Source organism: Cygnus olor, chromosome 13 (genome assembly GCF_009769625.2).
Source record: "Cygnus olor isolate bCygOlo1 chromosome 13, bCygOlo1.pri.v2, whole genome shotgun sequence".
NCBI classification, from domain to species: Eukaryota; Metazoa; Chordata; class Aves; order Anseriformes; family Anatidae; genus Cygnus; species Cygnus olor.
In genome coordinates, this window is record NC_049181.1 from 1 (window position 1) to 115,029 (window position 115,029).

Consider the following 115,029-nt stretch of genomic DNA (forward strand, 5'->3'; position numbering starts at 1 on the left):
GGCAGGCAGAGAAGGAACCCAAGACTCTTAGCCATGCAACTCCTGAGAATCGCAGCTTACAGTTAGTGAGTCATTGTCTTCTGGTCTCACAGGATGAGGCAGAGGTATAATTAATTCCTTCTCCATCTCTCTGGAAAGAGCTTTTCTCCTATCTGTGACAACGGAAAAAAAAAAGTTGTGATCATGGGAGTCATTACACAAAGCCACACTCTGTGAATTCACTACTACAGTTAAGACCATTTTTAGTCAAAAAACACCTCGGCAGCAATGTTACCACTGCAAACATAGCGCTGCGAGAAAAATTCAACTCAAGATAAAGGACAGGGCGAGCTAAAAAGACGAATGACGTGACCAAAGGCAACTGCAACAACCATCTGGTAGATGGTTGTCCACAGCCCTCGGATTTCATGGTCGTCTTTCCTGACGAATGAATCCTGGAAGAACAAAAAGATACAAAACGTGTCCAGAAAAGCCTTTGGGGATACTGCTGAAAGGAAAACCAAACCAAAAACTAGGAACAGCAAGCAGCGCGTACGTTGGTTCTGTTAACAGAGTAACACTAACGTACTAGTAGTTTCCACGTTCTTTGCCCTCTACCTTGAAAAAGTCACCCAATTCTGTCAGTGTTCACCGTCACCTTTTTTTTTTTTTTTTTTTTTTAAATTTTCATGTGGACATCTGAGGAAAACATTTCGAGTCCCTGTCATCAAGGGAGAAGAGGAGAGAAAAAAAAAAAAAAGAGATGAATGAGGGGGGAAGAAGCGCAGCCATTCCTTTCCTCAGTAACGCATGCAAAAAGCTCAGGCGCTCGGCAACAATGTGCTTTGAAAGACAAAACACAGAAGAAACTGCACATTATTTAATCTCAGCTGTAGAGTCACATGTATTTGTACCTGCTCATTTATTCATCCACCAGTTTATTTTGCTACAGACGCTACAGAACGTAGAGACTGCGAGGTTACTACTACCTTTTGTAACCGATGCGATCTTCGGTAGGAATAGCTATCTAAAAGAGCCAACAAAATCCTGTCCTGGTTTCAGTTAGGACAGAGTTAATTAACTCTGTCCTAACTGTAACCAGGACAATCCCCTTCGTCGACAGCCATCTGGACTTTTATCGTCTAATAACAGTCCTACAAACATCCCCCGGGATGCTCAACTTCAGAAACTTTCCGTTCCACTTGAGGCAGAACAAGCCCTTACCCTGGACACCTTCACCTGGCTCTCCACTGCTAGCAGGGTAGCGCTCTGATACTGTCCAGTATGCGCTGCAGCCTACTCGCTTACACGTATTTACTGCGGCCTTGTTCGATACGCTCACAGAGAGACCCGTGAAAAATCCACCCTTTCTTTGAGAAAAGTAAATAAATACATACATACATACGACACGGTAAGGAAGAAAAGTTGAACACACAGGATGCAGTCCTTTGCCGAGGGGCAGATCCAACATCAGCACAAGGAGCTTTGGGGCACGTGAGCGATCATCTACACCAGCCATCGGGACAAGCCAAATGCACGCACACGAGCCTCGATTTAAAAAAAAACAAAACAAAAAAAAAAAACAACACGTTAAGTTCCTTTATAGCTTATGGAAGTAACAACCTTCAGCTTAGATGCAGTTGGATTGCATCAGCTTAGGGACTGCCTCCTTCAAAATGCACAGGGGGGTGGGAAAACCAGTCTCGAAAACCTGTTGCCTAACAGGAGACTGTTGCCTGCTCCTCCATAGGTTACATTCTTCCAAGCATCGTTCTGTTCCTGGATTTTACCAGCCACAACGCGATGGTCCCACCGGCATGAGTCGGGGACGCTTCGCACGGGGTTTATTTGACGCTGAAGTAAGCCTTCTGCGTGTCATAAGTGAGACCACGCAATTTCTGGTCTATCAAAAATATTTTATTAATTAAGTAAGCAGGCACAAGCAAAACAGCGCTGGGCGGCCAGGGAGTCTCCGCTCCGCAACGGCACGCAACTTTCCTTTTTTCGCATCGCTGTTTTATAGCATCCAAGTTCCTGTTGAATCTCTTGAGGCTGCGCAGTCCGTTGTTGGGGGGTCGTCGCTCCTCTCTGTGTTCATGAGTTATGCTCGTGCTCAGGAAAGGGGGTAGTGAAGCGATGCCTTGCAATCACAGAGTCTTTATTTCATCAAGGATGTTTGCCCAGCACCCCCTTCCCCACTATCTACTTTCTTAATCCTCCCCCTTAACAAGGCCATAAATTGTGAAACCTTATCTTCTCAGTATATTCTCTGCATTCCTTTTAGAGACAATGAACAAACACCCGCTAATTTATCACAATCCCTCCTTTTTCTTTTTCTAACAAATTTTGTTCATTGAATTTCTGAAGCACTAGTTTGCTCAACATTAAGGTTTCTGTGTCATCTTCCTCTTGTTCAAGAGATTCATATTTGGTGCGTATAAGCATAAGGTGAGCTGCCTCTAATCGGCTTTTTACAATCGCGATTACTCGATTAAATATGCATGGTCAAAAAGTTAATGCTAATATAAGCAGCAGCAAAGGTCCTGTTAAAGTCGATAGTAGTGTGGTAAGCCAAGGCGAGTAATTAAACCAGGATTCGTACCAATTCTGGCGGGCTTCATTTTCCCTTTTTCGTTTTTCCAACCCTTCTCTCAATTTGGTCATTGTGTCCCTCACTACTCCAGTGTGATCAGCATATACACAACACTCCTCTCATAGGGCTGCACACAATCCTCCTTTCTGTAGGAAAATCAGATCTAATCCTCTACGATTTTGTAGTACTACTTCAGATAAGGATCGCACAGATTTCTCTAAAGCTGATATAGATTGCTCGATACGGGCCAAATCCTCATCTACAGCAATGCGTAGAGAAGTAAATTCTTGGCTTTGTTTTACCAGAGAGGTAATTCCAGTTCCGGCTCCTGCAGCCCCCAGAATCATCAGAGTGGCTAAAGTAACAGCCGTAATAGGCTCTCTCCTCCTTAAGTGATTTTTTGCCATAGCATGTTGGATGTACATATACTCCTCAGAATGGTAAAGAATCCTAGGTATAATTACTACCTGTACACAAAAATCATGTGAAGAGTTAAACAATTTTAAAGATAGACATGGTGTTACCCCTAAAGACGAACATACCCATCTAGTGTTCTTTGCAGGAATTAACCAGTTATGTGACTGATACCCATTTTCAGTAATATTACATAAATCCTTTTTCCCTTTTGGAACTGTCCCTACACATCTACCTTTTCCCGTAACCTGAGTTAGTGTTATCCCAACCTCCTGTCCCCAGCTACATTTGTAGGGACTAGTTTCGTTCGAATACTCAGGGGTCCCCATATCCCCTATTGCTTCGTAGTACGGAGGCCTAATACTAACACACAGCCAACACCCTCTTGTTATGTCCGGGTTGGTTTGATTAAGCACTTGGAAACTAGCATTTATGACTTTCCACATGCCACTTATAGGGGCAACCATATCTCCCTCTGTAACACTAGGGAATTGGGTCAGAGAGGATGTTGTTTCGGTCACACTCATGCTTTTGCTAGATTGTGTGGGGTGGGGCACCGTATAAAGTGGTCCCAAACTTCGGTTGGACCCCACGGGTCGCGGTGCCTCTGGTAGCCTATTTTTCTTAATTAGAATAAATCCTCCTCTGTCGCCCGCATGCTCATAATATCGTATTCCCCAAGTTCTTCCAAAAATCCATCCCTGATCCATAGGGTTAGTTACATTTATCCATAAAAATGTGCAATTTCCCCCAACGAGGGGAGCCCCACGAATCCCCCTTGCTACTCTGCGGTTTATACAGCCCTTAGGTCCAAATTGGACAGCTAAATATTTGTCTTTTTCCCCACCTGGATTCCATGCTGAGGCAATAGTCTCACATCCCCAGGAAGCGCAAAAATACTGAGCTGGGGCATTACAGTAACCTTTTCCTGGATGGGAGGCTGGACAAAGATAGAAATCTGATCGATTATTGCACGGTTCTACGGTTGTTATTTGCAAAGGTCTGTCTTAAAACTGGGGGCACCAGCCGTAATGATTTGTTGTACCATAGTGGTGTCTTCCCTCTTATCAGACTCCACTGGAAAGGCTGGTGTGGGTGGTGTTGAGTCGCTATGCAGAGGTGATCACTGCGAGGACCCCTAAATACCAATAGGAATGGCCGAGACCCATTTTTCCCCACTAATTCACTCCTCTGCCTTACTCGTCAGTTGGGTTGCAACCAACTACGAGGTCTTAGTTCTTCTCGGCAGCAGTAGTGTTCTTCAGGGGAGGGCCTTTGCCTTAACCCACAATACTTATCGGGTCCGTCGCAAGGTGAGCTTCAGATCGTCAGTTCCCGGAGTAACCTCCCACTTTTCATCGCGGATGGGTCCCTTAATGCGGCTGGCGTGTGTCCATCCCTTTTCCACAGTTCGAACAGCAGTTTCTGTAGTGAGCAGAACAACATAGGGACCTTCCCATTGTGGTGTCAGTGAAACTTCTTTCCATGTCTTTACCAGGACTTTATCTCCCGGTCGTCTTTTATGTATTGTCATGTCCAGTGGGGGACGCTGTGCAACTAGGCCCTTTTTCTGCAGTTCCTTGCGCCTATTCATTAATTGTATTAGATAGGATTTTAATTGGGCATCTTGCAAATGGGGGTGATCAGGGGGTACTTCCGAATCATAAGGCATGCCATACAGCATTTCAAAAGGCGAGATTCCCAGATCGGTCCTGGGTTGGGTGCGTATATTTAGCAAAGCTAGTGGCAAGCATTTTATCCAGGAAGCCTTTGTTTCTAGCATCAGCTTAGTCAGTTGCCTTTTAATTTCCCCATTCACTCGTTCTACTTTTCCTGAACTTTGAGGATGCCAGGGAGTATGATATTCCCAATTGATTCCCAAAGCTTTCATAGTATCACGGGATATCTTAGATACAAAATGTGGTCCCCTGTCAGAGTCAATTGTTTCCACAACCCCATATCGGGGAATTATATTTTCTAACAATATTCTCACCACGGTTTGCGCAGTAGCTCTTACCGCAGGAAATGCTTCAACAAAATTAGTGAAGTGGTCTATAATGACCAATAAATATTTATATCTTCCTGTTTTTGGAAGTTCAGTGAAGTCCAATTGAATTTTTGCAAAAGGTCGGTGAGCCAATTCCCGTCCACCGGGAACTCTTCTCCGCATGTGCTGAGCATTTACCCTCCGGCAAGTTATGCAGTCATTCACAATTCTTTTTGCTATGTTATATACCCCTATACACATGTAATTTGTAGCAAATTGATCTACCAACGCCTGAGTACCCCAGTGTGTACGCTCATGTAGTCTCCGTAGCACCCTCAGAGCCATTGCTTTCGGTATTACCTTACGCCCATCGGTAAGGACCCATCTCCTTTTTCAGTTTCCCTTATTCCCATCTGTTTCATTTTCTGCTTTTCTACAGCAGTAAAGCAGAGCAATGGGAGCGGAATAGGCCCATTCGACCACAGCGATTGAGCCGGTCCACACTTGTAACAATTTTTATAAGGAGGTGTTTCTTTTTCAGAGCAGTTGCACTCTATTCCCTCGACTCCCCACTCACTCCAGCAATCATAGCAGGGGAATTTCTTTAAATCCTTCCCCCTGCCGCAACTCGGACAGTCCGCCCTCTTAGCTATTTCATATACACACATGAGTGCTGCTCGTTTTGCCTCCTGGTCTGCCAAATTATTTCCCCTAATTTGAGGGTTTGTTCCCTTCTGATGGCCCTTGACATGTACCACAGCAATGTTTTTGGTTCCCTTACAGCTTGTAAAACTTGGATAATTAGTTCCTCGTGAATCAGTCCTTTTCCTTGAGAATTAATTAGTCCCCTTTCTTCCCATATTTTCCAAATGTATGGATTATTCCATATGCATATTTTGAATCTGTATATATTGTTCCGCTTTTATTTTTTAACAACTTTAGAGCCCTTAACATAGCATACAACTCGCAGGCCTGTGCTGACCAACTCGGACTCAAAGGGTCTGATTCTATTACCTCGAATGTTTTTCCATTAACCAATGCGTATCCCGATTTTCTTTTACCTTCAATTACCCTTGAGGATCCATCCACGTATATCTGCTCCCCTGAGGGTAATTCCACATCTTCTAAGTCAGGTCTTAATTTTACCTGTTCTTCTATATTTCTAAGACAATCATGTTCGAGCTTCTCTCTCGATTCACCATAAAGAAATTGAGCAGGGTTCTGTACTGAGGTTGTTTCTAGTGTTAATTTGGGTGACGATATCAAAATTCCTTCATATTTCAGCAGCCTTGCATCTGTGATCCACTTTTCAGCTTTTTGTTGCAGCACTCCACGTATGTTGTGGGGGGATATAACCCTGATTTCTCCCCCAAACGTAATCTTTTGAGCTTCCTCCACTAATAGGGCAGCTGCCACCACAACTTGCAAACAGCTAGGCCAACCTCTACTAACGGGGTCTAGCAGTTTGGATAAATAGGCCACCGGTTTTTTACTGTCTGCCCACTCTTGGGCAAGCACACCGTAGGCAGTCCCTTCGGTGCTATTCACAAACAGGAAAAATGGTTTCTTTAACTCTGGAAAACTCAGAACTGGTGGATGCATAAGTTCTTCCTTTAATTTCTCTAATTGCTCCTCATCATCTTTTGTCCATTTGAGTAATCCGTCCTTATTCAGCTTATTGTACAAAAATTTAACCTTCCCACTATAATCTTCTATCCATTGTCTACAGTATCCGGTCAGCCCTAGCAATTGTCGTACCTGTCTTTTAGTAGTTGGGGCTTTTATTCCTAGAATTCCATTAACCCTTTCAGGATCTAATTTCTTCGTCCCTTTATTTAATAAATGACCTAAGTATTTTACTTCCTCTTCTACAAACTGCAACTTTGACTTTGAAACCTTTAATCCTTGTGACCCCAGAAAATTCAGCAAGCTGATACTTGCTTGTCTTACAGCATCCTCATCTTTTCCTGCTAGTAGCAGATCGTCCACATATTGAATCATTGTTGTGCCAGGTGTCCTGTTAAACTCTTGTAAAATTTGCTCCAGGGCCTGCCCAAACAGGTTTGGAGATTCCGTAAAACCCTGAGGCAAAACTGTCCACCTTAATTGTTGTTTTCTATGTGTATCTGGGTCTTCCCATTCGAATGCAAAATAGTCCCTAGATTTTTCATCCAGGGGGCACGCCCAAAATGCATCTTTCAGATCGATTACGCTATACCATCGGTCGTCTGGATGCAGTTGGCTTAACAGGGTGTGTGGGTTTGCCACCACTGGGAACCTGGTAACGGTTCTTTTATTAATTTCCCTTAAGTCATGTACTAATCTATATTTACCGTCTTTCTTCTTTACTGGTAAGATGGGAGTGTTGAAAGAGGACATACAGGGCTCCAATAGCCCTTGCTGTAATAACCTTTGGATTTCGGGTTTTAACCCTCTCCTACCTTCTTCTGAAAGGGGGTATTGTTTCACCCTAACTGGTATTTCTGGTCTGTTTATGGTCACTTTGAAAGGTCTAATATTTAATTTTCCCACGCTCTCTGAGGTATACCAGACCCCAGGATCAATATTGCTTTGTCTTCCACTCGAAGCGGGCACAGCTTAATTTCTAACCTTCTACTTATCACTTCTAACCCTATCCCTAACTCTATTATTAAGTCCCTACCTAACAAATTATATTCGGCCTCTGGTACTAGCAGCAGAGATCCCTCACTCACTTTAGAATCAGATTCGATGGTTACTTCTTTTATAACAGGGACCCCAAAAGGCTCCCCCTTTGCTCCAATCACTTGTACTTTTTCTGCAGAGGCCCTACATCCAGTGGGTAAGGTTTGGACTGTTGATCTTTCAGCCCCTGTATCTATGAGGAATTCTACTTCCTCACGCTGGGGACCTACTTTCAGTGTTATCAAGGGCTCGCTTTTATCTCGGGTCCCCAGCAAATAGAGCCCCTGACACCCCTATTCACTCTTAAACATCTTCTCATCTTCCTTTCTTTGTCTGCACTCCCTTTTCATGTGACCCCTTTTATTACAGTAAAAGCAGATCACATTTCTTTGTTCCTGGCCACTCTTCTCTTCCTTTCTGAATTTCCCATTCGTGGGACTGAACCCTCGATTCGGCCCGACTCCTCTCTGTCCCTCTCGTACCACTGCCACCATCATACGTACTCGTTTCCGCTCCTTCTCATCCTCCCTACGAACATATGCCTTCTGTGCTTCCCTCAGGAGTTCATCCAACCCTTTGTCCTGCCAATCCTCTATTTTTTCTAATTTTCTCCTAATGTCTATCCATGATTTTGCTACAAACTGGGCCTTGAGCAACGCCTCCCCAACCGGGGTTCCAGGATCTAAGCCACTGTATAACTGCAAGTTTTTTCGCAGTCTTTCTAACCATTCTGTCGGGGTTTCATCCTTCTTTTGTTGCTCATTGAAGGCTTTATTTATATTTTGTCCTCTAGGGACCGATTCCCGTATTCCTTGAATTATGATAGTTCTCAGGTCTTGCATATGACCTCTATGTACGGGATCTTGATTATTCCAATTTGGTGGCTGCACTGGCCATTTAATATCTGCAGCCGGGCCTTGTTGGTGCTGCTGATCCCAAATTCGCATACCAGCACGCCTAACCATTCCTCTCTCCTCTGATGTAAAGAGGATTCCCAGGATGGATTGTAATTCTTCCCAGGTATATATATTTGGACCCAAGAATTGATCCACTTTCTCGGCTACTCCCAGTGGGTCCTCTAATAAATTTCCCATCTCCTTCTTAAAATCTCTGACATCCCCTGAATTAAGGGGAACAGCCACATACCCCATTCCTGGCTGGGGTCCTCCCATTGCTATTTCCCGCAGGGGATATAATCCTTCCTTTAGGTCAGGTTTTTGACTTCTTGTCCTGCTTCTTGTTACTGGCCCTTGTGCTTCATGATCTGATTCTGATTCTCCTGATACTGTTGACTCAGAGGGTCCATTAAGGACGGGGGCCGTCGGTGCAGGCGGTGGAACATAGGGCGGGGGGTGGTGCTGGAACTTCTAAGTCTTTCCTCTTTTTATCCCGCCCTCCTTTTTCTTTTAGAGGGTATAATTGCGTCCTTGTATCTGAATTTATCCAGAGGTGCGCATACTCACTTTCCTCCAGGCTAAAGGGCTCCTTGGAGTTTACGTAAATATTTAAGGCTTGGCATATCCAATCCTCGAAAGAGCCAAATGGGGGCCAGAAAATGCTGTCCCCTTTTATGGGCTTATTGCCCCATACTTCAATACAATAATAAATCATTTTAACTTTGCTCTTTCCCCGCCTAGAAGGGGAATCACTCCAATGTTTAATCATTACTCCTAATGGACTATCAGAGGGAATAGAGGGTATCCCTACACCACTAGATTCCCTTCCCATGAGGCCAGAAGGCTTACTTTTCTTCTGCCCCATCTTCCGGAACACCTTCACTCACACACACACAAAACACTTCCCCCTTTTCGTGGCCCAGTCCCTCGCGGGATATGGGAACCGCACTACCGAGGGGTCCACACTCGCTTCGTCCGCACTTGGACGTCTCATATGTCGTGCTCCGGGATTCCCAACCCCAACCGAACGGATCACCGGCCTATACTTACCCACCCCGTGGGTCTTCGTTCGGTCTTCGTGCACAAAGATTGCTTGGGGTTACCGGTTTTTATTTGCTTGCGCCTAATTTTAGGATTCGTCAGTGAAGGGCTCGAGTGAGGCTTTCCGTTCCAGGGGCTGCCGAAACCGGCGGGGCGCCTCCCCCGAAAGGATCCCCAGTCAATCCGCCGTCATCCGAGTCACGGCACCAAAATTGTCATAAGTGAGACCACGCAATTTTCTGGTCTATCAAAAATATTTTATTAATTAAGTAAGCAGGCACAAGCAAAACAGCGCTGGGCGGCCAGGGAGTCTCCGCTCCGCAACGGCACGCAACTTTCCTTTTTTCGCATCGCTGTTTTATAGCATCCAAGTTCCTGTTGAATCTCTTGAGGCTGCGCAGTCCGTTGTTGGGGGGGTCGTCGCTCCTCTCTGTGTTCATGAGTTATGCTCGTGCTCAGGAAAGGGGGTAGTGAAGCGATGCCTTGCAATCACAGAGTCTTTATTTCATCAAGGATGTTTGCCCAGCACCCCCTTCCCCACTATCTGCTTTCTTAATCCTCCCCCTTAACAAGGCCATAAATTGTGAAACCTTATCTTCTCAGTATATTCTCTGCATTCCTTTTAGAGACAATGAACAAACACCCGCTAATTTATCACACTGCGGGTATAAGTAACGCAGCACGAGATGGAAAGTAAGCTAAGGTACCATCTGCGGCACAACGCTTGTGTGATATTGGACCTGAGGGGACCAGTCAAAGCCTGCAATAATCGCTGAACGGGTGGGTAAGCAGGGAGCCCTACGGGAAACAGAGCTCATGTTCTGCGAAGCTCTTTTCCCGTCCAGAAGAGGACTTTTTCTATTCAGCGTCTTTACTGAACTTTACGCTACTTCCTATTCGCTTTGGCAAGTTAGCCTTCGTAGAAGCCAAGAGATTTTGAACTGCCAAGCACCATTTATAGTTCTTGTTCTCCGACGACAGGGAATTTCAATCGGGGCGCTAGTTAATAGGAAAGTCTGGCTCTGTTTCACGCAAATCAAGTACCTAAACCACAGACAGGAGTCTGCAGAAAGAATACTTTAAAAGGTGAATTTAAGGAGAGGGATAATACTCACTTTTCCAGAATTTCTGCAATCACTGTGGCAAAAAAGGCTGAAACAGGGACGTCTCTATCATCCCCTCTAGGATTTAGCAACTCCATACGGTTATGGGTCAAATACCACAACTTCAACGCAAGGCAGACAGGGACCTCGAAGGTCATGTTTCTGTCTGCGTACCGAGTTCTGCTGGAAAGACCCCCAGCCACTCAATTCCCAAGCAACTTTGCCACGGCCAGCGCTTACCTGGAGTTTTGCTTTCTCTCGTTGCTCAGTACGGGCCCAAGGCCTCTTCTATTGCACACAGTTCAAGCACAACTCTTGGGACATAACCAATGGACACACAGAAATTGCCTCTCACGTCTGTCTTGACCGACCACAACCAGCGTTCTGGAAAGCCCCGCAAGCACCGGTTTATTTCTAGGACAACTCTGAAAGCTGAGGCGGGACAAAGTTTAGCCTCTAGTACCACAGACTGAGCAACAAAGAGACAGAGCTCGACAGGCCAATTCATTCGAGGTCTAAGAAGCTCCTACAACTTGGCAGGCGCTACGCGGCTTTCCTTTGCGCTTCCCCGCACCGAGCAGTTCGCGCTTCAGCACATTCAATTAAGCCTTTGAACCTGGGCTGCACGAAGTTGACGGGCACGCCTCGGTTTCATCCAAAGGTTGCTGCGACTTACCTAGACAGCTGGGACAGTCGGGCTGCTCTTTCTCCGGCTCCGGCTTTCTCGAGCTCCGGCTCGGGGAAAGACCAGCCGCGCACCACAGAACTACAGCTCCCAGCATGCCTAGGGACGGAGCAGTCCATCCAACCCAGAGGGGAGTCGGCCAAGCGCACACAACCGCCCCCCCCCCGCCACCCTCTCTGCGCCGGCCGCCCCTCCCCACCCCGCACCGCTTCCCGCCGCTCCGCCCCCCTCTCCCCCAGCCCCCCGCAGCCCCGCGCAGCGCAGACCCCGCCGCACGCCCGGTCCTGTCCAGCGCGGCGCCGCCCCCGCCCCGCACAAGGGCCGTTTCCGCAGAAGCCGCCGACCGCGTGGCGCCCCGACCGCCCGCCGCCTCGCCCCCTCCCGGCCCGTCCCGGCCGGCCCCGGGGCGGCACCGACCACCAACCTCGTTGCGGCACCGCGCCTCAGCGGCCCGGTCCGGTCCGGCCCGGCCCGGCCCGAGCCTGTCCCGTCCCGTTCCATAACGAGCCGAGCCACGCGCGGCCCGGCCGCTTCCGCCCATAGTGCTAGCAAGCCCAGCAGCCACTTCCGCCCTCGGTTCCCAGCCAATCATGGAGTGTTTCCGCCCTCAGTTAAGGCACACCGTGACGCCACTTCCGCCCTCGGTTCCCAGCCCGGTACAGAGCAGTCGCGGCGCGGCTCCCGCTCCGGAGAAGGGCGCCGCCAATTTGCCGCGGGCAGGGGTCCTGCGGTGCCGCCCGGCTCCCACTCCTTAGGCCGGCTCCGCGCACGCGTGGAAGCAGAGCGGCAGGCAGGGCTTCCCGGAGCAGCGCTGATGTGCGAGCTAAAAAAAAAAAAAAAAAAAAAACGCCACTCACAGCTTTATGCTTTTACACAACTTAGGGCAGAGGTTGCCCCTGTGGTGCCTTTTTTGTTTGTTTGTTTTTTTTAATAAAGTCCGGGTATGCTTGGTCTTCTCTCATTGCAATGGCAGGCGTCCTGCAAGTATGTCGTAACCTTGCGTTATTCCCTATTACCTGACGCTTGATTCCTCCTGTTTCCTCCTTGGCTGAGTTCTGCAGGTTCACAAGCTACTTGACGCTCACTACTGTACCCTAGATGTACAATTTTAGTTGATCAACCATTAATTTCCCCTTTTCCTTTTTTTTTCTCTTCTCCCCTTCTTCTCTCATGACTAGAGGGCCCGTGATTTTTGTTTTTACTGATTTTGCACTGCTTGTCCTGTTTTCCTTAGCTATCCCCCGTATTTTGGGACAGCGGGACCTTTCCTTTATCTTCTTAATACACTCCCCGCTGCTATGCTACTGTCGTGCTGGCACAATCACTTTTGAATATGCAAGGTTAGTGGAATTTTCCACTGCAAAAAAAACACCTTCTATTGCAAAAACAACTCTGTTTCTCACAACTCCCCCCTCTTCTTTTCTTACTCCTACTGTTGTTTTTGCACCTCTTCGCATCCCCCACCTTTAAGTTTTTCCAACATTAGGGCACAATATTTTTCTTTGGATGTCACAGCCATGACAGATACACAATGCCGTTATTATTATAACAACAAATAGTTGTTTGAGCCGATTCCATTCAGGTAACCATGAAGTTAAGTTTCTCCCAACTGTTTCTAAATCCCCAGGAAGCATCATCTTCAGCTGCTCTATGTAGGATCTCTTTTTTTTCCCGAGACATTTTTGAGATCAGTCAAATTTGTCCCGTTTGATCTACATGTATACAGCAACTAGCATTAATTACATGCATTAATTGCATGCTCCTCCTTGTGAGGCTAGTAATAAAGCTAGTACCATTCGATTCTGGAGTACTATTTTTGACAAACTTGTTACCTTCCTTCGTAGTGCCTGGACTGCACCCAGAGTGTTATTTTCTAGTTCTTCAGTTAGAACTGAGATATTTACAATAGCTTTTTCTAATTCACTCACCCCTAACCAAGGTAAAAACCACCTTGCAAAACCGTGAAATGCCCCGTTTCTTTTTACTAGAGGATCATCTGGAGTCCTCTTAATTCTGCATAGAGTCTTGGGGGGGCTTTGGCTTTGCAGGTCTTCAATAATAGTTACATTTGGAATTATTGCCCCCCAGGATGCAAGCTCCCTTCCATCCTAGGGGCAACATCTTCCTGGCTTGATTGCCACATAGCCAGTACCACCCCTTGCCATTTGGGACAGGCCGTTCGGTTACGGGATTCTCCTGTTGTATCTGGTGCGCGTTATGTATATTAGCATTCCCGTAGCTACCATACTCGGTACAGTACGGATAATTCTACTTCATGGATAACATTTCTACACCAGGGGTCAGTACTATTGTCCCGTGAGCTTCTATCAATGTCGTTTAAAAGGCACCTTTGATAACATGCTATGTTGTAGCCAGGATTATGGGTAGGGAGCTCAACTTCAAAATCTATTCCTGCCCAGGACTGAGTATGATGCGTCGTTTTTAGAAATCTAGAGAATCCAGACACAGTTACTGCTGGTAACGGAATAGCAATCGGGGACAAGGCCTCTTCAGTGTTTCTAGGCATCTGGGTGCAAATCCAACAATTGTTGCGAGACAGAACTCAAGAGATGTTCTGGATTAATTGGGAATGCTGATTTTCCCCCCCGTCCTATCACTAACCCATTACTTATATAAGCTTAAAATGCATCGTCTCTCTCTCTCTCTCTCTCTCTCCCCACCCCCTATAATAATTAAGAAAAACAATCAAAATCACAAACTAATAAGGATTCTTCTGGTGAGGATTAAATACCGCCCCTCCTCTTCCCCCCTCCTCCCCCCCTTTCTTTTTCTCCTTTGTTTCCTTTGAACGGTTCCTCCTAAGGAACAGCATGCCAGCCAAGCTGCTTCCAATGCAACACCCTCCTCAGAAGCAAAACGGTAGTCAACTGACCTGCTCTGCTGCTGAAGTCAGATAGACAACTGCTAGGCAACTCCCCACCTCCCCCTGCCAACCACCCCCCAACACACACAGTATTTGCCCCTTGACTTAATTCTCAGGGGTCAGAATCCATCCTCAATGTGGACCACAGAAACCTACTAGGATGTTGCTAGTTTCTTCTTCATCACCTGAAAAGAAGAGTCACACAGAGGTGGACCAATAGACTACCAAACCAAAAACCATCCCTGTTTTTCAACTTTTCTCCACTCACCTTCCTGATCAAGGTTTAGCACTTCCATTTGCCATGCCAAGCCAAGGTCATGTGGGTGAGACCGAGAAGAAAGAACAAACAAACATGAAATCGGATGTCGTTTCTGTGACTGTTATGCAGATGCAGAGATCTTGGAGCCTAAGCACAAAGTGGTTTGTGTTCAAGAAATGTTACTGAGAAGTTTCGCTAGGTTAAAGTCTGTCTTGCTATTTCCTTTTCCTTTCTACTTTCTAAGCTCACAGGTATTTCTTTCCCCATATTTATGACCATAAAGTTTCTATGAAGGTATAACAGAATTGGGGCTAATTGCATACTGTAAAATTAGAGATCTGGGATTTGCCTTTCAGGATATGGCTGCTTCTCAGTAGCAAAAGCAAATAACAGTTGTGAAAATACTCTGCATGAAGAAAGCATGACATGTAACAAACATTTATTAAAAAGAACTGTACAGACAACTTTAACAGGTTACTCCTGGTCAGAAGAATAAAATATTTAGAACACAGAAGCCAGTGAAACTCCAGGTATTGCTAAAATATCTAAATGCTAAAATGGAAAACCCATGTCGGAGGACTTAGAAAACTGTAAAATAAGAGAAAGCACTTTCATTTATTTATTTAAAGTGCTAATAAAGTCTTGACTTCTTGGTTAGTCAGGTATTTAGAACAGCACCTCAATGGCTATTCTTTCACAAGCAGATTCCGTAACTTGAAGCCGTTGGCAGGTTCAGTCAGCCGCAAGTGTGCCATTTAGAAAGCTAAAGTTAAAATTCAGTAAGCGCAATTATTAGAATTTGGCTTTTCTCCACAGATAATGGTGTCCTTGGCACTAAAGTTTGAACAACTACTCAACCCTGACCTGGGTGTGATTATTTCTAAAGTCATTAAACACAGTACAATGCTCTCATCCTTTTAGTGTGATCTTATGGCGGGGCGGTGGCTTGTGAATTCTGTGCCACTTGGTTGCAAAAGAACAGGACTATGCCATTTGAAGCAAGTGAGGAAGTAGGGAACAGCCCTGGAAACCATCTACAACAAAAAGAATCCAGTGATTCTGTTATCGTTTGATTACTCATTGAAAAGGGAATGACAAAGCCAGGGTCAAACCAGAGGTTAGTAATGTAAATGTCCTGTAAACTATTCAAGGCTTAAATAGCCTCTCAGCATCCACAACAGGTGTTTCTTTGTGGCTATAAAGAGAATCTAAGCTAAATAAGAATGAATTTAAGCCACGTGAAGAAATATCCTGAAAGAACTTTAGGTACAAAGGAAGAGGCCATTGTTGCTTCACAGTGCAGAAGTGCCATAGTTTTATAGTAAAAACTGTTCTTCAGACAGCTTCCTCCTCTGACTAACAGAACAAGGAATCAGTATTTCGTAATTATCTCTCAAGTCTCTTGAGAAAGGTGGCAGGGAGAAAAAGGGCCAAGGCTGTCACAAGAAGAGCTCTTCAGTTAACTTTCTTAATTAATCTGTGAGAGAAAATATTAATAGTTCCCTAAGAAAGATACTGCTTCCCCCCCCTCCCTATGCCCCCAGTATCCCTTATTAAATAATATGGATTTTGTCTCCTTGAAGTAGTTTGACTCATTCTCAGCAACACAAACTATTCATATGACTGAACTTCATAAAGGATGTGAAAACAGATTTCTAAACACTAGTATGTGATTGATACAAACACAGTATGTCATACACACATTTTTTTCTCTTTAAAAATATTAATAAAAAACTTGTTAAACATGAGGGCACTAAGGACTAGTTTAAAAAAAAAAAAAAGTAAAAATACAGAACTGTTATACAAAGTTAGGAAATGGTGTTTAGGAATGATGTTAGGAATCATTAAGCATGCTTCAGTTTAGAGCTCTAGAGATCTCCAAAGAAACAAAGAACCTGGCAAAGTAACAGCAAAGTAAGAACAGCTTGGACTAACCCCATCTATTTTGGGACTTCCAGGACTGTAAGTCAGTTCTACATATCTGTGCCTCTTCATGCACTACTTCATTGCGAGCCATTCACCCACTCTCCATTGTCGCTACTTCTGAAACTTAGCAACATCTACCATAAAAGTATGCTGTTTCCATGCATGCAGTTTGGAGGAAAGAGTCCATATGCTGTTCTTTAACTCTGTGTATGTTTTCCTTTAAGCTCAGTAGGAATTGCTCTGAGTAGGATACACAGCATATGGCCTCTCTGACATTTAAAAACAGAACGCGGTATTTGCGTTGGAAACATGCAGAAGGATAGTTAGGGCACTACTGCCATCTGGTGAAGGGAGGACAGGGTCATGCTCTCCTCCATCATCACTCAGAGACCGAATCCCAGTAATGCAGCTCACAGAATCTGCTTTTTACATGTTGTCAGGGGCACATAGTCCGTATTCTGCCTCTGCTGTTGACAGATGTTTATTAGGCTATCAAACGTTAAAATGGGAGAATACTGACTGAACTTGGCATAAATTATAAGGCTATATTCAATAAAATATTCATGTACTTTATGGATGAGTTTGGAAATTAATGGCAATGTGTGAGATTTGGACAGCAAAAGTGTTTTATGTGTATTTGTAGAGTCCACAGCATTTCACAAAGTTCTGACCAGAGACTTGGGGCTTCCTTGTCCTTCGTTTTTAACAAGCAAAATTCTCAATATATCCAATCTAGCATAATAGTAGAAGAAAACATGGGCTAAAAAGAGAGGCTGAATGCAAACAGGCAGTCCCTGTCTCCTGAACTTAGTGAAAAGAATATATAGTACTTAAGATCAGTTTAGTCAACAAAGTTGGTGACAAAACTGGAATTAGAAATGAGTAAGTCTGAAGGCCCTGTTCTGTAGTTGGGTCACTGCCACCCTCCCTGTTGGAGAAACTGCAGCTGCATGAGATGAAATAGGGAAGACAGAGATAAAGGGAGGGGTCTGCAGGATCCTCTAATTGGGGTTCTTTTGTCACACATGCAGAGCAAGAAAAAAAAAAACAGGATGAAAAACTAACTTCATAATGGCTTATTAAAAGATACAACAATAGGAAGTTTTGGTCAGGCAGAAAAACACCCCCCCCAAAAAAAAAGGAAGCAAAAAAAAACCAGGCAGTTCTAGTGAAATACATCGTTTTTTAGTTGACACTGTTCCCAGCGCATGTTATTAAACTTCCCTGTGATCCAACAGATGATACATCTGCCAAAGATTTCTGCTACAGAAACCAGGAAGGGGAGACGTGCAGAATGGCTGCTGTTGTAGTCTGTGGACATAGAGGTTTGGGGTATTTGATGCATGTTTCCTAGAGAACTACAGTGAGCTTGTTTGCCCTAGAGCCTAGGAGGACTACTAATGTATTAATTTAAACCTTATATTTAAATCAATTAGTCTTCTGACTGCTGAAAATAATATCACATTAAGATGTTAAAGATGACACAAATTATGTCATTTTTAGTACTTCACACACAGACTATAACTGGATCCCTCCTCCAAATTTTAAGACAAATTTGATGGAATGATACAATCAAACTCCAGTAAATCAAAATTCACTTGTGTCCTTAATACACTGATTTCTTGTATAAACCATTTCTTTTTTTTTCCTGAACATGTCCCATATTAAAAAAAAAAAAGTGCTACTTGATACCCAAGCCTACACAATCGTACCAGCATGGAAAACAAATTGTTCTTTAGTGAAACAAACAAACAGATTTTTCTGCATTTCAAATAGTATCCTGTTATCAGAAAATAGGAAAATAAGAATAATCTATTAGTAACATCTGTTTTTAAAAATACATAAAAGCATTTGTAGTAATCACATTTGGCCAGTAGGTGTAGTCTGGCATTTAGGATACCTGCATAAGAATTCTGTGTTGCTTATGAGTCCAAAAGATGGAATGACTGAAATGTTAAATTGTAGCACCATTAGTACTTATTTTCTTAAAACTAAATCCTAAGGACCAGAAGGAAATTAAGACAGGACAGGAACATTGTGCTTACATTGCATTGGATAGAAAACAATGGGTTGGTCATGCTTGAGTCTGCACTTCAGTAAAGTCTGGCCAAATTTACAGTTCTACTGGAAGGGTACTGGAAGAGGTCACATTTTGCTCGTCAGTCTTCTGGGTTTCATTCATCCTGTTTCCTCTTGGGCTTTTTGGGATTCCGAGATCGGCTCTTTGCTTTGCAGAGTGGACATATGGGTGCATTCCGATGAATTTGTTGGTGACACGATAAACATGCCTGAAACGCGACATTGCAGCCTTTTGTTATAAACATTTAAGTGGCATTGATACATGGGTTATTGAGTATCAATACTGAAAAAAATAACCAAGGCAAGACTTCTTGCCTTTAAGGGCAAACCAATGCTAAATTTTATATCCAGGTGTCTAGACTGTACAGTAACTTCAGGCCAAAGGAAAAAGTAATGAATCTCATTGTATTTAAACTACAGTTCAGCAAACACATGGTTCAGGCCTGTATCAATAATCTCAGAATTAAATTCCATTTCATTTTAAGCTTTCCATGTGCTTTAAAGATGTCTACAAGGGTAATAGCTCACTGAGTCAGAGATGTTATAGTGAAGTCTGACTGCAATTTCACAGCATTCAAGGCAGAGAGGGTGATTAGATTAATTCTACATATTTAACACAAGATACAGCACTCTACCCTTTTGTTCCATACTCAGCCTCGAACTTCCATTTTACTGACGTGTATTGCTCTCAGAAAGGATTTTTGCTGACCTAACTCTAGATAGTAACTACATAACTATGAAATGTACTTACCTCAGTTTGCCTTCCTACTCCGTGAATCTTTGAAACTAGGGTGGGATGGATAGTATGCAATTACTTTTCTGTTTCTACTAACTACAGAAAGAGCTGAGTATAACTGTTCAAAGTAGTACACCTCACTTAAGTGCTTACAGTTAGGTTGAACTAATCCATACATTAATCTTGATTTGAAGATACCAAGAAGTACAGAATCAATCACCTTCTCTGGTAATTTCTACCATGAATAGTTATATTTCCTCATAAAATATGTGCATTGCTTCTGATATGTATCCATTGTGGATTACCTCCCAGCTATTGGTCTTTCTTTTACCCAGCATCTTTCTTCCATGCCTTTCTCTCACATGAAACACAAAATGAGTGAGAATTGCCTGCATCTCTATGGAGATTCTAAGGGCATAAAGGAGTCAAAATAAAGCCTTGTCAACCCTTGATGACTGGTGCTACTAGTTTAAGTCTGCTGGGATTGCTTTTGATATGAACTGCAGAAAAAAAATCAGAATCAGGACGCATCATTTTTACTTTTTGTAAATACTGATCAATTTTATAAGCATTGTATGTTTCAATGACAGAAGAGAAAAAACAGCACATTCCATCTCCTGACCTTCATTGGAGGTGGCTGTTGTCTGAAAGTTGCTGTCTGTCTGGTATCTTGTTTCCTAGCCACTTGCAGCTGTTGGGCAGCTGCTGCAGCTGCAGCCAGAGACTCTGGAATGGGAGGCTCCTGTGGTTCTGTCTGCCATTCTGCTTTCTGCTTTTCAAAGTAGCTAGACCAAAAAAAAAATTTTAAATAAAAATAAAAAAATAAACACCTTTTGGACTATTTCATTATTTTTAAGGGATAATTTGTGTTAAAATATAATGGACCATATTTCTTTATCACATTTCCCCATTAGAGTCAAATTGCCTACATTTAGACACCTTTTGGACTAATTCTTAAATAGAGTTGCTGGTATTTTCCTCTACATTTGAGCACCTCAGACAGATTTCAGAAGAATGGAAATGATTGTTAGCTTCTAAGGCATCTTGATTTACAACTAAATATAAAACTAATAGGCTAGAAAATATATAGTGTACATACTTAATCTTTAACAGCTTTAGATGTACCACTGTCAAACTCTCTATTTCTATATTTTATTCTGTTAATATTTTTAATGCAATAGATTTATACATTTCTTTGTAGTGTCAAGCTGCTTTGAGCGGAAAACTGCATTTCTGAAGAAATCCAGAGAAATCTTGAAAACTGTGTGTCAGTTAAAGTGATGCCAAATGTGCAGGGCATTAAGAAATGTAGTTTTCTTAAAACATCAATTGCATTTAAAACTGATCTGTTAAACAAAGGACACTGTTCTTTGAATAGTAGCTAATTCTGCTGCCTTCTAGGTTACGCCTTGAAAAATGAAACTGAGGTCATTATCCAAATCTATTCCACATCTAGGGTAAACTTTTAGTTTTTATGGTCACAGGTAGATGTCTAAATGGTACTGCCATGTGCATGCAGCAAAAAAGAAAAAATATGACTAGCAGTACCACAAACCAATTGAAGAATAATTGCTTTGTATGCCTTTCTTGTATTGTCTTCTATCTCTGCTAAACAAGCAAAAAAAACATGAAAAAAATACCTTGTTAGAAAAAACAATATACAATATAAAATCTAGAGAAACAAACTCTTGAATTTTTACATATCATATGTAGAGTTTGCAGCTTGGAATAATCTAACTTCCAACAAATTCAAATAATCTTATCAAATACATGTGCTCCCACATCTCTTTTCTGATAACTTTTTCTTTTCATGCATACCTCTTAAGGTCTTTCTTCCACCTACCAAACAAAGTAGAATGACAAAACCAAAGAATAAAATTAAGAGCTAGATTATTAGTTAGATTATTATATTATAAATATAAACCCAGATAATGTTTGCTTTGGAGACTTACTCAAGGGACAGTTTCTCTTCCTCCTCACACAGATCTGGCAGCCTCTGCAAGCCCAGAGTCATCCGCAGAGCATCTACATGCTCCTTCAGGGGTTTGTACTCCTCGTGCAGGCGACGAGTAGATTCCAAGAGCTTGTTGAGATCATTCTCAGATTGCTTGATAGTGTTCTCCATCTGAAATAGATTCCCTTATAAGTAATTAATTATAATTGTATTAATTTCCTTCTGGCTGGTGCTTCTTACTGTACTCTGGTAATGTTTGGTGGTTCTACTCAGTGATGAAGGTAAACTCTTGCTAAGAACTTCACAAATATCGTGTTTTCCCCAAATCCCTTTTCTTCAGAAAAAACACAAAACATAAAAACCAAACCAAAACAAAAAGCAATCAAAAGTCCCAGCTAGCTGCCTTCAGCTGCTGGATGAGAAGAGACTAACAGGAAGAATGGTTTTCTATGGGACTGTCAGAATGATGTTACTATGACTAATGGTGAGGTCGTAGCTAGAATGGGCTTGGCAATCTAACCCCTTGGTCCAAATGCTTTCTAAGCTCACATTACAAAATATCCCACCTTTCACAGACAGGAAAAAAACAATTAGCATGAAGTAAATTTAATTGGCACTTTTTGTAGGATCCTAGGATGGTGTTGTAAAGTCCAGATTATTCAGCCAATCATAGTTCATTGATGTGTGCAATTCCACAACCTGTGGCTTGATTCATATACAACTGTCTTAGACTGCCTGCAGCTGGACTGTTGCATACCACATTAATATCAGCATGGATCAGACGCAGCTCCTCCACATGGGCCATCTTCTCTTGCAGCAGCAGGTCCATTTCCTGTTTGTATTCTTTCAGGTGCCTCTCCTCAGACTCCAAAGCTTCAAATTCTGCTTTCAGTCGCGCCTTTATTTTTTCCATCTGCAAAGTCTTATTCCTGGATCCCAGTGATAATTACAAATATAGAGGGACAACAGTAAGTCACTGCAAAATATTTGTCAAGGTGTCACTTTATAGATGAATAGATGGAAGAAGCAGGTAGCAGTAATAGGCAAGGATGAAACTAAGTATGTCTGAAAAAACATAAGGTGCAATGACAGAACTGAATTCTAATCCCAGCTCTTTTGCTGAGCATTTCTAATGTATGAGATTATATCAAACTTTCATATACAGAATTATGAAACGAAGAGTACATTGTAAAAATGTAACAGTTACTGCAGATTCAGAGAATTTGTACTAAGAGTTCTACTGTATCAATTTACTGAGATTAAAACCTAGTTCCAAAGTAGAGAAATCCAGAAAATATGAAAGGTTTTGAACAGGATTCGGAGATACATAAAATTAAATGGAAGTTACTATAATATTCTATACATTGACTACCACTATGTGGACAGTAATTTGAACTGCTACAATGCTAACTTCAAGTTCAGATTAAAGAAAATTCCAGAGCAATGACATGTCAGAGTAGTAAAAACTCAAGATGACATTCACCACCAACATCCCATTTGTGGGTACACCATGACAAGTTCTTGGTTCTTTGCTAAAATCTTGTACCTTTCACATATTTGTAAATGTTTCTACCAATGTCCTGCATTCTAATTAAAAAAAAAAAAAAAAAAGTGCCAATCTGTCATTCCATTGCAAAAGTGTTTAGAAACCCAGTCCATTTCTCTCTCTTCAAAGCTAACAATTAAGGGGTGTGAGTTTCAATCATCAGACAGCTTTAAGCAGCAGAACAGTCTACTGCTCTTGTGATTCAGCAGTTGTACTAGTCATTGAACAGAGCAAACAAACTGTTCTTGTTCCTGGTCTTGTTTCTGTGATTCTGTGATTTAGTTAACCAAGAAGTCTTAGTTATTTTTCCTGTACTTTAGGTTAGAATATGATATGCCATAACCCAGGTGTCAACAACACTTAAATGTTTATAACAAGAACCTGCAATGTCACATTTCAGGTAATTGTACAGTACCACCTCTGGCCTTCCTTGTTATACTTGGCTTTAACAGAGTTACTGTTTTCTCTTGCTCCAACCAAGATTCCCAAAGAAATTTTAGAGCTAGCCTGAGGACTCTTCTTTAAAGTATATGGCAAGTGTCTGTATAGAGTCTATTCTTGCTTCCGTTTGACTGGATCTCGCCTGTCACCCTCCCTCTTGGGAAGACTCGCATGTGCCTTTGAATCCTTTGTTCCTGTTTTCCAAATCAGTCCCAATGAGTGCAGTAACCGCTTATGCCCCAGGTTTTGTTAATCCTTTTACTGGCTGCCTCAGACATCACTGGCATAGGGAACTGGCACAACAGTCTTCCACCATTTGCTGAAGAGAATGGCAGAAAGCTGGGTCAGTCCCTGGGACAACTAACTCTCGTTATCTATTTCAAGAATTATAGCCAAAGTTGTTCTCTCTCTCACTTCAGGAGCTTATAAAGCTACAAGAAATAAAAACAGTAACATAAATAACTTCTCCGATATGTGTTCAGAACTAAGAGGGAGTTGGTTCTCCCCCTCTGTTCTGACCCCGCGAGACCCCACCTGTAGTACAGCATCCAGCTCTGGGGCCCCCAGCACAAGAAAGATGTGGACCTGTTAGAGCCGGACCAGAGGAGGACCATAAAAGTTATCAGATGGCTGGAACGTCCTAGAATCACAGAATATCCCCAGATGAAAGGAACCCACAAGGATCATTGAGCCCAACTCCTGGCTCCACACAGGACCAGCCAAAAATCAGACCATATGTTTGAGAGTGTTGTCCAAATGCTTCTTGAACTCTGGCAGGCTTTCCTAATGTCCAGCCAGAACTGGCCCTATCCCAGCTCCATGCCCTTCCCTCGGGTCCTGTCACTGTCACCAGAGAGAAGAGATCAGCGCCTGCCCCTCTGCTCCCCTTGAGAAGAAGCTGTAGGCTGCAATGAGGTTGTCCCTCAGTCTCAGTACTCACTAGTCTGAACAGTATTTACTAGTCCAAACATGAATATTGGACTTAAACCAGTAAAAGAGATCATCTCTGTCTTCTATTTTAAATGTGGCAATATCCCACTAAAAAGTATCCTCCAACCATCTACTCCTGTTTTCATCAAGCCTCATTGTTTCCATATACTTAGCAATAGCAGCTTTGATTACTGAAACTGGGAGTACTTGTCCCCAGTTTTATCCCTGTTTCCTCTCTTGTATTTATGGAATGCATTCACCCAAGACAATGGAAAAAGATCACTTTCCTCACTGTTACTAGTCACTGGCCTCTGTGCTCTGCCAAATTGCCACAACGAATGCATTGCAGGGGATTGTTTCAGACCAAATGATTAGCTTTTGGTATAGGAAAGAAAAAGTGCATACAAATTAGAACTCTCTGTTAGCATCAGGCAACATGCTGTGATGTTTTGAAACAAAAACTGCAGTTGTGATTTCTACACTGCCTAATGAATTCTGCCCTCGTGTTCTTTGCCCTTCTGTTTAAGTTCTTAGACTGCAATGGTAACAGTAGTCGCTAAGTGACTACTTAATGCCACAGTAGGGCATTAAGTAGTGAAACTAGCATCTGTCATGGGTAAGTTCGCTCTCATTCTCTTTGATCTCCTCCCAGTTAGAACACTGAGGTCCAGTCTTTATGTATTTGCTTAATTTTACAACTAGGGTTAGTTCTGTGAAACTACTCAATGCATATCAATAAGCATGTGCAGATACTTTTGGATTGGTGGCACATATATACATTTACTGACAACAGCAATTCCATTGGCTACAAATTATGTATTTTTTTTTATCTATGTATACAAGTTTTGAGAATCATATTCCAGAATTCCATCAAAAACCCAGCTGAGCTGCCTTTAATAAATGATAGAGTGCAGCTACAGAAATTGGCAATTTCTCTGATTTTAATTGTGAGGGCTTTTTTTTTTTTCCTTTGCCTGTAGAATAGTACATGGAATGCAGATTAAAATAAAGCCTGCCAAATCCATCAAAGGTGTGTTTGCTCTGTAAAGATAAGGGTTTCTTATAGCAATTTTGAATGATATTTTTTTTAATAGAATGAAAAGACATTTTAAATAGGTAGTTTATCTGACCACATTTTGTGAAAGGAGACTCAAAATTGACATGAATGCTGCAAGCAGGATTTGTTTTTGATTTTTTAAATTAAAATATATTCAAGCAAATTTCTTGATACCTCATTGCACAATAAAGGTAATAATGTCACCTTTACAGTACCTTATACCATAAACTAATATAAAAAATGTCTTAATTACAGTTTAAATGTCCCATTTGAATATATTGTCATAAAATTGAATACACCATAAATTTCCAAATACAGGGTACCACTTTCTCTGGAAAGATAATTTAATGAGATATTTAAAGTCAGTGTTAGAATATTTGGACCTCTAACTGTAATAGGCCATATTTAGATCTGTATTTTAAAGGAGCCTGTCCAATAATAGTTCCATAGAAAAGTGTTGTTCTTATTCTGAAAAGCATGTGTTATTCCATCTCTTTCTACATGTAGTTTTGGGATGTTAGATAAAATTTTTTGCCTGATCTTTGTTCATCTTCATGATATCGAGTGAAGAGGGCCAAGGCCCATACATTGCTCACTAATTCACCTCTTTCCACAGGTCAAGTGTGCTTGCTAGAGGTGCTGTTAACAGCCAGAAAGATGTCTCTGCAGCCATCTGCGTGCAGGGCCAAGCAGCAGCACCTTTGTCCCCTGCCTCTCCTGCAAATATCCCCACTGATAGCCTGTCTTCAGCTGCCATGCCCCAAAACACTTCCTTCCACTCTGGGGTTACCCACCACCACCTCACCTTTCAGCTCCTGGCTACATACCAAATCACTTTCTTTGTAATGCATTCTGGCTTTTGGATGCATGAATTCCTGCTAAATATAGACAGCTCAGGCCCTATCCTGAATATCAGTGTCCTATGTCAAAGAGTGAAAATGTCCTACCTAAAGCTCAGAAAAACACATACCCCCAACATGGGCACATACGGTGCCGTTCATTGTTTATGACCCCCCCTCTTTCAAGGCATTCTGCAATTCACCATACAAAGAACACTATATGCAAATTCTTCATGTGTTGTGTTGCACAGAACAGGAGAGAGACAGCTGCCTGCCTTGTGGCAGATTCTCAAGATGATGGAAAAAAAAGCCAATGCTGTTGTGTCCCCATCCATCACCACCACGGCACTCTGTCACCCCAGTACATGTGGCCCTGCTCACCACTTCAGGGTGGTGGCCAGAAACAGCAGGTAGAAAGACTCCTTGCTCTCCCTGCCCACCTTAGCCATCTTTCTGCCTCTGGGTAGAGGGCCGTGTCTCTGCCCAGGGAAGGGAGAGTAGAAAGAAACCAGGTAAACACTGGCTGCTTCACAGGCTCAGCTGCTCCCCTCTCCTAGCACACGCACAAATTCCACACTCCCTTGCAGGCCGCAATCCCAGCTAAAGCTGACTGCCAGCACTGACTGCCTGGGGAGATCGGCCACCCTGGCAGTTGAGCAGCCACACATCCTCCCATTGGTCTCTGCCTGGCTGTGCCCAGACATCCATGTCCTGCTCAGACACTTAAACATGCCACTCTCAGGGGCACATCCATCCTTGGCTTTTGCTGTCATGCTCCGTTTGCTTTTTGCCCTTCCTTTCCCAGCTTGTTAAGGTTCCTGCCAGGGAATGATGGGAGTGAGCAAGGCAAAATAATAGATTTATGACAGAGCGACTCAGGAATGAGAAATAATACTTAAAAGAGCTTAAAAGAAAACACCTGCAGCCCAACACCACCCCCACACTCTTCCCTCTCGTGTTACGGTGTCACTGAGTTCTCTGGAAATGTATGACCATCACAGCCCTTTGCTGCACCTTCTGCTGCTACTTCCCGGTTGCAGATGCTCCTTCCCTATTTAGAAAAATGTAATTTCAGCTCTTATCATATAGCCCAGGGGTGGTTTGCTTTCCCTCAGGAGCACAATAGCTACTTTCAGATCGATGCAACTCCTCCACTCCCCTGAGAAAGCTGTTTCATGTAACTGATGTGGCACAAAGCAAACGTACCTGATCTCCTTGATGCTCTCGAGTTTGCACATAATTTCTTGCTCATCTGCCATGCTGATTTAAACCTCCCGATTTAAACCTCCTGTGAAACGTACAAAATGCCAGGGAAAACAAAAACAAAAACAACAACAACAACAAAAAACCAACAATCATACAATAGACACAATGTAGTCACCTCCTCCGAGCATATGGTCTCTGAGCCTGTGCAGTAGGCTCTAGTGGGAGCTATGGGACTTAGAGTCCAGCTTCCTATTTCTGACTAGGCAGATAGTCAGCAGAAAAACTACAACACCCACAAGGCAGAGCACAGCTTTCCTGCCCTTTTTCCTGCAACTACATTTTGAATCAATTTGTCACACCTAATGTCAAAGGTTGTTAGGAATGCAAAGAGAGCAAAAGGTGACCTCCTGAGGTCTATGCAATAATTAGCATTTCATTAAATCATTAGAATTATGGAATAAGCACTAAGATCATTGGATGTGTTTGTGATTTTGATGTGAAACATAAAAACATGCTGTAGCCGTTACTACTACCATGCTGTTTTCTTGTAGGTACTCTGAGTGATGAGGAGTGCATATGGAGTTCAGAAGAGATACATTTTGTTCTTTAGGATTTTCATTTTTATTTCTGCCACTATACATAGCGGTCTTAGTTTTGAAAAGAATAACAATGCAAATAAAACAGCTAAATTGAGAAAAGTGACCACTTGCCATACTAAGGACATTCTAGCCACGAATATCAGAGCACTTCGCTTTTTCACATGTTGGTGAATAGAGTCACTGTCATTCCTCAGACAGGCAATTATTTTTCTTCAGCTTCTGTAGTGTATTAAGCATTGTTTTTTAAGTTATGAAGATAACAGTTATATCTCAACACTTTGGAAGGTCAAAAGAAATAGCGCTTGCTACCTTTGGAAATGACGTGCATTGTCTGAAACAAATACAGAGAACCTGATGAGAAACCAGCCATGAAAATGAAAGCAAACAAGAAAACTGCAAAATGCTCTGTATTACAAAAGAGATTTAGGCTTGTAGAAGGGAATGTGACAGGCTAACATTCCCTCTACCTTCTTCTGAGTTCTTGTCAGGAAGGAAGAATAGGCTTAAATTCCTGAATTCTGCTACCCAGCCAGTCTCCAAAGAATTTATGCTAGTATATACCTCTCCTGCCCTGCCCTGCACTGCTTAACAAAGATGTTTAAGCAAACCTTTTGTAACTGAGGCAGCAAATGTTTGTCAGTGGGATTTTTTTCTTCTTATGCAAATTACGTTGAATAATCAATGTTATGTGATGCAGATCAGACCCTGTTTCAGGCAGTGTGAGAAGCTGAGAAGCTGAAACTCTCTTCACTGGAGATGCAGTTTGGCCTTTTTTTTTTTCTTTTTTTTTTTTTTTTTTCTGCTTTCACTGATCAGTGGGAATGAGCAATCCGGCAAATCAAGTCAGTCATAAAAACTTCAGAACTCATGGATGATATCAGAACCAGTGCACTGCAGCTTCCTGCTTATTTTTTCCTAATATTAATATATCTAGTCATCTTTTTAAATGCTTTTAGTTTCTAGTGAAGTAAATGGGGATTTGGAATGACCAAAGACTCCAGTTTCAGATCTCCATTTATTTAAAAATAGCAAAAATTATTGGTTTTCATTAAGCACAGGTAAGCAGAATATTTTTTTCTCTTTGGTTTACCTGCGTTCTGCAACTTGGTCTTTAATATTCTCTTGTCCTCTGTGACAGTATGTTTTCTCTGAGTGATTTTGCTGCTGCTTCTATTTACACTGCTGTCCTTGGCCTGCTTTGGAGCAGGGACCCCGTTTTTATACTCACCTGTGAAGTAATATCAATTCACATGAAGTCATAAAAACAACACAAAGCTCAGAATGTCATGCGTTATTGCAATAGCTGCTAACTGAACTCAGACAATCCAAGTAAAATAGCTGGTTCTGAGCTAAAAATTGATCTTAGCATCTCTTCATGTGCCACAGTTCCCAGAATTTTATATGGAGTATGTGTGTAGTACAATGGCCTTAAGGTGCTGGGATTCACTTTTACCAATTTTCTACCCATGTTCTTTTTTTGCAAGGAAGTTATAAAATGAAGTGTGGGGAGACTTAGATGATAGTGATGGAGTTGGAAAAAATAAAAATCCAGAGAACAAACTTCGGAGCTGAGCTGTTATGACTGAGGTTTGTCCTCAGTCTGAGGCAAGGAAGTTGTGTATAAGCGCTGGAGCAAACAGCCCCAAAGTGAGATCCCTTAAAAGACATAATTAGGGAAAATAGCTGAATTGATTTTTGTATGTCCTGTCAAAAGACAGGACTCTCTTATCATCTTACCCACAATAAGGATAAGGATAAATCCCTTGATGGGTTGTTTTTCAGCATCCAGTGAAGCACCTGGGTTGTTTCAGGATGTGAAGCAAGCCACATTCTCTCAAGGATCAATTGTGGCTAGTTTGATTACATTTTTACAACTTATTGGTAAATTGGTATTTGATTTTCAAGACATGGTTTTTACAAGAGCAGAGCTATCAGGTGTGAGGTCTTACAAGTTGCAGATGGTTGGTATCTCTGAACAGTGAGGACTTTCCTGTCATGAATTTTCAGCATGTTAACATCTACAATCTTCAGATATGGGGCAGGATACCTTTATAATTAGCAATGTACAAATCCAAGGACAAAAGCTGATGGTTCCTGTCCCAAATACTTTACCTAAATATAAGGCAAGAGAGAACATGTGGGTACGATAGACAAAGAGAACAATGAACAAAAGAGGAGAGCACCAGCCATCACAATAAGCAGTGGTTGAGGTTCACCTTGTGCCTGAGCAACTGGCAGCTGTGGTCAGTCTTCTCAGACAAAAGATTACTGATCTGTTTATCACTAATAATAATTAATAATCAATAGTTAAAGAGAGTTAAAAACTCAGGATGACTTGTACAAAACATCTACATTCTTGTTCTATCAATTCCACTAGACAATAAATAAAGAAAGAAATTGAAATTTTCAAACATTATAAAAAACATATTTCAGATTCTCTTATGAATCTTCCAATTAATGATTTTGAGGATTTATTTGCAGTATACAAGTCCAATTTTTGTAAATGTATTCTTGCAGGCATAGTTCTGGAATAGGTAATGAAAAAATAGCAGCTCTAACTTACTTCAAAGTGGTCACAAAGGTTGATACTTACAGTGTGGATTTAAGAATTTATGTGGTGGATTTAAGTATATTTTTAATAATGTAGGGATACTTTTAATGTTAGATAAACAATACCCGAGGAACAATTCCTATCCCCTTTCTTCCTTACCTCCAGGACAGAATCTTTAATCCACCCCTCCAGTGTTAAAATTCAGATCACTTATCTGTCTGCGCTACTCTTGTTTTAATACCCTACCCATTAAAACATTATTGGAGCATTTTTGAGACAATCTCCTGGGACTAGCACATGCTTTATGCAAGTCTTTCTCTTCCCTTCATTTTCCCAGAAGAGTGAGACTTTAACTTTTTTATATAGCTTATTTTTAAAGTATTTATTCTTACTTTATTTACACAAATCTGTTTATATAAAAGCAAGGTCAAAGAAATACCACTTGTACTCAATACACAAAAGTCACCCATGTGGGCGTGAGGTATGTTAGGTCTCATTTTAAGCAATTAAAAATATAGGTGTGCTATACACATGATGGTAGGAATTTGTTAACTTTACCATTTGTGCAAAACTGAAAACCATTAGCTCTGCAGAATAACAAAGCGAAGAAACAATCCTTAGAAGTATTCAAAATAAATGAAGGCCTGAGGAAAACCATTTCATATCAGTAGGTAAATTCCCATTGCTTTCACTAGGTCTTAAGTCAGGCTCTAGATAGATAGTAAGTAGTCTTTTGGAGCATGCATTTAGCTTGAGTTCAGCATCCACATGAAACCAGTGCCTGCTGCAGTAAGATATCCTGCTCTTCCCTTGATTGTGGAATCAGCACGGCTGTCATCCTGTACCCTCTTCCCTATGCTGCCTTTGAAGTACAGTGAATCTGCTTGGCATTTTGTATCCTCTCAGCTCACACTCTTTTTCGAAATGCGGTGGCATTTTTTTTTTCGTTGATGAAGAATACAGTCCTTTACATGAGGCTTCTGCTATCGCTGCCAAATTTCTGAATTTTTTTTTCTGACTTTTTTTTTTCAGTGAAAACTTTCAGCAAAGTGACAAAAGAGGAAGAGGAGAGTATGTACTTTCACCACTGCTGTCAGAGGTAACAAGGTGAGCAAAAGGCGCATTGTACCCTGGAGAGATTAGTCAGTATTCTGATTGTGCACTCTGAGATCCCTACTGTTTCTAGAGATAGAGATGAAAAATCCTTTTCCAGATTGCAAAGTAAAGAATCAGTACGTCATGAGGCATGCTGTTTTATGGACAGAGCAGAAGGCCAGGGTTTGTTGGTCTGGATTACTCTTTCAGCTCTGATGCTAATACTGGCAGTCCAAGCACATTCAAACTGGTGCCATTCAGCTTTTTTTTCACAGGTTTGGATAAGTGTCTTAATCTCTCTGTTTGACTTTTTGTTGTATATAAAATAGGTCTGACAGTTCTTTAAATGATCGGAAATCACTGCACTGATGTTTCATGTCTATTCTGTTGCTATTTATAAACTTTGATGTGTGGGATATAAATAACGATCAGTTTTCTCTCAGCACACAGGTAAGATTTTTTCAATGGGAGATGTGGGACTAAAGCAAACTGCCATTGAAAAAAACCTCCCAGTTGTCTGTTCCTGAAAAATTCATCCTTGTTCCTATTTGATCCTTTTTAAACCAAGAACTAATAGGCAGATACATTTCAAAACACGTTTTAGTATTATGCAGACCGAACTCAATGCCAAAGTACTACCCTACACACTGAGCACCAGTTTGAATTTTGTTGCATTTAAAAAAATTAGACACTTCCATTTAGTATAAATTAATTCCATACACTGATACCACTGTGACAAGAAGTCTGATACAGAACAGTTCCAACTGCAAGAATGGCTTTTCCCCCCCCTAGGCAATCATCCCCCCTAGAACAATCAATTCTACAAGGCTGGACATAAAGATATATTTTTTTTCTTTTTTTCTTTTCTCAGCATGTGCTGGATTTAACACATTAACGTATGTATATATATATATTTTCTTTTAAAACTATTTTTAACTATTTAAAAAATACCATTAAATTCTGTGTACATTGCTCATTATTACAGAAAAGTTTTCACGTTATAAAGAATGCCCTGATAAACTTTTATCTGAAGTTCTATAAAATGAGCCACTGTGACAGATTTAGTTATGTAACAAGTGACATATACAGTAATATTGTACATTTTGTCAGCTTTTCTTTATCTTCATCTGAGCATCTGAAATATCTTTCTAGTCAAATATCAGTGAGTTAAAGCAGCCAAGCTGTAGCATTTTTTTTTTTTTTTAAGGATAAAACTCAGACATTTAGTAGTTTATAAGGTCGTCCAGCTGCCAAGGGAAACTTGGAGATGTGAAGGCAGGTGAAAATTTGTGCGGACGGACATTAACGAAATGTGTGCAACACGTTTTGTGAAAGAAATAGCATGCACAGAAATTGCAGTTGCGCTTGCAGAAAGCCTAGTACACCAGGCTGGAAGACTGATGGAGAAGCCCCCCCGCTAACACACAGAGCAGGCCCGACCGCGGGCCGCCGTGCCGCGGGGCTGGGGGCGTTCCCGCGGGCACCACGGGGAGCGGCGCTGCCAAGCCTCAGAAAACAGAGGAGTCAAAATGGCGCATCCTGAGGTACGGAATTCACTTCAAATTCCCGAACTTTTAAAATAGAAATTCCTTCTGTATCCCACCTGCTTTCTGAGCCTTCAAAACATACTCGAGTCACATTTGAAGGAATCCTCCCTACAACTAGTGGCGGAATACTTTTAGGGAAGGCTGCTGGGGTTCCGGGGAAGCCGGAGGCGTTCATCAGTACCGCTGGCAGGCGGCAGCCACACCGCAGCCCTCGGCTCCTAAGAGCACCCCGTCTTTGTCAGCCCTCGAGGCGTTCGCTCCCCGCGCGGCCCGGCTCTGCTCCTGCACCGCGGGCGGGGCCCGAGCCCGGGCCCGGGCCCGGGCACGCGCCAGCAGCACCCTGGCGCTGGGCGGGAGCGGAAGGCCGGTGCGCGCGGCCGCGTGTCGACGGCGCGTGCGCTGCCACCGGGAGCGCGCGAGGCGCCGCGAAGAGCCGGGCGCCCGCAGCGGCGGGGGCTGGGCGCGGTTGCTAGGCGACGGCGCCCGGGCAGCGGCGCTGGCCCGGCGGAGGCGCGGGCAGGGATGAGGCGGAGGCAGCGGCCCCCGCGCTCCCGCCGCCGCTGAGCCCGCTCCCGCCCCGTCCCGCCCGGGCCTCGCTGCCCGCTCCCCCCGCTCCTCTCCCCTCGCTCCAGCCTGCCCTCCCCCCTCCATGCGGCGGGAGCGGCCGGAGTGGGGCCCGTGCCGCGGCCGCGCCGAGCCCCGCCGCCTCTCGACTCTCCGCCGCCAGCCGCCGCAGGGAGCCGCAGGCGGCGTCTGCAGCGACAACAGCGGGTGAGGCCCCGGCTGCGGGCGGGGGTGGGCGCGGGGCGGCAGCAGGCGACGGGCACCGCTCCCCGGCGGCGGCGGGGGGGGGGGTTGGGATGCTCCGCTCTGCGTGACCCGCGAGGCCGGCGGGACGCCCCCTGCCGCTCGACGGGCGCTCTCAGGGCCGGGCCGCGGCCGAGCGCGGCCTCCTCCTCCTTCCTCCTCCTCCTCTGTCCGCACGCGCGGCCCGAGCCGGGTGCGTGCCCGGGCGGGGGGCGCGGGGCCTGGAGCGGGCGCTGGTGCTCCGCCGGCCCCCGCACGCCGCGGGAGTGCGGGCGGGGCCCGGGAGCCCGCCGTGGCGTGGCGGCGGAAGGGGCCTGGGCGGGGGCTGCGAGACCGGGACACGCGCCCGGTGCCGTTTAGCGATGCCAAGCGCAAGGCTGCGGCAGTGCGCTGCTCGGGGAGGTGCTCTGCGCCCGGGCATGAGGCGGGGAGCGAGAAACGTGCGTTATAAAAGCAAGGTGATCCAATGAGGAAATTACTTTTGTAGAGGGTGCCTGGTGGTCGCTGCTCACAGCCTTCCGTTTCTCTTTGTAGCGCAAGTGTCAGTGAGAGATGGTGACTTACGGCAGGATAGGTGGGGTTTAAGGCAGCTTTCTAACGTGCTCATTTAAAAATGTTGGTTTTCGTAGCTCTCTGCTTTTCTGTTTTGAGACTGTATTTCACAAGACCTGTATATTTCCTTCCCAAGTAACAAAGCAGTCAGATGGAATGCAAAAGCTATACTGTGTCTTCTTAAGTTGACAAATGTGGATATTCTGGTCACTTAATGACCTCCATGTGATATATTGTCTTTTTTTTTTTTTTTTTTTTTAAACCTTGTATTGTAGTGATAGGCAGGTACTGTCATAAATTGGAAGGAGGAATAGAAAGAAAATGAAAGTATTGCTTGTTTATGAACTTCTGCTGAGCATATCAGTAGTTTGGTGTGCCTGGGAGTGTGCAGCGGTCCGGATCCGTCTGATTTCATATGTTCAGTGCGTTTGTTCATTTAAATGGTTGTCTGTGAAGTAGTCGCTTTTGTACAGGAAGCACCCTTTGTTAAAGAAATGTGTCTTTTACTTGCCAGATTCTGTAAATGGACTATGGTATGTAGAACTGAAAGGTACATTTTATAAGTGTAGCTAACATTGCTTACAAAATGATCTTTGTGTCTAGCTGGAAAAGTGGGTTAGTGGGGATGTCAAGGTCATTTTCACATTTAGAACAATTCAACTGCGGTTGGAACGTGTTATTTTTTTCTTCACTGTCACATTACCCATATATCGGTCCTGTAGCTGCTGATATTTTCTGGACCTGTCTTCTAAAATGTTCTAATGGTTACTGAGTTTTAATGGAAGTCGTCTTTAAAGCTTCTGTAAAGCTATTAAATTTCATGTGAATAATTCCTTAAAGATGTATTTAAAAAATCTAACAGCACCCAAAGTCACTAATCAAAAAGAATGGAAACAAAAGATGTTAAGAGGGTGAATGGATATCAGTGACATTTTATGTGCGGATGGACTAGTAGGAAAGTCAATTATTACCGTCTACTGCGGTGAGTAAGTTCTAGCTTTCTGTTCTCTGATCTTTTGGGATGCCTTTTCCAATGCAAATTATTCCATTGTAGTCATCTACTGTTTCTGGCTTACCTAACCACTTTACAGTATGCAACTAAGATGTCATTTTGTTAAACATTTATAGTTCTATTATAGATCCGCAAATAATAGGAATAAAACAAATTGCTTTTGTCACTTGCTCTCTGTTACTACTTACATCAAGGGCAGAAGCACTGGAGCTCTTCTTACTCACCTATTTTGATTATAGAATCTGTTAGACATAAAGGGCTTTGAGGAACCATGTGTACATAGCTGGACAGGTGTGCGTGTGTGTGGATGTACACACATTTTTTGTAGGGTTAATTTAAAAGACTGTTTTTTCAAGGCATTATAAATGAGAAGCATGTTTGAGTAATAATACTGGATTTTTTAAAAAAATCTTTCCATCTGTTACTGTTTTTTTTCTTCTTTTTGCCTACTTTTTTCTTTTTTTTTCTTTTTTCTTTTTATAAGCTATCTTTGATGTGATGTATTTTATGGTAACATAGAAAATTAATCTGGAAGTAAGAATACCATGGCCAGCTTTGGAAATCTAGGCTTACTGATTCCATTACATGTTGTATTGTTTGATATGTTTCAGATTTAGGAAACACGTGTGGAAGTGCAGAGCTAATCAGTATAGGATCCCCTAAGATGTAGCTTTATTGCTCTGAGGTGAGCAATTTGTTCATGAAATTGGCCATAATAAGAGAAACTCTTCATTAGCTGTCAGTCTCAACTCAAATATATATATTGTTTCTATATTTAAATAGTACTTCAGCTAAGTATCTTTCAGTTTTAAAGGAAGCTGTTGTATTTCATATTCTTACTTGAGTTATTTTTGACTTTGCTTGCTAGCAAACCAGGGTGAATCACCACGTCAAAATAAAATCTAGACTTTACATCGTTTGTTGTGGGCTTCCTCTGGAATTTCATTAGGCTATAACAGTACACTATATGTAAGCCTTTTACAAATCCTAGCTTATGCCAAGGTACTTGTTGGTTACCTAGCTGAAGTATAAGAGCTCATTTTCCACATTCAGTTCATCTGGAGAGAGTCCCCTCATCAAGATTAATATCAATTCTGATTAGCCGAGTCTACTTGTTCATTTTTCTAGGGAGCAATGCTATAATACAGTCAGAATATTAAACCTTAGGCTAAAGCCAAAGAATCAAACTAAAATTATTTTTAGTAAGGGCATCCACAAGAAATTTGATATATTTGCTCCTTTAACGAGCCCACAGATACCTCAGCCAAATCATACAAAGTCAAAAGTAGGTCAGAATTTTAAACTAAAAACCATGAGATCACCCCTCTCTCTTCCCTCTTTTCTTTCTTTTTTCTTAAGTTCAAATACTAATTTTAGACTCTTTGCCAAGTCTTTTTTTTTTTCTTTTTTCTGATTTGTAGGTTGTCCTGACTCGGGGGGAATCTTCCTCTCTCTCAGGCCTAGTCCACATGTAGATCGTCTCTCTTTAAAGAGTAAGATACAGTTGCCAGAGCATAGGGATCTGCTGTTTTCATTTTTGAAAGCAAAACAGTAGGCTTTTCCTGTAGTCTTCTTGAAAATGATTTTCAGGCTTCTTTGCCTTGGAAATGAACAGTGTTGTCATATTAGGAATGAATGAGTCTTAGAATAAAAGAATAACTTAGGTTGGAATGGACTTCTGGAGGTAATCTAGTCCAACACTCTGTTTAAAGCAGACCTAATTAGTGACTGACCTTGTTTTTGCAAAAGCAGCATAGCAAGTCTGAAAATCTCTAGCCACAAGACACTTTTAAACCCTTCTTACTGCTTTCTATAAAGGTGCTGTTTGATGCTAACTCAATGAGGTGTCTCTCTCTGATTCTGATGCTTTTTTTTAGTAGCTTCTGAAGAGGCTGGTTGTGTATCAGGAAGCATATATGCTAGCTGCTGAGTTCATCCCGCTTCCTGTGGGATGGCATAGCAGGTAGGGGTCCACTTAGTATATTGAGGCCTTTAGAAACTGAATACACTTTGTTTTTCAGGTTTCTCAAAGATTGCTTTGTTACTAAATGAGATTTTTGGTTAAAGGAGGATTTGGTTTAGTCTACCAAAGTAGAGTTCTAAATATTCAATTACAAAATTACAGTCAGTATAAGTTAAAATGATAGAATGCATCACATGTTTGATGTGTCTTTGACTTTGCTGCACTTACAATTTTATGTTTTCTTTTCCTTCCTGGAGCATTAATGAGTCATATGGATCTGCAGGGTAACAGCCTCCTATCTGAATGTGGATTAGGAAAATGAGCATAGTATTGCTTTGGTTTTAGATTTCAGTCCATGATTTCAGTTCATAAGGAACTGCTAACAACTGCTCTTTTAAGGGGTTATAATTCTGCTCTCGTATTTTACGTGAGGATGTCAACTGAAGCGTAAATGTTGCCTTGGTAGGGACAACAGACTTCTTCAGTAGCAAATATGCTAGCCATAATTACTTAAGATTATTGGAAAGAGAAGATTGGTGGAAAGAGGTACCAGGTATCGTTCTGACACCCTTTTTTTGAATGCATGTTTACTGTCTAGGGTGTGGTGTTTTTTTTTCTGTCTTTTTTTCTTTTTCTTAAGAAGTCAAGTGCAGTACCTGGTGCAAAAGAAATGCTCCCTTTCCTTCCCTCCAGAAGTCAGGCCTGTAATTGATATTTGTCTTGTGCTCAGCACTATCTAGGTCAAGAAGTTGGTTGACTCCATGCACAAATCATGTATCTTTAGAAACAGATGAAAAAAAGCCACTTCGTGTATTTATAATTCCAACTATGTCCATCCTACCCCTTTGAATTCATACTTAGGAGTGTCACAAAATGAATGAAGTCTGAGGTATGATGCTTAAATTCTACGCTGACTTTGTGTCTCTTAGTTCACACTTGATTTGTGGTGTATTCCTTCTTCTTAAGCAATTTCAAATCCTCTTTTTATGCGATGTGCTACACACAGCTTGCTTTTATGTATACTCTAATACTGGGATCAGTGATTATTTGAAGTACTTACTGAAATAAATTTGAAATATCTCAGACATTGAGATGAGGCATAGTTTATAGTGATATTACAGTTTTCCAGTTTAACAAAACTCGACAATATGCTAAGAATGATGTGAAGAGGGATAAACTTCTAACACAGGTTTTCTTTTCTACTGCGTTGTTTCTATCCTGTGTTTTGAATTAAATCCTGTAATCTTCACCGAAGCAAAATAACATCTTTGGGGCCTTGGGATTCATTGCATATCTGTGCTGCAAAGAATACCTTGTTTTATTTAGTGTTCCAAATCTGCCATGACCTGTTAAAGAGGTTTTACTCTGGATTTTCAGAAGTGGCCATTGTTTTTCAAAATTCTAGCTAATCAAAATGGTTTTACTCATTTCCCTGTTGTCTGTTAACTGGGTAATGTTTTCCTTTTACTGGCATTGCCTCTAGGTTAATTTCTGAATCTTTTATGAAAGCTTGGCTATGGAAAAGAGCCACAGATCTTCATTCATATACTTTAAAATTTTCAGAAAAACTTGCTAGGCAGATACATAATCAAAGGCAGAAAAATGAAATTCTGAGCATCTTCTATGAGATCGTATTTCTGATGCAGAGGAGGAGCATTGTGCTGTTCTGTTTAGTGTCTTGCTTGCTATGGAGTGGTTGAGCAGAATTGTAACTCGTTACCATTTCCTCAAAGCTGGACAAGGAAATTTTCATCAAGGTCAGCTAAAAAAGATCCGAATCTTTGAACCCACTGAAACTCAGTAATAGGTGTGGAAAATTCTTTGTTTTTAGGCTTGGTCACTAGAATTGTGGCATTTCATCTAATTTTGGACAAAATAAAAAGATCAGTAAAGACTCAGGGTTGTGCTCATTATCTTTCACAGATTAGGAAGTAAGTAGTGGCTCTCGGATGTTCATCTGAGTGTCTGGCCAGTGCTGAATGAAATTGTCACTCCGATGCCTTGCTCAAAACACCAGTCTCTTGCATTCAGCAATGGTGAAATGGATGGTCCTGTCTGCACACCTGAACCTCTTATACCATTGCCAGGGTTCCCTCAGCATTGTTAAGAAAGAATATTAAAGGTTGGGTGGTAATGACAATTACGTGCATCTTAACTGGTGAATCAACACTGAAAATCTTCCTTTTCTCTTTGCCTCTAACACGAGTGTGCTAAGCCACATTCCTTGTGTGGAATGTGAAACAGAAATGCAAACTTGCTTTTTTCTTCTTTTTTTTTTAAAATACTGTATCTGAATTGATTCAGAAAGGAATAAACTTCTAAAAAAAAATTATTTTTATCCATAGCCAGCAGGCTATTTTTCACCTATGGTTTCAATATTGCTTTTAAGGACGTTTGCTATTGTTGTTACATGTTAGTACTTTATTTTAGACAATGAGTATCAGTGTTTTATTTCAGAGAAATCATACTGAGTACAAAAAGTAAAATATGCTTCTTGATGTTGTTCTGAGTTTGCTTGATAAAGGACCATACTGTGTTAGGCTTTTGATTCATGTAACTTTGTTTCTTTCTCCATCAAAATGACAGTGTTGAAACTTGCCATTAATGTGTTGAGACTGACATTGCATAGTAAGTTTAAAAAAAAAAGTCCATTAAACTGAATCAAAGTGCTGTCATTTATATGGCTCTAATTATTGCAGGACTGAAAACCAATCTGCCATTTTAATACTTCTGTTACAAATGCAATTTGACTTAGTGCATGCTCTGGGAATACTGATTACACATGTCTCTAAATATATGAATGAGCTGCGGTTCTCTGCTCAGGTCTTCAGTTTAGACCATCTCTTCTATGTTTTACCATATCTTCTCATGGATGAGTGAGTTGGTTTACTTTATTAGACTAAGTATAAAAAGTATTTGAACTTGTGTTCATTTAAAGTATTTTACAGTAAGACTGTCCCTTTTAAATAACAAAGGTTCCTCACTCGTCGTTGAAGAAAGTACTGTAAGTAATGCTGATGCTGGCAAAAGACAGATGTTTTTACCTTGGTTAAAGCCTGGCATAATAATCTTCCTTTACTAAGTCATGCCTATGTATTTTAGTCTTTTTAAGGAAGCTGTATCAGAATATATGTGCTATACATCTTTGAATGGCTTGATGTTTATATGAGTGTTATTTGCTAATTACAAAAGCTCTAAAGACAGTCTCAATAAAAATGTGTAAAACACAGTTTTAAAAAGAATAAAAAAGCAGAATCCTTTTAGATACATTGAGTGCTTATTCATGTGATCTTGTTGACGTTACCTAGAGCTACACTTCAAACTGTACTATAAATTAACAAAGATTCCATTTTTGCAAAAGCATTGCATTTTGTAGTCACTTTAATTTCAAAGTGGCCAACATAATTTTGTAGTTTTTGTACAAAATCTATTTTGTCCTGTTTTTTACAGTCTTGCAACACTTGGCACAGTGGATGAAGATTAACTATGTTAAACCTACCATGTTTGTTTCAGGCTGAAAATAATTCACTACTAATATTCAAAAAATAAATTGGTGAAAATGATTAATTCCTGCTGAATTACAGCATATGCATTATGGTATGCATGTGTAAACTGTAATATATCCTTATCATCTCTCTTTAAAATAAGGACGAGTATGGAAATCTGGTAAGGTCAAGGTGTATAAACACACAAGCAAAACACTACAGATCATCCCACCTTTTTCATTTTAGCAGGGACAAAAGAATTCCACATAATGTAGAATCACAGAATATCCTGAGTTGGAAGGTACCCACAACATTAGAGTCCCAACTCCTGGCTCCACACAGGACCACCCAAAAATCAGACCCTATGTCTGAGAGCATTGTCCAAACTCGGTGTTGTGACCATGTCCCTTGGGAGACCGTTCCAGTGCCTGACCACCTCTGGGTGCAGAACCTTTCCCTAGCCCCCAGCCTGACCCTCCCCTGTCCCAGCTCCATGCCGTTCCCTCGGGTCCTGTCGCTGTCCCCACAGAGCAGAGCTCAGAGCCTGCCCCGCCGCTCCCCCCATGAGAGAGCTTCAGGCCGCCAGGAGGCCTCCCCTCAGCCTGCTCTGCTCTGAGCTGAACAAACCCAGGGACCTCAGCTGCTCCTCATACATCTTCCCTCTAGACCCTTCCTTCACCATCTTTGTAGTGCTCCTTTGGATGCTCTCTGATAGTTTTATGCCCGTATGTTGTGGCACCCAAAAGTGCACACAGTACGCACAGTGCAACTCTTTACATTTTTTAAATACATTCTGAAATACCAAAACATTAATTTTAGAATATTCTAAGATCTTGTTCAGTTGTGAATCTTTCCCAGCAGATGAGTAAAAGTATATACCCAGAATGAGAAAAAGCTCTTATTTTCATTTGTGGCTTAAAGCTGACAGTGAAGTCTGTATCAGTAGATACAATAATCTACTACCTCCAAAAATATTAAAAGCAACAATAAGTAATGAGTAATATTTTTACACTGCTGAAATAAGATTACAAGGAGGTTGTTTCTTCACTGTCATGAAAACACCAATGTTGAGTTTTGTCACTTTTTCATGAGCATTGTAGAAATGCATTTTTCAAAATAAAGAGCTAATTCCAAGTTCAGATGTCCTCTGGCAATCACTACTGTATAATAAGTACTGTTCTGTCATACTCTTGAAGACTGTTGTTTAATGCATTTCATAGAATCCTAGAATGGCTCGGGTTGGAAGGGCCCTTAAACGTCATCTAGCTCCAACCGCCCTGCCATGGGCAGGGCTGCCATCCACTAGATGAGGCTGCCCAGGACCTCATCTAACCTGTCCTTGAACACCTCCAGGAATGGGGCATTCACAGCCTCTCTGGGCAACCTGTGCCAGTGTTTTGGTTCCAGTGTTTCTATTTGTTTTGTTTGTTTGTTTTGTGTTTCAGACCCAGATTGTAGTGTCTTCAAAACGGCAATTAGTCAAGTGTTAAGGAAAATGACCAAAGTGTGCTCTGGCAGCGTTTCTTTCTACTAACCGCTAGTCCGTGCTGTAACATGCTGCAGCATTGAAGAGCTTGTTGGATTTAGTGTCTCTGAACACTGAATCGTAATTAAACACTTGTCTTTCTTTTTACCTCTACTCGTATTGTTTCCATGGTTTTAGTCTCTTACTTTACCGGAGTTCGTATGTGTGTAACCAGGAAGTTTTTATGTTAGCAGGCTTATGCGACATCTGTACTGTAATCACAAGGTGTAGTTGCAGTAAATGGATAGTATGCCTGCCCTTACCTGTCGTTTAGTTGTGAAGACTGTAGGAGGGTTTTCAGTCATTCACTGTAGAATAAATAACCTGCGATCGTGCTAGGTTTATACTGTCTCTTGAAGTCCATGTTGTTATGTTCAGTTTGGATTTATGTCTTTGTGTAGTTCAGTCACTTTCTGATAATCTGGAAATAATCACAGTAATTGAAGACTTGGCTGTTGTTTAGAACGGCTGACTTCCAGAAGGATGCCTCTTCCTTGTAGGCCTGTGTTACAGGGACAAATCTGCACAGAGTAGCACGCTAACAATAGCAGAATGAAGAGAGAAACTAAGACATTAGAATTCATCATGAAGCAATGGAGGGAATAGCTTCATTTTTAACGATTTATATTTTTTTCTTGTGAAGATGTTTATTTGACAGTTTAAGAAATATAAAAGGAGAAATTTGCAATATTTATTCCTCGCTGTGCATATAGAACTTCCCTAGATGTTACTGTTTTACATGGTTACTATTCGGTTACTTCTTTTTTTTTTTTCACAAAGTACTATAAAAAATAATTTATTAACGGCATATATTTCAAAATATACAAGAAAAAAACACACATTGCTCTCTCTTCTTAAAATAAACATTACAGAATCATTGTAATCTGTAATTTTTTTCCAGGTGAGAGAACTTGAGAAAATACTCAGGTTGTGTTTTTGTAACCCTGCTTTTTAGTATCTGCAACGACAGAAAGTAGGCAAACCTGCTTTAAAGTTGATTAAATGAGTTAATGAAATACATTTTTTTTCATTTAAAAGTTGTTCCTCATATTAGATGTGTGCATCATGTAATTGTCCCTTTGTTTTTGAAGGTTGTGGTTCAGAGCACAGAGTTGATAAAGATACAGTTTCATAAGGGATGAAAAAAAAAATCAGTTCATTATTTCACCCTGTATTCTCTGTTTCTTTTGGTTCTGCTGAAATCAGCAGGCTTTGAGTAGAGCTATTTCTAGCACAAGATCTTTCATAGTCATTGTCATTTGAATAGTAATTGTTAAGTAATTCTCAAATATTTTTCATAAACATTTCAGTACTTCATTACCTAGCAGACGTTTTCCTTATGTTTTATTATCATCAAAATTAAATGGATGCTTACATTTTGGTGCTTTATGAACAAAATATGGAGATGTTTTTGCCTGACCAGTCCTCTGAATCACGTTACCAATTCTACTAGTTGGTCGTGACTGCTGAAAGAAGTGTTTAGGTAAGAAAACTTGGTTGCTTAGCAATGACCATCAAGAGACTCAGATTTTTAAAGCTGCAGTATATACTTTTCTAATATATAGTTAAAATCTGTTCTGATGAGAAATTTGTAGTATCTTTTGTTTCTCTCCTTAAATGTTTGTTCTTATTGTGCTGTCTTGGAGAGAATGTAACTTGTACTAAATAACCACTCAAATGTCAGTTTGTTTAATGTTCTTGTTTATGATCCATATGAGCTTTTATTCCATCTTTGAGAAAATTTTGAGGCACACAGGCTTTTCTCAATTTAGTAATTATCAGCAAAATCAAGTGTTGTTGAAATTATTTGGGTAATATTTGTTCTGTCTTAACTTGTAAGTAGAATACTTATTTTTAAATTTACCTCGTGTGATAACTCCTTAATACATCTGTGCTAACTTTGCAGTTTACTCTAATTGTGCTAAGTTTACAGTATAAGCCATAACAAAACAAAAAAGTAGAAAATTAACTGCAAGGTGAGTTTCATAGGCAGAAGACTAATGTTTTTTTCCAGTAACTTTTTTCTATGCGGGTAAGGACAAAGTGAGCATAAAGGCAGTAAGATAGCAGAGAACTCTCAGCAAAGCACCTATTGCTATCAAAAACAGAGCAGAGCTTAAATATGCTTGGCCAAAGACTTTGCCTGAAAGCTGCCATTTTATTCTACTTGATGCATGAATTGCTTACACTAGATTAATTGTAATTGACAGTTCGCTCTTCTACTGTTCAGAGTCTGATACTGTCCTGATAGAGATGTATCGTGTTTGCAGGCTTTATATACTGCACTGAGATGATACCACTTTATCTTTTCACTTTCTTCCTCCTCCTCCCATCCTTCTTAGTTTTGTAAAGGGTCCCACAGAGTCTCACCACAGTTTGCTTTCAGTTTTTATTCTGTACCCTGTTACTGAGGAGTTAATTCAAATGGTTTGAACTGTTTCTTTGATTCATAGATTTCTCTTCAATAGATCTCTCCTTTTTCTCAAACTTGTGGCTTGAGGAGAATTTGATAATCTTCATAAATGTTCAGCCGCTAACTTAAATTGAAATTGGCTGAAATAGTGCTTTCATTTCTCCTAGATATGTGGGCTTGAAATCTAGGAGTCCTCTTAGACTTCTTAGTCTATCTTAGACCCACGCAGCCAGACCACTTCTAAGATTTCCCAGTGTTATGGTCAGGGAGATGGCTGAGATTGAGTCCTCCATTTCTGTTAATCCACCGAATTGTTTATCCAGGCTCTGAATTCATGTTGATATTTTGCCCTAAGCTGCTTGTTTTGATGTGCATGTGTGTATCTGCAAACAAGTGTGTTAGAAACATGCTTTCTTTTCACTTGCCCCTTTAGACTCCTTTGGTGTCCCTGCAAAGTCATAGAATCACAGAATATCCCAAGTCAGAAGGGACCCACAAGGATCATTGATTCCAACTCCTGGCACCACACAGGTCTGCCCAAAAATTCAGACCATGTGACTAAGCGCACAGTCCACACACTTCTTAAACTCCGACAGGCTTGGTGTCGTGACTATGTCCTTGGGGAGCCTGTTCCAGCACGCGACAACCCTCTCACTGAAGAACCTCTTCCTGATATCCAGCCTGAACCTCCGCTGTTGCAGCTTGACACCATTCCCTCGGGTCCTATCACTGGTGACTAAAGAGAACAGATCGGCACCTGCCCTTCCACTCCCCCTCGTGAGGAAGTTGTGGACCGCAATGAGGTCTCCCCTCAGCCTACTCTTTTCCAGGCCGAACAGGCCAAGTGACCTCAGCCACTCCTCGTACGTCTTCCCCTCTAGACCCTTCACCACCTTTGTAGCCCTTCTCTGGACACTCTCCAACAGTTTCATTTCCTTTTTGTACTGTGGTGCCCAGAAGTGCACACAGTACTACTTCTAAAGCTGCCTGGAAAAACAGCGACCCACAACAATACCAAAATGATCCTTGTAGTTTTTCTTCTGTTCAAATTATCGCTTGTTTAATTCATTCGTAATTTGTCATCATAATTCTAGATTATATTTTATCTGTGCAGGGACTACATGGTTTGAATAGAATAGGAACTGACTGAGGTCCCCAGATACATCTGTACTATCCCTGATAGATAAAATGAATCAGAAATAAAACAATATTGTCAGTATTCCGCTATAAGATTAAGTGTTTGAATTACTGAAAAGTGCAGTGTAGGAAAAAAATATATATATTATTACAGCATTCAGTTTTTAGTCTAAATGCCGGTAAGTTGGTTGCATACATACATTGCTGCTGACTGGAAGCTCTCTCAGAGATGTAAAAACAACTACATTCAGTGCCACATGTATCAAAAATTGCTGAACTTTGTCATTTAAATCAAGAAGCAGGAAGGTTAATAGCCAGGAGTTGTTTTTTTATGGATGTGGAAAATGTGAACTAGCAAATGATCTTTTATATGTATTTAAATACATATATTTTAACAATGTTTTAGACTGTATACAGATTATGTATATTACATGCAGACATACAGACTATCATTTTAAACCTCAGATATTGTCCTTACTCATTTTCTTTTATTCTAGAAAAATTAACTGGTGGCTTGGATGATGCAAACAATTATCATGTGAGACCCGATGCCATTATTAAAAAAGAAGCTGAATGTATATTGTCTTAGCCATTCCCTTTACAAAAACTGGAAGGTTTAAGAGCACCACAACAGATGTGTGCTTTGTACCATTACCAGTAACAAAGACAGGTTCATAATTCAGTAACAAAGGTATATTAAAATGTTACATTCTTTGAATTGTTTATTTATTTTATATATATATTTTTGGTACTGTATTAAGTCATTTTTAAGAAGAATTTTAAGGCACAATTATTTTTGGATGCAACATTTAATTTTAGTGAAACGTATAATATTCAAATAATATTTGACTTAATATTTAAACATTCCAATGTAAATGGTATTGTGTATATTAGGAGTTGGGTTTAGTAGTAGATCTACCTTTTGCTATTTGAACTTTTCTAATCTTTTGTTTATTTTGCTAGATTATCTTGTGATTATCATCTCAGTCACAATTCATTCAGCTCTATGGAAACATTCTAGAAAATACTTCATAATACTTAGAAATCTTAAGTAGCAAAAAATGTAGGTATCTATATACACATAATAATAAATGATTCTTGCTTTTTTTTTTTTTTAAATAAACTTACAATTTATGATAAAAAGCTTGTCTATACAACCACAAGGAGCATAAGGTCACAGTGGCAGGCAGGGGAATCCCAGTAACACATGCAGAGAAATGGAGCCCCAGCCCTGCTGTCTCCTGGCTGTCACAGGACAGCTGTCAGCCCCATGCTCCAGAGGTTGTCTGGAGCATCTCACAGACTGGGGGCTTACTGTCTTTGGGGTATTGGACACACTACAGGGTGCAAGGAAAGAACATTTTGTGATTGCACAAGACTTGGGCAGTCTATGGGAGAAACCAAAGGTGTTTCATGGGTGGCGTGGAGAAGGGGGGAGAGGGAGATTTCAAGACAATTTGGGAAGGAGTAACCATGGGAAAATAGAAAGGGGTTAAAAGGGACAGGTTGCCTGTAAAGGGTTTGTTGATCAGTATGCTTGTCTGTCTGTGTCCCGGAACTGGTCAGCATACTCTGTCCTGTCTTCTTGTTAAATTACATTTCTAACTGGTGCGAGAAGGGGTGAGAGGGCAGGGCATCTGTCTAGGAACCTGTGTGTCCATTGTGTCCATGGTGCAATCAGGTGGAGTACATGCCTGTTGATGGATGATCACTAGCAAATATCAGGCCACCCTAGTTAACAAATAGGTTAAGTGGCTTGAGAGCAAGTTGTATGCATGTATCTTTGGGGTGAGACAACAGGAAGAATTGGCAGCCAAAAGGACCAGGAGGTCCAGGCCAACTGTTGGAGAGAATGTAAGGCCTGGGTGCTGACCTTTCGGTGCGTGTGACTATGTTTACAAGACCCGGCTGCTGGAACATCCATAGTGCTAGAGGTAGGGAGAAGGAAAAATGGTATACGCACCTATGAGCAAGTATCGCCATCCTTGGAGAAGTTCTTGGGCAACTTCATCTAGCAGAAGGATTGGGATAAGATGACATCCAGAGGTCTCTTCCAACCTCAACCATTTTTTTGTGTGATTTTGTGGGTCTGTACCAGAAATGAGTGGGACTGCAGCCTAATTTAGGATGTTGGCGATTCAGGGCCAACTCTTGTATAAACCCAGCTACTGGAGGGATCCGCATTTTATGTTTGTATGCATTTCCCTTTAATGAACCTTAATTGGCATCAGACGGGGAGGGCAACAAGATGTGAAGCCCTTGGTGCTGTTTGTGAGAGTGCTGCGTGTTCCTGCCTGTGCAGATCTGTGCCCTGCTCTCTTCGCCTACTGGGATTACATGATCAGCCTTGCTATTGGTTGTAGCTGGGGCTGTGGAGCTGCTTAGTGTTTTCTGAACAGAAACCATGGTTACTTGGTACAGTATATAGTGTGTATTTGACAAGTGATATTTAGGAGCCTGTAAGCAGCATGAGAAGCAAGAAACAACATTAGCAACTATAAAAGTGCCTTAAAATTATTAAGTTAGGCTTCAATGGCAATAAATGCAAACATGGTGAAACAAGGATCTCAGTTGAAGAGGTAGTGAGGGGGAGGCAAGACAAGCTAATTATGAAAAGCTTAATAAAAATATCCAAAACAAATTGTAAGAGCAGTTAAAAAAAAAGTGGAGGACTTAGACTTGACTTAATGTCATGAAAAAATGTTAATCTTCTGTTTGCTTAACACCATTTCACCTTTCCTGTGAGAAGGTATAAACAGCGGTGGCCACAACTCTTCTCTGGGTTCTTGCACTTGAGGTAGTGAGACTGAAAATGTTATCACTTTATTTATTAGGACACAAGGCAACAGCTTCAATTTGCACTACAGGAGGATTAGTTTAGATGTCAGGTAGAATTTCTGCACGGGAAGGGTGGCTGGGCTTGGAACAGCCTGCCCAGGGAAGTGGTGGATTCGCCATCCCTGGAGGTGTTTAAGAGACACGTGGATGTGGTGGCTAGCTACAAGGCTTAGCAGTGGACTTGTAGTGTTAGGTGATGGGTGGACCTGATGCTCTTAGGGGTACTTTCCAACCTAAATGATCCTATGATTCTATTTCCTCTCAGCATCAAGCTTCTTTTAAAGCAATTTTGTAAGTTCCTACTTACTGTTTTTAATCAGAAATTTCTTTAGTTTGGCTGTTGCAAAGGAAGCAGTTGTACTGTGGACATAAGTGGTGAATTCAAGACAGCCTGCGCTTAAGTGTTTTGAAGGTACTGAGAAAAGAGAAAATCATTTCCCTGATGGGCCAACATAATAGATGACTCCTTTAGTTAAAGGAGAAGCATGTGGTCCAATAAGAAGGGATAATATACTAAATGCTTGCCATGCTGTAGGTGGAGAGGTAATGATGGTGAATAGAGGTACTTAACTGGATGTCAGAACTAAACTGGGACCAAATATGGTTTCAGACATACGATGGTACAGTGCTGAGACCTCAGTTTTCCAAGAATAGGGCATCTGAGCCTTTTCAGAATAGTGGTACTGATTAAACCTGGATCATTGACATTGACAATGACAGTGACTGATGTGCTTGTTGGATCAAAACACTAATTTACTGCAAAGCCAACATCATCTGCGGAGATACTGTCTGTACTGAAGTGATCCTGGGCTCCAGAATAAGATGACAGATTTATTTAAAAAACAAAAACAACCAACCAACCAACCAAAAAACTTCTGCAATTGAGGACAAGTAATCGTCACTTTGTGTGCCTTGTCTCAGCTTGAGAATGGGCTTGTTTGGGGAGGGTGGTCTGGATCATAGTTAGTGAAAACACAGTAAATCTATGCCAATAACCGTGGGCTATAGAGAGTTCCAGGGGCCATGACAAGGTGTACGTTAGACTGTTCAGGACTGCGAAGAAATGAGGGAGACACCATGGTGCTTTCTGTGTAGCTGAGTGATGGTATTACACGCCTGACTTCTAATCTGGATGGTGTGAGGAAGTAGTGGTAGTTAATGCTGATGCTGCCTTCTCTTTGTTCAGTTCCTCTTCCTGCTACGTTTGCTGGCTGGGGAGGAACACAATGCTTCTCCCTTCTCAGGTGCCCTCTCCCAGTGGTCAGTGGGAAAGTGTGAGGGCTTGGTCCTGTGCCGTAACTCTTACTTATTTATTTTTAGTTTTGATACCCCTGACCTGACGATGAGGTGCCTCATTGTGTGAGAATCTTGATGTAATGTATTTGGGAACAAATTCTACCACGTGCAAGTCTGTGGATGCAGGGAAACAGTTAAGTTGCACAGACAAAGGGACCGGATGAGGGTAGAGAGACTGCTGTACCAGCTGACTGGTTTCGTAAGAGCTCTCTGTACAAAAGTGCATAGGTTCGTAAACATGGGCTCTGGAGACAGCTTCCCTCATTTTCTGGTAACATGGCAGTTGATGCTAGAACAGGTTATCTAAACTATTTGACAAAAATTGCATGTTGAGAAAACAGCTTTGCGTGCTGGTTGTTTAAAGAAAATGAGAAAACCTTTTTGCTTTTCCTGAGGCTACGATGCCTACATACTTTTTTTTTTTTTTTCCTGTGTGTTTATATTTTAAATTATTTTTGAATTCAGGATTACTTAGGTCTAACTATGATCTAAATGTTGACTTCTTGTTAAAATAGGAGCTTACTTTCAGGGAAGGAAAAATAAAATTTTTGATAAGGTGCTTATATGATGTTAAATAACAGAAAATTAAAGATATGTATATCTAACTGGGACAATGCAACAAAATGGTGATATGTGCAGATAAGAGATACTGTTTTCCAGCTAAGAAAGAGGAAAAAAAAAGCAAAACATTTACAGTTGCCTTTAAAAAAAAAGTTGAAAAATCTAAATGCGGAATAAATAGTGATAAGTGATAGTGACAGTCCTAAGCAGATTATTTTTTGACTGTAAAAAAATCACAGTCTCTTTTTAAGTGGATTCAGTTGATTTCACTTCCAGGTGGGTGGGAACATTTCACTTGCAGCTTAAAGAGTTATCTAAGCACTTATAAGAAAATGTAAATTTGGTCCTGTAAAAATTAGTTTAAGTGGATTATTGTATGTATATGTGCATCACAAAAAGGGCATGTATGAGTGAGAGTCGTTACATTTGTCACTATTTGGAGTAATTTTGAGACTGCTAATGGTCATCAGTCAAGCTAGCCACCTTTGCCACCTGTTTTCCTTGGTTACCTAAGAACCACCCAGTTATAGCTGAAAATCTTACTGTTCATGTTCATCCAAGGAAATCTTCGTTCTGACTGATCTCTGCATGATATGAGAACTAGGACTATATTTTTACAAGATGCTATTTTTTTTTCTTCTTAACCTTTATTTTCATTTCACGGTTGATGATTGGAGTAATTCCCTCTTAACCACTTTACAAGGTCACAAGTGAATTGAATAGGATATGAAAGACTTTTTCCTCAAACCAAACAAAGCACACAATCATAAAATTTTAATCTAAGATACTTGCCTATAATTGCTCATTAGTAAACACAGATTTTCTTTAATACCTCCTACCTTTCAGGTCTAAAATCACAACTAGAATGTCTGTAGGTAGATAAGTGTTTTGAGACTTTAGGTGGTGTCACTGGAAATGTTGGTTGAAGCTCATTGTATTCTGGGTAAATATCTCCCATCTCTACCAGCGTGTAAATTTACCACAGCTAAGTGAAATGTATAACTGAAGAGCGTAAATTAGAGTGCAGTCTTGTAGATTTTTACTGTTTGGCCTGTTTACGGTTATTAAAAATTACCGTGTAAACATTCCATAGACAAATACTCTGTTTCACCTTGAAACAATTTAAAGCCAATAAGGATCTGTCTTGGAAATGCTTTGACATTTTAGTGGGTTTGATCATCAATTTTATCACTCTTCTAAAATTGTTTTTCTCTGAAATTTTCTCATAAGCAACAGTAAAACACCATTTAGTGTAGAGAAATAGCCAAAGAGGAAAGCCTTTTGAGACAAGTGGTATATTAGGGGGCTATGACTTTCAGCATCTTATTACCTAAAAGTGAAAGGATATGAAACTAAGGATGAATAATCTTTGATTTACGTGCACGCTGCTGGTTCTTTCATTTTCTTTGTGTCTTGTAATGCTTTGCAAACCTTCCTCGTTTTTCAGCAAAAAGTAGAAACCATTTTTTCATTTAAAATACCTTGTGTGCAAGATTTTTTTTATATAGATATATATCTATCTCAGCAAATTAAAATATTAACGCATGTCAGTATTTCCATTATTAGTCTCTTCATTTAAATGTCTATTGATTTTTGCTCTGTGGAACAATTTAAGATTCTGTTTTTAGGAAGAATATCAAATAAGTAATAAAATGAATAGTGTCAGAGGTTTTATTTTAGCCATGCTAGATGCACCTTTTCCCTCCCAATGGAGACTCCAGTAGTTGTTTTCATACCCTAGGTTTAGCAATGCTGTACAGCACAGTAACTCATTTGACGTACATTAGCAGAGTATTTTTCCTGTTGCTTTCTGTTTTGGTAGACTGCAGTAACTAAGTAAGAGCCACTTTGGTCTCTTGGGAAGATAGGAATGAGATTTTTAAAAAGCTTTTGAATACAAGTGTATTTGGTAATGTCTTGTATATAAATGATTCACATGCTTGTTTGAGTACTTTTTGGAGGAAAGCTTCGTTGTCTTTTAACGCTTGCCTGAATCCTGAAGGAGCGGAAGAGATGTGAGAGGAAATGAAAAAAGTGCGTGACAGAGATGTAAATTTATTCTTAGTCACATCGGTGAGGTGCATTATTAGAGGAGGACATCTTTGGCTAATCTGTGTTCCAGTGCCAAAGTCATGCTTATTTTGTGTCACAAAAATTATCATAGCAATCCTGGGAAAGAACTTTTAATGTGTCCACAGCTTACATTTACAGAATTCTTCAGAACACAAATGTAACAGGCAGGAGTATATTTGAAAACTGAGGTCAGTACTATGACTTCATTTGTGATTGGTGTTTAAATGCAGGATCATGTTCCTCATGCTTCTTCAGACTACACAGTTGCTGACAGAAGTCTCTACTATAGATGTAGCTTTAAAACAGTTTATGCTCTTTTGAGACTTGGGTACCTTTTCATTTTCTCTTTCACTCTTTCTTATTTTTGTCTGTAGCTACCTAAGGAGATTACTTTAACAGAAGCAAAATTTTTTAAAATGAGGAACTGGATTTAAAATAAATGACTTCATCATGACAATTAAATCATTATTTTTCATTACTCACACTGAATTCTGTTTTCTCAGTCTGCTGTTTTACAAAGGGAAGTGGGGCTTGTAACTGTCTGAAAGAAGGCGTCTTGTTAATTACTTTCGTCAGCTTGTCAATTTTGCTGGTCGAAGCTGAAATCCCTTTTATGCCTTTAGTGCTAATTTACAAATTCCTTTTATTACTCCATGTTTCTCCATTAGTTTTCTCCAGTTACCTGTATTTATCTATAGGTCTGAGATGACCATTTTCTCTAAAACATGTTCTGCTATTCTTTTTAAAAAATATTTGTCAAAGTCTCCATGACGTCAGTTCAGCCCTTCATAAGTCACCTTGATCTTCTACTTTGGCAGACCTCTCAACAGGATTCCTTGAACATTTTTTCTTCTGGTATAAGACAAGAATTATAAGCATGTATCCTGACTTTCTGACAAAATGTAGTATCCATCCTTGATTTTGGAATTTTCAGTGTAGTAGGTACAGTAAACAAAAAACGCAAGATGATTGTTGCGTAGAACGTTTTTGCATGTTTGTATTTACCTTTGCATGTCTAGCAGCCAGTTTACACTAAACTTAAGAAAGTTTGGCTTGTCACCTCTGATTGTAAAACCTTACTGAAAGAGACTGAAATGGCTTGTGGTAGAACTTACACGTACTGGAACTCCACACAGTTGGTGCTGAAGTGTACAGACTGTTTCTGCAGTAGAAGGCTGTAAAGACAGCTTTCTAGTGAAAGTCATGGGTCACCCTTTTCATTTTTTTTCTCTGTAAGTATTAATAAGATACTCCAGTAATTACAGCTGTAATTAATACTGTGGAAAGTAAATTTTTCATGTGTAGAGAGACAACAAAATTATATGCTTTATTATGATCAATCTTTATGTGGAAATCTGAATGACTAGGGACCTCTATTGACTTGTAAACAAAGTTATCATAGTAAAGTATTTTGCAGAATTCAACAAAAGCTAATTTTTGTCTTTTTATTTTTTAAAGGAACTTCATGTTGGCGTTGTTTATGCCAGAACATAGTAAGCAAGGCATAGCTCCAGACTTGTGTAAACTTTTATCTAGCCAACACGACGCAATTGAGTATGAATTCCAGGTTGCTCTGGAAATGAAAGAGAAGTTCTGAGCTCTCTGGCTGGAAGCTGAACGTGATGACGGCCTGGTCTATGGTAGGGAAGCTGAAAATGGAGAAGAGGCACTCCAGAGAAGACAGAAACGTGGAACAAGATGCTGGGGAATGCAGTGCTGAATCCGAGGAATGGACGAGCTCAGAAAGTGAACCTGAGCAACCATACTTCAGAAGAAGCTGTAGCAATATTCAGTGGAGAGAAAAGGAGGTTTCCACTAAACCACATCGGCCACTCTGTCGCTCCCCGTGTTTGGATCGCCCAAGTTTTTCACAGAGCAGTATCACACAAGACCTGAAGCTAGATGAATGCAAAACAAGTTTGGACAAGGAATATCAAGCTAAAATGGATTTTGCTTTAAAACTTGGTTATGCAGGAGATCAGATCCAGGCTGTACTGAATAAATTGGGAGCAGATGCGCTCATCAATGATGTTCTGGCCGAACTTGTGAGACTTGGCAACAAAAATGAATCAGAGGGACAGAACAGTGCCAGCAGTACCACTAGCACTCTGGTGCCAAGAGGCCCTTGTCCAAAGGAAATAGCAAGCCCTGAATTGTCACTTGAAGATGAAGTTTTGGATAACAGTGATAACTTGAGGCCAATCGTCATTGATGGAAGTAATGTGGCTATGAGGTGGGTCTACCTGTCACAACATTTGAAAAGAATAAATCACAAAAATATTTTTGAGCAGAATTGTTATTGATTGTAAAGTCATTTTAAGTTGTATTGTATATTTACACTGATAGGAAATCTTCCTTATGGAGTCTTTACTCCAGGCTTTTAAATATGTCACTCTTTTATATGCAATCCCTGTTCCCCCTACCCCCTCTTTAAACCAACTTCTCCCCTCAAATCTGTTGTTCTAGCAATTTAACTGTGCTGTGCTTTTGAGTGGATGGGTTTAATTCCTTTTTAAGTCCTTGAATGATGTTGAAAATTATTCCTCTTTATTACCCAGTGGTAACCGAATAGGAGAGGAAAACCCTGTTCTTTCAGAAATGACATGCAGTATATGCTGATGATATGCAGTGGACTTCAGGGAAGTTGAACTATTGCTGATCAAGCTTGCTCGGAATTCAGAGCAATTTAGCAGTGTCAGTACAGGGCTGTGCATGAGCTGAACATGCTGACTCACACAGCTATGGTGCTTGTAAATTCAGACACGTGTGCACACGTGCACATGGCTGTTTGGGTAAACACTAGCTCAGGAGAGTTCTGTCCCATGCCACTTAGGAGCATGTCTGTAGAACACACAGTTAGCTAGACAATGCTTTTGCTTTTCATCGAGGAAAGTATGATTTTCTATAAGGGAGTTGTTTAAACTGTCTGGTGATCAGTGGTATTAAGACTTTTGAGGTTCTTTTTTATGAAGATGTCCTATAGTATCAGCTTTTTGCTCTAAAAGAATTTGTGTTAAGATTCTTTTTCTATGTATTAAGAAAATTCAAATTTTTATAGGTGTATTGAGTTTTAATGGTGTAGTAGTTTTAAACTGAAAGAGTGTAGATGAAATACAAGGAAGAAATTCTTTACTTGGAGGGTATTGAAGCACTGGCACAGGCTGCCCAGAGAAGCTGTGGATGCCCCATCCCTGGAAGTGCTCAAGGCCAGGCTGGATGGGGCTTTGGGAAACCTGGTGTGGTGGGAGGTGTCCCTGCCCATGATAGGGGGGTGGTACTGGATGATCTTTAAGGTCCCTTCCAGCCCAAGCTGCTCTGTGATTCTGTGTCTCTCATTACATATGCGTTTGTCTTCCTGAGCAACTGTGGCATGTATTGAGGCCCTACTTCCTAAGAAGTGGCTGAACATCACTTGCTGATGCGAAGTAGAAAATATTTTTTTTTCCTTCTTTTGCTTCTGTGCGTCCTTTGCTTTTCTTTCATTAAACTTCTCCTATCAAACCTGCAAGGTTTTTATTTCCTCCATCTCATTTTCTCTGTCCTGCTAAGGAGGGGGAGTGAGAGAGCAGCTATGTAGTACTTAGCTGCCTATCAGTATTAAACTACAACACCATCCGAAAGATGTCTCTGTAAAGCAACATCACCAATATTGGTTTTCTTAACTTTCTGAAATTTATTATTTAGTATTTTTTTTCCATTTGTTTTATTTTTCAGTCTCTGTACTGCTTGAATTACTTCTGAATGTTGTGTGACAGCAGCTGGAGAAAAGTGTGTGCACATACTCTGATTGCATAGCTTAGAACTGATATTCTGTTTCTGAAACAAAATGCATATGCATCTGAAAATTTACAAGAATATTAAATTCTGTAAAATCTGAAATGTACAAAATCTAAAGAAAATTGTTTTAGTAACGTTGTTGCTTTTGTACAAATTATTAATTTAAGTTGCAAGGATTTGGAAAATGTTGGTGAACCATAGGCCTTAGTTATACCATTGGTATTAGACACCTGTCTGCCTTTAGTCTATTTCAGTGTTGCTTTGTATGACATTTTGAGCTCAAGAAGAGCACACATCCTGCTACACTCTGGTAATCTGTGATTTTTTTCCAATAATAATAATGAGATTATTGAAGTAAAATTTGAATGATCTATAGAATAATACTAAAGACAATTTCAATAAGATGCAAATCTCTTAATTATGCAACATTGCTGTACAGGCTGAGAATACCTGAAAAAGGTGATATACTTCTTATGTTTAAAAATATTGGAGTCATTGGTGATGTAAATGGCAGCCTTGCCTTGAAGGTAAATTATATGTTTTATCTGAAAGGTGTCTAGAAAGAACCATTTCCATTTTCAGTATAGAAATTTGCTTGCCCAGTTTTGGGGATGCTGCACAGAACTGACAGCTTAGAACAGGGTGGTACAGCAACTGGATGCCACTTCGCGTACAGCCAGTGCCAACTGCTTTAAGTAGTGGGAGGCATTCGTGGCATTGTATAGAGCCACAGAGCCTCCTTAATTACAGCCAACTGCTTGGACTACCCACATGCTGTGGGGCTGCTGTAGAGGAGTCGTCTCCTGTATTTTGCACTGCTGGCTAGGCCTCTGGTTATTTCTGGTGAGGGGTGTCATCACTGCACATGGCCCTTCCAGTGTTCTGGAAGCCTCCTGGACCAGGCCATGCAGCCACTTTTTAGGGGTGATTATGCTCCTCGGTACAGCATCACTGATGTGATCAAGTTAGCACCTTTTGCAATGAATGGAAAGATATGAAGAAATTAAGTAATTTTCTTTACAAATTAATACGGAAGCCTCTGTGAAAATAATGAATGGTGCCAAACTGGGCAGCTTCTCTGCAACCATAGTGGATGAAAAACTGCAGCTGTGTTGGGGAAGAAGAAAAAAATTGAAAGAATACCTTTTGAGAAGTATAGCCAGGAGCATAGCATTGGCTTACTAGTCTACCCTTTTCAAATGCAAATTCGGAAGTAGTTAATTTTGCTAACCAAACTAAAGTATAACAAAAAAGATTGTGGGGTGTTTTTTGTTGTTTTTTTTTTTTTTTTTTTGTAAAACTCATTTTTTATTTTTATATTTTTTTTCCTCAAGTGTTTTTTATCCACCAATTTTATGATGTAGTGACAATATATGCACTCTACTATTTGGGCAGAGAAAACAGGCTTGATTCTGAATATGAAATCCAGACATAATGCAATCTGTATGTCTTTCTTACCTATGTAGAATAAGTAGAATCATAAAATATCCTGGGTTAGAAGGAACTCACAAGGACCATCGAGTCCAAACCTTGGGTCCCCAAAAGGACCACCCAAAAATCAGACCATGTGCCTGAGAGTGTTGTCCAAGTGCTTTTTGAACTCTGTCAGGCTTGGTGCTGTGACCACTGCCCTGGGGAGCCCATTTCAGTGCCTGACCACCCTTGCTGCAGAACCTGTTCCTAACATCCAGCCTGACCCTCCCCTGTTCCCCTGTCTCCGCTCCATGACGTTCCCTCGGGTCCTGTCACTGTCCCCAGAGAGCAGAACTCAGCGCCTTCCCCTCCGCTCCCCTCTCCCCTCATGAGGGAGCTGCAGGCCGCCATGAGGCCTCCCCTCAGCCTGCTCTGGGCTGAATAAACCAAAGGACCTCCTCAACTGCTCCTCATGCGTCTTGCTCTCTAGAGCCTTCCCTGCCTTTGTTGCGCTCCTTTGGACAATCTCTATTAGTTTTGTGTCCTTTATATTGTGGTGCCCAAACCTGCACACGGTACTTGAGGTGACACTGCACCAGCACAGAGTAGGGCAGGACAATCGCTTCCTTCGACTGGCTAGCAGTGCTCTACTTGATGCACCCCAGGATGGGGTTGGCCCTCCTGGGGGGCCAAATACTAAGGATGTTATTCTTAATATACGTACTCATGTATTATTCAGGTGTTCCTGAACTATTTTCTGAGAGGATTTACAATGAACTGAAGAATCAGGTTTTATGCTTAGCAAATCAAGACAGGAGCACCTATAAGGTAGACTGAATGAGATTCGTACATAAAATTTTAACTAGATTCTATCAAACCTCTAAATATACTTTGCAAAATGAAGTGATGTAAAGCTACTTTAACCCCCCCCCCCTTTTCTCATTTATGTGCAGTTTCAGAATCTCCAGTTTGTTTCAGAAAACAAATTGTTTATTTTGGTGGGGAGAGAGGAAGGAACTCCAACAACTTAAAATATTTCTGTCTAAGAGAGAGAAATAAACCAATATATAAAGTAATGAAAAAAGCAGGATGTTTATTAAACTTTTGTAAACTTTTTTCTTTTTTTAATCTAGATGTTTAAAAGCAACTATATTACCCATGACAGCCAGCATCGTTAGTTAATTTCTTTTTTATTATAACTATCTTTTTATGGTGCTACTTAAGGTAAGCTTAATTTGTTGGGGGAGGTAATAATTTTTCATCAGATCATCTAATAAAATGAAAAAGCAGAAATTTCACCAGCAGAAAAAGCAGTCAAATTTCACCATTTCTAATGCCTAAGTATCAGTGTTGTAATCTGATGATTAAATAGCTCTGGACAACTGTCGTTTCCAGCTATACAAGCTGGTTTAATAAAAAGATTTACTTGTCTTTACAAACTCTGCTTCCTTTATATCCCTAGACCACAGCAGCTTTGAAAGGAAAAGAACAACAAAACCCAAAGTCAAATGTAACTTTTGTCTTTGCTGTTTCTAAGACTTCTGCATTTTTTTCAGCCATGGAAATAAGGAAGGATTTTCCTGTCGGGGAATCCAACTAGCTGTTGATTGGTTTCTGGAAAAAGGACATAAAGATATCACTGTGTTTGTACCTGCATGGAGAAAAGAACAGTCTCGACCTGATGCACCAATTACAGGTAATGGATCAAGATTTTCTTTGACCCCTTGGTTTAAATAAATAAATGTGTTGTAGTAAAACAGAACTGCATCATCTTTCTAATGGGTACTACATACTGGGTTGTGGACAACACTCAACTGGGTTGAGCCCCACCAACTCAATTGTTTGTCTGAAAATATGACAATTTCACTGGTGAAGAACACATACTAGGTATTTGCATCTGCAAAAAATGGTAGGTATTTATGGATCATGTCAATGCTGTTGAGTGAGGTATTCCTAATTTTTCCACTAGCAAACATTGTTTAGTATACAGGAAATGATTCTTAGTTGCTGGGCTAGTATAAAAACAAGCTGTATAAGGCCAGGGACTAATTTAATAGTGTTATCTTGAACACTGAAGAAGCAGAATGTGGTTTGACCTACAGACAGTACTTATATTTTACTCTAGGCTAACAAGAAAGTTATTTTAAGACAGTAACAACTGAGTTCTTGAGATGTACATTTTCTCACTCTTTCTGAACATAGTTGTTTACAGAGGAGCAGAGCAGTTACGAAGCTTAAATGTTGAATATTTATCTATTGCTTTGAAAGCTCAGAAATAAAGTGGCATTCTCCTTTTTTTTTTAATGATAATGAGGACCATACATGCACATAGTTACAAATACCACTTCAGAAAAGAGGAAGAGAAATTTCATATTTCAAAGGCTGCATTTCTTTAAAAAAAAAAAAAGGACTTTTAAAGAAGCTTCTCGACTAAACTTATTTTACAGATCAAGAAATCTTACGTAAATTGGAGAAAGAAAAAATTCTTGTTTTCACCCCATCTCGAAGAGTTCAAGGAAGAAGAGTAGTTTGCTATGATGACCGATTCATAGTAAAACTTGCTTTTGACTCAGATGGCATCATTGTATCAAATGACAACTATAGGGATCTTCAAAACGAAAAACCAGAGTGGAAGAAGTTCATAGAGGAGCGACTGCTAATGTATTCTTTTGTGAATGACAAGTATGTTTTTTTCTTCATAAGTTAGGCAAATTTGCCAATTCAGAATCCTTGTTAAAAGCTGAATTTCACATTTCATTTATTTTGCATTAGATTTATGCCTCCTGATGATCCTTTAGGACGCCATGGTCCAAGCCTTGAAAATTTCTTAAGGAAAAGGCCAGTTATTCCTGAACATAAAAAACAACCGTGTCCTTATGGTAAGTGCCTAAGTCAGGTTGATATGCTGTATTTGAACATAGATGAGGCAAGCAATTAATTAACATCATCTCGTTACTTAAAAAAAAAAAAACCAACTAATTTTTCTTGTTGCCATCCAAACACTGTATTTATTTTTATACCCGTCATGCCAATATTAATAAAGACAATATAGCAGAAAGTTAAGGCTAACCAGATATACCTTGTGTATATCACAGCTTTTTGCTATTTTTTTCTGTTTTTTATTCAAGGAAGGAGATTCATAACCATACAGACCGTGTTAGAGAGAGATGATTTGTTTTGTATAGAATTGATTATGGTGTCAGTATTGAAATCATGAGCAGTAGGAAGAAAAGTGATGTGGATATAGGTAATAGAGTTTGACTGCTTGTTTATATAATTACTCCTTACAGTTATAGTAAAGAAACATTACAATTAAGAAACAGTGAAAGAGAAATATAGTAGTATCACTTAACGTCTGGTTTATTTATCTTGCAAATACTTTTCTTACAGGTAAAAAGTGCACCTATGGGCACAAATGTAAATATTACCACCCAGAACGGGCAAACCAGCCTCAAAGGTCAGTAGCGGATGAGCTTCGGATAAGTGCCAAATTATCTGCTGTGAAAACTATGAGTGAGGGAGCCTTGGCCAAATGTGGCACAGGGCCATCCAGCTCCAAAGGAGAGAGCAGTTCTGAAGTGAAACGCATTGCCCCAAAACGCCAGTCAGATCCAAGCATTAGATCAGTAGCTGTGGAGCCTGAGGAAAAGTTAACAGTAGCCCGCAAGTCCGAGGCCAGCTCTGTCCCGTCTCTGGTTTCTGCATTAAGTGTACCAACGCTCCCTCCACCAAAAAGCCATGCAGCTGGTGCATTAAATACTCGTTCTGCAAGCAGTCCGGTGCCAGGTTCCTCACAGTTCACGCATCAGAAATCCTCACTGGAACACATGTCCAGTGTGCAATATCCTCCTATACTAGTCACCAATAGCCATGGCACCTCAGTTAGTTATACTGACCAGTATCCCAAATACGAATCGTTAGGGGACCATGGCTATTATTCCTTACTCAGTGATTTCTCCAACTTGAGCGTAAGTAGTATGCATAACACAGATTATTACGGGGCTGATACGGACCAGGGGATGTATTCTAGAAACTCAAGCCCCTGTCCTGACAATTGCTTAAGCCATACAAGTAATGATTCTTATTCCTCTTACAATGACTTGTATCTGGGTGTAGCAGATGCCAGTCCAGAAGACAATGTGAAGATCCACAGACTGCCATCGCAAAATCGTCTTCAGCCTTTTTCCCATGGTTACCATGAAGCCTTAAATAGAGTTCAGAGTTACGGAACTGAAGAGCCTAAACAATCCCTTCGCAAACAGTCAGTTTCCCACTTAGGCCTGCATGCCCAGCATCCAGTTGTTGGAGCACGGTCCAGTTGTCCAGGAGAATACCCTGTGCCTCAAAATATTCATCCATCAACTGCACAACCAAGCCGTGCCTTGGTCATGACAAGAATGGACAGTATTTCTGACTCACGGCTTTATGAAAGTAATCCTGCACGGCAGAGAAGACCACCTCTCTGTCGAGAACAGCATGCTAGTTGGGATCCGTTACCATGTGCATCAGACTCTTACACTTACCACTCGTATCCATTGAGTAACAACCTCATCCAGCCATGTTATGAACCTGTAATGGTAAGAAGCATGCCTGAGAAGATGGAGCAACTCTGGCGGAATCCATGGATTGGGGTATGTGGTGAGCCACGGGAACCACATATCATTCCAGAACATCAGTATCAAACATACAAGAACCTCTGCAATATCTTTCCACCAAGTATTGTCCTTTCTGTGATGGAAAAGAATCCCCACATGACAGATGCACAACAGCTGGCAGCTATGATTGTTGCCAAATTAAGAACAGGGCGTTAAATTACTATAGTCTCTTTTGGATAAATGAAACTATACAGCGCATAGGAACTGGAATTAAAATGAAGAAGGGAGTGGGCCAGTCTACTGTAAATATTTTCTAATAAGTTAGTATAAAGTCCTGTACACAGTAGCAATCATATATATATATATATATAGATATATAGATAAGGGCACTATATAAGAGTTGATTATATTGTAAATTTTAAGATTTTAAATATAGGGATTTTTTAATAGTATTTTACAGGAAATGCATACCTTGCTGCATGGATAGCTCATTAAGAACTACAATATCACGTTCAGTGTCTCAAAGCTTTTAATACAAAATTATTGTTAGCAATTATATTGCATGTATTAGTGTACACTTTCAATTTGATTATAAATACCTAACTGGCCTTTCAAAGCATGCTCTATACAGTCCCAGATGACTTTTAGGGTTTCAGCTTTGCCATTTGACACTGCCTATTGGTACATCAAATAGCGAAAAAATAAACTTTACAAAAATTACTCAATTTGTAGAAGGATAAACTGGTTGAATCTCTTTCAGCTTCTGAATGTCAGTATTGTTGGTACTTCTTAAATTTCAAAACTGTTCCCCAAGAGTTTATTGTCCAGTATGTTAGTTCAATCCAACGGAAGCCAAATACTTTATTAAATTAGGACCAAAACATTCAGGAGTATGAAGGCGCGAGCACCATTCAGTAAACTAAAAGATGTTTAACTGTAGCTTCCCTCTTCAGAATTGCCTGTCAACTGTGCAGTGAACAGCTGCTGTTCCAGATGATTAGAGAAGACAAAAGAAAATTGTCAGTTTTATGTAAATTGGATTACTCAGACTCAAGCAACAGGAACTGAATGTTAATGTGGAAGCTCATCAGTAACTAAGCCCTTCTGGAGGCAAGAATGGTATTTGGGTGAAACTAACATGCAAGATCTTGAGAAGGGAGTGTGAGAGGCTGGTTCTTGAAAAGAGATGCTACAGTTCGGGCTTGTAGCAAGGTTGGCCTCGTTTTGCTCTTCAGCTCCACGCAAAGGTGTGCATTTGCCTCATGATGGTTTCTAGAGTCCTGTTTCAACAGGTAAGATAATTTTGTGTGGCATTGTTTGCGCAACTGGTATTTTGCTCAGGGTGGGAACCTTTGTAGCTAAATGTCTCCAAAAGAGGCGTTTATTGTTTTTTAAGCTGCACTGACTGAACGCCCTTTTTTGAATCCATTGTATATTTCAACATTTTGAACCATTACTAACTCGATATATCTCGAGCTAGGACTTGTTGACTTCTACTGTAGTTTTTTTCATGAAAGTTGAGAAGGCCTGGTTTTATGGCCTTTTGTTTCTTCATGAGAAGGTGTGACACTGCCTAAATGTTTCTTACTGTGAAACACACGGAACGTGAGGCTGCAGTCAGGGTTGTTTCTGGTGTTTTGATAATGGCTTGCATGCTGCTTTCTAGTTCTCTGTTTGTCTGAGGAACAAAACATTATTTCCTCCATTTGCGTTACTGTATTAATGGTTGGTTTGATTCACGATATCTTGCAGGCTATTTATCATGTGCAAAATGTGTTCCTGTCAGGTCAAAAAAAAACAACCAAACCAACAGCAAAGAAAACAATTAACAGGTGCAATGACAATTAACATACGGATAATTGATAACTGTACCATTTCACACATGATAAATAATCTTCCATTGGAACAGGTAACATATATAATGACTATGTCATTACGTATTTAAATTGAATTAACTTGAAGGTGATTTTTGTATTTACACTTGATGTTTAAAAATAAGTAAGTTTTAATTAGTTGGTTAATGGGAAAAATAAGACTTTGGACACTTACAATAGTTGGAGAAAACAGAAAATTCTTGACCAATATTCAAATATGTTTCTCTTAAGAACCAGCATTTTCCATTTTTAATTTGCAATTAATTCTTATTCTCTTCTCTTGCATGGTATAAGCAGCTGAGAGCAGTGCCTCAAATAACCAGAAATGACCTTTTGTTTGTTGATACAAATTGTATCTCTTTTTCTTGATTGTATAAAAACTGTTTTAAAAAAAAAAAAAACACACCAAAAAAAAACCCACAACCCATAAACCTCTAGATTAACTTCAGTATTACATATTCACCACAATGTTTGTGACACTGTGTGTCACAGGGAAGTAGCCCATGAGTAATTATGAATCTTTTCTATTTAAAATGGGCACTTGTAGTTTATAGACAAACAAGGACAACTTTTCAGAACCAGTTTATTACGTGCACAGAAACTGTGTGTACACCTCAAAGCATTACATGGTTATCTTTAGTCTATTAAGCAGATACATTCTTGCACTAAACTTTATGTAAAAATCTTGCTGTTAGCTCATCTGCATGTGTTTAAAATGTAACAATATAATTGCTGTAGACACTGCTTTATTCTTAACAGATTCATTTATAAATTATTTAGGTTTAAAATGAAGTTTATTGTGCACTCATGTTTTCCATCTTGCATGGAATTAAATACTTGTATGTAGAAGAATGTTTGTTCCATTTTTCTCCAATTATAAAGATAAGCTATCTTAAGAGGGTTTGGTAGGTGTTTTTGATGCTTTCAGATGTGGAAGCCTGAGCAGAAGTTACTGTATGAAGTTGTGGGTGGTTTATGGAGAAACTCATTTTTGTAGGACTTGTCTAGTTATTTTAATTTTCACTAACTTTGGTCTTACTGATAAAAAGGAATTATCCTGAACAACAGGAATGCTATGCTACTGCAAACCCAGCATACCATTTCCCAAAGGCACTTCGAAGGCAAAATTGTCTTTTTCTAAGAAGGTATTTGCATCCATCCTTCATAGAGTTATAGACTGGGCAGTGTAGCCTTGTGGAAATAATTTGCAAATCTTGTGCTTGTTTAGTCCTCCTTAGAGGTAATGAAACTTTTATATGTGATGTAGTCTTTCCTAATCAACTAGTTTAAGTGATAATTTTGCCATCCACATCTGTTCTCAGATATGTTTACAAGCCAATTCATAACACTGACACATTAATTAACCTTCAGTGCATAAGCTTAGATTTCTTCTTACATGGAAGAGTTGATCTTATTAATACATGACCATAACTGTCTATATTGTAAATATAAGACTTTGTATAAATGCTCTTTTTGAGAGCATGGTATTTAAATGTTTTTAAAACTGTAAGAGAACAGTTCTAGAAACTGTGTTTTAATAAAATCCATAGAACTAACAAAATTCTAGATGAGAAACTGGAAAAAAAAAAGTAGAAAGGTGAAATCCTGGCCTATTGCAATCGGCAAGAGTTAAGCAGTAGACTTTAGCAGGGCCAGGGCGTACTTCGGGAGTTCTGAATTACTGATCTTTAATCTTTAGCTATATTACTTTCACATAATTTATCACTTAAGTTCACGATGTTAAATTCATGATTCAAAAATCAAATGCTTTATGAGATGTCAGCCTAAGTTATTTTATGTGTTTTTGTAAGAATTATATGTTAGTGATATATTCAGTTGTACATACAGTATATTTGACTAACATTAGTCCTGTTGTTGTCTTATTGAGCTACAGCAGTGGGCTTTATTCATCTGTAGAATTAAACATTATGGTTTAATTGTTGTAAAATTTTATAAATCTCTTTGGGTTGTTTTGGTTGACCCAAATATACTGTAAGTCTCAATGACAAAATGAGTGAAAAATGGGTGTTAAACCAGTATGTGGTATTTCTAAAACACTGTAGTAAGTGTGCAATGCTCTAGCTGCAGCTGCATGTATTTCATTCACTAGCATGAGTCTATTTATGTTCAGCTTTTTGTAAAAATGTTTAAAATTTTGAACACTTAAAAATAGTGGGCATATGGTTGCTTAGAACAAGCAGAAAAATTCTCCATAAAAAAGTAACAAAACACGAAAGCATCTATTTAGACAAGTCCTCCATACATAGTTTTAAAGCCAATTTGCCTCAGACTCTGAATTACGGCATTTTGGAATTCTTAATGATAAAGCCAGAAAATGCAAACAATAAATCCATCCAAGTAAGTCTGTTTAAAAAAATACTTGGTTGGTGGCATACATGTATACATGTGACTTATACCAAACTAGAATCGGGAACATTTCAGGGGATATATTTTGACTACAGTAATTTTAAAAAATTCTATTCTAAAAAAAAGAAGGGACAGACATAATTTCTGTGACACTTTGCTCCACAGAAATACTACTTTTTCTTGACTTGCCAAAGGTTTACCCAAAACACTACTACTATTGGACTCATATTAGTCAGATCGTGAGACTTGAATAGCCAAATCTCATTATTATTACTATGGTAAGTGTTCAGCTTTAATACCCTTCTTACGTACCCCATAGCAGTCTGTTTGACAGAGCCCTATTAATTGTATTTCTTGCAATATTTCAACTAGAAAAATACAAGTGCACTGTTACTTAAATTACTTACTCTCATGCCAGTGTTTGCTTAGTCTTTGAAGAGCCCTTATACAATATCTATGATTTTGGTCTTTGGTATTTATGTAAACATACTGAAATTATTGAGAGGAATCCAAAAGAAATACAGGCTGTTACCTGTACCTCCCTGCTCTGTGTAAAAGGTTTGCACAACTATTTAATATATATGAAATATGTTATACTTTATATATATATATATATATATAAAAACCTGCTTATTTAATAAAACTGAGAGCCACTGGTTTGTTTCTAGCTTTTTATTTTCAAACCTTATTAGGAGAGAGCCCTGAAGAACTGTTTTGCCCAAAACAACTGTAACAGTTTCTCTTTTTTTTAGATGATTTACAGGAAAAATACCCAGATTCTGAAATCATACATAATGCTTAGCTTTTCTGTCTACATTTAAATCTGTGTAGGAAAAGGACAAGAATAAGGGTCTCTGTTTTACTTCAAAAAGCAGAGGAGAGCCCTCTCCATACTATTTAGATCCCACTCTCTTGTCAATTTCTGTATTAAACAAATTTTCTTTGGCCATTTAAACACCTAATAATTTCCCTTACTGTGTGACAGGTGATACAATGTGCAACTGCTTTCACTCAAAAATGCTTTAAATTGTTTGGTGAAAAAATTAAAGGAAGTAGAAGGAAAATGATGTAAAATGATCTTTATCTGTATCTGGGTTTGCTTGAACATCTTACCATGTTTGTTCCCACAATGGCCAGCTAGCTGTAACCCTTTGTACTAGTGAAGTGAATTGGAGAGTGGCTGCCTTTAGGATTCACAAAACAAAATATTAAAGACTTGAAGAGCCAGGAATAAATTATCCTAATGTTTCCACTATTCCATCCAATTACTTACATTGAAAACAAATTCAAAAGGTGGCAAGGGACAAGAGGGATCACAGGCTGTGAATGTGGTAGTCCCAAGGCCCTAACGTCCTCCTTCAGCAATTCCTATTTCCTTGGTTTATCCTAGCAGTCTTCCATAGGAGCTGGAACTTTATCTCCAGTCCCTTCTGTAGCTTCCCTTTGGAGGTTTTTCGTTTGTTTGTTTGTTTGGTGTTAGTTTTTTTTTTGTTTGTTTGTTTTGTTTTTGTTTTTCACCAGACAATAAAAACCTGTCTGGAAAGATTAATTTACAGGGAGAAGGCAGTCTCAAGCAGTCCTGCCCAATGCAAAGGAAAAAATAAAGTACTTCAGGAATACAACAACACTGCCTTTCTTGTCCCTATTCAGAACACATTTCTAGTAAAGAAAATAATCAGCAGGCTGAAAAAGAAATTTTACTTAGAACCTTTATCAAAGGGGGGAAAAAGTGACATATGGCACAGTATTTGCCAGCATCATACTTCCCTTTTCATACTGTTGTTTGCATTGACTTCAGAAGTACCAAATACACTAACTGTTAACTTACTTGCTTTTTATGTCATTTGAACCAGTCAGCTTTAAATGTTAAAGATTATCTATGCATTTTATTATATGCTATTAATACTAATTTTGTCATTTAATTATTTAGGTTTTACACTATTGTTTCTTTATAGAAGTTGAAACAGTTACGTTTCTTTTCTCCAGCCATTCACAACTTCATTTTTTTCCATTGTTTTATGCCTGCTCCCCCACCTTTCCCATCAGTAACGCTGTTTAAAATTCATGCCATTACTACAGCTTCTCCTTAAGTCTTGATATACATATATATTATTAAAAAAAAAAAAAGCAGCTGGCAGTTTTGTTCTTTTCTACAATTATTCACAGCACTGGATTTAGCTATTTTGACTCTGCAATTAGATCAAACCCAGGACCTTTATTCTGTAATTCATTATGTGGGGGTGATGGCAGATAGAAAAGGCAGTAACTACAGCTGACAAAGAAACTATAATAGGACGTGACTTTACTGAGTAAACCTTTACCAAAGGGGAAAAAGGTCACGTGCAGCACAGTATTTGCCAGCACTGTACTTTCCTTTTTGAACTGTTATGCTTGCACTGACAGGTCTCAGAAGTACCAAACACAGTACACTTTAAGAAATTAAATACTCTACTTTGTACAGTAATAAAAGCACAAATCCTTTTCACTGAATATTTCCTAAATAAGCTTGAGGAACTACTGAGTAAAAGAAGTAACTTAAAATACTAAAAAGAGGAAGGGCTTACAGGAGAAATCCCCCATAACAGAAAAAGAAGTTTGCTTTCTTTTGCTTTGTGTAAAACCAGTACTGCTTGTTTTTAGAGAAAGAAATGTAGAACACATCTGCCATTCTAAATAATTGTTGGCTGTCTGGTAGAAGACTAACTGGAGTAGGACAGGATGACAAAAAATTAGAAAAGAAAAAATACATTATGGACACTTAGGTAAGCCTTTACTTGACAGCCAGCCCAAGGCATCCACGTATTTGCTGTTCTAAACTTGTAGTTCTGTCTTGTCCAATATACTGCTAAAGTTGTATGTCCCTTTTTGTGTCTCTTTAAATGGATTATTAGCATATAATGAGAACAGTAATGCCAAGGAACTAAAACGATGCCATTTCACGACATTGCACTGACATTTTCCTACTTCTGTTTATTTTTTTAAATACTGCCAGTTACTAGACTGACTCAGAGAAAGGCTCTTTTTACCCTTTAGCAGATATAATCCAACAGATTATTACCAAGAAGTCTTGAAATAAAAATGCTTAAACTCTTAATATGTTGACAGGTAATTGTAGAAGCTTCTAAGTTCCAAGAACCTTTAATACAAGTAAAGAAAGCTGAATTTAGAAAAATAGCTGTCCTTGCTCTCACCAACTTTCTAGCATGACAATCAAATCCATTTCTACAGTAATCATGCTAGCTTCCAGCAAGGGCCACAGTATTATTTATCAACCTCAGCAAAATCATGACCTCAAGAGTACCACTTGAAACAACTTACGAGAAGAAAAAAGCTGAAGATGTTTATGCACTGAAGTGCATTCAGCCATGCTGTAACTCACTTGATTCCTGGAGCTTCATGTGAAATCCTTGCTAGATTAAAACTGCAACACAGTCTTATCCTGGCAAAATAATTCCAACTCATACATGACAATATTAGTGTCACTGAAAGTGAAAGGGTTTAATAGTCTGGCCAATAAGGACAGACGGAAAAGGAGGAAGAAAAAAGGAGGAAAAGAAAGGTTTGCCTTCAGTTGGTGACATTTATTAACCACAAAAAAAATTTAAGCAATACTGAGGGATTCCAAAGTATACTAACTGTATTTCATAAACATCAACTAGAGCTAGAAGTTCATGACAGTGGTTAAGCAGACAATAGCTACTATACACGGAACTTATAACACTTTGATAAAATACTGATTTTACATGGTAAAAAGTACTAAGTCCTCATGAAAAAAAAATAATCCTGGAGTGGCTATTTCCATATCACCATTACTAGTTCCTCTATGTCACTTATCTTGTGCAATGCTGAAACCTGCAGAGCACTTTGCTGTCTTAGAAAAGCTGAAGGCCACTTTTTATTTTATGGAAGTCATTCTGGGTCCATAGCAATCCTCCTGTCACAGGAGTATTCAATTCTGCAGAGCTGCGAGAGGAAGAGAAAGAAACCACATAAGCACTGAGCTGATTTAGAAACTCACATCACAAAAGTAAATTTCTTAGCACGTTAAACTTTTAAGAAGTTTTACTTCCAAACCAAAATGTTATTTCTCATTTCTAGCTCTGATCATTTAACTGATGGAATGCCCTTAATTTTTAACCAGTTTGTTCATGAGAGGGAACAGTCTGAGGACCAAAGGTACCAAAACACAAACCAATGGAAAGATTACCAGCTGCTAACAATTGCAAGGGAGACATGACTCCATAAACGACCACACAACAATTCTTGTCTCATCTGTCCTTTGCAGCTAGCAATACAAGGTAATCACGTGAAACTTTAATGCAGCAAGAAGCCGACATAAAAACAATCTGTTACAAATGTTACAAAGCTTGTATGTCTGCACACAGAAACTAGCCCTTCCTATGGCTTGACACAGAAGTCACAGAATCTAGAGCATTTACAAAAAGTTTAAAGGAAGTTATTGTTTGGTGTCACTGACCGCATGCTAAGTCATTTCTAACTGCAGAAGTTGGCTCATACTCAAACAGGCGTAAAATACCTTTTCCTTGCAGAAGTTACCCAGTTAGGGCTGAGTCCCCCATGACTCACGACCACAGCACAGAAAGGAACAAATACTTTTTTTTTTTTCCAGTGTTCTCAGACATAAGGCACCCTTAAGCTCAAGGTTCAAAGAGCAGTTGAAGAACACGGGTAAACCATTCCCTGCCCAAAGCTTTACTATGTGAAGAAACGTAAAAAACTACTGTGTTGTTAGGTAGGTCAGACTAGGATTTAACATTTTTATTCAATTTTACGAGAATAGGAAGTTAAAAGCTATATTTTAAAAATAAGATGTTTATAAATGAGCCAGTTGAAACCTGCTATCTGACACTGTGAAGAAGAAAAAGGGAAAACCTGGTCGGCATCTGCATGTTTTTCATGTATGCTCAAGGAGAGTTCATGCAGTCCCAGCTACAACCTAGCATCCCCCAGGATATGAATATATTACCTGTCCACTTTAAGGTCTTTACCCTTCAGCACATTATTTCCCTCTTTCACCCACCTGCTTATGCATCTCATTCTTAGGACAAAAAATCCAGCCATTATCCACGACCATTGAATGATGAATACCATTTCTGAAATGTCAGTGAAAATCTCGATACAATCCCTAAAGCAATTGCAGGTCTGCAACTCTACTCTCAGGAAACTCTCTGTCATTGCCAACTGCTGCTTTGTCCCTGCTGTCACATAAAACTGACACTGGGAGTAAACAAAAGGCACATATGCTTACCACAAAAACAAAACATCTGCCTGAGGATGACAGCAGCTATTCAAAGCTTCTGAGGTTGCTGCAGCAAACCCTAAGGACAAACTTTGATAACAGCAAAGCACACACCAGAAAACCCACAAAAGAACACTATCTTTTGGGACCAGGGAGGAAAGATTTTCTACAAGATTTTCCAAAGCATCTAAGCATCGCAGGAACTTATGTCTCATGTTAAACCAGAACCATTTCTGTAAACAAGATTGAGATGTTTGAAAAGTTTTATTTATACAGCAGCTTAAAAGCTATATACTGAAAAACTCAATGCCTTTTCCAAATGATCGGTACTGGAATAACTGGAATATAGCAGAGGCTGCTGCTCAGAGCTCCTCAGGGACACACAATTTTTCCTTTAGTGTCGAAACACCTCCTAGACACTCCCTGCGCAGATGAAACACTGCCAGGGACCTTGTAAAAAAGTCAACACAGAAACATCACAGATATCACACCCAGCAGTAATGACCTGATGTTCTTTCTCTGGCTGTTGGAAACTACCCAGAATTCAGCCTGCTAACGAGATAATTCTTCCTCCTTTGTGATGTACACTGCTCATTACTCATGACTTCACTCGTCATTCCCAGGACAGAGACTCTGGGGACAGACACTGACATAATTTGCTGCCTTAAATGTACTGCTCCATTCTCATCTGCTGACCTGGTGAATTAGGGCTGCAGCAAAAGGTTGTGCTTCTACTACGTGACTTGTCCAAAGTCCTTTTTCCAAATTCTTCAGGAAACCCTTAATGCAGTTCATTACTTTGATTTGCCATAAGTCTGGGGAGCCAAAGAGAAAGTTAAAGATGGCCCTAGCTTTTACAAAGACTGTGTCCCATTGCCTATGTTGCAGATGCTTTTTTCCAAGCATCTTATAGATATTTCCAAAGTACACCATCACATTTTCAGTCTCTCATACCATACTGTGTGTATGATGACAACACTAAGCTTGTCAGAACAGCTCTCTGCAGACAGAGAAGTTGGAGAACACTACCAAGAATTAGTAAATATAAAACACCCCTTCTGCAACGTGCCACATATACCACCCATTTGAAGGGGAAGCTGAAAACTCATGTAGCTGCAAGGCAGTGAATGAAGTTTCCGAATAGAAGAATACATGAGAAGTAACGAAGAAACTCTGCTCCCCCTCTGCCTCTGGGCAAGTCAAGAAAACCTTCCAGATGATTTTGGCAAAAGGAGAAGCTACAATGGAAGAGAAATAAGAGGAATGAGCAAGTTAATGTTATAGAACTCCTGGTAAAACTTAAGATTAGTTCCAGGCCCAGCTACAGAAATAGATCAGTTTTTCCTCATCTTTCTGAGCTTTTTCCTTTCCTGCCAGGTTGTGATCTGAGTACCAGAAACTCTATGCTCCTTTTCACCTACACAGATGGATGGAGAAACACTTGCTATTTTTGGTCTGATATGTGCATTTTCATTTTCTACGTGGGTATTTTCTAATCATATAAGCTGTATGACAGTATACACTCACCGCTAGTTCAAAAAGCAGCCAAACAGGAGCTGCATACGAGGAGAAAAAGAAAACCACCTTCTTGGCTGAGTATAGAAAAAGCTTTTGCAATTGCTCCTCTCAGCATCTTGGGTGACAAGGAAAGCAATTATCGATGGCACAGGGGAAAGCAATGCCTGCTGGCTTATCTGAGTCTGTATAATGTAGCACTGAGATGTACATACCTAACTTATAACACTTTGGTTTGCAATCAATATACACTGGATTCTCACCATGACTAAATCATACTTCAAAAGGCAGTCCAGGCATCATCCCCCAAAGAAATCTAGTGCGACTGATAAGGGAAGGAAACATTAATTGATCTATCAGTTTGATCTAGACAGTTGCAGAATTTGATAAGCCAACATCAGAGACAGACTTCTTTTTTGTCAGAGCATTTGATGCTTTCGATACACTTGCTGAAATGGTTTACTGGCAGGTGTAGAAAGAAATCTCAACCACAGAGAAGAAAGGACATCATAATACTTGCTAATCATGTTAACTCTATCACTTAATGAAAATAAAAAAATATTTAAACATTTATTTTTTCCAGTGAATCTTAGCTTCACAGATCAAGAGATCTTCAATTCAGAAGTTAGTAAAGAAACGCCCATCCTTTAAAAATAAATAAAAGACATATCTGTTTCTTTTGCAGGCTATAAAGCTCCAAATACAGTTAGGTTAAAAGAAGTTGCACAAAGAAATGAAACCCACAACTTAAACATTCCCATGTTTGCTCTCCAAGTAGCCAGAACTAGGTGCTCCAGAAGACAGCATAAACTTGGTAAAAACAATAAAATATATGTATAACAAAATTGCTTTTTCCTAATCCCAGGTTCTTTGTGGTTATTGTATATGTCCTCAAATATACTACTGAAAAGCAGTACTAACCAAATTTCACAAGATCATGTTACTGTTCTTACAAATACCTCAAACTAGTTTTCTTTTTGGACAAAAATGGTTAAATGCAAAGGATTTTTCTCAGTTCTTAGTTTATTACTGAATCTACTTCAGCAGTTTATTACGATTACATTTTTTTTTTAATTGATAAAGCAGGAAGAGAAAAGACAATAGATCTTTTCAGAGAATCACAGAGGTTGGAAGGAATCTCTCAGGATTGTCTAGGCCAATCCCTCTGGTTGGGTCCTCTAGAACAGGTTGTGCAGGATCGCATCCAAGTGAGTTCTGAATGTCTCCAACCTCTCTAGGCAAATTACTTCAGCTTTAACTACCCTTACAATTCAGAGCGACCCTGCTCAAAAAATTTGATGGCAACTATGCCTAGCATGCCCTTTTTCTTAAGGACAAGAAATGTCACCTGTGCATGCTCTCTCCTCCTCTTAGAGAACTCTTTCTATAATCCAAATTTGCCCCAGGCTTTTCTAGCCAGCACTGCTCAGCAACAGACAAAACAATGCTGTTCTAGCTACAAGTGCAGAGCACAGCACTTTATGTGCTGCTGCAGGAAAAGTTAACTCCATCCCAGCCAGATGTAGTACATCATTCTACTTCTGTAAGATAATCACAAGGTACTGCAGTGCAGCAGAAATCACCTCTGCTGTGGTTTCTTCATGAAGTTTGCTGCATCCTGTGCATCACTTCCCCTCTTCCTGTTTTATTACTATGGAATGCGCAGAGAACAGAATACTGAAGGTAAAAACTGAATGACATCCTCACCCTTAACTGCAAGATATTTACTTGTGGTTCAGGCTTTTTTTTTTTTTTTTAAGCAAGGTTTATACAACAGTTGTGTAATTCGTTTCACTAATGGCTAGTTCCATGACACCAGCAAAAGCCTATTTGCAAAGCAACATCACAGTAGCTCCACCCTTGTTTGCAGGACAGGCAGGTCTCATTCTCTCTGGGGCAACCTACTACTTTGCACTATAAAATGAAACGGGAGTGATCTCCTAACCATAAAACTATGAACAATCAAACTACACCAACCACTCTGTCACAAATTCCTTAATGTCACCACCTGTTTTTTCATATATTCACCAATTAAGCATTACCTACGAAATAAACACCAAGAAAATGAAAAAACAAACAAACAAAAAAACAGGTTCTTCCAGCTGTCCATTTGCAGATCCCAAGAGGAATGTTTTGGCATATGTGAGCAAGAATTTGTAACACAATTTAGGTTTGTCTGTTCCAGGAACAGAAGAGCTGTGTGCCCTGGCAAGCATTTCTGTTCTGGTTACAGGCAGAGCATTCTCCAAGTCGAGGAAGGGTCCAAAGTCAAGCTGAAATCTATATACTTCCGCTAAGCCTTGAGGTCAGGAACCTCTTTGAAAATTTTCAACTGGCTGACAGTTTTTTCTATCCTACTGCAACATAATTTGCTCTTCTGTGTACAGACAGGTAGACTGAGCATTTCCCTGTAACCGTGGCTGTTCTGTGTGACTCGCCGCTTCCTTTTATCACCCAGGAAGGAAGGACCCCTTCTAATTTGTTGTAAGCAATGGAATCGTAAGTCCTGGGAAGTAAAACCTGGAGAATATTACCTGAAATATGGGTAAGTGGTGTTTCATCTGCTGTGAAAAATCACTGAATAGTACATTTCAAAGAACAGCTTACAAACTAACCATTTTCTTTATTTTTAAGTATGAGAATCCATTTCAACATCTAATTAGCAGTATGAGTATTTTTCTCATCCTTAAAACTAGAGCAACTCTATAGCTATGCATTTTTTTAAGCCTGCATGTTGCAGGCTATTTATAACCAAGTACAAATCTGATCTTCCAATGCTTTACACTATGAAGCCAAGAGAACATCCCTGACAAGTTGATTATGAGGAAGAGGCCTTTTTAAATAACAGCCATGCATATTTCCCAGACTACTAACATTCATGAAGAAGGGAGATTGAATGCATCCCTATGAGATATTCCAGAGAGCGCCTCATGCTGTCAGGTTCACAGATTTAACTGCACTTCAGTTCTAGCATGCACAAGTGTTTGGACTAGTTGAGATTAAAGGTCTGAATTGCCAGTCTCCAACTGTGTTCAAAAGCAAATGCATAAGTAAGCATATGAGCACAGAAGAACAGTCTTCCCCCTATTATTCTCCTACCTCCCAGTAGTTTGTGAATCAGAAACTTGCTGAGGCGAAGTGTTGAGATACGTTTGTTGACATGTGGGTGTGTGTTGTGTTTGTTTTTTTTGTTGTTGGTTTTTTTTTTTAGATTCTTTAAATATGTATCTTTGCAGACAGCTCAGGCAAGGATCTCAAAGCATCTTTACAAACATTTTAACCCCCTGCACTGCATTTCCAGCTTCCATGTTAATGACTCTGCAATGCTTTGCTCTTCAAGCATATCAAGGAAAGCAAGTTTTAGAAAATCAGTAACATCTTTCCAATTTTGCACATTTAATGGATTTGCAAAAATCCTAACAAGTTTTACCCTCAAACTTCTTTTTCCTACTACCATTGTATGCCCTCCAAATCCAAATAATTAAATTACATTTATTCTAAAGTCACTTGTGATGTTTCATCAGCCTATGTCAAGGACAGACTGAAAACTTCACCTAGTCACCATTTAATCATAACACTGAAATACTGCTTGCCAGTACTGTAAAACTGCCAACACTTGAACTGCTTCATATGATTCACTACAACAACTGAGCATCACAAAAGTAGCCACAAGCGTCAAAGACTAACTAGAAGGAGAAAGGAACCTAATACTGAAACTTCAGCACGACCAGGTGCACTTAGGTTCATGGTTCTTGCTTCATCATTCTGCTTTCCAGTTGTTAGGAACTGACACTAGCAAGGATTTACTTCATGTCCAATGCAGGATGGAAAAAAAAACCACGTATTCGTAATTTTAGTGAATTTTTATTAACAAATGAACTGACTAATACATGCTGTGGATTTTCAGACAGCAGCATGGCTAAGTTCTAGCATCTACGTCTAAACCAGTGATATGATACAAAGATTACATCTGCAAGAAATCCTTTGCTTGTAGAGCAGCACCTGGAATCATTAGGTGTTTTTTAAATTTCTATTACTCTAGGGACCACTCCAAGAAATATAGTGGGATTACAAACACTTGACTCCTACAACACCCAAGTCAGAAAGGGAACATGCTACAGCTGGATTCAAGTAGCAGCTTACAAACAAGAATAGTGAATCATACTACTCCATATGCACTTCATTACAGCCTCCGTAATGATGATTCCATCTACTGTGCATAGCAAAATCAACTGAGCCAACGAGGAACAAATACAGAAACCCCATCTCCTGTCAGAGCCTGCTGGCTGGATGCCAAATGGTGCCAATTACTGCAGTCAATCGAATTCTGCTGCAGCTCTGTATTCTAATCAGTGATCTCAACTACCTAAACATTAAGCCAAACGTCTTTATGTTTAAAGTCTCTGAGATCAAGTACTCTGTCATTTCTGCCTACAATGAGAATGCCACGGCTCTGCAGACTAGAAGCAGATCTGCAAGTTCCAGGAATTTGTCTTATTCCCAATATGGAACATGTTGCAAGCAACATGACTCATGGCTGACTGACATCAAAGGGTTCTGCTGAATCAAAACTTTGTGTTTTATTTTTTTTTCTTTTTGCAACTACTATAGATTTACACTTCTTTGGGGGATGATAAACTATCAGGAGATAAATGGTTACCTACTCTCTTTAAAGTCTGACAGGAAATTCATCCAGTGCTCAAAGTATGGGTCAGTGATGAACACCGTTCAAAAGGACTCAAAAAGGATGGCTCATTTAACCTCTTGATATGCAGAAAGACAGATTCGGTGCTGTCTTTCGTAGAGGTGTTAGAACCAAGTAGTTCATGAACTATTTGGACTGTCAGAAAGAAGAGCACTGGAAAAGGATTATATCTTTTTTTTATTATGTAGCAATCTACAAGATTTTAATTTTACATTTTGATTGGATCCATCAAATACGAACAATACCCTCTCAGCAGCCTACCCCTACACTTCAGGCCTTAGCTGACAAAACAGTAGACTAGTTCTGGGGAAGATGATGAAGAGAATGGAGACAGAATGGAAACCTTGCTCTTCAGAACTGGAAACTAATCTGAAGACAACTCAGAATATGTGAAAACATGAATACATGCAGTAGCTTTTCCCACTGCAAAACCTTGCAGTGGGAAAACTGTGTAACTGTGATTGTTATTCTCATTTGTTTTGGAAGCTAGTAGACTGGGCCCATCTACTACAGGGAAAGAATCACTGATTAAGAAGTTAAGCTATCAAGTGCTTAAGAAAATAACTGCTATCCATTTATATTCTGAAGCATTCCTTGGTTTAAAATTAAAATACATGTACAGCCAATCCCCTACAGGGTATGTGATGAAATTTATTTGAAAACTAACAACATTCAAGATCCTTTGATTTCTAAGAGTGAAATAATGACCCTGTGAAAACATCTTCAATGGAACTGTTTAACTAGACATGTGTCACTTAGTAGCAGAGATGATCTAATGAAAACCTTATAGAATGCTACCATTATTTCCATGGCAACCTGACTTTCTTCAGTGAGGTCAGATCTGCAACTTAAATTACTGGCTGGAGCTCTGAAAAGGTCACTGGGCAATGGCAACATACTGTGGTTGAGGATCTGAGTCCCCATTAACAGAAACAGAGTTTTGAAGCCTGCTGAGGCTGTGTTAATAACCTCCAAACTGCTAAGCAGCAGTATCTCATAATCCTAGCAATGGTTTCTTGTAGAAAGAGCAGGAGCAGGAAAGAAGATAACATAAGCTGGCTTCCTCAAAAGATAAGATGGAAATCACCTTTTGATTGCCACTGATGTCACTTGTATTTCACTTTCAGTTAGTGCAAAAGGCCCCAGGACTGCAGAACAAAAGTACATTCCCAGAAGAGAAAGATAACAGCAGTAATTATAATGAGCAGCTCTCAGATTTGAAGAGAGTAAAAAATGAAGGAGATGAATACAGAGGTCTGTGCTGCCTATATTCCCTCAGGTCAGAAGGATGACTGTTACACCTTCATGAAGTAACTTCCTACCACACTGGTGAGTTGTCACAGTAGCTACTTCAGTCTCACTGTGTCCATCAACAATACAAGCCCAGTGTCAGGCTAACACAACACTAACAAGCAAAAAAGTTTCTTACTTCAATGGAGGAGGGTGAGGAGAAGAGAGTGTTTCATGTTGGGTTAACTACAATGAATAACTGGGACTGCAGTGACATAAACTTTAGTCAGGACAGTGGACTACAGTATTCACTTCAAGCACATGAGGGACAGGTTTGCATTCACTGATGCCAAACTCTAAGCACATTCACTACCCAAAGAACTTACAGCCAATTCTTTCCTCAGGTGTTACAAAAGTAATCTGCTGTCAACCACTTCCTGAGGGTACCTTCACAGAGTCATAGAATGGCTTGGGTTGGAAGAGACTGTAAAGATCACGTAATTCCAACCCATCCATGCCATGGGCAGGGATGCCACCCACTAGATCAGGTTGTCCAAGGGATGGGGCATCCACAACCTCTCCGGGCAACCTGTTCCAGTGCCTTCACCACCCTTACTGTGAAGGATTTCCTCCTAACATCTAATCTAAATCTCCCCTCTTTTAGTTTAAAAACCATCCCCCCCCTTGTCCTGTCATTATCTGATTGAGAGTCGCTCTCCATCTTTTTTATAAGCCCTTTTATAAGCCCTCTTTAAGTATTTAAAAGCTCACCCCCGGAGCCTTCTCTTCTTCAGGCTGAACACCCCCAGCTCTCTCAGCCTTTCTTCATAGGAGAGGTGCTCCAGCCCCTTGATCATCTTTGTGGTCCTCCTCTGGACCCGTTCTAACAGATCCACATCCTTCTTGTGCTGGGGGCCCCAGACCTGGACATGGTATTCCAAGTGGGGCCTCACAGCAGAATGGGACAATCTCCTCCCTTGACCTGCTGGTCACACCTCTCTTGATGCAGCCCAGGATGCAGTTGGCCTTCTGGGCTGCAAGTGCGCTCTGCTGGCTCACGTCAAGCTGTTTGTCCACCAGAACCCCCAAGTCCTTCTCAGCAGGGCTACTCTCAATGAGTTCTCCCAGTCTGTACTCCTGTTTGGGATTGCTCCGACCCAGATGCAGCAGCTTGCACTTAAGACCTTCTCTCCTCACTGTCAAGCTTTCCCACTACTGCACCTCAAAGTGCTTCATCAGACCACTGTACACTTTAAAATGACTCCCCCTTCCTGTACAAGTTTAGCTAGTCTGGGAAGACTGACACTGGGGAAGGCTACATGACTTCTCCAAGGTCAGGCTGTAAGAATGCTGGGGAGCTAACACTCTTAGCTGCATTTCCTGGCTTCTAGACCTGAATGCTTTAATTGCAAGGCCACAGTTCTTCCCACTAAACCTATTCATCCCAGTGTATCACTAGGCAGACTCTGCACCAGCTCTTAGTAGCTTGTTTTAAAAACTCTGTACTTGCAGGTTAGTAACTCTTGAGGATCAGCATACTGTACCTTACTAACAGTATCAGACAACAGTGAAAGTTGAAACAGTTTGAAGAGTAGACTATTATATTATTACATCAGCACTACAAAGGTTCTTCCAAACACACACATTACTTGAAAAATGCATGAGAGAAGAGCAGTTAATAGGTATTACAAATATTGGTAGATATTTTGGTCAAAGTATCACAGAAGTAACAGTTTGAAAATTAGTCCTGAATTTTTCACATTATAGCACAAGGCACAGAGAAATAAATAAATTTCATAGTTCAGGGACAAAGTCTTGCCCATAACATTACTCACTTTGTATTGGGAGACTTCCACTCATCTCTCACTGGCTGATCAAGCAGAGACATCATGGAATAACTATCCAACATGAGACCATCAGGGTCATCTGTCTGACCTGGGAGTTTCCCAAGAGGAAAGTCTTTCCATTGTATTTCATCTGGGTAAAAACACAGTACATAAACAGGAAGTCTGAGCTCACCAGAGAGACTTTCAAAAAGCAAGACTCCCCCCAGATCCAAAAATACTATCTCATGCAACTCAGCAAACATGAGCAATCTCAGGTACTCAGCAAAAATAAGTTTGAGCTATAGTTTTAACTAATTTTCTTTCTAACCTTATTAGCTCTTTCAAAGAAAGTCTCTATACCTTGTGAGACAATAGGAACACATCTGGAGTCAGGCATGATCAGGCTATCTACGCAGTACAGCTTATCCAAACCACTGTGAGGCAATGTCCATTGAAAGAAACCTCCCACTATTCTAGAGCAACCCTTAATACTTACCTCTGTCATTAAAGCATACTTTTGTTTGAAACTGACATATTGATTACTATATGCTAATTTAAAATTCACTTTGAAAAGGTTTATAAAAATATTCACTCTGCATACTCCTGTAAAAGGAAAAGGCAATTTTCACACATATGAAGTTACAAAACAGCACCTTTGCATCATTCCTCAGTGAAACTGAACATCAGCTTCTTTAAGACTCACTGAGATTAGCAGCTACACAGCAACAGTATTGACTAAAGAGGACCTGAAGCCACGAAAGCAGAAGGGTAGAAAGCTAGGGAAGCCGAATTAACTAATAAAGCAATTCTGGGCAGGCAGGTAGGCTGTGATGAGATGGCAAAGGAAAACAATATGACAATGTCTTGGAAATTTTGCTGTTTGTTTTTACAGATACCTACTGCTGTTTCCTCTCCATGACTTCACATTTTTTAAATTTGGTTTCCAATGAGGTCCAGAAACTGCACAATGGGAAACCATCCATCACAACTGGTAACATCAGTGACTCCATTCCTTTATACTTTACATCATGATGCCAAACTTTCATAGGCAGTTCCCAACAGGGAAATTCCCTTTTAAATTTCATTCTGATTTCACATCTAACTAAATTAAAGATACAAATTATGTCTCACTGTTTTGACAATAAGATTTCTTATACCTACTTGCTTTCTTTATACCAGAACGCTTATCTCTGGAATGCTTACTAGCTGCACAATGAAGACCAGCTGACAGAAGACTTCAAAAGATAAGACACTCCAGAGAGCCAGCGATAATTACACGTACTATTTGAGACCCCTGGTAATAACATAAAACTTGGACCCTTCTCTCTGACCGAAAACGATTTGTTTTGGTTAACTGACATCTGTCCAGAAACCCAGACTTTGCCTTAAAGTACCAGCAGATTTATTCATTTTTTTCTTTTATGTCTTTCCTGGGCATTTAATAGAACTAAACCTCCTGACATATAATGGTGGTTTCTAAATGTTATAATTTCACAATTTAAAAAGCGCAGAAGTAGTATTTGATAACATTCAACTCAACTGTAAGGCAAATTACAATTATATACAATGAACATGCTGAGCCTTCTCTTTGGAGAGCAACCTAGTAAATAGCTGATGTATCACGTGTCATTACAGTGGTTTTAGTTTTCAATTTGTTTAAGGGCGGTAACTACACATCCTTGATGTTATTCAAACAGAAATTAAATTTACCCACAACCAACTACGTAAATGCAATCTTCATGAAAATCTTGTGGTTCAACACACAATGTGTGTTCCTTTGGCAAAAGATCTGCTTGCTCAGAACCAAAGTCATTAATGTAGAGGACAATTTTGCTTCTGTTCTCAAAACATCCATCTCTAACAAGCTGTTCACATCAGCATAACTAAGCTGAACCGTTTAGGCACATCCTACCCTTGTCCTTTTTTTTTTTTTTTTTTTTTTTTTTTTTTTAAAACTTGAGAAATCTTCCCTGTGAGTGGGGTACAAGAGTTCATTGTCTTCCAGTGGCTGCATTTTTCTTCTTTCTTTAAACACCACTTTGCCTCTAACTCCTCTACACCACCTCCTTTTCCTGTCTTTAAGTCCATCCAGAAACACTCATCCAAAATTTTCTTAGCTGTTGAATCCTCCATTCCAATGAAAGTATAGCTACCGTTTAGAAGCTAAGAGAACACTGGATAAATCGTTATTCACTTTACAAAGTTCTTGCCTTGCTTCCAACTCTTGCTTGCTACCATGTCATGATTGCAATTTACCTGGAGATTGGAACTTCTGAGAACCTGACTGGTGCTTTCAAATGCAGTCCAACTGTGCTTTCAAATATCTCTAATTCTGACAAACAAAGGTTAAGAAATATCTTTGTTTTCTTTGCCACTCACAGCAGGCATATACACTGTCCCATCAACTGGATACAATGAAGTTTTAAACACTGAGTTTGGAGAAGCCTGACAAAAAAGTCAATGAAGAAGTAGCAATGTGCTCTTGGAAAAAAAAACACAGTATTTTAAGAGCTTTTAGGGAGAGATGACAATTGCACATAAACAGAAGACTGGAAAAAAAGCAGTTTTCAGGGATTTGGCATTTAAATTCTTTTGAAGCACACTTCAGTTCTGGTCAGGCCCAGAGGGCTGACATGCCTTTGCATTTCACTTAGACCATCTTAACCAATTGTAAACATTAAATCTTATAAAAACTCTTTTTACCTGCAGTGATCTGCCATGCAGACCCTTGCAGTGCTGCCTTTTTCTCAGCAATAGCCACCACGTTATCAGAATGAGCAAGTCCTTCCAAATGATTTGTTTCAGTTACCATCTCTTCTTCCTCCTCCTCTACTTCCTCTAAACCATCATCTTTCTCCAGCACATCTTCTTGATTCTCTGCAGCCTGCCCTTCATTTTTAACCTGATTTTCTTGCCTCGCCCTCCACTGTAAGCTCTCTATAGTGTAAATTGGCTGTTCACTGTAGTTTGACAAGAGGCCTGGGCTGGACAATGGACCACCTCCTTCCGTGTAAATGGATGTGAGATAGAGAAGGTTCTTCCGTGAAGAACGTGGCAAACGAGGTCTCATGCTTGTGAGGATCCTAGACAGGAAAAGGGCAATGTAAAAGTTTTAAAAGCAAAAAGAGATTCTAAATGAAGGTTTATCAAGCTGAGCAGCCTTTTAAGTGTGAGCTTCCTCATATATCTCCACTAAAAGGCAAGTTTGATTATTCCTAAATAGTGGCTGCTGGAATACTCCTTCTTTGTGATTAAAATTAAGGACATGGGATACTTCTAACTGAATTTGTGCTTTGCTATTTTTATTTGAAAAAGGTGCCACCTGTGCTAAACCCATACCACCTGCATGAGCAATAACATCTCTGCTACTATATCACTTTTCTTCTAAGTTGCTTTCTTAATAAATCCACAGATAATTTCTGATTTCATTCCAAAGGCACAATTCTTTTAAGTTCTCCTCCTCCTCCTTGAATCAATAGGGAGATGAGCAGCAACAAGCAGGGTTTTATTCACACCTAGAATCACAGAATGGCTCAGGTTGGAAGGGACCTTAAAGATCACCTAGGTCCAACCCCCCTGCCATGAGCAGGGCTGCCACCCACTAGATCAGGTTGGCCAGGGCCTCATCTAACCTGGTCTTGAACAATTCCAGGGATAGGGCATCCACAAGCTCTGGGCAACCTGTTCCAGTGCCTCACCACCCTTTGAATGAATAATTTCTTCCTAACATCTAATCTAAATACCTCCCCCACCTTGCCCTGTCATTATCTGATTGAGAGTCGCTCTCCATCTTTTTTATAAGCCCTCTTTAAGTATTTAAAAGCTGCAGTGAGGTCACCCTGGAGCCTTCTCTTCTTCAGGCTGAACATCCCCAGCTCTCTCAGCCTTTCTTCGTAGGAGAGGTGCTCCAGCCCCTTGATCATCTTTGTGGTCCTCCTCTGGACCCGTTCTAACAGATCCACATCCTTCTTGTGCTGGGGGCCCCAAACCTGGATGCAGTATTCCAAGTACACACCTGCCATAATTTCTACTAGATGCAAAGGAAGGGAAAGGAACATAGCCATAACTCAGCATATCACAGGGAAGCTGCCAAAGCTGTTAGAGAACATTGTTCACTGTCCTTTTTCTAGGTCACAGGATCAAACTTACAGCTGAAGAAGGTGTGGGGTTGCCCAGCAGGGAGCTTCCAAGCAATTTTCAGTTAGTCTTATCCACTGCAAAGGAACTTTTTGAAGGAACAGCTCCTTCACATACACCCGTTTGTTACAGCGGCGTCTTTTCTTCCCTTCAAAGAAGATAACAAAAACAAGGTGCTAAAAACTCATAAAAGTAAACACTTCATCCCTTTGCATTTTACTGGAGCTCTTATCCTTATACAAGCTGGCATTCCAAACCAAGTCCAAGACCAGATATACTGACTAAATACGTTGAGCTCATTAAAAGGGACTTGCCAATGCACTAACAGCTAAATTAGCTTCACAAGATATGACAACAGTGAGATGCAGAGTCTCCCAAGCTTGTTCTGTGCATCCCATACAGGAAAGCCACAGGGCTGTGTTTGTACAGTATTGTCTCTAGTAAATGCAGTATACTGTTTCTGGGATCTGAGATCATTCCAGACAGCTCTGCAGTAAGTAGAATTAACAACTGGGGGACTGCTAATGCTCAGGGATCTTGGTACGTGACAGACATGCTCAGTGTTGACTGAAAGCATCTAACATGGACCTTCAATTACCACAGATAATGGCAAAATCTAGCCAGACCAGCAGAGAAGGTAGCAAAATTAACCATCTGGAAATCTCCTTCAGGTATATACCACATCACAGTATAAAAGTCCTGTTAACAGAATTCCTATGACACACTTCAAATAACCAAAGCTCTTCTGTGCCACTCTCTGGAGTTAAACATACAGTTTACCAATTTAAACAGTTCTAAGGAGTTAGGCACAGAAAACAAAAGATTAATTTTACTTTTGTGTAAGTTTAGAAGGTGTGACAAATCCAGGGATGGGACTGAAGGAGGACAGAAAGACTACATAAATATATTGTAAAGCTAGGCTTATGTTAGGTGAGGAAAGAACTGGGAACAAGGAACTCATAACAATTTGAACATAACATGTTTGTTTGTTTTCTGTTACTGTTATTTCCTGAAAGTACTGGACTGATCTTTCATGGGAGAGATTAGTTTTTTGTATCTTGAGGAAGCCACAGCAAGTTGCCAAAGAAATAGTAATTTCAAAATGTTGCTAAGAAATGCATAACATACATAAGCTGCAGGCTAAAAAGTGTAAGAAACGCAACGATGAAAGCTCTAAGTTAACATGACAAAATGTACTAATCATGTTATTGCACTTAAAATCTAAAGTACCCACCACGCCCCCATTCCTGCAATGGTACAGAAGAGACTCCTACTTTTTTTTTTCACACAGAAATTACACACTCACCACTGTTAACTCTGGCAATGCTAGTCAGCATCTCAGAAATCCAGTTGATCAGGAACTGAGGACGGAGTTCTGAAGAGTCAGAACATTCCTTTAACTTCATAAACATTTTGTCTATTAGGGTCTGTGTAAAACTTCGGGAAAGGAGGCCTGTCAGCAAGGGCTGCCAGAAGCAGTAAAACGTCTGAGGAATTCTGAATTGCCATACCTCCTTATTTGCTGCAATAATTAGGAAAAAGAGAAGCCAAAAATCACTGTTATGTAATTTTTGTGAACCACTGGTGTGCTGCTTGTTCTCAGTAGTTTGTACTGTGATCACTGGTTCTGGTTTTTTCTGTGATCACCCTTGAATGTGGAGTTATTATTTTCTATGTTAGGAAACTAAGATAAGCAGCAAATCAACAATAAATACAATAGTCCAACGAAAGCAAAAAATACAATGCCTACATCTAATCACATAGTAAACCACAGGAAAACCTCACTCTGCTTTACTAATTCCGTGCCAGTTTTAGTTTATTTCACACATAACGAAGAGCTATTCTGTACTTTTCTCTTGCAAAGAGAAAGCACATTGAGCAAAGCAACATAGAATCAAAAAGCTTCTAAAACTTTACAACTGTAATATATCCACAGAAATTTGAGGATCATTCTTGGAAAGTTGTTTAGCTATTTTTCCTAAATGCTCTCAGGTAGATAAACAGTTACTTTTCATTGTCTCTACCTAACTAATTCTCTTGCAGAAAATCCATGCACAAGTGGTCAGCAGCATGGAATTAAGATGCAACTAGTGACTAAGGCTCAGAAAGCCACCATTTATATTTGTTTGATATCTTCATTGTGGAAAAGAAACTAGAGAGAGTTCATTACCTCAGTAACAATTACGGATATGGGCAGAGATGCACGCTTTGAAAGGCATTTTGGCCAAGTAGCATTCAGTGTGGAAGAGCTATCCTTCCATGGTAAGAGATTTATACAAAAGCAATAACTAAGCATGTCCATAACGGGGTCTAGGGAGCGGTAGAATGTTTAAGGACCCAGACAAATAAAAGAAATTATGCAGAGAATTAGAGATTTCAATATAATGAGGAAAAAAGAACAAAACTGGACATAACATTGGCTACGCACTTTTTATGTAAGCTATGTGGTACCCAAAACACTAACCTTCATACTTGATATTTAACATCTTCAGACAATCGACTGTTGGGATGAGAAAACCATCACTGAGAAGAACTTCAGCCACTGTCTCCCTAGAGCAATCACAGAACCTTATTAATGCCATTTAGTCCCATACATATCAAAACACCACTTACACTAGTTCTGAAACATGTTTGAGCCAACTAAAGCTGTGTGGAGGTGATGTAGTTTGTTGTAAGGCACTAAAACCTTACACCAGTTTTGGGCTGCATACATCCCAATTAGACTTGGAGTGAATATGCAACTACACCAAGTGGAGCAGAACCAGAACCCTGAAGCAAACACTTCTGCTTGAGGTGCAGAGGGAAATATCTGCCATAGGTATTTTAAAAATAGTACAGGAATTTTTGTCATGAACCATTTATCATACTTAAATACCTATGATTTTAAGCATGATTCAAGTTGCCTGCCAGCAGATCAGCCAAGATCCGAGGACCGAGGACCAAAGAGCTAGATTAAATTTAAGTGGAAAACCCAACCCTGCTGGCTTGCTGGCAGGGCACTTCTCAACACCCTATTCACACAGTTGTTCAGCATATTCACTGCAGTAGGGTCACAATTATTCTCACCTATGGCAACTACAGCTCTTTTTTGAATGTCTCCTGCCGTTACAGCTATTCTTTGAACTACAGTTAGTCTGACAACATTGAATTCTCCAGCTAAAGGACCCATCTGCTACTAGGCTGGCTTAATACAAGAGGGAAACTGAGGACACCCACCCAGGTAAGCTGAACTGATGCTTGAAAGTAAAACACAACAAAATGGACAAAAATAAAATTCCCACTGCCTCCATATACAGCCATATGCTTGAGTTATTCCATTCATGTTTCCATCTTCTATCCATGAGCTTTTCTATCCAAGCAAAGATACAGTGCTAAAGTAAACACTTCTCAGAATAAACAGCCATTTTCAGGCACTGAACTAATTCCACAGAAACAACTGCTGAAGCCATTAGCATCACTGGATTTGGAATGGTAGTACCCGTATCAAACATGGCATATTTTGGTATAGAATGGGTGAGAAGATTTGTCTCCTCCAAAAGGGATGATTTCCAAATCTAAACATGCAGGTATGACTTAGATCTGATGTATGTTTTTATAGGTACAAACAGAAGCTGAAGAGCTGTGAGTGCAGAAGAAAACACACACACACCACGCCACTTTGTCACTAGTAGATAATGTGCTGGGAGATCAGAAGGCAGGCAGCAGAATGTAATTTGTTTCTGAGAACAAAATCAAGAATTAATCCTTCTCTTTTCTAGAAACTGTTCCAGGATAATTATCATTATTCCTACATGCAATGACGGCTCATCACCAACTATTTAAGGCTATATCCATGCAGACAGTAGCTTCAGTAGAGAGCCATCTAAGTAGAAGAACGTGACTAAGAAAGGTCCACTGGGTAAGTTCTCTGAAGCAGACAGCAGAGGATTCTTTGCAGTTAGCTCATAGTGCTTTAGTGTTAAAGGAATCTTCTGCCCTCTGAACAGTACAAATTACAGGATATGTTGATAGTGGAAACAAAAGGTTTTATCCACAAATGCATAGGTATTCTAAATTAGAAAACTACTTTCGTAGGTCGCTTGACATATTCAAGAGAACTCATAAGCTCTGTTATCCCCGAGTCCATAATCCAAGTCTCCAAACGTAATGAAGTCACAAAATTGTCAATACATTCCACATCAGCTTTCCTCCCTCCCCAGCTAGTCTATTTCCCAGGAGTGAAAGATCAAAAGAAAAAAAAAAATCTCTCTTAAATGAAAGCAAAAAGCTCTCAGGGTCTTTAATTTAAACATCTTCAGAAATACAAGAGACTGCTGGAACAACTCCATCTTCAGCTGAGAAGGAAATCACCATCAGTCAGTTCTCCAGAAAACTCTTCAGAAATCTTCACAGAGGCCACTGAGGAACCACAAACCCAGCTGCATTCATGACACATGACAGATTCTGTGTGACAGAATGAATAAGACAGCTGCAGCATTTCAGTGCAGAGTTGAAGCAAAGCAGATGCAATTACCACAACAGTATTCATAAATAACTTCTAAAAACCACTGTGCTCATTTATATAAAAATATACACAGAAACACATGCTGAGAGCTTATGGAGTTTCTTTTTTATTTAGTAAAAAGTGACTTGATTATAAGCACTTGCCTACTCGTTGCTTTGGTAGCATAACACTATTCATCTTCTCAAACAAAAATGTCATGTGGCAAAAAATGAAGAACGGACTGGTAGCAAAGGGCTCTACAGAAGCAGAGCTTTTATTCAGCTTCAGAAGGACTAAGTGAATCTGTGACCATTCCCATACGAACATTTAATGGAGAATTTCCTCTAGAGTAAGATGAATCTGCACTTAAGAGAAACCCCATGACATAATATTGTATTTATGTTGCAATATGAAGGTCGATGGAAACCAGTGTGATAGGGTCTCATTTTCGATACAGTTAACATGCTATGATTAACAAGCAGAAGGCACATGTATGAATCCTTTCTGGGAACTACTTTTAATCATTCCAGGCTCTTAAAGAAAATGTGTAGGTGGTTAAAACAATGGATATAGGCACAGCCTTCCATTAACTATAACAGCTTGTGTTCTTTAAAAGTTGCAGCTGGATGCTAGAATAAAATAGCATGAGATGAAGTAGGTGCTCAGGGATGAAGTAGGGGAGTGAGTGACAAATCCTAGAGTTTGCTCTACCATTCTGAGGCTTCCAATCAGCCTCTGTCTCACCCTCCATAAGAGGAATGTACTTGTGATTTGTTTGATTGTATGTCATGTTCAACAAGCTCAACTTGTTCTTACCGGGATTTAGCACTTGTTGGTAATGACATCTTCTTTATGTAAGCTAGTGTAGCATATAAATGCTTTGTTCAGACACAATGTGGCCATCGTAACAGCAACACTGAAGGATCTTAACTGCTTAGCCAGAGTAACAGCTTTCCAGAAGAACAGATCTATGTGCATGCACTTTTGGAGCATATAAACAGAAGCTGCTCATCAGCACATGACAATGCACATATTCCATCCAAGCTAGAGGTGCAGTTGGGTTTGGGATGATTACTTTTCAAGTCTTCTCTACATCTGCCAGACCAGAGTATTTTGTACAGTCATGCAAAAAAGGGCTGCTATATATATATTCTGGTTACATCACCCTGAATAGAACAGAAGTCCACCAAAGTAGATTCAAACAGCTTAAAGCAGCACTTGAATTCAAGCCTGTTAAATTGTTTCAGAGGTGCCACGCTAATGGCAGGAAAACAAACTCTTGCAAAACAGGCTAACATGGGATCCTCCTGCCATACTGCTCTCAGAGTATTTGCTATTTGCTTGAGAGCACCCTTCAGAAGTGAGGGGAAAGTACAACCAACCTTATCAGCAGATAGGCTACTTACCACAAGCTATGGTAACTGTTGATGCTGTACACAAGCACCACCTCCAGTCAGACTGCTACCAGTATCTTAAGAGTTAGAAAACGCTCTAGAGATACTCAGTCTACTGCAAAGAAGAAAATTAGCTATTGATATTAGCTTGTTGTCATTGGTGGTGTTTTTTATTAAAGTTAGTATTTCCAAAGAGAAATACTCCGAGTCTTTCCAAAGGGAAATTCCTCTTTTTACTACACATTTGGGGTAAATGGTATCTCCATATTAGGATCTCATGTCATAATACTCACATATGCCATTATCCTTTCACTGAACAAACTCAAAAGCAGCTTCCCCACATCCTCGCCCTCCCAATAATGCCCAGCCACTAGTGAAGTTTTAATCAATAGCCCTGCCTCAGAATCCCATCCCATTCACTAGCTGTCCATTCTAACAATTTAAGAACAGATACGATGGTGAATTCAGCCTAAAGAGTTCTGAGAATCACCTGTGAAATTCACAGCAAGATGTAGCGTGTGAGGTACTTGACACAGAAACTTGAAATTACTTAAAGGGAAAAATGTTAGCACAGTTTGGCTGTGCAGGTAGTAAAGAACAAGTACTGGAGAGCCCTGGAAACTGGCTGGGTATTCCAAGTGCTTGTAGCTTCACATATCACATCAGTTCCAAGGGTTTCAAAAACGAAGCTACAACAACTCCTCTCTTCATCTCCTAGCATGTGGTATTTCACAGCTAAATTAGGACTACTTGGAAGCACAGGTGCCTCAAAGGCCACAAATGGAGTCAAAAGCATCTAGATTCTGAGTATTCTGGGGGAAGATTTAATTTGATAGTTGAAGCACATTCTTGATTCTTTTGGAAATCCACACAATCAGGGCTGAATACAGCTTGTGTAGCTGCATGGGACAAATAGCAAGAGCTGGTGCAACAAGTGGTTCATACAAAATTAATGACCAGAACTGCTAGGATGTGATTCAACGCACTTTCACAGGATACCAAAAGCATGTTTTTGAGAATCAGTGCACAGCAAGTGAATCAAAAGCATGGCATTTACCAAATTAACTACTTGTCTTGATCACATACTTATAAGACAGTACTGTCATGACAATTAAGTCTTGCAGTCATAAACTAATAGGAGAGCATGCCAGCAAGGCAACAGTGGAAAAAATCCCAACTACATAACAACCTTAAGATCTTTACTACTTCAGTTTCATTATATGAAACGGGTCTTTCTAAGATCTTTTAACTGTTACCAAGACATTACACCCCTTGCTTGAACATACCCCACCAAACCCATTTCACGTAAGATTGAAGTCTCTTGTTCTCACTCAGACCTTTCACAATTCTTGTTTTGTACTGTGGCAATCTGTTTCCTCTCTATCATGTAACTGATGCCAGGCTCAAATATCTTTTTATATATAAAGCAGCTCCACTGGGCCAGACTTTAGTCCATCAGTGTCCTGAGAGTGGCCAACAGAGAGGATGCTTAGAGAAAGGGTATCAGAATCAGAAATAGGTGCAATTGCTTGCTTCCACCAATACCTTCCAACCTTCTAGCAACAGTTTAAGTGTTATAGAACTCCCATGTTTAATAAGTTATGCTTCTTGATATAGAAACTTCATGCCTTCTTGCTCATTTGTCCATGCTCAGCCACTGATGGGCAAGGTGCAAGTCTCTTTCTCAGTGTTTTGTTTTGGCACAAGATCTGATAACCTCTTAAGCTAATCGGCAGCTTGCATGACATATATATATATCTATATTCAAAACATCACAAGATATGGCTCAAGTTTATAATTTGATTGTCTCTCCCCTCTAGAGTTACACTGATTACATTTATTGGAGTGGGACAGGGTCTTCATGCAAATTTATACAGCAATAATAAAGTGTCAGCACGCTGGGTCCAATAGGCCCTGTAGCAGTAGAAGGATATAAAATACAGAAGAGGCCGACTATCGCCCTACAATTTTGAAAAATTCTAAAGATTACTGTGAAATCAAAGTATATCCAAGGTTCTTGGGAGAGCTTTTGAAGACACTGAAGATGTTGACATGCCTGAGGGTCAGCACAGTAAAAACAGAGACAGCACCCAACACTTGGGAGACCATCTAGCATGAGAAACATTATTCATTAACATAGATTAACAACTCAGTGCTCAAAGATGTTGAGGAAATCAACCAATTGCCTTTTCCAGGATCAGCTAAACAACACACAGTGAAAAGGTAGTGCAACAGGTGTACAGGCTCAGCTCTGCACTGTACCTTTCACCTCAGTTCCTTATCAGAGATGTACCTGTTCTCTTGCATCAAGTCTTTGATCTGAGCCAAAATCCAGTCCACCTCTGAAGAAGAATTAGTCCACAATTCTCGAGACTTCGAAACAGACTGGACTGTCTGCATAACCTGAGTGAAGGAAAAATCCAAGTGTTAACAGAAAATATACTCCAATGGTCAACAGAAAGGCACTGCTATGAAAACCAGATGCCCATGTGATATGTACTTCATAAAGAGCACTTGAAAAAGACTCACAAAGTTCCCTTTCCTAGGGGTATATTAAAAATTAATATAAGTCATGTCATACTCAGAAAAAAAAAAACTGCATTAAAAGGTGGCACCAAGGAGTCTCTAAAAATAAGCAACATACTACATCCTTGAATATAATGCAGTAGCAGTATAAAAGGAAGGCTATCTGGCTGAATCTAATAAATGAATATGGATTAGAGAATAAAGCAGGGGCCTAGAAATCAAGATTACTTGGTTCAAACTGAGTTTGTCTTAGGGTATTGTGCTTTCATTAACAGCTGTTAATGGGATAGAGAGATTGGCATATATAAACCCCTAGACTACAGACAGAATTACTTCATTAAGCCTTAGTCATTAAATGCTCCTATGATTGCCAGGGGATGAAAACAAACTTAATTTTGATTACAATTGTGTTTTTCCTATAAATGTCTTAACTTACCCAGAACTGCGGAAAGAATGAAGAAAGAAAAGCTAGTATGGGAAGAATGCAGGAACTTTTATCATTTGCAGTTTTAAGAATAACGCAAAGCCCAGGTTTTCTCCTTCTACACAATCTTTCTTCCTACTCCCCTACTTCGCATTACCCTCAAAACAAAGTAATCCTGGGAAAATGACCAAAAAATACGAATCCAAAATAAAAAACACCCTTGAATTTATGGAAATAGTAATTAGTTTTTCTGCTCAGGAACAGTAATGAAATTCTCACTTTTTCCTCTAAGATGACAGGAGAGGCCCAATACATGCCTAGTCATTTTTATAATTATACTTTATTAAATTTCTTTGAAATAAGAAAGCATGAATGAAAAGACAAGCCCTCCAAACCAAAGAGCTATACAGATTGAAAAGAATTCCCTCATAGCTCCCCATATTTTTTCAGAAGGCAAGGAAAAGAATTGTACATCTAACAGGTGTTTGGCTGTGAACAGTTGCTTTAAAGCACACTCAAACTGCAAGCAAATATAACTCTCTCCATTCTGACTTGACAGTGTGACGATGGAATATTTTGAAAAGCTTTAAAGACAAAACAACTGGTGGTGGTGGTGGTGGTGGGGTAGCTGAATAATGCAACCACTAGGATCCCATCAGAATCCTACACTCAAGTATTCAAAAAGTAGGTGAGAAATGAATTGAAAGCTAAAGTTATTTCTCCAGTGACTTCAGGCCTTACATTTATCCTTTAGAGGAATTAACACTTTTTTTTTTTTGCTGATGTTTGTATTCTGTCAACAACCTACCTACCAACACTGTAAATTCTTCTAAACCCAATTTTAAGTGATGAACATTGGACATAATTTGGATATAATCCAGAAGTTGGACTCAATGATCTTAATGGGGTCCCTTTCAACTCAGGATATTCTATGATTCTGTGAAATACCACCTGTAAAACAGAATTCTGTCTGAGCAAAGGGAAAAGCAGGTCAGACTATACTTACCCGAAATTGCTCATCTTTGTAGGATATCAGCACATCTCTGACTTTTTCTAGAAATAAGCATAATATATAGTTTAAACAGGGAATGGATCAACTATACAATGTTTTCTTGCATATAGGCAAGCTGCTTAGTTCTGCAGTTCTACAGCTGTGAGCTGCAGCTCTGTCTTAGGCAATACTCTGAAGACTCCTGCAACTTCCAGACTTTTCTGGCAATGTAAATCTTATCAAGTGGTGTTGAACTAGGGGTTCAGTATTTTATCACTAGCAGTGGACAAAGACAAGTTGGATAAATGCAGACAGCTCAAAAAAAAACCAAGAATTGGCCACTATAAGGTGTCCATTGAGATTTTTCTTCTCCAGGCTGAAGAACCCCAACTTTCTCAGCCTGAGAGAAGCTACTCTAAAATCTCACTTGAAACAGACTAGAAGGCTTCCTCCAGTAAGTCAATCAAATCTATTGAGTAAAGCTCCTGATTATAGGGTTCAGAGACTTCTGGTGATGAAAAAGCAACCACTGGAACAGTTTACCAAACTTCTGCCATTGTTTTTGCACTTTATGTCTTACCAGCTTATTTTCTGGTTGAGTCACCTGTGTTTTTTGTGTGTGTTGTTTTTTTTAAACATACTAGTGGCAGCTAGTGATTTCCTGTCTACATGCTAAGTACATAGAAACTAGCTGAACTGCCTTTATTCTGCTCCTGCTCAAGTTATGAACTGACAATGTTTTGAGGGCTGTAAAAGGAACATAGTCTACTTTTTCAGTAGCCATCTCAATCCCAAAATTATGGCCGTCACAACACTAGAATTAACTTTCACAATGCTTGGTCTTAAACCATCCCTGTGTCACTGCTGTTACTGATTATGATACTGCATATTCAATACAAGTAAAAGATTTTAGGCGACTAATTCACTGAACTTAGGTCAGAAAAGTCAGTTACCACAGAATCCATCAAGATCCAAAAAGCAATCCCAAAACGTGAGCTGAAGGTATACCTTTATCCGTTGTCAGGGATCAAAGATGACACTGTTTTGCTAGGATGGGACAGATCTAATTCTTTTTATCTGCTATTGTTCCAGGGACACCTACCATGGAATTCCTTGTGCTTCTGACAGGCCTCATGCTGTGGGGTTTGAACCTCCCATGTGTCATTGTCCAATTCTGTGTTTGCTTCCATCGCTTCCTGTTCCTCTTCCTCCTCCTCCTCCTCCTCACTTTCTTCACACAAATTATTGCCCAACTGACGGCTCCAATATGTCTTTCGTAGCCAGTCCAGCACAACATCACAACCTAATGGAGAACATAAAACACTCTCTTCTCAGTGAGGTTTACTTTCCTATTTAACAAAAAATGCAGGTGGCATATTGCTAACTTGCACTGTGAAAAGAAACACCATTAACAAACCCTGAAATCACATACAATTCTATTAATGAAAACGTGAGTGAGTTTAGAAAAACAAAACAAAACAAAAACCCACACAATACAGTATTGCAGCCCTGGTAACACCCACCCACTGCCTTTTTGGCAACAAAACAGATTGGACACTCCTTACTCAAGCTACACCACATGTAAGCGGAAACTAAGTCCCAGCAGTGGCATTCTGATGAGAAAACAAGTCAATTCTTTTATAGCCCCATTATCAACACAATGTCTAAAGCAAAAATATTATTTTTTTTGGTGCAGACTACAGTAGGCATACCTTAGATAGAATGGAAAGAGAAACCCTTTTATCCCATCACTATTTTGCTACCAAGTTCAATTTAGGACCCTGCCGAAGGTTATGTCTCTGGCTCCTCAGTGTTTAACCCCAAATTCCCAGGAATTCTTTCATAGACTATGAGCTGGTCATTTATTCAGGGTTGCGTTACCTACTGCATCTCCCCCTAAACTGATTTTTTTAACAGTCTTGGGTACATCTAAACCATCAGGAAAAGCATTCACCTCCTTCCCTGATGTGAACTTCATGTGCTGTAAAGAAACAATAGGGCTGAACTACTGTTTCCAGTATTTTTTTTCAGGGGAAGGAGAAAGTCTTCGAACACCTGCCCCATCAAATGGAAGGTCATTCCTTCCCACAAAGTTAGAGAACCTCCAGTCCTTTTTGAAAGCCTAACGTTGGCTACATCCAGTTGCACTTTCCCCTTCCCAAAAACTGGGATTCTGCCCCACCTCTCCCAACAACAGAAGGCAGGGCAGAGTGAAGAGCAACATCCCCTCCACAGCCTTGGTTTCCCCTCCTCTTCTGCATGCTCCTCAGTGGGCACGCTTCAGCTACCCCCACAAGGCTGCGGCACACCATCACAGGCGTTTCACACCACAACTCTCCCCATGAGGATGAGCCCACAGCCCGCTCAGCAGGGCCCCAGCAGGGAGGGCTGCTCCCCTCAGGGCTCTGTACCTGTTGTGATGCGGCCTGAGGGGACACCGCTGCCCGAGTGCACTGCAGGCAAGGCCCTCCCACACCATCCGACAGTGGCACTCACCCTTGCGGCACAGAGCCAGGTGGGGCAGCTTCCCGTGGGTCAGCTCATGGCGGAGATCCACGACCCAGATGGGGATATCCACCTGCAAAAGCAGCAACAGGCATCACCACACAACTCCCACGGCATCGGGTCCAACCGTACGCAGCTCTGCAAGGCTGCAGACAACCTCTTCCCGAGTGGGAACAACTTCTCTAGCTTCCCCTTTCAAGGGTGGGCTGAGACCCCTCCTCTCTGACCCCGGTCCTCCTGGGGCCTAGCATCCATACAAACGCCGGATTTCGCAGTTTAAGTTTTTCAACTTTTCTTGCAACAACAGCTGTCTTTTCAGTCAGAGGCACTATGTATAACTTAATGATGTATCAACCAGTTAAACTGTATTTAAACTGATGAAACATTCTGGATGACAGTTTGTAATGAAGATATGATCATATCATACAAAATACTCAAATCATATATACTGTAAGTTGTATTTGCATTTTTCCCATGGATAACTGACTTTAATTATTAAAGGTCTCTATTTGCAAGTTTGATCAGTGTTAAAAAGTGAGTAGCAGCACTTTTCTTAAAAAACAAACAAACAAAAGACAATTCTCCATTCCCATATAGAGTCATTGGACAAGGCTGCATATCTAGGAGTCTCAAATACTATCTGTTCATCCCTATCAAAATTTGCTGTTCAAACCCAGAAACGATGCTCAGTGCAGCTGGCAATAAAAGGACTCAAGTTACTACTACACCTTGAATCTTCCATCCTCCAAACAGAAACTCACCTTAAACAACTGAGAATGACAAGATGAAAATGCCTGCAAATATAACTAAGTGCTTTTAATGCATTATCTTGGTTCTCAAAGAATTGAATTTATAAACTATAGATTTAGCTCTTTTTCCATCTCTCAGTAATAAAAACAGGTGGCATGTATGTCAAGTGGGACTATTTGCATCTAAAGATTCAATCACACAGGATTCAAAATGTTTTAGTGAACATCATCAGCCTTTGTTACTCCTAATGTGACTTTAAAGAACATCAAGCACCTTCACAGCTTTGCAGTTGGAGTGTACAGGCATCCGTATCCATTATTTGCTTATGAAAGAATGACCCTGACAACTCCTCCTAATGTTATTAATAGCCAACGTACATGCTCTCTGTATATACATAAGTTATTGGTTAACTTTTATTAAATATTTACCTCTATGGCTAATTGTCTCAGTGGAATGCTGACCATTTTCTGTTTCCTTTCTGTGATCAAGTTGACAAATCTGCATGCAGGTTACAGAAAAGATAAATAACTTTATCAAAAGCTGCAAAGAAACTTGGAACCCCAGAGACAAATCCCCCACAAACCATACAACACTGGGGTCCCAGAGACCTAAAGTGAAATGAGACAGCTGAATAATGCTCTCTGTCCAGATCTCTCTTTTCCTTGCAGGACAGAGGCCTTCAGAGTCCTACCTTACAAGGGCCAGACCATAGGACAGGATGAGCTCGTGTGACCTCAGTCTGCCAGATGAATCCAGAACCTTGCAACGAATCAGTTCGGCAGTACAATCCACTGCAAGAGGCATTTTGGGGCCATACCTAGAAATTAAAGAAATGATGAGCAGCCTCACAAGGATACAGTCCCCCTACAAAAAGGGTAGCCTTCACAATACTTTTTGTGCTTTGTGGTACTAAGCAGCCTGAGAACAGGTATGCAGACAGTAAGGCTTCTTCCAGAAGACTTTTATTTGGAACAGTGATTACACAGCTGCTCCTAGGCAGGTTAAATGAATACCTACTGACATGCCAAACGTCAGCACTCATGTCACTCATACAGCACGAGTCGCTATAACTGGACCGGATTCCTTTACGGTGCAGCAGAGGCAACACAGAGTAAAGCGACGTGGGGGCCCCGGACGCGCTCAGAGCGCCGCGCTGTCCTGAGCAGAACGAGTCCGGGAAGCTGCGGGCACGCAGGGCTCCTGCCTCCCCCCGCGCCCCCTATCACCGGCGCCATCCGTGTGTCCGAAGGCGCCTGCCCAGAGAAGGGGTCCCCCAGGGCGAGGCGTCCGCGGCTGCGCACGCCACCGCGGCCGGCCCTTCGGCCCCGACAGGCCGTGCCGGAGCAGCCCGGGGCGCGCAGCCGGCACGGCCGCTTCAGGGACCGCAGGGGGCGGCCCGGGAGGCAGCGACGGCTCCGCAGGGCCGCTCCCTGCTCCCACTCCCCGCCGGCGCGCGGCCCCTACCGGCTCTTCCAGGCCGAGACCCGATCCAGCGCCTCCTGCTGCAGCCGGCCGTCCCCGCAGTACAGCCCCACCATCACCTGGTCCCACTCCGCCCTGCCCCTCCACGCCACCACCGTCCGCAGCGGCTTCAGCCGCCTGCGAGTCCCGCACAGCCACTGCCGCCCGCCCGCCATGCCGCCGCCCGCCCCGCGCCCCCCGCCCGGCTTCCGCCGGCCCGGCTCGGGGCGGGGCGCGCCGCTTCCGGCTGCCCAGGGGCGGCGGGAGGGTGCTGGGACGTGGGGCTTGTGGTGTGTGTTTTTTTTTGTTTGTTTGTTTGTTTGTTTGTTTGTTTTAATCGCCTGTTCTCTCGCCGAACTATTCTCTCTAGTCACCAGTGACGCCGATCTGTTCTCCTTAGTCACCAGTGACAGGACCCGCGGGAATGGTATCAAGCTGAGGCAGGGGAGGTTTAGGCTACACGTCAGGAAGAGGTTCTTCACCGAGAGGGTGGTCGCCCACTGGAACAGGCTCCCCAGGGAAGCAGTCACTGCACCAAGCCTGTCGCAGTTTAAGAAGCGTTTAGACTGTGCACTTAGTCACATGGTCTGAAATTTTGGGCCGACCTGTGTGGTGCCAGGAGTTGGGCTCGATGATCCTTGCGGGTCCCTTCCGACTCGGGTTATTCTGTGATTCTGTGATTCTATGATTCTCGTCGGGCAGTTTGTGCGAGCCCAGGAATATGCTTATGTTAGAGGCCAGGGGAAGACAGAACCGCAAGGTGGGATGGGAAAAACGTGCTGGAGCTGGAAGCCCATGGGAGCTGCTCTCAGTGACGTTGCCAGCAGCAAAGCTAAGCCTTAGGTTCTGGTTACTTAGGAAGACCCGCTGGAAAATACAGAGTATTATACACAAGATGTGGGGGTTTTCAGCCCTACCAGGAGCTTGATGTGTGATCTGAGTCAAATCACATTAGATGACATTTAAATTTAACAATTTTAAAATTAATAATCATAATAAAAAATTGAACTTTTTTGTTTGTTTGTTTGATTGATAGATTTTCTGTTACTAAGGAGAATAAAGACCCTAAGCAAAAGCAGTGGATAAAAATGAAGTTGAGCCACAGCAGAAATCGACCAAAATCCAATCCTTCTACTACTGTGGTAAATAAGCTTTGTAAATGAGATCACAGAAAAAGCATTTCTGTTAATATTTTCTTTCAGATAGTACCTTCCTGAGAGCGCCACCTTGCCCTCTTCGTGCAGCTGTAACTTGCAAAAATTGGCACTTTGGAAAATCATTTTGCATGCCTGGGGAATAGGGACCTGCATCCAAACAAGCAGACAGGGAACTCTTAAGATAGTGCTCCTTAGACACAGTAATACACAAAGGCGTGTGCTGATACAGTAAAATTCTGATTGCAGTACAGCTGCTTTCCTGCATTGGTCCATAATGAATTGTATAGTGTGTGTTATAAATACAAGTTTTAGATGTGTTCTGGGGTTTGATCAAAGGTCATGGTTTATGTAATGTAACCTAGATTAATGTATTCACCTGTTTTTTTTCCAGTCAGATTTACTTCCCTTTCTTAAGCTGAGTACATCAGGAGGTCAAAATCGTCATTGTATGGATGGGTTACAAATGCATGGATTTTCCAAAATAAGGGGACGACCACTCACCTCCCCCTTCTTTAGTAAAAGTTTTGATTTTATGGCTGCACCTATATGAAATTCTGTAGTGTACCATTTTCTTTGAAAAACAGTTTGTAGGTAATTTTTCATTGTCTGCTGCGTTGTTTCTCTTCTCTAAACATATTTGAGAGATTAAGTAGGGGAATAGCTGAATCTGTAATTTTTACCAGCATAGAAATTGAAAAATACTAAGAAAATACTTGCTTTATTGTATATTTATGTTACCCATTGACATAAAACCAAGTTGTGCAGAAAATTGAAAGAACTATTTCTGTCTATATAGAGGTAAAAAAATGTTTGTGAAGGGTGACAATACAACATTCTATCTGAATGTAAATATTTACCTTTTGTGATCTGATGAAAGGGTAGACTTAGACTTTGTTGCTGGATGTAACAGGAGGTATCTGGCCTTATGATCCTGAGCAAATTGATGTTGTAGTTTGTGCCTCAGCTTCTTGCATATTATCTTATTGAGGAAGAACATACAGCAATGTACAAAAGGACATTTTTACCTAGCCTGACATTCAGAAAAGGTAAGTGTAATATGTTATCCTGATTTTAGCCTATTCACCCATTTCCTATATAACCTATAGAATACAAGCAGGTAATGCCAAAACTTGTTGAAGCTGCTTAACCATACAGGTCAGACTTTTGGATATCTAATTTCTTTACAAGAAAATATCCCACAAATCAGAAGAACAGTCTGTCTTTCTCTGCAGGAATCAGCTACCTAGCTTGAAGGCTGAGGAGGTGTGAAGTCTGTCTGGTTTTTGTCAATCAGAAGGAGAAGCAAAAACATCAGATGACTTTCTTGTCCTTCGTGTGCATGGAAGTGATTTCCAGGATTACTTGCTCCATTGTTCTTTAGTGTATGGAGTCCATATCTAGGAAAATATTGAATAACAGTGACCCTCTTGAGTTTAAATACCTGTTAGTAAGTTGAAAGAGAAAGAGAACAGACAATTTCCATCAACAGTTTTGCTTAATGAATGTCTGAGGCCAAAGAAACTGGGTGGATATGCTTGTTCCAAATATTCAAAAGGACTTTTCTTCCAGATGAGATGTCTTTCAGACCCTTGTTTTCAACAGTACTGAGGATTGTTCTGAGTAGCTACAGGCCCTTCTGTAGATTGGTTCTGTCTTTCCCCAAGACTGTCTGGATTTTAGGGTAGCTTAAGCTTTTTATTCAATATTCAGAAGCAAGATTTTGTTTGCAGAACTGTTAATCATCCTCAACAGGTTTTTATGAGCATTCTCTGCTTATACTGGAAAGCTAAAATTCCTTTTATATTCTAGCACAAGTGCAGTTAATGAAGCCTACGCTACTTTGGACTAACATGAGTATACCTGATTGCATAGTTCAGAACATGTGTTTCTCAATGTGAGTCAATAGAAAAACAAATCTAGAAATTCTGCCCATTACAAAATATTTGTTAAATACAGAAGATTATGGGACAGAAATGCTACAGAAATTCTGGGACTGGAAAATAAGAAGGTTGCTCAGACTTCATTAGTATATGGATTTAGTCATCAGCATTTGAAGCAGTTCAGTGTCCAGCAAAGCTGAATGAGGTCTGTTAAAATGCCATCTTTGAATAATATATCAGTTCAGCCTCATGCCCACACCCCCAAAAGTCTGCTGTGTTCTTTGGTAGGTCAAAACAAAACAAAAGTTTCATTACTCAGAAGAACTGTAAGGCTGAGGGAACAGATTTGACATTTGTTGCCAAACTCCTGCGGTGTCTCATGCAGTGAAAGTGAAATCTCAGAAGGTATGAGACAGGGACAAAAATTGGAGCAGGGCCCTGTTCTCTGGAAATGGAGTAGCACTTTTCATCTGCTTTAAAAATGTTCTGAAATCACAAGCTGTTTACTGCAATCAAGGGGTCTTATTCAGAGTACAGGAACATCGTGTCATTTTGCTTTCCAAATTCTTTCAGGGTTTCAGAAGTCAACTGCAATGCAAAGCCTGTAAAAGCCAAATACTGCAATGCTGTGGAACAGATAGGATGCATCAAACTTGATCAGACTACCTGTTCCTGCTTCCGTATCCTCAGAGACATATCAGAGATTAAATTTAAAGGAGTATTTTTCATTCTTACGCTCTCTGGAGAGCAAGACAGATGTGAAGAATTTGATGTCTGTAATAGAGGGAAATGGAAGCAAGGGCTGAACTAGCACAGATTTCACATGCTTCATGTGCTTTCAGAGTCTGGATCAAAGGGGAATTATGCTTGTGCTATTGCTTTGTTTGTGATGTCTGGCCATGAGGTTGCTCAGTGCAAAACTGGGAGGTGGTGGGCAAAGATGGCTTGTTGTCCTGAATGACCCACCCAAGGTTGGCAGCAATTTGCTATACCAGTTTCTGCAGCCTTAATGTGGTATCGGCTGAGAGAAGAGGACAAGATTGTCTGTGGTGTCCCTGTAGTACTTTGGGAATCTGGATGGTTAGGGCAAATGTGGTTACTTGTACCTACAGGTGAAGTGCCGGTGAGGAACGAAGAACCAGACTGCTGTTTAGCTAAAAAGGCCTAGACAGAAAACCTCTTTGAAAAGAGATTTCAATGTATCAGGGTAGTGTAGGTAGTGGATTAAAATAAAGAAAATCCAGGAGGTAAACTGTGATAATACTTTCTCTAAAAGGACCTGAAACTCCTTTTCTCTTGTATAACTGAAAAAGAAGCCTCCAGAGCCTTTCTGAATAATCTTGCTCTGGCTGGGAAGAGGGAAATTCCTTTTCCTGATTTCTTTCCAGAGGGATTGAAATAAGCAGAGGTGATACCTAGAAACAGTCTTGGAATATCAACAGAAAGGAAATTTAATGTGCAGTGCAAATGCTTTCTTTCTTTTTCTTTTTTTTTTTTTTTTGACTGGGATCAACAACTGTGTGCCAGACTTCTTCCCGAAGTAATCAATGACCAATAAATGCACTTAAAATGAGGGGGTGCAAAAGATTAAGCTTTGGGGTACCCAGAAATGAAGTAAAAGCCCTTTAAACCAATTAAAAAGGAGGGAGTGTGTCAAGAAGATGTGAGTTGAGTCTTTTTTGTTGGTGGTGGTTGTTTGCTTCTGTTGTTTTTTATGTTATTTTAATTTGAATAAGGCACAGCTAAGAAAGAATGATGCTCTATCTGCCTTTCTGTGGCTTGACAATTTAATCTCTAATTGGTTGTAAGACATTTGAGCTCCACGTATTCACCAAACACCCTGGCCCTTTGAAGTTGTTAGGAGAGCAGTGGGTGGCAGAGCAGTCAGGAGTGCATCTGTACTGGCAGCTGTTGCCTTCTTTTTTGTGTGTTATTCCCTAGAGCATGGAGAGTGACTGCTGGTAGGGCAGAGAATGAGAGACTGGGGCCTCTGCACCTCTTCTGTGCTATTGGCTGGTTTTGTTTTTTGGCATCTGAGACTTGAGCTTTGGACACTAGCCACCGAACATTATGTTTGCACTGAATTTGTCTCTGTTCTTCCCAGTCTCTTCTCCTTTCCTCTGTTTGCAGAGTTGCAAAGGTAAGAATATGAAATGCTACTTCTTGGCTCACTTCTCACATGGGGATTAGTATGCTAAGTGAGAGGTATCTGAAATTCTAAACAAATAAAGACAAGTTTAGCAGGGATCTCAAATAACACTGTGTTCTTTACACAGCTATGCAACGGAGGCCAATGTAGCTCAGATTTTCTGATTGAGTAATTGCTCTAACCTGCTTAGAATCATTATGTGTGGATACCTGTGCAGCAAGTACAAAGCAATGTCTGCACCCTTGTAGCCCTTACGCTTAATCCTGCATTCAGTGAAGTCAGCAGAAGTTCTACACCGAATGCAGGGGATGCTGGGTCAAGCCTCACATGTGTGATGCTTGTCAAGGGATGTATTACAGGAAATAAGCAACTGAACGTGCTTTCTGATGCCAGAGGCCTTGGCAGTAGGTTCTGATGCTCTTCAGATATGTGAGACAGCCCTGAAGGAGGAGAAAGCATGTTGTTCTACATTTTTATCATTTTTATCTAGTCTAGGAGTCCTGCATAAAGGCTCCAGGTAGGGAGCAGCTTCCTGCAGAGGGAGAGGTGATATAGCTCTGGACTCTGTGCTCTCTCTCCCCCTGGGGAGAGGCTGAGAGGGGGAGCAGTACAAGCCATATGTTTGTCATTTTCTTTCTTGCATTTCCTGAAAAGTGCTTAGACAAAACAACCACGGAGCAGAGTGTAGGAACAGGCACTGAATATGATGGGGAATGGCAGAGGTTTTCCTCCTCATAGGAGATATAGGTTTCCTGTACAAAATGTGCTTTAAAAGCACTGGAATGAGGTATCCTGGAAAACCTTCCTGCCCCAGAACTTTACTACTTTACTTTTAATTTGTGTTCTCTTTTTCACTGAAGATAAACAAAAGCTTGAGGCAACTTATGCCTCCCTCACAGACAGATGACTCCAAGGAAAAAATCATCCTGAATATTGGGGGAGTCATATATGAGACATAGAGCAGCACCCTTCGCACCTTTCCATGGACTAAGCTGTGCAGCCTCATGGAGTCCCATGCCCCAAGCATCTATGACTATGATCCCACCATTAAAGTGTTCTTTTTTGATAGGAGTGCTGAGATCTTTAGCCTCATATTGAATTACTGTAGGACCAAACATTTCCACTGCCCCATAGATACCTGTAGGTCAGTCTTAGAAGAAGAGCTGGCTTTTGGGGAGATAAAGGAGGCACAATTAGCATCCTGCTGCTGGCTGAAGCTGAATAACAAAGAAGTGCAGTTAGAGGAGTTGGACATTTGGGGTGAAAGTGAACAGACTGATAACCAGTGCCTTATAGTCCAGACAGAAAGAAGAGAGAGCTGGAGAAGCAGGTGGCAGCCAAAGATTTGGTCTGTCTTTGAAAAAAACTTTTCCTCTTTCAGTGCTAAAGTAATTTTATATGTGGAGATGCACACAGCCTGTGCCCTTTGGGATTACTGGAATGGGTCCGTGAAAAATACTAATGAGTTTGGGACTTTGATAACCATATTTGGAGTACCAGATTAAAACAAACCAACAAACCTCTCTCTTCTCATTAACAGACACCTCATTTTTCTCACCTCTTGTCCCTGTTCTCTGTAAAAAAAATGCATGCCCTGTGCCTCTTTCAAACCTCAGGTATGCCGAGCAACAAATGCAAGTCTGAGACAACAGAAGATGCTTTTCTGCACTGCTGGCATATCCTGAGCCAATATTTTGTCCTGGAGAGGCCCTTAGTGTAAGTCTGTCTGCATTAGTCCAGCATGTCAGATATTTTTCCTTCCTTACAAATTCAGATACAGGAGTTAAGTATATTTTTTCTTTGAACCCAATCCTCTCCGTGGTTTTTCAAATTTGAAAGGAGAAAATACATGTCATGTGTGCAAAACAGTGCCGATCAGGTGATTTGAAAAAGATTGTCTGGAATTGTACTGTGCCTGTAGAGGGGATCATGGGGTTGTGGTGGGGCTGTGAAGTTATGCAATACCTGTTTGTTGGACTAATTGCACATATGCCCTTTCCTCCCTCTGCAGTGCCTGACTTTTGTTTCTCTGCTGTTCGTCTTTGGAATTCTCATATTCTGTGAGGAGACCAAGGCACAATTTGAGTTCTTTACTGCTACCTTCACCTTTGTTAGCAGTGCTGAGGTCTCCCACAACTACTATGAACCCTATTACCACCAGGCTGCCTACTTGGTTCATCTGGAGCTTTTCTGTGTCCTCTGGTTTACTTTTGAGTTCTCTGTGCAGTTTTGTTTCTGTCCAGACAAGAAGTTCTTCCAAAATCTCTTGAATGTGGTTGACTTCCTCTCCCTCTTCCCCGTTTATATTGAACTCTTTGTGGATGGGCAAATTCAGAGAATGACAAGCCTGGTGTTTTGATTGGGCTTTACTTGCATTGTCCATTTCTTCAAACTCCTGAAGACACCAAACCTGATAGAAACAACACTGATCTTCAGAGTTCTGTGCTACACCCTCAAGTCTATTCTCAGAGAGATTTGAATCCTGCTGATGATTTTGACCTTTCAGACACTCTTCTTTGTCTCTCTCTTTTTCTATGGGGAGTTGCTGGGTAGTCATCCTTCCTACAAAAAGAAGCTACACTTCACTAACATTCTTCTTTGCTTCTGGTGGGCACTGATCACACTCATTACAGCGGACTATGGAGATGTCATCCCTCTCACCACAGCTGGCCAAGTGACAGCAGCCTTAGCTGCAGTATTGGTCAAGTTAACTATCATCATTCAATCCCCATTTTCCTAGTGAAGTTTAAAAACTATTACGACATTGCTATCTTCAAACGGAACCTGAAAAGGATCAAGAAACATCAACACCATTGACATCAGAACCTCAGTTCCCCTTTGCCGTGGAGCAATAAAGATTCAGCATGGCTTATTCCCTTTGGTAGGAAGGGAGAGCATATAGTTCTTACTGCACTTAGTTGCTGCCTTAGCATATTTCAAACCAATGGTGAGGCCTCACTTTGTAGTACATGATGCACAGGTGGTCAGACCTGTTGAATCCCATGTGTCTTTCCCATACAGTACTGCATCACATGCTCTTTTATATGCCACAGTTGAGCTCTCTCATCTAGCTGTGAGGAGAGAAGCTGTGATGCTGCATTACAGCTTGAATGTGCATCACACAGCCCAGTCCCATGACGTGGGGCCACAGCATAGTCTCTCAGCTGGCATGTAACCCTTGATGCTACCTATATTCTCCATTGCCTGACAGGCCATAATCTCATTTTGCATGCTGAAAAGATCTCTAAAGGGTCCTGCTGTAACAGTGAGGAGGAGGTAAGGGGATTTTTTTTTTTAAGTGTTCTGTTTCCTCATTTTACCTTTTAGTAAAGAAGCCAGTACATCTGATTTGCCTGTGCTCACACACCATTGTAAAGGGAGTAGGCTGAACTGACTGTCTGTGGTCCTGAGAGCCAGCACTGTTCGATAATGTGCTTTGCATGCTCACAGGAAATGCTGTGGCATTCGGGTAGCAGTAAGGGAGCCCTCCAACGGCAGAACTTTTTGGCTCAGCTGAAGTCAATAGCAACATTTTCTTGGCCTTAGTGAGATCAAAATTTCATTGGCCATTTCCAGTGGATCAACTCATTTCAGTACTTGATTTTTACGTAACAAAATCTCTGAGCTATTAACCAAAATATCTGTGGATATATAAAAATTATTTTTTTCCTGTTCAAGAAGAAGAACATAATCTGCATTACTCAGTACAGTTTTAATGTCATTTACCTTATAAAGGCATAGCTATAAATTACGAATATTTATCTTTTAACTGGATAGTGTTACCTATGTTTTATTTTGAAATAACAAATATTGTTGAGGTATGGAAAAGAACCCACATCTCATTGTTTATACAGCAGGGTAAAGTGTTAAGATTGTTTGGTAAGTAAAAACTGCTATGTACAATAAGTTTTGTATGTAAATTTCATTTAGACTGTATTTTAATTGCAATATTAAGTTTTTTCTGACAGTATGATTTTTCTGTTCAGGATAACATTTTAAAGATTTTTTTTTTAATTGAAACACTAGGTGACTTCCCCCTACTCCAATCCAATTAAAATGAGTTAGTTTTCTTGTAAAGAAAAGGAAAAAACACTGCAAACATTTAAACATGAAGCACGTGAGAAGCTGAAAACACCCTGTAAATGGAAGGAAGGTCTAGGTGTTCTCCACCCACCTCTGCTGTGCACCAACTAGAGAGGGCCAACAGGGCAAAGCCACACATGAAGCTGCATAGGAATTGTTCTTAATTGGATCAAAGTGGTGTTCTGTTTTCTATGGACATATATTGTCTTCTTAGAAATTCACATTAATAGCGAAAGTTTAGCAGAGGTTTGCCAAGCCTGTTCTTGAGCTCTCTGTAGTCTGGGAAATGATCCATGGTATAAACATAGGCAATGACCCCATTTTAAAAATCCAAGTCAAATCCACTGGGACAATTACACAGTACTGGGTGCAAATTTAGGAGGTGGTTCAGAGTGCTGCGATTATTTTTTATTTTTATTTTTTTGTGCAGTGCTGATCTCCATTTGTCCTGCTCCTCTGGTGTACATCCATCTTTTAACAGATGCTTTACGAGAGATTTTCTGCAATTGAGTAGAGCAGCTTTCACCGCTGCCCCCAGGAGAGGGTGCTCTCAAAACATGTACTGCAGACCCATTTCTGCACAGGAAGCACAATGTGAACATCTGAATGGGGCATTTCACCACTCTGTAACACAACTCCACTTAGGTTCTAATGTACTTTCCTGTCACATCAGTTAGTGTCTACTCCTATTTGTCATAAAACCAGGAATTTACAGCAGCAATGTTAAGTCAAAGTCAATGTGATAGCTACATAGAGATCACTGTAGTTCCCCTGAATCTATCCCTGCTGAGAATTTAGCACTGGTTTAACTGAGGAAGAATATGTACTTTAAGACTAGCTCAAAAAAACTGCATGGTGTTGGTGGCAAGCAGAGTTGCTTGATCAATATTTGTTCTTCAGTTAAAGAGCAGCATACAGAAAATTGTCATTTATTAAGAGTTGCCAAGTTTTAGTTAGATTTCTGTGCCTTGTTCATGATCTTAGTAATGTAGGTATTATGGTGTCCTTGAGGAAAGTGTCTCATTTTCTGAGAGTTGAAGCGCTATGTATATAAGAAAAACAATGACTTAAAAATATGATTAACTTAGAGAACAGTGCAATAAATTATGTAGTTAATTTCAGAGAATAATCATCCAGCCGATTTACAAAGTGACAAAGACAGAAATCATCATCTTGGCTACAAGCTGGAGTTGTCTCTTTTGAGGTTTGTCCAATCAGCAGAAGATAATTTGAAAAAGCAGCTTTCTATATATTACTAATATATAAATCATAAAACATTTCACTTTGATAATACCTATTTGTCTCGTTTTGATTCGGTAAAGCCACTTCATTGCAATAAAGGTAAAACAAGAGGAAATGCTCACGTGTTGTTAACATACAAATACAATAATATATTAATAAAGACATGATATTCCAATAAGAAAAGTGTAAAGAGGTTTTATAAAACCGTGAGGTTTTAAACTGGCTTTATAACAGTTTGTGTTTTGTGGCTGCTTCATGTTGCAGCCAAGCACTTCGAGCTTAGTGTTGTCCACTCATCAGGAGCAACAGAGAAAAGAAGAATAAAGCCTTCTGCATCAAGGCAAAATGAGCCATCCTGGTTACCAGTTTTCTTGCTCAAGTCAGACTTTGAGAGGTAACAACAAAGTGAGGCTCTGCTGAAGCTGCAGCTGGTAGCCTGATCAAGGCAGGCAAGCATGCTATGTCCCACACCCTTTTCTTACATCAGTTTCCAGATGGTTTCATGCTACACCTCCCCACCCCTTTCACCACAGAGTGGCAGCAAGTTAGCTGATGCAATTTGATCTTATGTCTTCTGAGACAGTTGCAGAGGTTGTGAGATGAATGGGATCCAAACTTCAGAGGACCGCTTGCTACACAGTGGCCATTCAACACTATCATATTATACTAACTCCTACCTTCATCCCGGACTCTGACAGCCAGAAAGCAGTTAAAATCTTGATGTTCCTGTCCCTCTTTTCTTAGTCTCCTAATCCCATAAGCTGTTTTTGAATATTGTCTGCACCTCATGGGCAGAATTTCTGGTGGTTTTAGCCGTGTTAACTTCATAGCATCCCCAAATACTCCAAGCTGCTGAACCATCTGGGGATGTAGCAACTCTGTGCTTTGAACATGATGTAGTTATTGGACCCAAACTGCCCCAAGGCTTAGGCAAGGTAGTCACAAGTCCCTTGCAAGACATTTCTGAGTCAAGTGCTTCATGACAGGAAGGCCAAAACCCCATCTGCTTCTCTCTCTTCCCCTGCAAAGGCCATTAAAAGGCTATTATAGAGTAGGATGCAGTTCACAGGAGGGATAAGCCATCAGACTTATTGTACCTATGAAATGGATGAAAGGGGCCTCAGACAGCTCAGAACACTTTCAGAGGAACAAGTCATGTTCTTAGCTACCCTGAATATTGCCAGCAGCATCACTGGTGAAAGCTTATTGTGCAAATTTAAGATTTTACATGGTCTTTTAGTTTAAGACTATTCCCCCATGTCCTATCATTATCTATGCAAGTAAAGAGTTGCTCTCTATCCTTTTTATAAGACCCCTTTAAGTATTGAAAGGCCGCAATGAGTTCACCCTGGAGCCTTCTCTTCTCCAGGCTTAACATGCCCAGCTTTCTCAGCCTTTCTTCATAGGAGAGGTGCTCCAGCCCCTTGATCATCTTTGTAGCCCTCCTCTGGACCCGTTCTAACAGCTCCACATCTTTCTTGTGCTGGGGGCCCCAGACCTGGACACAGCACTCCAGGTGGGCCCCACAAGGGCAGAGTAGAGGGGGACAATCCCCTACCTCTCCTGCTGGCCACTCCTCTGGTGATGCAGCCCAGGATGCAGTTGGCCTTCTGGGCTGCAAGCACACTCTGCTGGCTCACATCAAGCTTTTTGTCCACCAGAGCCCCCAAGCCCTTCTCCGCAGGGCTGCTCTCAATGAGTTCTTCTCCGAGTCTGTACTCCTGTCTGGGATTGCCCCGGCTCAGGTGCAGCACCTTGCACTTGGACTTGTTGAACCTCATGCGGTTCACATGGGCCCACTTCTCCAGCCTGTCCAGGTCCCTTTGAATGGCATCTCTTCCTTCTTTGGTATTAACTGCAACACTCAGCTTGGTGTCATCTTTAAAGCATTTCCTAAAGTTAAGCTAATTAGTCCATACAACTTGCCAGTGGTAAACTGCTGCAATTTGTCTTTGGGATAGCTAAAGAGGAAAGACTTGATCCCTCACCAACAAAGCATTTGAAGTCATGCTTAATTTTAAGCATTTTTGGAATTGAAGTAAATGTTTAAGTGGGCTTGAGATCCCAGCTGTCTGCTTGGGGCAAAAGCTTCCTATTTATTACAGATCAGGATAGGACCATGCTGGAGGATAAAGAATGCGTGAGCATTGCTGGGATGGTCTTTCCCTCACAGCTCCAATTAGCTGCCTCAGGTAATAACATTAATGAGGATACAGCACCAGGGGCTTTACTGCTGGCTGTATCATCCCACCACTGACTGCAGTTAAGTATCTGAATAACTTAAAACAGTGAAGTCACATCTTCATGTTGCCTGTTCCTTCCACTAACTGCTGTCAACCACACTTACACTTGCAGCATATATGCAGTGTCAGTGACAAGGACTGTATATATATATATTTTTTTTTCTGAAAGATATTACTGTCTTTCTGCTCTTGAGTTTTGTGAACTGAAGATCTATGCTTTCTTAGTGCTCTAAACAGAGCCATGGTTCTCTAAGACAGACCCTGCAGCCTAGACTAGTTCTGCCAAGTGACTGTCTCAGCCTTTTTGCTTTTCCATCTGGGAGACTTCTTGGCCTGATTTAAAGCTTCCAGTGTTGCTGATGTTGCATGAATGGAAAGAAAGAAACAATAGAAATGAAATTGTTTAATTTTATACCCTCTCTCTTTCTGCCCTATTCATGTCTAGACCTTGCAGAATGAGACAAGAAGGGAGTGGGAGATGCAGAAGAAAAGGGAAGAACACAATTGCATCAACAAAGATTCCATGACCTCCATCAGCTGGGACAAGTGTGGCCTCAGATAGGCTGTTCATTTTCTGTCTTCATTTTTATCAGCTGTGCCTGAGGCCTGATTAACCACTTAGAGTCTCAGCAAGGATAAACAGATGTGCCACTTCATGATCAAGCAAGCTCAAAAAAGTACTGTTTGGGCTGAGTACAATTCATGCCAGAGTTAAGATAGCAAACCCTACCACAGGACAGAAGCTAGGAGACGGATGTCATGCACTCCTCAATCAGGAGGCAATTTTCTACTTGCAAAGGAAGCAAAAGTCCCACTTTCATGTCCCCCAACTTACTTGGGCCTGTTTCTAGGAAGTACATAGTTAGGCTCTAGCAGAGGGTTTCATGGAGAGGACACTCATATGGTTTCAGCGGATGCCTTTTCTGCTGCCTTGGCTGTAGTCATACAAGCTCATGGCAAACACACACTAAAAAAATAATAATAATAAAAAAAATACACAGAAAATGAGGATTTTAGAACAGAAAGCAAACCCTGTGCAAATCTACGACAGTTGCTGAAGGTGTCAGAAAAGACCTTTAGCCACAAGGGTGGCTAGATGTAAGACTCACACTAGGATCTTCATATGATTGTGAGCTATGAAATTCTCGTGTCATGGAAAACCAAGGGACAGGAGAGCTCAAGCAAGGCTCCGGTGTGTCTATAGTATTTCCTTGCAGCAGGGTAAGTTTGCATACAGTCTTATCTTGAGATATGCTTCTTGTACACACCTTCCTTTACAGGAAACTTCTTTATATTTTCCATCTTTCTCACCTCAGACTTTCTTTCACATTGCTGTAAATGACCTGTCTCTTCATAGATCCTCCTTCAGCTCCAGCCATCCTGATATATGCTCTAGAGGCAGCCACCCTTACCTCCTCCACCAGCTCAGAGCTGTTTGTGTGAGCTCTGCTAGTCCACTGCAGTAAAAATGATTTAGAAGGATATATTCATGTCATATCCTTTGGGGAAAACTGAACTGCCACAAAGCCAGTGCTAGAAGTGATCCTCTTTTTCCTTACAGGGATCCCTAGTCTTTTGGAATTTCCTTTTATCTTCCTAATTCTTCTCTCCGTCTTAGCAAGCTGCGAAGAAAAGAACATGTAACATTTATGCTGTGCACCCCTGGCCCAAGCAGTGTCTGAAACCCAGCCTGAAACCATCACCTTCAAGCACCTCGGACCAAAAACTGATGTGGGCCTCATGCTGTGGTATGGCCTCTGGGTACTGGTCATTTGCATCCTTCCTCTGACTCACGCCCTGAAAGTATAGCCTCCTCCTCCTTGGAGTCCATCAGCCTGTGCTATATACTTTCAGTTGTGTCTGTGTGGCACAGTTTCCCTAGCCACAGAGAAATGCAGAACCAAAATTTTGCCAAGGAGATCTCTTCAGTGACTCATCTGTGCTAGGGAAGGGAGAGTTTTGTGTCTGCAGCTTGGAATAGGTGTATCCTCTAGTGCCTCAGCGGGCTGTTTCTGACTTGTGGAGGGACTGCTGTACTAACACAGTGTGTGCGTGTGGGGGGGGGAATGCTCTGTGTGTAAGTGATACTGGGGGAACCATCCTTTCAATATATGCCTGCCCATCTCCCTCCCCCATTTCCCTCCCCCACTTTCCTTTTCCTCTTCAGTGTTGTCACCTTGTAGTATTTTAATCAGAGGAAACAGATATACCAAGGAAGTCAATGGTGGGGGCAATGCGAGGAGGGGGGAACAGGAGGAAAATCACATCACAGCCCAGTCTGCCAGTATAAACACTTGATGATTTCCTGTTATTGTAGCCTAAAATGTACCATGACATCATTTGTGGGCCTCCCAGAATCACCCAGAAGG

At 40.6% G+C, this 115,029-nt stretch overlaps 3 protein-coding genes across 12 annotated transcripts; 1 reads left to right on the top strand and 2 right to left on the bottom strand.

Moving 5' to 3' along the window:
* Positions 1-14,930: 14,930 nt before the first annotated feature.
* Positions 14,931-33,321, bottom strand: ZC4H2 (zinc finger C4H2-type containing). Of its 5 annotated transcripts, XM_040572820.1 has the most exons (8): positions 33,068-33,295; positions 28,909-29,046; positions 27,220-27,301; positions 23,722-23,827; positions 21,958-22,129; positions 21,199-21,371; positions 19,869-20,031; positions 14,931-18,719 (listed from the first exon to the last, which is right to left on the bottom strand). In XM_040572820.1, exons 3-8 carry the CDS (start codon positions 27,263-27,265, stop codon positions 18,606-18,608), a joined length of 774 nt encoding a protein of 257 aa, XP_040428754.1. In that variant the 5' UTR covers positions 27,266-27,301; positions 28,909-29,046; positions 33,068-33,295; the 3' UTR covers positions 14,931-18,605. The 5 variants fall into 5 exon arrangements, with proteins under 5 accessions (XP_040428754.1, XP_040428756.1, XP_040428757.1 ...); XM_040572822.1 differs by lacking the exon at positions 23,722-23,827 and having other exon boundaries at positions 33,068-33,298; XM_040572823.1 differs by lacking the exons at positions 23,722-23,827; positions 28,909-29,046 and having other exon boundaries at positions 33,068-33,299.
* A 174-nt stretch (positions 33,322-33,495) lies between these two features.
* ZC3H12B (zinc finger CCCH-type containing 12B) lies at positions 33,496-89,799 on the top strand. Of its 6 annotated transcripts, XR_005824136.1 has the most exons (14): positions 33,496-33,782; positions 54,132-54,906; positions 59,420-59,559; positions 60,311-60,545; positions 60,636-60,742; positions 61,254-62,494; positions 63,412-63,750; positions 74,160-74,288; positions 75,708-75,779; positions 75,862-76,019; positions 79,307-79,508; positions 82,415-82,532; positions 87,416-87,634; positions 88,484-89,799. XR_005824136.1 is itself a non-coding variant. In XM_040572817.1 (7 exons), the coding sequence occupies exons 2-7, from the start codon at positions 54,296-54,298 to the stop codon at positions 63,433-63,435; spliced, it is 2,358 nt and encodes a 785-aa protein (XP_040428751.1). In that variant the 5' UTR covers positions 33,496-33,782; positions 54,132-54,295; the 3' UTR covers positions 63,436-64,718. The 6 variants fall into 6 exon arrangements, 5 of the variants coding, with proteins under 5 accessions (XP_040428751.1, XP_040428748.1, XP_040428747.1 ...); XM_040572817.1 differs by lacking the exons at positions 74,160-74,288; positions 75,708-75,779; positions 75,862-76,019; ... (2 more) ...; positions 87,416-87,634; positions 88,484-89,799 and having other exon boundaries at positions 63,412-64,718; XM_040572814.1 differs by lacking the exons at positions 63,412-63,750; positions 74,160-74,288; positions 75,708-75,779; ... (3 more) ...; positions 87,416-87,634; positions 88,484-89,799 and adding an exon at positions 34,353-34,392 and having other exon boundaries at positions 33,497-33,782; positions 61,254-63,179.
* LAS1L (LAS1 like ribosome biogenesis factor) lies at positions 70,260-100,116 on the bottom strand. The gene is made up of 13 exons (XM_040572818.1): positions 99,910-100,116; positions 99,137-99,262; positions 98,874-98,943; positions 97,687-97,768; positions 96,293-96,493; positions 95,206-95,252; positions 93,543-93,652; positions 87,837-87,922; positions 86,679-86,894; positions 85,385-85,520; positions 83,939-84,318; positions 81,245-81,386; positions 70,260-70,662 (listed from the first exon to the last, which is right to left on the bottom strand). Exons 1-13 carry the CDS (start codon positions 100,080-100,082, stop codon positions 70,572-70,574), a joined length of 1,860 nt encoding a protein of 619 aa, XP_040428752.1. The 5' UTR covers positions 100,083-100,116; the 3' UTR covers positions 70,260-70,571.
* Between the last annotated feature and the right edge of the window lie 14,913 nt (positions 100,117-115,029).

What these genes read in the sequence shown, in the direction of transcription:
- ZC4H2 (XM_040572820.1), bottom strand. Translation starts at nt 27,265, where the DNA reads ATGAGCAAGAAATTATGTGCAAACTCGAGAGCATCAAGGAGATCAG. An exon ending in GAGAGCATCAAGGAGATCAG is followed by an intron (nt 23,828 to 27,219) that starts GTACGTTTGCTT and finishes CTGTGATTCTAG; the next exon opens with GACGTTCCAGCCATCTGATA. An exon ending in GAAGAGAAACTGTCCCTTGA is followed by an intron (nt 20,032 to 21,198) that starts GTAAGTCTCCAA and finishes TTTTTGGTCTAG; the next exon opens with CTACTTTGAAAAGCAGAAAG.
- ZC3H12B (XM_040572813.1), top strand. Translation starts at nt 54,296, where the DNA reads ATGACGGCCTGGTCTATGGTAGGGAAGCTGAAAATGGAGAAGAGGCAC. An exon ending in TATTCTTTTGTGAATGACAA is followed by an intron (nt 60,546 to 60,635) that starts GTATGTTTTTTT and finishes ATTTTGCATTAG; the next exon opens with ATTTATGCCTCCTGATGATC. An exon ending in AAAACAACCGTGTCCTTATG is followed by an intron (nt 60,743 to 61,253) that starts GTAAGTGCCTAA and finishes CTTTTCTTACAG; the next exon opens with GTAAAAAGTGCACCTATGGG.
- LAS1L (XM_040572818.1), bottom strand. Translation starts at nt 100,082, where the DNA reads ATGGCGGGCGGGCGGCAGTGGCTGTGCGGGACTCGCAGGCGGCTGAAG. An exon ending in GTCTCGGCCTGGAAGAGCCG is followed by an intron (nt 99,263 to 99,909) that starts GTAGGGGCCGCG and finishes TTTAATTTCTAG; the next exon opens with GTATGGCCCCAAAATGCCTC. An exon ending in TGAGACAATTAGCCATAGAG is followed by an intron (nt 97,769 to 98,873) that starts GTAAATATTTAA and finishes CTGCTTTTGCAG; the next exon opens with GTGGATATCCCCATCTGGGT.